The sequence below is a fragment of the Cololabis saira genome, chromosome 6 (genome assembly GCF_033807715.1).
Source record: "Cololabis saira isolate AMF1-May2022 chromosome 6, fColSai1.1, whole genome shotgun sequence".
NCBI classification, from domain to species: domain Eukaryota; kingdom Metazoa; phylum Chordata; class Actinopteri; order Beloniformes; family Belonidae; genus Cololabis; species Cololabis saira.
In genome coordinates this window covers 26,153,442-26,297,620 of record NC_084592.1, presented here as the reverse complement: position 1 = coordinate 26,297,620, position 144,179 = coordinate 26,153,442, and the positions used below count along the sequence as shown (strand labels likewise).

General features: G+C 40.7%; 4 protein-coding genes across 6 annotated transcripts in view; 2 read left to right on the top strand and 2 right to left on the bottom strand.

The window, feature by feature from the left end:
* Nucleotides 1–9,083: 9,083 nt before the first annotated feature.
* Nucleotides 9,084–13,740, bottom strand: LOC133446066 (frizzled-7-A-like). Its single transcript, XM_061723813.1, has one exon. The coding sequence runs from the start codon at nt 13,292–13,294 to the stop codon at nt 11,588–11,590; it is 1,707 nt and encodes a 568-aa protein (XP_061579797.1). The 5' UTR covers nt 13,295–13,740; the 3' UTR covers nt 9,084–11,587.
* A 49,178-nt stretch (nt 13,741–62,918) lies between these two features.
* On the top strand, nt 62,919–107,931 carry LOC133446065 (alsin-like). Of its 2 annotated transcripts, XM_061723810.1 has the most exons (41): nt 62,919–63,084; nt 66,151–66,348; nt 66,871–67,031; nt 68,239–68,463; nt 69,379–69,569; nt 69,762–69,794; nt 69,877–70,080; nt 70,259–70,383; nt 70,475–70,704; nt 70,932–71,019; nt 72,615–72,796; nt 76,061–76,229; nt 78,664–78,760; nt 79,047–79,124; nt 79,360–79,578; nt 79,674–79,845; nt 80,533–80,728; nt 80,847–80,912; nt 82,755–82,914; nt 83,128–83,259; nt 86,267–86,395; nt 86,671–86,694; nt 89,654–89,724; nt 90,426–90,492; nt 90,608–90,786; nt 91,991–92,056; nt 92,218–92,316; nt 92,669–92,833; nt 93,258–93,369; nt 94,906–94,983; nt 95,129–95,265; nt 95,459–95,611; nt 99,344–99,458; nt 99,584–99,741; nt 99,824–99,916; nt 101,488–101,667; nt 101,798–101,843; nt 101,968–102,029; nt 102,495–102,644; nt 102,734–102,830; nt 105,572–107,931. In XM_061723810.1, exons 2-41 carry the CDS (start codon nt 66,329–66,331, stop codon nt 105,608–105,610), a joined length of 4,968 nt encoding a protein of 1,655 aa, XP_061579794.1. In that variant the 5' UTR covers nt 62,919–63,084; nt 66,151–66,328; the 3' UTR covers nt 105,611–107,931. The 2 variants fall into 2 exon arrangements, with proteins under 2 accessions (XP_061579794.1, XP_061579795.1); XM_061723811.1 differs by lacking the exon at nt 86,671–86,694.
* Nucleotides 107,932–110,987: 3,056 nt separating this feature from the next.
* Nucleotides 110,988–141,177, bottom strand: LOC133445600 (uncharacterized). The gene is made up of 4 exons (XM_061722925.1): nt 140,871–141,177; nt 138,825–139,230; nt 111,246–111,391; nt 110,988–111,122 (listed from the first exon to the last, which is right to left on the bottom strand). Exons 1-4 carry the CDS (start codon nt 141,003–141,005, stop codon nt 110,988–110,990), a joined length of 822 nt encoding a protein of 273 aa, XP_061578909.1. The 5' UTR covers nt 141,006–141,177.
* Nucleotides 141,178–141,672: 495 nt separating this feature from the next.
* LOC133446490 (stress-associated endoplasmic reticulum protein 2) overlaps nt 141,673–144,179 on the top strand; it is a 5,916-nt gene continuing 3,409 nt past the window's right edge. Inside the window, exon 1 of one of the 2 annotated variants that reach the window (XM_061724527.1) lies at nt 141,673–141,856. In XM_061724527.1, the coding sequence (XP_061580511.1) occupies nt 141,773–141,856 (84 nt within the window). In that variant the 5' untranslated portion in view covers nt 141,673–141,772. The remainder of the gene's footprint in view (nt 141,857–144,179) is intronic. The other variant, XR_009782840.1, reaches the window with a different exon arrangement.

Sequence of the window (144,179 nt, the reverse complement as noted above, 5' to 3'; positions counted from 1 at the left end):
TCAAACAAATGTGCGGATCTCGATAAAGAGCAATGTGCAAACATGTTTTTGAGAGTGCATAACCGTCCTACATTTATCATCTCTTTAGAGATTATATATTGTGTGTTCAAATCATACTTGTTTTTGTGAAGTAAAATAGCTGGATGTATCTACAATGCAGAGTGTGTTCCCTCAGTTATTATTGACTCAATATATTAAAGAGCTCATAGTTCCATATTTTCCAAGCAGAGCACTGGCTCAGGTGCCCTGAAACATCCATTAGTTACGTTGCTGTAGGCCTGGACCGCTGGGGCACCTCCCATGATGCAAATCTCATCACTCTGCACTCTTCTCCTCCAATTCTATTAATTAAATCATTGTTGTTGTAATTAACCCAGTGTTGCAGATTTCCAGTGCTTGACGTGTGTCTCCGTGTGTTCCTGCTTCCTGGATTGGCAGTGGATGTCGTCAAAAATAAATAAATAAATCACTGGGTTTGTATGTGTATATTTATGTATGTGTATGCATATGTATGCGTATATATATGTATATATATTAAATATAGTAATAATGCACTTATATATACCTTTGGTTTCTACCGTCATGGTATCAATCATTAATATGTGTGCAGACAAGGTAAAACAAAAAAAGTAATTAACCTAGTCTTTTCTTCCCAGCACATGTTCTTGATCTGTTGTTGTTCTCTCCTCTTTCCTGTCCTCTCAGCTCCCAACTGGCCGAGGCAGATGGCACCCCGTCCTGAGTCTGGTTCTGCCAGAGGTTTCTTCCTGTTCTTCCTGTTTTCATTATGTAAAGCACCTTGAATTGCCTTGCTGCTGAAATGGGCTTTACAAATAAAACTTGCCTAGTTAAAGGGAAGTTAGTGGTTGACATTTCCCCCAGTTTGTGTTTCTGTTTTGCCCCGCCTGTCTTCCATCTGCCCTGATTGTTCACACCTGTGTCTCGTTACCCCTTTGTGTATATCTGGTCTTGTCTTTCCCTTGCTCCTTGTGGTTCCGTCCTGTTTCCGTCCTCCATGTGTCCTGCCAAGTTTTCAGGTTTTGCTCCAGTGTTTTTAGTTAATCCTGCTCTGCAGCGTTTTTGGTTCTTGCCTTTTTTAAAAAAAAAAATAAACCCTTTTTGCTGAACTCCTGCCTCTCGCTTTCCTGCATTTGGGTCCTCATCCAACCACTCCGTGACATTTCCTTTCTACAGTTGCCTGTGTCTTGCTCTGTTGGTCTCCTTAGTGAAGCAATAATTATTATTGTTTTGTATTAACTGGACTAATTTGGAATGAGCTGAACTGTATTGTTGTAGTGCCTTGAGAAAACATTTATGCATGTACTCATCAGGAAAGACTTAGACAATTAGAGAATCACATGTCCAAAACACTCAGAATCTCTGACTGTTAGTCTACAAATCAATATCTTAAGATGCTGAATGAATGAGAATTTATTGTCAAAACTGTGATTCATTTTGTCTGTTTTTCCACTAAATAAAACTGACGATCAGCTTCTAAGAATCCAGATTCCTTTTATTGCCATAGTTTGTAGTCTTTGAAAAGTAGTAAATGAAAGGATAAGTAATTGTGATCTGTATCCAGTAAGGCAGTAAAAGAAAAAAAGGACTATTATGTGGGACATGCTGAATGTTAAAAGAAACATAGTGTTCATGTCCATCTCATTTTATCCTCTACAATCCATATTGATCCGTGGAAAGATGAAGCACTGATGAAAGTGACGGGAGGATTTTGAGGGTGCTGCACAGAATCACTGTGCAAAAATAAGAAAAAACAATTCCTTCTATGTATTTGCTTATCAGATAGTTTTGTCTAATTTTCCATAATTATTTTGACATAACTTAAATGCAAAAGTCACATCTAGTTTAGTTGCTTGGAAGCCTAATTTTCCACTTAAGCTAGCTGTACCAATCCAGCAACTATGCTAAACTGGGCTAGCCGGATGGAATTAGCTGCACAAAGAAGAAAACGGTATATATATTCTCTTCTTAAACTTTAGTGGTTGACAGCAAATAAGCCTTAAAAGCCCTGGTTCTTAACATGCAACACCTTTTATAACCAGTGGGACAATATTTAACTAATCTTAATGATAAATCCAGAAACCTCTGGCTGTTGATTGCCTGTTATTCACTACTTCAAACTAAGTAGAGGCATTTTCTAGAGGCTGAAATCTGTGTTAAAAGTGTGAGGGTCATGCAAAGCTGAAGTTACAGGGGTTTCAAATAGTTACTGGTCTTTTGCTTTCATTTGTCATTGAATGTGATCTAATTTTTGTCTGAGTCACAGTAATAGACGAGCAGTGCTTAAGCTGGTAACACAAACATCTTATATGTCCTGTGTGTAACACACACGTTAAACATTCACAATGCTGGAGGAAAAAGTAAGTGAACCGACTAACTTTTTTTTTTTTTTTTACTAAAACATTTTTTTCCTTTTTAATTGTTGATGATGTCATTACGGTATGTGACACCATTTCCTGCAGAGAGTATCTTACAGGCTGGTGGCAAACATGATCTCTTTTTTGTGCCAAATGTTCTTTTTTTTGTTTGCATTTTCTATTTTCAATGCACATCACTTTGAGTTTTCGGTCCTTATCCTTTCAAGTCTCACCTGCACTACTTGTTGTTTTTTTGGTACTCTAACTTCTAGAAACTGCTGACTGGGAACAAACTAAAGGTAGAATTATTGGTACTTTGCTAAATACAGCTATAGCCCCACAGCAGAAGGACATAAGATGTTATTTTATTTTACTTATTGATGGATTGATGGTTACCGCAGGAAGAAGGTCCCTGGTTTGAGTCACAGCGTGGGCCTTTCTGCCTGGAGCTTGCATGTCCAACCCATGCTTGAGTAGGTTTTCTTCAGGTACTGGTTTCCTCCCACATAGCTAGAAAACATATATGTTAGGTTAATTTGTGAGTCTCTATTTCCAAAAGAAGCGAGTATTAACATTTGTGGCCCTGCAATGCACTAATAACCTGTCCAGGACGTACTCCCGCCTTTTTGGTCCAAAGAGAGATGGGGCAGGCTGCAGCAGAGCCGCATGACACTGGGGAGGAATAAGCGGGCATAGGTAATGGCTGGATGTACCATTTATGATTTTATTTACTTATAATTAAATATTTATTATTAAATGGGATTCTATATGTATGATTCAGAGCGATGTTCTTTTTCACCCGGTGTTTATCATCCCACTCGCCAGCTGTTCCACATGCTTGGAGACTTTTGGTCCCTGAGTATAACATCTAAATTAATGTCCTGGGGATACAAGCGTTTAGTCGACAAATGATCCTGAGGCTTAACCATGATGTTTACATGTACTTCTGTATCTCTGACGTTCTGGGAAAATGTCTGGGAGTTCTGTTTTTCTTCTTTCTATCTTATATGACTAAAAATGTGGCAATTTAAGTGAGTATTCTGAATGCATAAGATTAAAAGTGTTCAGGCTACTGAATAGTATGAATAAATAAAATATTTGCCCTTTTATGCTTATACTTATGTGAGCTAATAAAATTGATTAATACTGGAGATGTGGGTTCTGGATATATCAAGGCCAGAATGTTTTTTTTTTTTCTAGTTTCATGTTCAGATAAAATAAATTACATTCTTTTGGGCCCCAAAAGTGCTATAGATTCACTTTCCAACTTTATAGTTGCACTAGATGGCACAACATTAGTTTTCAACACTGCTGTGAGGAACCTTGGAGTTATTTCCACCAGAATCAGTCTTTTTAGTCACACATTGAACAGGTTTATACTTCTTTCACACCTTTCACCGATATTACCAAACACAGGAGCATCTTTTTCCAAAGTGATGCTGAAAAAATGCTCCAAGCTGGTGGGTGTATTTGAGGTTGGAGCATTGTTGTTTAGTTTTTTATTCAAATAATTTCCTGAAAATCCAACAAATGATGCAACTGACTGTTACTGCCATAAATGATCATAGCTTCCATGAATGATCATATTCCTAAATGTTTTGCTTTTCTTCATATACTCCTGGTAGGATTTAGAGGAGATTTTATTATCAGTACTTTTAGTTATTGTTTTCAAGCTCTTCTGTTGAACCAACTACTATTTTAGCTACAAAACCCCTTTAGTCTGCTTTTAAGACCAAGCGTACAAAATATCTCTTTGAAGGAAAGGCTAAACTCACTGTTGTTATGTCTTTAATGTTGCACACTGTGCGGTAATTTGTTTTGCTCCCTTGTTCATGTTCTCATTTTAACTGTTGTTGTTACTTGCAATTTATGCAATCCATGCAAATATTTTTATTGTTTTAAACAATAATATTTTGTTTAACCACTTATAGTCCTACTCTTTTTACAATGCCAAATCAGAAGAAGTTGGGACTGTATATTAAAAAAAGAATTGAAAATAATAAATAATTGTGATTGTTGGATTTAGACTGGTTGCTGATAAAAGTATGGATGGTACTTTTAATCTACCCACTGCTATATAAAATTGAATAAAATAAGAAATGGGAAAAACTGATTTCTTTGACCATAACACACATTTTCAGTGTGATTCAATTTAGTTTAGTTCAAGTCAATTATTTCACTTCAATTTAATACACTTCATCCATTCAGTCACAGGGATTACAGGATTCTGCTGGAGTTTATCCCGGCTCTCTGCGAGCAAAAGGCAGGGGTACACTCTGGAAAGGCCCCCAGTCCTTTGCAGGACCACATACAGACAAACAACAACACACATTCACACCTATACACAATGTAGAATCCCCAGTTAATCTGATATACATGTTCTTGGACTGTGCTAGGAAACTGGAGTATCCGGACAAACCCATGCAAGCATAGGGAGAATATGCAAACTCCACACAAACAGACCCCTGTTTAGTTTGAACCCTGAACCTTCTTGCCGTGAGGCAACATTGCTTACCACCAAGTATCCTTCTTCGCACAGTTTCAGAGGCTCCAGAACAGAGCTAGTCTTCTTTATCAGTTTGTTCAGTTTTGAGGTCACTGGTTCTGATGCTGCTCCCCCTGCAGATGAATGCAGAAAAGATTGTACTCTCCACAACAGACTTGTTGGAGATATGCAACATCTTTCTGCAAACACCTAAGGACTATAGGCTTCCTCAAGAAGTAAAGTCTGCTCTGTCCCTTGTAGTAGATGCCTTCAGTGTTGTGTCTCCAGTCCAGTCATTTGTTCAATTCAATTCAATTCAATTTTATGTATATAGCGTCTAATACAACAAAAGTTGTCTCTAGACGCTTTCCAGAGACCCAGAACATGACCCCCGAGCAATTATTACATAAACAATGGCAGGTAAAAACTCCCATAGTGGGAGAAAAACCTTAAGCCAAACAGTGGCAAGGAAAAAATCCCCTTTAGGAGGGAAGAAACCTTGAGCAGGACCAGGCTCATAAGGCGGGACCCTCCTGCCGAGGGCCAGACTGGGGGTCGGGGACGTCAACAGCACAGCAGGCAGGTGGAAGCAGCAACGGGATGACCGGGGGTGAGGACCGCAGGCCAGCACGCAGCTCCCGAAGCTCCGGCCCAATCATCAGGTCCCAGGTAAGGTGCAGGGTCGGGGAAAGGTTGAGAAGGGGCAGGGCCAGGGAGAGTCTTGAGGGACAAACCTTCCCCCCCGCCTGAACGGGCCGTCAACCTACACCTTTCATTCCCACGCTGCAGGTTCCGGTGTTGTGCATTCAGAGAGGCTCTTCGCCACCGGCAGAGGATGCTGCACCATGTACAAAAGAGAAAAAAGAGAAGAAAAGGGGGGGCCAGCACAAGAAACTACAGGAGCGATTCTAACACACTAGAGTTTACACTACCTAGAGATTTACCAACACCAGCTAGAGGTTTACTAAACACTAACTATAGGCTTTACTAAACAGAAAGGTTTTAAGTTTAAGTTTTAAAGGTGGAGGTGGTGTCAGCCTCCTTAACCCAGATTGGAAGTTGGTTCCATAGTAACGGTGCCTGATAGCAGAACGCCCGCCCTCCAAATCTACATTTGGATACTCTAGGAACTACGAGTAAACCTGCACTCCGGAAACGGAGAGCTCTGCCAGGAACATAAGGCACTATCAGGTCTTGCAAATAATGCAGAGCTAAGCCGTTTTGGGCTCAAGCAATAACATTTTTAATTGGATTGTGAATTTTACGGGTAACCAATGGAGCGACGCTAACACTGGAGAGACGTGGTCTCTCCTGCTGATTCCTGTCGGCACTCGTGCTGCTGCATTTTGGATCAGCTGGAGCCTATTCAGCAAATTACTTGGACATCCTGCTAATAACACATTACAGTAATCTAGTCTAGAAGATACAAACGCAGGTTCAGGTGTACATTAAGATATTTATACTCCTCCACCACCTCCACTTCTTCTCCCATGATGGCGATTCACATTTTCCTGCTCTTCCTAAAATCCACAATAATCACCTTTGTTTTGCTCATGTTCGGGGAGAGATGATTGTTCCACACCATGCCACAAAGCAGTCTTCCAGTTCTCTGAACTCAGTCTCTTGTCCATCACTGATACACCCCACAACCGCAGAGCCATCTGAGTGTTTCCTGCAGATGACAGGACTCTGGCTTGTACCAGAAGTCTGGTGTACTGCATAAAGAGGAATGGTGAGAGTACAGTTCCCTGTGGTGCTCCTGTGCTGCTGACCACCTGGTCAGACACACAACCATTCAGTATCATAAACCGTGGTCTGGTTGTCAGGTAGTCAGTAATCCAAGTGATTGTGAAGGCATCCAGCTGTGTCTTCTTGAAGCAGGTTGAATGTTGTTTAATGCACTGGTGAGAATGAAGAACATGATCTTCACAGTGTTGTTGATCCAGATGACAGTGGAGTTTTTATGAAGCAGGAGCATGATGGCATCCTCACCTCCAAACCCTTCACAATAAGCAAACTGCAGTGGCTCCTGAAAGGTCCTAGTTTGTTTCCTCACATGGGCAAATGTCAATGACTGCAAACAGATGTATGAGATTTCTTTTCCTTTTGTTTTTGGTACTGGTACAAGGCAGGACGTCTTCCCCGTTGCAGGAACCTTCTCCAGACTCAGGCTGTGGTTGGAATCCCACATAGCTGGTTTGCACAGTGCTTCAGGATGGCTGCAGAAGTCTGTGTGGTCTTGGGCCGGAGAGGAGGATGCTGAGCTTGTTTCCGTGCTGAACCCACTGAAGAACATGTTCAGTTCATTGGTTCTATCCAAACACAGATCACTCTGATCCCACTTTTCCTTGATCTTTTTCAACCCTCACTAAACATTTCATGCATTGCTCTGCTGGAACCAGAGATGTCAATACCACCTCTGGACATGACTCACATGGGATTTTTTCTTTTTTTTCCCCTTAACACTGAAAAGGTTTAAGTACTACTTGTAAAAAATAAAAAATAAAAACTCAGTCCAAATCCTTTTGAAAGTAATCTCTTGCCCACGCGGTAATAACGTCAGTTAAAAGATACAAGCTCTTGATACAGCGCTGTCTGAGAAATCAGCAATCACAGGGGTTGAGCTGAAATGAATTCAAATATTTAATATCAGATGGTATAAATTCACAATACTTTACAAATATATTTCATTTACTAAACTCAATTTGATATTATACATCATTTCCCTGGACTTCAGGTCTACAACTTAACCCACAAAGTTTAGATGAGGTCATAACAAATGAGGTCAAAAGTGTTTTTGAAGCTTTCTAAATCAACCCGAAAACCTGCGGTAATACTGCTAAAGAAAATCCCATGAGAAACACATTCATCACCAACTACTGGATATAGTACAGAAGTCAACGTTTGAAGTGGTTCAAAGACAAACTTACATATTATCACAGAATGTTGCGTTTGTGTCTCAGGACAACTTTGAATAAATACTTCAATCCGCTCCAAATGTTGACTTGAATATTTTTATTGCAGTGTTCTGAAATAGTTTAAGGGCTTCTGTAACCATTTCCACCCGTGGCCACTAGAGGCCAGCAGCAAAGTGTACATGCATAGGTTCTCACTAGATGTATAGTACTCTTCCTACACTCCTCTCTTGCACAAGAAGACTGATTGTTCAATTTAAGTTTTTGACACAAAACGTTTAATAAGGGTGTATGGCAAAATAATTTAGCTGGTGTAATCATTAAGACATTTGCATCTATTGGATGACTGGAAAATCTAGATTTTATTTTCATCTGCTGAATTACAAGACTAAACGTTTCAGTGCAGTGTAAAAACTATTTCATTTTCACAGGAAAGGCTTTTTTCATTTAGAAATTATTTTGACCACATAGTATTTTCTGCTTTTTGTATTTAAACAGTATTGATTGTGAGAAGTCCTCAGTAACTACATTAAGACATTGGGCCAATGACTGCAAGAGGGTTAGTTGACAGTCAGGCATCTATCACTTATGAACTGTAAAAATTAACTTTGGCCCCCCAAAATTGGAAGCACACAAAACAATGTAAATGCATTGGCACCATCTTTTTGTTAAGTCTATTGCGCCCCCTGTCGGACCTTTTCAGTAGGTAAACCATTGCAGTAGTTTAAAAGCATGGGGTTCTGTGGTCCTGTGCAAAACTGGATCAAGTGCACATACGAGGTCCTGAGTGTAGGGGAGTACTAACATTACTTTATCAACAAATGGCCCATCACCCATCTGTGTGACTCCTGCTTCAGCGGTGTGTCATCACCCAACACCGAGTGAAACACTCAATTCTGGGTTTTCCAGTAAGGTTTCCCACTGGATCACACTTATACAGATGTTTGACAGAACAAAAATCAACAACTTCAGAAAATTTAATAGAAAATGATGCAGCTGTTTGAGTAACATAAACAAGAAGAACACTGAGTTAAGTTAAACCACATTGGCTCTGTCCACACAGATAACTCATTCATTTCAAGCTGCCAGGCGTCCAAATCAGCGGAGGAAACATGTTTTTCATTTATTCCACCGACTTTAGTGGCTGCATATCGCATGCAGATCTTTTCAATGTTAATGCTCATGTATAAAAAGTTGTTTTTTTACTTATCTTAGTCTTAGACTATGCACTGAGATCAGAATAGTTTTGTAAACTATAGATTACAATGTGAAATAAATTGTGTCAAAAAAATGAAAAGGGTCAACACATTACAAACTTTATCACTTTTATTCAAAATGTACACTTACAATGGGCTTGTCTCATTTAATTAAAAAAAGAGAGATAAAAATGAGTACCCCATATAAATACAATATGCCTTTAAAAATCAGTCTGTGTTTACTTGCTGGTTTGCACGTGTTCTGAAAAAAAAAACACATAAAAACACTCATTTTACTTCTGAAAACAGCACAATACAAACAAGTCAGTCTGGTATCAGTGACACTGGCAGTTCTCAGCTGTCTCAAGACAGTAACAGAATTACTTTGCCTTGTTTGGTAAAAATGTAATGACAGTGAATTGTTGACTTGCTTCCTAACTCAATCCAGTCAACAGAATTTTGCCAGTTTGAGGTACGTGGTACATTCACATGGGAAAAATGGCACTGCATTATATACAAACTGCATCTATGAGTGAAGAAAATCGGTACAAAGTAAGCATATTTTAGTGTTAATATATATGGATTCAGGACACAGCTAAAATGAAATAAAATAAAAATTCAAGCAACTAGAATTCCAATTCTATAGAAGGTCATGACGTTGTGAGCTGTCCCTCACCGTTGCAGAGTGCTCCCATTCATTACCAATAAGTGACTCTTGCAGAGAAAATGTGCTGTCTGACAAGAAAGAGAGGGTTCTGGCAGTCATATGCTGCCTTACACATGACTGCTTCTCCACAAACCCTTCTACCAATTTTATTTAGTCTGAGTGGGGAACTCACGCATATCAAATGACCAGCATGCTGCAAGCAAAAAGTGGACTTCTATGACTATTTCTGCTAACGATGAAACTTTTACCCATGAGGCGTTATTAAATGAAGCTTTCTATGTTTAGTTACCTCTCTCAAAAGCTTTTCAAAACAAGCTCCAAATCTACCACATAAAGTAAGCTGATGTCCTCGTTCTCGTAATAGTGTTGGGTTATAAGAGTATTAAATTAACGCTTTTCTTCTCCTGCATGTCTTTTTTTTGTCCTCACGGTCCGGTCAACTGGTTGAGCCGATGCAATGTCACATTTCATCTATACAATGTTTAAATTCTCATGTACTGATGGGGTTTGGGCCCAGATAACAACATCTCAACACTGCTAAGCCTTTCTGTGCTGCATTCTCCAGATGAACATATTTCTGCATGGCTGTGATCTTTGACCTCTTTCGTGACATTTCACTAAAACAGAACATTGAACGTTCAAGTCCACACACAGAGAAAATACATGCAGTTTCTGTGTTTTAGACTTTTTGTAAAGTAGCACAGATGCAAAAACAACTTAAAATCTCCAAAATGTTCAGTCTGCTTGTGGGAACTATATAACACTTCATCTGAAATAAAGAATAAGGAGAACTGAGTTACACTGAGCAGAATACGGGCGTTAACATATTCGGTCATCATTAGCCAAGATAAAAAAAGACATTAGAGCTCCAGGAAAACCATTTGTATTCCCACGGATTAAATCTGGATCACTGAAACGGTGCTTTGGGTGTCTTAAAGTCTTTTTTTTTTTAAAGGAAAAAAAAAAAGCCTTTTTGATGGGGAATCCAACAGTTGAGAGACCACACACAGAGACCAACAATGAGCTGTTGTGTCTCAGTTACAGAGTGTGTGTTGTGTGCGCGCGCGTTCCTTAAAATGCTGGGTCCAGGTCAATCAGTGGCATAGCAGTCTTTTTTTTTCTTACACTTAATTAACTGTGCAAACCAGCACATAACTTCATTCATCTTCGGAGGGAACATTCAAGACAAGAGCGAATATTCATCAGTCCAGAACATTAAAAAAAGCAAACTAAAAGGGTTAAAAAAATGCAAAAGGGGGGGTGTTTTTATTTCTGGGCAGTGCTCTCGGCACATAAAGATAGACGTGTCAGTTATGAGTTATTCCTCCTATAAAAACGGTTGAGATTGTACCCTGCAAACTCTAACATGTATTAAAGCTTTCCTGTTTTCAACTAAAAGGAGAGTAACATGTATATTTCAGGGATCCCTCAGCGGTAATGACTGTTGTGGGGATCAAATCTTTGAACTTATTTGTCGCAACACAGGCACACCGCTTGAAACATCGGTCTGTTCAGTTCGTCAGCTGAAAAAACAAACAAACAACAAAAAAACAACAACAACAAGGAGTGAACAGGAAGTACATTCAAATTGTAACATAAGGATATAATTGATAATATGCAATCAGTAACTTCGGTGTTACAGTCCAGGGAGAAGAGTGGCATTTACACCAGTTTATGCTCCAAGGATGAAAACCCCATGGGTGTGGGTCGTCTGATGATTTGAAGAAAAACAAAAGAAAAAAAAGGAAAGTTTTTCCAACTTCTGTAGAATATAGATAAGTTTGGTTGTGGTTTGTTACCACAACCTGGAAAGACAAAAAAAAAAAAAAAAAAAAAAAATCACAATGAAAAAGTAGTGAAATAAAAGCTAATTGGACTTATTTTCATGGTGTTGCATCCAAAATTCATAACTCTGAGGTGTTGTACCTTTGTAATCCTCCACACCTTCTTCACACCGTCGTCTCCCCGTGGTTTCCGTTGCTGAGCCGCTTGTAGAACCGCCGCCACGACTGCAGCGTTTTCCCGGACCAGACCCAGAACCCGGAGGTGATCCCGACGATCATGGTCATCAGGTACTTGATCATGAACACGGTGAAGTCCGGCGTCATGGGGGCGAAGTTGTGCATGGGGCAGGGCACGGCCAGGCGCTTGCAGGTCTGCATGTGCCACGTGCGCTCCCAGTGCTCCCGGAACGCCTGCTCGTAGAAGTAGCAGGCGATGACGATGGTGGCCGGCACCGTGTACAGCACGCTGAACACGCCGATCCTCACCATCAGCTTCTCCAGCTTCTCCGTCTTGGTGCCGTCGTGCTTCATGATGGTGCGGATGCGGAACAGCGACACGAACCCGGCCAGGAGGAAGGACGTGCCGATGAACAGGTAGACGAACAGCGGCGCCAGCACGAACCCCCTTAGCGCATCCACGTTGAAGATCCCCACGAAGCAGACGCCGGTGAGCACGTCCCCGTCCACCTGGCCCATGGCCAGGATGGTGATGGTCTTGATGGCGGGCACGGCCCAGGCCGCCAGGTGGAAGTACTGCGAGTTGGCCTCGATGGCCTCGTGGCCCCACTTCATCCCGGCGGAGAGGAACCACGTCAGGGACAGGATCACCCACCAGATGGAGCTGGCCATGCCGAAGAAGTACAGCACCATGAAGAGGATGGTGCAGCCCTCCTTCTTGGTGCCCTGCGCCACCGTCCTGTAGCCGTCCACCTTGAACTTATCCACGCACACCACCTTGTCCTCCAGGAAAAAACCGGCCGCGTAGGCCACGGCCACCATGAAGTAGCAGCCGGACAGGAAGATGATGGGCCGCTCCGGGTAGCGGAACCGCCGCATGTCCACCAGGTAGGTGAGCACCGTGAACAGGGTGCTCACGCAGCACAGGATGGACCAGATCCCCACCCACAGCCGGCCGAACTTCACCTCGTCCTCGCGGAAGTACATGATCCCGCTGGGCTTGTTGGGCTCGCAGGGCGCCCCGCAGTCCTTGACCCCCATGAAGCGGTAGGCCAGGTAGGACGGCACCTCCAGCTGCAGCGGGCAGGAGAACTGCTGGGTCGGGGGGTGGTGGGGGGGCCGGGGGCCGGACCGGCCCGGCATCGGTAACAGAGTCACCGGCTCTGGTGCGAAGGGGGACGAGGACGAGGCCGGGCCGCCCGGCTCGGACGTGTTCTGGCCCACGCAGATCTCCCCTGCCCCGTGCACGGGGAAAGCCTCACACCGGAGTCTCTCCGGCCACTGGAAGCCGAACTTGTTCATGAGAGCCTCGCAGCCCTGCCGGGCCCGCTCGCACAGGGACCTGCAGGGGGGGATGGCCTGCTCCAGCACGGTGCACACCGGCGCATACATGGAGCACAGGAAGAACTTGAGGTCCGCAGAGCACTGCACCTTCACCAGCGGGTAGAACTGGTGCACCTCCAGCCCGGCGTCCTCCTGGTTGGTGTGGCCCAGCAGGTTGGGCATGATGGTCTGGTTGTAGGCGATGTCGGTGCACAGGGGGATGGAGATGGGCTGGCAGAAGCCGTGCTCCGGCACCGAGATGCCGCTGTCGCTGTTGTAGTGCTGGGCGGAGGCGGGCAGGGCCGGCAGCCCGGCCAGCAGCCACATGATCCGGATCAGCTCGGAGCCAACGGGCAACCTGGCCGCCGCCATAGCTGCGAGGAGAGGAGGGGGAGGGAAGAAACTTTGATCCAAGTGGGGCGACTCAAAAACGCCTAAAACCAGGGGGAAAATCTCCCAATATCCGCCCCGAGACTTCAATACTCCAATTATTCTGGCTGTAGAAGCCTCCTGCCTTCGCGTGGCTTTTTTCCTGTCGGATTTCAGAAAAATAAATCCAAGTAAAGCGTCCGCCGTGTCATGACTTCTTAATGTTCTTTGTAACTGACTCCAAGCAGTCCGCTCTCACTCCGCAGCGGCTCCAGTGCCGTTTTCACACAAAATAAAGGTAAAACTCGAGTAGTCCCGGCGTGCTGAGCTCTAATGCGCAAAAATGTGGAGTATAAGCGGGTGTATTTCCAGTGTTTTAGCTGAACTTTGGCGGAGCGGCTTCTCGTCCAGGAGCTTCGAGCTCCGTGCAGATTCCACCGGTTTCCAGGCACCCCCTCCCTCTCCCCGCGGACGGGGCGCGGGGCGCCTGGAAACCGGCGGCGCGTCTCAGCCAATCACAGCGTTTGTTTTCCTACAGGACTCGCTCTTGATTGGTCTTTATTTCCCCACTGCAGAAAAATATGTTACAGTAATTACATTACACCAGAGGTTTTCACCCAAAATAATCAAATTTCCTGGTGAGATTTGCATACGTTTTTATTGAGCTGTTAAATTACTATTTTTTTTAAATCCTTAAATAGAGATTATCTCTGTCGTAAGCTTAAAAAAAGAGACATGTAGCTAAAACCTGAATACAACAATAGCCTGATATATTTTTTCTTTGTTTCCCCCCCACCACGAATGCATCATGCCCATACCATAACGAAATAACAATTTTTTTAGATAAAAATATCTATCTAAATAGATCTGATGAGCATATATTATATAGTTTAATTAGCATTAATTAAAGTAGCCACCCATGTGCAATAAACCTGTCTCTTTAAAAGTGCAATAACCACTAATACCTCATGTATTTTTGGAAATATTTTGTAAATATTATTATATTATAGTTTATTTGGTGTTTACTACTTTTTTTCTCTCTTGTACATAGTCTTTTCCTACTTTTTATTCTACTTTTTATATTGCTCTTTTTTATTATTTAACTATTTATGGTTATTTCTATTTTAAATCTTTTGTATAAAGCGTGTGTGTGTTTTGGCTGCTGCATGACTGAATTTCTCCTCTGGGAGATCAATAAAGTCTACTATTCTATTCTATTCTATTCTATTCTATTCTATTCTATTCTATTCTATTCTATTCATTAATTAGAAGCCCATGCAGTTTATCACTGATGTAAAAACCACACTTCTGATCTCTTGCGGCACATCCTAGGTCACCTTTGAACAGACTCATTACTCTGGCACTTTAAAACCAACATGTTGTACATTTTTTCTTTTAATATTATTTGTTCTTTTGTATTGCACCAATCACCACAACAAATTCCTTGTGTGTGTTAAATTACTTGGCAATAAACTTCTTTCTGATTCTGATTATACGTTTTGAGAACAACAATTTCTACAATAAAGATATTTTGCAATAGAAGAAGATATCTTAAAACAATTCATCTTCAATCCAATCTGCAGTTTTTCTGCTTAGCTGAGTGTACCTGAGTGTGAAACTGAGTTCTCTCCATCTCCTCAGACACAGCCACTCACTGTGTGTGGGACATGTAAACACTGCAGCACAGTGAGTAAACCATGAAAAAAGAAAAAGAAATAAATAAGTACAACTTCATAAAACCCATATGGGTTCTTGGGTTTTAAACAGTAAACGGGTACTTATTTGGTCTGGTGGTAAAGTGTTTGATTGCAATCAATCAGGCGTAGCTCCAGAACTGTGTCATCGTTGTGAGGATTGAGAGGAACTACGGCCAAAGCAGCTGTAATTTAAAGTAGGAGCAAGATCAATCTGACCAAAAGCACCCCAGTGTGGGAGGGGTGGATGGTATTACTGCATGGAGGCCTCGCTGCATTTGGTGTTTCTTCCCTGACTGAGATAAAAAGAGGGTGGGGGTGGGCATTTCGTGGGGGAAGGGACAGGAAGAAGAGAAAAGGTCGAAGAGGGCAAGGGGGAGAAGGAAAAAGGAGTAGGAGGAGAAGTTCAACCAAAAGGAGATGTCAGGGGAGCTCTTTGGTGTGATACGGCCTATTGAAAAGTGAGCAAGTATAAAAGCCTAGTCAGTATAGATTTCTCACTGACCACAACACAGTTCTTATCAAAAAATTCCAGTTTGTCATTCCTGGCTAACTATGGTTTTTGTCTGTATTATTAAGAGGACTGGATTAGTTTGTTGGCTGTTCTAAGACATTTCTATAAGGCAAGGACTACTTTGTCTCATCCAGCAACTTAGCAATTCAAAATAGCTCAGGCTCTCCAAAGCTCAAAGCTGAATGCATGCTAGACAGTCGAACTCTGTGCACTAAAAATTCACCCTCAGCCTATTCAGAGTGCTTCTACTATGTTTGTAAGAAAGGAAGGACAGCAAACCTCAAATATCACGTCTTTGCACAAGCATTAATTCCTTATAGGGTTTATACACCAAGCCCCAAAAAAGCTTTTGGTCCAAAGTATTTTTCGAGCTGGCTTGGGTCATCCTATAGCAGGGTTCTTCCCATTCCCACAGACCAAACTAAACACGAAGAAGAAACTTTTAGATACTGAGCGCCACATACTTGGAACAAACATTCAGGAGATGTACCTTTTGCTCCTCTACTGAAAGCAGGTTGTAAAGTCATTGAGCTGAAACTTGCCTGCACAAAAGTTCTTAGCCATGTCGCGAGGACATAGCTCACATGTTTTAAAAAATGTCACAATTTTTAAACAACTCTACAGAGAGTAATACTGGCTGGACCGACAAAAAGTTTCTTCAGTGGCCACATATTTATGTGTATTAATGCGTTCAGTCTTACTCACCACATGTTACAGTCTGACCTTTTAGCGTTTTCCTTGGCTGAACAATAATTAAGGAAAAAAAATAAAAAAATAATTATAAATACAATTTAAAAGATGTAGATATAATGAAGGAACACATCAAAGCTATGTGGCACTGGATTTAATACATTTGAATGCAAAAGGAACTTCTGAAATAAACCTTGATTGCAATTTTTCAGACTAAATTGATGCAACTTCTTGAAAATAATTAAATATATACAAAATTCTTTTGCTGAAAGTAGTACAGAGATACAGGCCCAAAACATCCCAACCCTGTCTTTATAACTCCAATTATAGCAGTTTAAAAAACAAATTCTAGGGAGGGTTGGAGTCAGCCACTTGACCTCTCTTTTTTTGCACACTTTGCTTTTTGCTTTGTCTTAAAATTTTAAATCAGCATCTGAGGAACAGCAAAAAACTGCACAATATGACATTGGGTGGCAATAGGCATGATAAAGTTGGATAATTAAAAAAAATGAAAGCTCTCAAGCACCATTTCTTTTACTCATAATATGTTTTACATAAAAAAAAGGTTATTCCAGCAGAGAAAATCAGGGTTCCCACAGGAACCGAATGTTCAGTACCATACTCAGTAAATCGATGATGACTGATGAGAATTTGACTCTGGCATGTGATGATTTGCTGCAGTTTGGTGGGAAAAAGATCAGACCAACAAAGCCATAGAGGCTTTGAATCCCAGTTTACCAGTCCACACACACAGACATAAACATGCAAAAACACAGACATTGTGACAAATGCGCCTGCAGCCGTGGCAAGATTATGGTGTTTTCAATTGGCTTTGTCCCTCGCTTCTTTCACGCTGGCTGTCTGCGGTGTAAAACCCAACAGTTAGTAGCCACTTCAGGTCAAATGGGACATACTTCATCGTGTCTATTTGCTGCTGTTTGTTTGTGCGTGTGCATATGTTTGTGGATAGTGTCTGCGATGGTCAAGCAGCTGTGGGCAGTCTAGCGGGATCCCAGACAGGCAGTCACTGTTTGGACAGCAGTCTGCTGCAGCTGGAGAAAAAAATACAGGCTAGATAAACACGTGAATTTACAGCAGAGTAAGATGAGATGTGCACAGAAAAAAATACTTTGATGGCTTGGACTGTGCTTGCACCATTAAAGTGGGAAATATTGGAGCTACCACCTGAAACCCAACACTGAACAACTATTTAAATGTTTAGCCAAGGTGGGGAAAAAAACACTCTAGTTTAAGGAGATTATTCAGCTTCCAGGACATGTTGGCACACCAAGCTGGTCTCAGCAGCATGTCAAATGTTTCTGAGGAGCACATTTATTAAATGTATAAGTTGTGTGAGACAGTAAAACATCTGGATAAGTGTATTTTGACATATTGTGGTTGTATTTACAGTTCTTTGGACAGACTGTATGTTACAGAGACATTACTTGCACTATATGATGCCATAGAATGATTAACCCTTAGTTGGACTCTACCACTAAACATGAAGCTATGCTAGTTAACTTTGGGAGCCATCAAGGATCTTTTATTTTTATTTTGCTTTAACACTGACTAAGATCTGGGATTAAAGCAACTATGATAAAGACTCGTATACTAACAATGGAGCACAGGACACATTCTACCTAAAAAGTCGTGCTGACAAGTTTCATGATTCCATATTTACAGATTAAAAACTTCTGAATAACTTCTCAGCATTTACAGCTATTATACTCTCTGCTGCACTCAGAGGGCAAAAACATCCTCCTGATCCAGTCACAAGCTAAAAAAATCCTTATTATCAAGGTGAGGGTGCATGAATCCGGCAAGTAGTCATGGCAACAACAATGGAGCAAAGCAGAAATAGATCACAGGAGTCAAGGTGATGATCTAAAGCATAGTGAAAATATTTTGAGTTTTAAGTGACGCTTTAAGGTCTGGTGGAAAAAAAAAAGGCACGGGCGGAAAAAAAATGACGGATTCAGTTCTGTTCTCATTTGACTTTACCTACTTTGACTAGATTGTTTCTTGTCTAATTTCATTCTGTGACTATGTAATGGGTCTGTGTATGTGCATATGCTTATATATATTGTCTACTCTCATACATGTGGCATGGCAGAAGTATGTGTGGGACACTCTGTTACATGGTAGGGGGAGGGGAAATCTCTTGTAAGAAGTCAGTGGAGGGGGGAGAGAGAGAGGAATGCGGGCAGCTGGTTTGTGTCTGTCATTGCAACACAGAGAGCCTACAGTCCTGAACTACACACCAAAATCTCTCTCACACACACATACGGTGATGAAAGAACGATTTATTTGGACCAACAGAGTGTGTGTTCGGTCCAGTGGGGAGGCAGCAGGAAGCTAAGTGGCTGACATCTAAACGACTCGGACAAGAACAGATATAGCAAGTAAAATCCATACATTCCAGCACACTCAACATGTCGGATGCAATGGGATCAAATTTAATTCGGCCAAAGTATGAAAGGACTTTGGCTATAGCTTTTCATTGTGATGAAGTAGTGACCTATCCAGGATACATAGGATGTACCGTGTCTCTGGGCTGGCAATGACTGGAATCAGTGACAACAGCGTCTTTGGAAGGCAAGATTCAGATCAATGTGACGCATCAACGCTCAACTGTTAGCCGGTCTGACTCTTGGAAGTGTCACAATAATAAGTCACAAGATCGGACCACCAATTACTAAGATGATTTGATTTATTAAATTTGAAAGGTTTTTCTGTTCTTAACTGTCCACCACAAGTTGTCGGAGCAAAGTCTTACTGAAGGACAGAGTCTTCTCTGATTTGTCAAAAAAAGTGTGAAGCAGCTCTCATTCTTTGTTTTTGCATTTTGCCATTACATTATATACCACAAATCACCTTGGTACAGCTTGGCATGGATAGCAGGGATTCTGTTACTTATCATCTTAGCAGCAGGTCCTGCAACCTCCAACAAGTCATCTTGATATAACATAAACAACAGAGGAATGGAGGCTATGGAAAGAATGCTATACTTGATATTTGGCATGTGGTTGTTTGCAGCAGAGGAAGAAAGATTTCCCAAATATAAATGCAAACAGTCTCTCTGAAGGACACAGCCTTAGAACAAAGAAATGGTAATGCTGATTTTAAGAGAATACTGCATGTTTGTATAACTTACAACTCAAAATCAGAAAAGCTTGGACAATATGGAAAATGGATTTAAAAAAAATCTGATTCTTCCTTTTACTTTGACCTGCATTTCAGGGAAACTGGGACAGCTCTCATGTATTCTCATCAATGTCAATTCATTTGTTTAGTATACATCTACTTATTGCAAGGCCTGCAACTGGTTCCAAACAAGAAATAATGTTGGCAGATAAACGAAAAGCTAGTGATGCTATTTAGGGAAGGTGCTGCTGAGGGGGGCTGTAATCATGATTTGGTACAAAGGAACATAGATTTTCCATTGTATCAATAAGTGCTGAGAAATTATTTGAAATGCTTAAAACTAATATTCCTCAAAGAAAGTTTTAACGGGATTTGAATAAATCTCCCTTTAATGGTGCATAAAATGAAAGGATTTGGGGAGGAATCTGAAGGAATCTGTGTGTAAAAGGCAAGGATGCAAGCTTAAGCTGGACTCCAATCTCTGATCCCTCAAATGACACTTTACCAAGAACCAGCTTTATCAGTAGCTGATATAACCATGTGGGTAAAGGGATTACTCTGGGAAACATTTGTCAAGCTGCACTAACAAAACCCCTTAAACTTTCCAGGTTTCTCTTGAATTTTGTTTGGAGGGGGCTTTGTCAGACCCCCGGTATCCATCCAGAGCATCCAAGCTAGCCTGATAGGCCAGACACACATCTAGAAAGATGTAGGGTCTGAAAACCACCCAAAGGGTGATCCAAAGGGGGGTAACTATTGATACCCCCTTTGGATCTGGACACCAGTTACTTATCAAACTGGCTTTGCATGCACTTTGTTGGCGCTATGACCTGTCAGAGCAACGAACAAGGCGATGTATTCAGAACAACGGAAACGAGTCACAAGGAGAGTATGTTCGAGAAGAGTTTGATGGAGCGGGAGAGACGCCAGTGTAATAAAAATTGAATCCAACAATTGTTGCTGTTTTTGGGAGCAGAATTTGAGAATAACTGGTGTGCTCAAACACTCAACCAATAGCCTTCACATCAGGGATTGTGTGTTGGACGGCTGGCTACAGCTAACATTAGACACACATATTCACATTTTTCTTGATTAGCTTACTTTATTGTCGGAGTAAGTTTACCAGATTCCACTTACCATTTGTTAATAAGATGGGCCTCATGACCACAATCCTTAAAGGGGACCTATTATGAAAAACACGTTTTTTCTTGTTTTAACATATATAAAGTGGTCTCCCCTCACCCTGCCAGCACAGGGGAGACAAAATACCATGAAATTCTGCAAGGTCTCTGACCCCCGCCTTACAGAGTCCCCCAGTGTCACGTGACCTTTTTTTGAGCCATTCTGAATCTGCGCCTATGGTGACGTCACCATAGGCGCTCATTTCCATAGGTTCAGCCTCCGCTGCTGAAACCACGCCCACCACCAGCTCTCTCCGCTGCTGGAGCGGGGCTTCCTTCAGTCAGTCGGACACGGCGCCGCAGCGCCGCGGATCCGGGTTAAATCATCCAGGTTCCCGGGTGGTTTGGGAGCTGGGTCCTCGGGGGTCTGTCCCAGGTCGGACCAGCTTCACCCTCCGACATTTTCAGGCAAATCTGTCGGTTTGATTACCGGTAACTGACGATGCGCCGCGGATGCGCTCCGGAGCCGATCTGTGCGCCGGCCGTGGGGTTGCAGCGCCCGTCGCGCAGCATCCGCCGGTCAGATCCGGCTGAAATTCCGCTGGTCGGTCCCCGGGAGTCCCTGCTACCAGTCCAGGCGGGTTCCTGCGGTCCCGGCCGGTCGGAACCGGTCAGATTCCCCCGTTAAAGCCGCGGTGATGCGCGCTTCTCCAGCAGCGCTGCTCCCGGGCGCCGGGGCCAGCGTTCAGCATCCGCCGGGTAGATCCGGCTTAAATAGTGCATAAATGTTATTTATATACAACTCATATTTTATTTTTTTAACAATAAAGTTTCCATTTGTGAAAATTCAGTGTTGTGATAATTTACAGGCTCGGGCTGCTCTGGCGGAGCGAGGTATAGCTCCTCCCCTGCTACACGTCATTCAGGGAGCCAATCAGCACAGAGCCTCATTATCATACCCCCCCTTCCCTAAAAATGAGGCGCAGAAAAAGAGGTTAGAAGCGGTAAAACTAGTGACAGGGCCCACAGGCTGGATTTCTGATTTATGTAGAAAAAACAAGCTTTAGATTGTTTTTAAGACATTCAAGGCCTGTTTAAAATATACATTAAATGCCATAATAGGTCACCTTTAAGAGATTGTCACAGAAGACCTTGGTGGCCAAGATGTCTCGCCATTTTGTCTGCAAAAGCCACGATTCAGCACTGTTCCAGATCTGAAAGTGAAAATTTGTTCGGCTATTTCACTTAATCCTCCACCAGGGTGATCACCAGGGAGACATCAACCACGGATGGGTTTTCACTAAGTCCCATTTAGATACCAGTGGAGCTAACTGGTAAAATAAACCTTTGCTGCAGCCTGTCGGCAAAAGAGCCAATAAATCTAACATTCAAATGAGTGATGTGTCATCTTCTGTTAATTTTTTGAGGAAAAAGTCTGAATCTTTAACTGTTGATGCCAAAGCTGCTTTTCCTTAGCTGCAGCCATCTACTGTTTACATCCAGATTATGTTGCAACTCTGTCGTTGCTGTGTTAAGCCTGCACTGAGACTCTCTACAAGGATAGACTGATTTGATTGGCTCCCCGTGACCTCTGGGCATTGTTAATGAGCTCCAATGGAATAATAGACGTACCTGCAAAGCAAATTTAAATATATATTTATATATATATATTTCTAGGCTACATCCAGACTGTTATAAACGTCAACTCCATCATCCTGGATGGTATGGAATTGTTTTAGTGACATTGGAAAAGGTCTTTTACAGTATTAGTGTGTACAGTGTGAATTTTTCAACAAGACAATGCAAAAACCACACCCTGAACTATTGCAAAGCCATTCATAAAGAAAATGAAGGGACACAGATACTGAACTGCCCTGCCTTTAAACCTGAGCCGTCCTCAATGAAGAGTCAAAATATGCCACAACAATGACCCTGTTGCTTTGTACATCTTAGAACATGCTTACAGGAAGAATGGCACAAGATAACAGCTGAAACACTTCATAGCTTGGTTGCCTCAATAGTATAATTTAAAAAATGTCATGAACATATCACTGATCTGAAATGTTTAAAAAAAAATCTTTGCTTCATAAATAAAGAAAAAGTCAAAGTTACAGCAAGTCACAGCTTGTTTTGCATTTTCCATCCATGTAGTTCTGATTTCTTGGTGGTAGTAAATGGACCTTGAAGGTAATTTTTCATGAATTGAAATATTGTTGATAGAAGAATTATGACTCACTCCTGGGAGAGCCGTATCACAGGAATTTGAAACAAATCACCCTTGCAGCAGCATGAATAAATTGTTCAGCATCTAGCATTTGTTGCGATATTTCAATTTCCTTTTGAATAAATTTCAGTGGCCATCATTTGAAAGTGTGGAGAGGAAATGGGACTTATCTACAGCAAAGGGTCACAGGCTAGGACTCAAACCTGCGGGAAGGACCTTCAGTGTCTGTACACTCGTCTAGTTGAAATGTCCAGCACTGCTGAGACATTACAATTCAAACCAACTTCATAGTGGCACTAGAGGGTCTGGACAGCTCAGAAGTCAGCAAGTTTCCTTATCTCTCACCCGCGAATGTTTGCACAATATTCAATGGTAAGCCATACACTGGATTTTGACCAAAGTAGAGGGCTGATCTAATAACCGCCACTAAATGAATACCTACATTGAATACCTTGTGGTTTTATGATTGAAAATGTAAAGTTCTGATGATTTACTGTACACATGTGTGGAAGAAATTGCGGTCCACTAATAGTCTTGCGTGCTGACTTTATGGACAAAGAGATCAAGTGGCAGCAGCATATACTGTAAGTTTCCAATGTCAGATCATGGTTAGGTCAGACTGAGCAGGTCCTACTTTTTATGGAGCCTTCACGCCTGAGTCTAGAGAAACTGTCACCGAGTCTGCGGCTCAGAACTCTGATACTGATACTGTCTGCCAGATGGCAGCAAGATAAACAGCTTTTGCACTGGGTGGCACAGTTTATCATGTGGGACTTCCGCACCGACAATGTGTGTGGCAAGAGTCCTGAAAGGCAGGGCGCGCTCTGCCAGTGGTCTACTGCAGTGTTCATTCAAAACTCTGAAGAGTCTTGTTTCATGAGCAGAGTGCTGCCAAAAAAGAGGTGCAACCAGTCACATTATCTGCACAGGATCTTAGCGTATTAGAAGATCCCAATAGACCATAGCTGTATGAAAACTGAAGAAGTTCAAACTGCCGACCCTCTCAGCAGGAATGTGGTGCCTCCTGCAGCTTCCTGTTGTCCACTCTCATCTCTTTGGCCTTGTTGATGTTTTCCGGGGGGGGATGCTGTTCTCATTACACTCTCTAGGTCTTCGACAAGTACTGCACTCATTGTCGATGGTGAGTAGGTGGGGTTCACTTCTCACCGCTCAAGTCCTTGTTGTCAGGAAGTCAAGGGCCCACATGCAGAGAGAGGTGTCAAATCCCAAGGAGTATTGGGAGGACGTTTGCTATAATTTGAGTCCCTACAGATCTATCCGTCTGCAGTATCAGAAAAAGTCCTAGAGAGTGACAATGGCATAGTTGCATTGTGTTGAACCGGTTTATCTAGGTTAAGCAGAATAATGGAGATATGATCTGCCTTCCCAAAGGCAAGAAGGGAGAAACTTTGCATAGCAGCGGTGCGATGCGTGTTCACCTCGACTGGGTATGTTAAATGGCTGGCCCCGATGAGTCTCAAAGCTGCCTCAGCATGCACATTCTCCGAGCCACTGATACCATCTCACAGTTCATCTTTCTGCTTGTGGCGGAATGCAAACCTCAGACAGAATAGGGCTGAACTCTCGAGGGAGTTAGGGGAGTCTTAGATTTCAACTGAAAACACCCTAGCTAGCTCCATTGTGAGCTTGTGTGATGCTAATATCGCTACATGAGAACTTTGAAAAAAAAAGCCCAACAAAACAAAAAAAAACCTTGAAAAAAAGGAACGTTGTGGAAGTATAAGTAGAGGAAACACTGAGGCCAGAAAATGCAACGCTGTCCTGAGAATTAGTCACTGTTCAGTCTGTTTGACGTGTTTTACTGAAACTGGGCTAAAAATCAGGCGATTGTGAAATATCCAGAACTATGAGATTGCAGGCAGCCCTGTCAGAGAAAAGAGGCCTTTCCGGCAGGGATGGGGGGCGGGGGCAGATTGAGTTAAATAGCATGGTAAATCTGTTATTTTCCTGAGTATATGCAATTGTCCGTGTCTTTGAAATACCCTCCCCCACAGAACACACACAATCACACACAAAAGTCTTTGAGGTGCCATGCTAATTGATGCAAAGTAATGGAGGAGGTGAATTCACAATGGCTGCCCCACTAAGCTTTACACAGAGCTTATTTTCCCCTAACACTGCTTGTTTTTCACAAATTCTATATAATCTGTGTATTCTTGAAGATTCACCCCCTTCAAGAAGAGATACAGTAGTTTAAATAAACCAAACAGTGGAGACGGACAAATGTAGAAAAAGCAAAGAACCAGAAGGAGGAAGAAGGGGAACTTGGAAAAGGAATTGGTTTAAGAAGGGGGTGACCTCCTGTTGGTCTAAAGTGCCCAATACCCAGCTGTGGCCATTACCTTGCACCACAGGACACTCACACACACACACATGCATGCATGCACACACCACTGTGATCATCACTCGGTGGGAGCTTGACCTGAGCCAGATGGCCACTGCTCTTTCCTTTTACGAGTCTCTTTTTCTGTCATGTTCTCACTAAACCTGCATTTCTCTCACCTAAAAGACTCACAGCCTGTCTAATACACTTTCTGGGCTCAATGCATTTCAAAATGCTGTTATACCACATTGTGAAGCGTGAACGAGTCAAACAATACCAAAATCAATGTCTTAACAATAACAAGCTCATCCTGAATGCCTGGGCATGGTTAACAGCCACCAAATAAATCAAACAAACATGAAAACTTCAAGTGCTTAGAGCTATTATTGTTTTGTCTTCTCTGAATTAAAAAAGGAGAAAAGAAAAATTAGATGTAACATCAAAATGATGATGTTTCTCTGTGTAAACTCTCATTGACAGCACTCGCTCATGTTAACAGGAGTAGGAGAGGACTAACAGTTGAGACCAAAAACCACTAGAGTTGTACATAATTTATCTCAAAAGAAATGAGAAGTCTCCGTCTCTGTTTGTTCTTCCAATGAACTTACAGAGCATAGCGAGCATCGGTATGAGCTTGGTGAAGTCTGGGGACATTTTGATGAGACGTAGTCTCATTTTTTAGTATTCATCCACCGCTTATGTTTCTTCTTTTGCAGAAAATAGATCTTAGGCAACGAGAATGTTAGTTCATGTCTTCGCCTTGTAATGTCAAAAAGGACAGACAGTTGGCTATGCAAGATGCAGCAGTCCTGTAGACACTACGCGTCGCTATTGGGACTGACTTTCAGAAATGAACATGTCACTGGTGAGGGTTCAATCAGCAAAGATTCTCACATGGTCCCACAGATCAAAACAGATTACACAGACTGTCTCATCAGGCTCCTTTCAGGGTGAGTTTCTTCCATGGGGGCTATAAAAACAAAACAAAAAAACCTGCATGGTGTTTGCCTCTGTCTCCCCCTGCTGTCTCATTGCTCCTCCCTTTATTTCCCCCGTGGTTATGTCACTGAACATGTATGAAACACTGCTGCCAGCGCTGCCGATCATCCATCCATTCTATCATTCTTTATACCCCCTTTTATCCTGCACTAGGCTGCGGAGGGGCTGGAGCCCGTCCATTTGACATAGGTGGGTGGTAGAGTATGACCCGGACAGCTTCCCACACCAGTCATGTATGGTCACGCTCCCGCCTACTGTCAATTTACACTCACGGATCAACCAAACATGCATGTTTCTGGATAGCTCACACAGAGATGAAAATAACAAACAATATCAGCACTGAAAAGTTTCAGCTGATATTTGGACCTTGAAGCTACTTGCCAGGACTTCTAACAGCCACGCTGATGGCGTGGTGGTTAGAGCTGCTGCCCGGCACCCATGACATAAATATGATCCCACAAGAGAGAGTTCAAGAATATAAAAAATTACCTGAGAAATTAGCTTGTAGTAACTTTTTTTTTTTTTACATTATATTTTAATTTTAATTTTTATTAATGCGTATCTTGTATAGTACAATTCAAAACCCACAAATAAGTCACAAGAGAACATTAAAGCGTTCTCAGCTTGAAACCTCCTAAAAATACTTATTCCTTAGCTTCTACTCAATTCACAATGTTGAGGTGAATTCTGTTAATGTTTATCACAACAATGAACAGTAACTGTCATCTCACATCCCTTAACATAGACTTCAGATTATTATAAATGTAGTGATGTAATGTCAGTTTCCACCGGCGCAGGCTGGTGGAAGCAGCAACGGGATGACCAGAGGGGGGGGGGGGGGGGGGGGGGGGGGAGGGGGGGGACCACAGGCCAGCACGCAGCTCCCGAAGCTCCGGCCTGCAAACATGCACAAAAGAGAAAAAAGGGGGCCAGCACAAGAAACTACAGGAACGATGGACAAAAATGATAGCTATGAGATACTTATAATAAATAAAAATGGAAATGGAGAAGAGAGGAAAGGGAAGAGGAGAGGAGAAGAAGGGTGAGAGGCACCGCCCAGTGGATCATGTCGGTGCCCCCCTGCAGCATAGGCCTATAGCAGCATATCTACCACGAAGCTATGTTTGAGACTAACTATTATAGTCTTGTTCTATAGCTGCAACTATGACTACTGACTCTAACACACTAGAGTTAACACTAGCTAGAGATTTACCAACACCAGCTAGAGGTTTACTAAACACTAACTATAGGCTTTACTAAACAGAAAGGTTTTAAGTTTAGTTTTAAAGGTGGAGGTGGTGTCAGCCTCCTTAACCCAGATTGGAAGTTGGTTCCATAGTAATGGTGCCTGATAGCAGAACGCCCGCCCTCCAAATCTACATTTGGATACTCTAGGAACTACGAGTAAACCTGCACTCTGAGAGCAGAGAGCTCTGCCAGGAACATAAGGCACTATCAGGTCTTGCAAATAATGCAGAGCTAAGCCGTTTTGGGCTTTATACACAAGTAAAATTTTTAATTGGATTCTGAATTTTACGGGTAGCCAATGGAGCGACGCTAACACTGGAGAGACGTGGTCTCTCCTGCTGATTCCTGTCAGCACTCGCGTTGCTGCATTTTGGATCAACTGGAGCCTATTCAGCAAATTACTTGGACATCCTGCTAGTAACACATTACAGTATTCTAGTCTAGAAGATACAAACGCATGCATCACTCTGCGAGAGGATTTTCCTAATCTTTGCAATATTACGGAGATGGAAAAATGTTATTTTACAAACCTGATTAACATATGGTTTAAACGACAAATCCTGATCGAAAACAACACCAAGGTTTCTCACAGTTGCACTGGAAGCCATCGCAACACCATCTAATCCCTTCCTAAAATGCTCTGGACCAAGAATGATAACCTCTGTTTTTTCTGAATTTAGAAGCAAGAAATTTCCGGACATCCAGTCCTTGATGTCCCTAAGACATGCCTGAAGTTTAACTAACGGTTCTGTTTCATCCAGCTTCATAGACAAATAGAGCTGCGTATCATCAGCATAGCAATGAAAGTGTATGCCGTGATTCTGGATTATACTTCCCAATGGCTGCATGTATAAACTGAACAAGATTGGCCCTAGCACTGAACCCTGTGGAACACCATAACAGACCTTCGACTGTTCTGAAGAAACCTCACGTACATGAACAAACTGGAATCTGTCAGATAGATATGATTTAAACCAACGTAGAGCTATCCCTTTAATCCCAACAACATGCTCTAAACTGTGCAGTAAAATGCCATGATCTACGGCAGGGTTCACCAATCCTGGTCCTCGAGGGCCGGTGTCCTGCATGTTTTACACGTTTCGCTGCTTCATTGCACCGTGATAAAAGTGACTGTGTCATTAAGAGAATTGTGAAGACCTCAATGACAAGCTGATGACGATGATTAATTAGAATCAGGTGTGTTAAAGCAGAGAAAACTCTAAAACAAGACACCGGCCCTCGAGGACCAGGATTGGTGACCCCTGATCTACGGTGTCAAAAGCAGCACTGAGGTCCAGTAGAACCAGTATGAACACTAATCCCTTATCTGAGGCCATAAAAAGCTCATTTGTGACTCGAACCAGTGCTGTCTCTGTGCTATGATGCATTCTGAACCCTGACTGAAATACTTCAAACAGATCATTTCTATACAAACAGTCACATAACTGGCTTGAAACTGCCCTTTCCAGAATTGTAGATACAAATGGATACAAATTTCACAAGCTTCTATGATAGCCAAGGGCTTAGTAGGAAAACTGATGAGAGCTAGCCATTGGCTATACCAGCAGGGTATCAAAAGATCACGCCCCAAATTACAAATTTGTTGCATTGCATAATTTTACCTGATATGGTATAAAAAAAGAATCCTAAAACATCACTACAGCTATAGAGACCAAAACTGTTTTTTTGTGCCAGGCTTAAATATATTTATTTCTGCTGCCAAGTTGGATATTTTGAGGATCAGTGGAGATTGACTTGTCAACCCCCAGTGGTCAGTGGAGGAACTACACCTTTTCTTACATCCGTGTTAGCTTCAACCCAAAAGTAGGAATGTGACTCTGTTGTTCAAACAAAGTGAAACAAGTGTGATTTAAACAAGCGTACTCGTGTTCCTTTAATCAGATTCAATTGCATAACGCATTTACATGCCTGTCATAAAATGTTATGATCGACTATCAAATACAATACTGAGATAAAAAAAGAACAACTATAGACACAAGTTTACTTTCTGAGGCCAAATAAACGGTTTAACTTAAACAGTGTTGTTCCTGTGCCATGAATCGATCTCCTGTAAATCCTGACTGAAACTATTCAAACAGATAACTTGGGCACATAGTTGAAAAAAATAACCTCCATGATATATCTTCATGTCGAAGAGTCATGTTGATTTTTAAGATGATGTTATTGTCATTGCCAGTTCAGACAGTTCAACAGGACAGAGATACAGACAGAAATCAGATCCTACTTTCATTTCTAAAGGTGCTGTCCTCAGTGGAATTAGTGAGCAGGATGCCACACATTTTTTTCTCTAATAGAATTTGTGAAGAAGCTCACATCTTCATCACTGCTGAGAGCTAAAGGAAGACGCTGCTAAACAGAGCTGTGGCTCCAAGTCTGGCTATAGAGAAACCTGAAGTTTTCATTGATTAATGCTGGATAATAAGCAGTCCTACACTTGATTTAGAATGAGATTTTTGTATATGTGGTAAGAGTGTTGATGCAAGTGAGATGCGTCCACATAGATCTGCCTTTACTTAGTCCTGCAAAATGAATTCAAGCCAAGGAGCCATCCTGGTCTGACTGATTACCTACTTTTTCAAATCAGCTAGATTGTCCACTGCCCAGGTTGCTTCCTGCTGCCGCATTTACCTCCGATAAACATCTCCTGTAATGAACTTTCCTCAGATCTTTTGTAGTCAATCAGTATAAAATTAAAGGCTATTGAAAATGATCAGATAAGGCTGCGTTGTAAGGAAAAGTGTAAGTTATTTAGTTTCCATGTCACATGTTAGGATAAGATCAAGCGTATGAAGAAGCGAATGAGTAGCTCTAAGTACATTTTTAAACAGTCTAATATAGAATTAGATGTTATATAAGCTGCCATTTTCCACTTGTAAATAAATGTTAAAGTGTTGCACTGTAATGAGTGTATCTGATAAATAGTCTGATGATTCACACTATAGGGACCAGGTGTATAGCAAAGTTCTACTGTGTGTCACTGGCTAAAAATACTGAATGGATGTACATTTGTAAATGTTGCTTTTCACAAAGGCAAACCTCCACCATCAAAGGCAGCTGTTTTCTGTCCTTGTGTGTGTTGTGCGTGCGCTAAGATCACTCCAAATTATCCAGCGCCTAAAATATTCTTTATCAAGTTCCAGACATATGTTTTCAATGTTCTTTAAATATACTGCACACACACACACACACACACACACACACACACACACACACACACACACACACACACACACACACACACACACACACACACACACACACACACACACACACACACACACACACACACACACAGGAAAGAAAACCCCTCCTTGGTGTTTCTGAGAAAGAGTTCAATTTGTCCACTTTGTTTTTATTTCATTATATTTTCATGTCTTTTGCCATGCCTGATAAGACAAAAAAACAAAAATAAAATAATAATAATAATGATAATAAGTTGTACATAGTTGAGCTAAATGCATTAATCTTGTCCGTTGCTAAGTATGTCATCAGATGAGCTGCCAACAACAACAACTGGATGTTTACATCATTCTTGAAAACCAAATCCTTCTTCTATTGAAGAAATTCTTCAGCAGGATTTGAGATGTTTAAAACCTTTACATAAATAATAGATACCCAGATATATCATTTTTCTCCTTTGTTTTTTCAAAGAGATGAACTGCAAAATACATTTGTCAGCATTTTATAATTTCCACTGCCTTCTAAATGTGGAAATAACAGTATCATACAATCTCTACTTGTCCACAAACTCTCACCCATCGCTCGCTATCCGTGTCACCTGTGTTATGCTTCTGTACATGTAGGCTGTTACAAAGAAAGACAACAAGTAATACCTACGATAACCAACAGGAAACCGTCTGTTTTCCTTTTCAAGACCAACGTGAAGGTGCAGTGCCTTGCAGAACCATTGGAGCCTGTAAACATCTAAAGTAAACATATATACAGCCCCACCAAAAATGTTTTTGGTCCACATAGCTTGAACTCATATCCACGACAACTGTACAGATGTGAATATTTATGTACTTTATCCAATACATTTTTGTTAATCCCATATATTGCATAACACTGGACAAACCCTCCGTGATGTCACGCCTTTGAAGGCTCTTTTTCCTTGTACTGCGTGCGGCTCCATGTTGCAAAAAGGTGGAACGAACTGGACTGGGAAACTAGCTTGAACACGTCCACATTATGTCAGTCACAGATACACATAGCTTAGCCATTTGTCTAATCTATGATGCTAATTACTGTTATTTTACATTTATTCTCATCAAATCTACCCAAACATCCTAATTTTAAGTGTTGTGATGGAAGCAACATCCAAAACTAGTGCTGCCAGGGCTGAAATATGAACGAGCTGAGCTCTCCAAGGACTCGCGGTTACTTGGCCTGCAGCTTCCAGGCATAGATCCACTGGAGTCAGCCAAGTCTGCTGGCATCGTGGGGCTGTGGCCTGATAGACGATGGTTGCCAGCAGACTTGCACATTGAAAAATTCTATAATAATCAGTCGGAGGAACTGCAGAGCCGGAGGAGCTCCGTCTCCAGCAGTTCCTCTGGCTACTGCGGTAGCGACCAGAGGGGCAGCTACTGGTGAATATTTGAAGAGGACCTCCCGTTTCTAATGTCCTTTTGGTGGCAATGTTAGAAATGCCTGCTGCATTTAGCCAAAGCTCTTAGCGGAGCTTCATCCTCCGAGCCCTCCAGGCCAACCGACAGCCAGACAGGCAGTGGCCGGTTTGTAAAGTTAACGCAACAAAAAAACATATTCTTTATTAAATTTGAATTACTTTGCTTTGTTAGGTCTTTATTTCAATAACCATGACTACTTCATACTGCTGCACCTTTCACTTTTAAATTGTATATATGTTAATATAGAGCCATTTGTCTATTACTGTTTGTAACTATCTAAATCTGGGTTCAGTGAGCAAAAAAAAACGAAAACAAATTCCCTGTCTGGCATGTTCATACTTGGCCGATAAAGCTTATTCTATTCTATTCTATTCTATTCTATTCTATTCTATTCTATTCTATTCTATTCTATTCTATTCTATTCTATTATATCTATATCTATATATATATTTATTTATAGGGTTAGGTGCTGCACAGTGCTAACCACCAAGCAACAAATTGTGGTTTAGGTGTTAACAGCTCACTATCAACACTTTTAACACTAGTTTTACTAACTGTAGCAGTTAGCATTCTTAGTGAATTTGACTTCTGAGCTATGAGTTATGACACAATTGAGCATAGTAATCATTATCCATCTATTTTTTATACCCACTTAATCCTGTACAGGGGGACAGGGGTCTGCTGGAGCCTATCCCAGCTCATCACCGATGAAAGACAGGGCCACATATATAGACAAACAACCATGCACACCCACACACTTATGGGCCTACTCGCATGTTTTTAGACTGTGGGAGGAAGCCGGAGTATCCGGAGGGAACCCACACAAGCACAGGGAGAAGAACATACTAACTCCACACAGAAGTTGGGCCAGGGAGTTGAACCAGGAAACTTCTTGCTGTGAGGCAACAGTGCTAACCATTAAACCACCATTATTTTAAAGATAATATAGCTTGTTGTGTTGATAATTATACTAGCACGTCATCGCTGGCTCTGGATTAGCTTTGAAAGGTTCCAGCAGCCCTTTTTTTGGCTCCAGGAATCCTAGTTGGAGATGATTCAATCAAAATAAACATATATGGCACTATACTGTTAGCATGAGTTGAGCCAAGCTATAATAACTTGCTTGTAGTTACTAAGGTAAAGTAGGCATATTACAACCAAGTGCTAGACTTTTTGTTCTTCCAACCTTTTTTGTTTAATTATTTAAAAAGGAAAAAAACAACTATATACCAGAGTTGGGGGAGTTAACTCCGGCCAAGATGGTGATGATTACGGCTCCCACACTAGAAAATCACTCTTGGATGGGTGATGTCACTGTTGTTTTTGTGCAGTCTGGGCAAAGGCGTGATGAACCAAGTGTCCCAAATATGCAGTTGCAGTACTGACAGCATCAGTAGCTGCTACAGTATGAAAGATCATCTAGCTGCTAGGACACTTAGCCCCTGTTGCTGTAGTCACCATGTAAACATTTGCAGTAAACAATGAGTAATACACTTGACCATTCTTCAGATAAAAGAATGCACAGGATAATAGCACCTACCAAAATACTTGTGCAGAGTTCAACACGACAAAGGTACGTGCTGTTAGGTTTGTTGTGTTCAGTATGGCGTAAGCACATTTATTTTTCATTGAAATAGTTGTTTGTCTGCTCTCATATGAAAATTTTACATGTGAATGTAAAATAATACATATATAACGCAGTGAGTTCTTTCAGCTTTTATGTTTAAAGGGGTTACAACAGCAGATCGTCACGTTCCACATTTTGATTTGGCTCCTTTTACTTTTTTTTAAAAAACATTATTATTATAATATCTATTATTATGATTTCTCAGAGGGGCCTCCTGACACAGCTCTCCCCATTGATAAAGGCTTGAGACCAACACTACACCCACTGAAATATCACTCTATCTTGTCTCGGGGGCTGCATGAATAATAACATTCATGGATAATTCAGTATTTTCCCTCTGACTGTGATTTACAAAAACAAACAATATCTTGGCATGAACCTATTCACGACATAGCCATGAAATATGTATTGCATTAAAGTTTATGTTTTTTCCAAAAAAACATTGGCTCTCAGAGTGCATGGTGTGGACTCACGACACTGTGGTCAATCATATCACCCCCTGTGGCCTGGCTGCAACCCTGTATGGTTTTGCCCACCCACACATGCACACAGACTCACACAGCCTCACACAGCTCTGCAGTCTTGTAAATCCAGCCTGTGTTGTTTCCAGCAGCAGTGATATTTTATGAGGGTTTGGAAAGGAGAATACTGGCTGCTCGGGTCACGACATGGGGTTAGTATAGGTGTGTTTGCATAATCAGTTATAATTATGCCCTTAAATAGTAAGGTACATTTCATTTTATGTTAAAGGTAACCAACAGGGTATTTATCTTTAAGCTAATTTTCTTAATACTTGGTAGCTGCCACATTGAAGGATTCCGTTATTTCCTGCAGTGTTTGATCTTAACGGTGATCAGAACTTTGAATGTTGCTCCCACGCAGTTATATAGTTGAAAACACAGTTTGGTTGTAAAAGTCTGCTGATGTAACGGGTTGAAACTCCGGTGATAAGTCTGGCATCTGTTACAGTATGCAAGAGTTGCCATATCTGTAAACAGCAGCCATTTCACAGCAAAAGTCCAACATCCAGCACAAGTGTAAATATCTTGATTTACTCTCAAAGCTCAATCTTCCTGTTTTATTGATGATATTGATGACAGGATATGAGATTTCTTTGTGATGGAAACTTAACATTAGATTACCAAATAAAGCGCCCATTAAAGAGACGACAGCTTGCAGCTGTGGTCTTTGATTGTCTCATGTTAGGCTCTGACAAGGCAAAATATTAGATTTTCTTCTTCTGAATTGCCTGCCCTTGTTCTGTTTTTCTCTTTCTGTTTTTTTTTCCTTTTTTATGACTGCTTGTAAAAGTCGGAGCCAAAACCTGCTGGACAGTTTTATATAGAAAACACTAAAAACCAAACAAGAGCAGATCACGAACATGGGTGAGAAGAGGAGGAACTTGGGTGGAAGAGGAGAAAATGAAAGAAAGAAAAGAGGCTTTATATGTGAAGGATATTTATACCTTGCCTCCTACCCGTTGACAGCTGGCATAGGCTCCAACACACCCCCATGACCCTGGACTGGATCGAAGTGGATATAGAAAACTATTGAAAATGGGTGGGTGGGAGGATAGAAAAAACATTGTGATTCTTTTCTTTTCCTTATTTTTGTGCAAACAGTATGACCCTGAGGCGTGACCAATACGTTTTTCTTATTTGTCAATATAGATCCAATTTTGCATTTCAGACCTGCAGCACACTCCAAAAAAGTTAGTCCTTTTAGGACCTTGTAAAAAAAAGAAAGATATGATTTCAGCTGAGTCACACCAACAGGCTATTGCAAACGTGATTCAGTACAAAAGCAGTTTCCATTGAAGGGAGTTTAGGAGGAGAAAAGGTGAACAGATGATTCAGTCCACTTTATCAACATAGGAATAAGAAAATCCTGGAAATGTTTTAAATCAATGTTCTTCAAAGAAAGATGAGACAGCCTAGCTTATATTTGCCTCAACGGGGTAAAGTACATGTCAAGAAGTCAAGGAATCTGGCGGGATTTTATTTGTCGAGCAAGAGAGCAAGTTTAAAACACACGCCTGCAATATCCAATCCCTCAGACAGGACTCGTCGTGAATTGTGATTAATCAGTACCTAATATGGCCACATGGACAAGGGATTACTTTATAAAATCTTTGTCAGTCACTGTGATACTGATTTATTTCATAAAATGCCAATTAAATCCACCTACTCAGGATGAAAGATTTAAAGTACCGTCTTGACTGCTACCAGCAACAAGTCCAAAAGCCAGGTTTCCTTAATGGAGTTGGATTCTATAGATAACTTTGACCTAAGTCATTGACACTCCTTGAATGGCAGCTTTATGAGCAAAGTTTATCTCAGCTCAGATTTAATCAATCCACACTTAATAGGCATATGTATAGATATTCGGCTAGCCGAGCATAACATAAGTCCTTAACCTTTACACTTGAAGCAGGTGGAAGCAAGGAAGGAGGGACATTTAAAGAGTGACACAGAACTTGGCAGACGAGGGAGACTAGTAGATCTTGTTCATTAAAAAGACCTAAGTAATATGAGTTAACCATGCAGAGGGTGAAAGCAAGCATAAAGCGCTGCTCAAGACAAACTGGCTGAACCAGCTCCCAACAGAGTTCTTTTTCTGAAAGGTGATAGTGTGCCCTAACATTTAGAAGAATAATTACAATGACAATATGTGCTTTTTACTACTGAGGAACTTCAATATATCTATCAGAGTCCAGATTTATCTCTCTCTTCAAATGGTGGTTAACCTCATGTTTACTCAGAATGGGGTCGGTTGACCACATGAATATAATGAATGACAAAGCTTTTTCTATCAACACTTTCTTTTTTCTGGACGATGATTTGAAGATGACAGTGCCAGGGTCTGCTGGGCTCAAACTATGAAAGTACTTCAGGATGAATGTATGAAACATAAGTTTCACACATGGATGGGCCACCCCAGAATCCAGATCTTAACCCCTTTGAGGATCTTTGCCATAAGCTGGAGAAAATCTTGCACTGACTCTCCTATCTTTGCATATGCTTATTAGAAATGATTGTCACAAGGCGTGGTGTTGAGGACCCAAACGCAAGGAGAGAGAGGGAGGCTGGAGGCAGGAGTTCTCAAAAAACAGAAGGATTTATTCCACAAAAAAGCCAAACTAAAATGCTGCAGAGCAGGATCAAAAACAACTCACGTATACAGGGATCGAAAACCAGGAGTACATGGAGGGAACAAACAGTACGGACCGACAGGCAACAAAGGAATGACAAGACCAGATATACACAGGGGATAACGAGACACGAAGAGACACAGGTGCAGACACAATCAGGGCAAAGGGGAAACAGGAGGGACAGAACTGAAACTCAAACTGGGGGGGAAGTGTCAAACCCTGACAGTACCCCCCCCTCAAGGGACAGATCCCAGATGTCCCAACAGTCCACACCCAGGGCGGGCAGAGGGGGCCCAGGCCCCACACGGCCAAAGTTCTGGGGGCCGTCCTCGGGACTGAGCAGACCAGCGAGAGCGTTCCGGGGCCCGTCCTCGAGGCCGGGCAGACCGGCGAGAGAGTTCCGGAGGACGCAGACGGGGCCGGGCCAACCGGAGAGTCATTTTGGGGGCCCAACACCGGAACCAGACTCGGGGCCGGGCACACCGGCCAGAGGGCCGTTTTCGGGGCTGGGCAGATCCATCCGGGACCGCTTCAGGAACCGAGATGGGCGGCGGGACCGCCTCAGGAACCGAGATGGGCGGCGGGACCGCCTCAGGAACCGAGATGGGCGGCGGGACCGCCTCAGGAACCGAGATGGGCGGCGGGACCGCCTCAGGAACCGAGATGGGCGGCGGGACCGCCTCAGGAACAGAGGCAGACAGGATGCGGGGAGCCGGAACAGGGGCAGACAGGATGCGGGGCGCCGGAACAGGGGCAGACAGGATGCGGGGGGCCGGAACAGGGGCAGACAGGATGCGGGGAGCCGGCGTCGGGGGGCAGAGGATCCCCGGAGCTGCCCGAGTGGGGACCCGGGTCCGTGGCGCTGGCTGCGGGGGTACCTGGGTCCGAGGCGCAGGCTGCGGGGGTACCCGGGTCCGAGGCGCAGGCTGCGGGGGTACCCGGGTCCGAGGCGCAGGCTGTGGGGGGTCCAGGACCATCACCGGAGCAGGGGCCGATGCACTCTCTCCTGCTGGGTCCATGCTGGTCGGTCCGTTCTGTCACAAGGCGTGGTGTTGAGGACCCAAACGCAAGGAGAGAGAGGGAGGCTGGAGGCAGGAGTTCTCAAAAAACAGAAGGATTTATTCCACAAAAAAGCCAAACTAAAATGCTGCAGAGCAGGATCAAAAACAACTCACGTATACAGGGATCGAAAACCAGGAGTACATGGAGGGAACAAACAGTACGGACCGACAGGCAACAAAGGAATGACAAGACCAGATATACACAGGGGATAACGAGACACGAAGAGACACAGGTGCAGACACAATCAGGGCAAAGGGGAAACAGGAGGGACAGAACTGAAACTCAAACTGGGGGGAAGTGTCAAACCCTGACAATGATAGTGAATGTGTGCCATAATCAAAGCTAAAGCAGTCCAAACAAAGTATGGAGGTGTGTGACTTTTTTTGGGATATACTGTCCTGTGTTCAGTGGCGGAGCCAGAATGTAGCTAATGGGTGGGCCTGCAAAAATTTGGGTGGGCCTGATTTTTTATATGTTCAGATGTGCGTACAAATAATATTGTGTAAAAAAATCTGTCGGACTCTGCCCACTGATTATAGTAAACCTCATATTTAAGTCAGATTCCTGTCAGATAAATATCTACAGGTATGAAAGGATATACAGCAGTCCTACTGTAGACTCCATAATTTAAAGGAGCTGTATGTAAGAGCAATAATAAAACGAATCATAAAATGACCCCGATATGTCAACAGACATTTAAAAATCATGTTCATTTCAAATACTTATGTCACTGACAACAGCACTCAAGCCAGGATATTCCAGTTTAAAAAGAGGAGTTGCAGCCCTCAACTGATGTTTATGTTGTCATTTTTTGTTTTGGCCTGAAGCTCCACCCTCCACCTATCTCCCAATCACGAAGTCAGTATTGTTTCTGAAGCTCCACCCTCCACCTATCTCCCAATCACCAAGTCAGTATTGTTTCTGAAGCTCCACCCTCCACCTATCTCCCAATCACCAAGTCAGTATTGTTTCGGCATCCGGGTTGCCAGCTCGGCTCTAATTATCGCAGCCATGGCAGCCTATGTTCCTGCTGCATTCTGCAGCCTACCTGGCAACCTCTGGTCGGGGGGAGGAGGGGGAGGGTACACGCCGCTCAACAATATTTTGAAAGTGACTGCAGTACCAGTTTTGGCCATTTCTTACAGACGGCTCCTTTAAGCCTTTTTCACATAGAACGCGGCAACACCGCCGGGGTGGCGCAGACTCGGCGCAGAGTTAGCGCAGGTGGGCGCAGAGCCGGCGGCGTGCGCCCTGTTGCGCGCCGCAACATAATAAGAGATTATGTCTTTGATGATGTTTTATTGTTTTGCTGATATTAAACATGTTTTTCTCTGTTCACTTAAAAGCATGAATAGATCTTCACACCTCGCTCCGAACACAAATTCAGCACATTAGACAGCGCAGCTCACCGTGTGAGAGGAAGTTCGTTTTTATATTTTTTTATTTTAAATTTTAAATGTTAACAAGAAAATAGTTACACAGTTACACTTTTAAGGCAGACACAATGGTAACTGATCATGAATTATTATGAAAAAAAAAATACAATATTTTTTTTTTTTTTCCATGAATCTTACTGGGTGGGCAAGCTGTCAATCTGGGTGGGCCTGTGCCCATCCAGGCCCACCCATAGATCCGCCCCTGCCTGTGTTGCATGTGTGTTTTACTATCCATACAGTACTTTTATAGGTGCCGATATATCAAAACCCTTCTGTGGCAAATCTACACGGTAGATAACCCTTTATTGTTCCAGAAGGTTATATGACAGAATCACAAATGTAAAACGTGTCTTTAACCATCTCTTTGGTTCCTGGGTATCCAAACCTCCAGGCATTGTGACCACAGAGAAGGTGATATAAACCCCAATAGCTGGCCCTCGAGGAGCATCTTTGGATTAAACATGGCATTCAATGCTCTTCAAATAACAGAATGTATCACATGTTACTTGTTTAAAAACTTTTTCAAGTTGTTTTGATCCAGTTCATTGCTTAGCTATGCTTTAAGAACTAAAATAGCATTCAAGTCTGACTTTAAATGAAATATGAGCCAACACCTCACTAAAGGAAAAAAATTAAAATGTGTGTAAATACCTCTGAACTTGAAAGTTCTGTGTAAGGGTACGAATAAAAGCCTTTAAAAAGAGAGGGAAAAAAATCATTGCGCAATACTAAATTCTGGTGATTAGCTTCACCTAGTAGATAATCAAGTTAATAGCATAAGTAAAAAAAAAAAAAGGATTTAATGATTTTCTGAGATTTTATCATATTCTAATCGCGTATCATCCAAATAAATTGACCTCAATTTTCAAAAGTCACCGGATAGGTGGACAAAAGTAGGTTTGTAGGCATTTTGCGCAGACAAATGTTTTGTGCATTAAATGTGTTTCAGAAAAACAACAGTTTCAGAAAGACATTCCCCACAGCCAGGACTGAAGCTGAAACGTGATCAGAGTGGGACCTCCTGCTGATATTTTTGGCTCTCTGAAGCGTAGTGAGACCAGCACCAACAGGTGTGGCTTCGCTGCCATGTTTGACCCGGCTCGGATTCTTAAATTCTTTATTTGCAACAGCAATAACTACGAAACTGTAGTTTAATAGCATTACCCTCAGTTTAGTCACTAAAGTTCCACGTCACTATAAAACGTTAGAAAACAAAACAAAATTGGTACCCTACCAGGATTAACATTATGACTTATCTTTGACCATTAGCATGAATTGGAATACCATTATGAACTAAATCATTATAAATTATGTATAATGAATGAAGTTGGAAAATAGTTATCTTCACTAAAAGATGCAGCACCTTTAATGTTTTACTCGTGTTGAAGTCTAATCCCATCCATATTTACTTTTCAGTCTCTTTTTTAAGATACAAACAGAATATTCTTATTTTCTCTTTTTTGTCCAACCCTTTCACTGGTAATGATCAATGACATGTTATTGAGTGCAGTTTGTTCAGAGACATACATATCTATTTTATCGTCACCTTTGTGGGTCTACTGGCCTTTGCTGAGAGCGGTGAGACAGGAAATGGGTGCAGAGTGTGGAAACACATCGATGTCCTAATGAATGAGCTCCACTAAACAACGCCACACGCTCAGACATTGATTGCATTCATGCAAACTGTGTCCAGTGCGTGCAAATTCAACAGTCAAGAGCACTGGAATTCACAGGTTATGACATTGTTGGGCTTCAGGGACGACATGCAACTCAGCGGTCCAAGGACTTGAACCTGGGTGCACGAGGGCTGTAGCCTTTGCATCACGGGCACCAGACAGGTCCCTTGGTTGAGCAGGCGCCCTATGATTTTGTTTTTAAGGGCACAGATCAACACATGTCCCATCATCTCATTTTTGAAGTAACTGAATTTATTAGTAATTCTGACTTACTGGTACTTTTTTTGTACAGTTATGCAGCATTTACAGGTGACTGCCTCCAAATGCACATCCCCATCTCCGGGGTGCCTTTGACGTCAGAGGTGCTCTTTTTGGCTGCTGTAGAAATACAAAAATCTTGCATCACAAATCAAAAGGACTACCGACCTGAATTAAAAGTGTGCCTTTCTAGCGGTGTGTAGTCACACACAAAGAGGCATGGTATGCATCATGTGACCCTTCTTCTGCTAAAATGATCAATCCAAACTCAACATTCTTTCACAAAAAGAGTAGATTATTTGAATGTAAAAGTGTGAATAATTTAAAAAGGAAAGAAAAAGATAATAATATGAATGCTGCAGCGCTTCAAACAACAGAGCAAAGCAAGCAGTCATTAGTTGTGCAAAGGCATAAGTTTATAATGATCTGTTTGATGTAAGACAATGTGATGGAGTTGTGCATGATTCTCATAATGAGAGCAATGATTTTATTTTTTGATACATATCCATCACTTAAACATTTTATTTGAATTTCCTTGATAGAATAATCTCTCATACTATGATGGCCTGGCAACTTGTCCAGGGTTTACCCCACGTGTCACTGAGTAGCGGCTGAGTCCAGCAATCTCTACCTTGAATAAGTTTAAGGAGTATAAAAATAAATGAATGAATGACATGGTAACTTTGTAAATAAACTAATGGTGGTAGTACGCCATATTCTGTCTTAATGGTTTCCAAAGTGACATGAAACATTGCCTACAGCTTGCTTAGCTGTTACTGCAAACGCCTATTTTGAAGCATAACACATGGCTCAGTGGGTTTGGACTTTTGATGCATTTCCTCAGCTGCCAGTTTACATCACAAGTTTTTAATTCAACATCAATTCCTGGTTACACGGGCCGATTGTTGCTTCTGATTTACAACCCTCCAGGGCCCACAATGGCCCCTTTCAGGCCATTTAATGTGCTAAAATGTATCCTGGGAACTCTGATGACAAGTGACCAGCGCTTTGTATGTGTTTTCTGGCATTAATGTGAATCAAAATCCATCTTGAATGATCAGATCTGGCCATCTAGCTCTAAGTACAAGCAAACACGCGTGTTACCTTTGCTCATATATCGTGGCCAAAGGCAGCAGCTATAAGTATCTAGGTGTAACTTGCAGACAAAAATTTAAAAATGGACAAAGACGCTGTGTATGAAAAGATGAAGATGTGCAGTGAGCTTCTTTCTTTCAAACTTAATTCAACAAAGGAAGTGTATAAAATACAAGAAAAAGATACACCATGACATGAATGAGAGAATGAATGAAGAAAAAACCTCACTGTGCTAATTTTCACACAAAATCAAGCAGGACCTGAATATGTCCCAGGATGCATTTGTGTTCAGTCTATGAAAACCCCCTGCAAAAGCATCCTGTGTGATCGGATCTAAATTTGTCTTGGACCGTGATCAGAGATTACAATAGTGTTGGCCACTGGTGATCAGATTTCCATGGATGAATTAAAAAAAACAAAAAAAAAACAACGCTTGAATTATGTAATAGATTCAGCATTATAAATAATTAATTAGAATTGTATTATGATCAAATTTGTCAAATAAAATCAAAGATTAAAGGCACTGACTTATCTGTGAGACATCAAACTTCAGTGTTCCTCCCTGGTGATGTTTCAATGCTGTTTCAGCATGAAAAAAGTCAGTACAATATTTTATTTGCAACCCCTCTCTGGGGTCATATTACTGAGGGCATCAAAACATGACAAGGACTCCTCCTGGTTCCTGTTAGCTGATTCATCTAGAGCCAACAACCAACGAATATTAAAAAAACATTTTATTTGAGATGCTTGTAGCATGCAGAAGAATGAAGAATATTACATGATTGAAATGTTTCCACCAGAAACATGTTAATGACAAAAACAAGATTATATTTCTTTTAGCTGGCATCCCGACTACAGTTGAGTATAGACATACCACTCATACCACTATAACTTTAATGTTACACATAACGATGACAGGTAACCAAAGTGCTGTTACATTATAGTTTTATTATGTTGGAATAAGGTGTGAATATAGTTATATAGGACTGGCTGACACTTTTGAAGGACTTGAATAAAAGTATTTTGATATATAAGTGTCTTATAGTTTTGATTAAAAAAAAACATGTGTTTATTCTTTCCAGAATCTAGTATTAGAGCTTCAAAGTTGTGAATAGTTCTGTTTCATTTTGAATTACATTTTTATCCCTAGTATACGTCCCTGCATACATTTTTTCAGTTTCGGTGAAGCACTCAATTGTTTTCCTCCAGGCTGTCCAGTATTTTTATTTGTAGGGCTTTTTTGGCGAGATCTCAGTGTCTTTGTGTCTGCTTTAGTCCTGGTGTCGGAGGTCTCTCTGCTGGGGATGACAGTGGTCTGCGTGGCTTTAGAGCAGGGATATTCAATTGGCGGCCCGCGGGCCACATGCGGCCTGCCAGGAGCTTTTATGTGGCCCCTGGTCATATTTCAAAAATATTTGTGTTTGTTGAAAAAAAAAAATATATATATATTTTTTTTTTAATAATATTTTTATAACTGGCTACTATGGACTAAAATGGTTGTGCTCAATGCTTAATATAATATTCAAATAAGGAAATCTTGGTGGAAAGTGGTGCTTTGTCATTATGGCGTGTTTTATTAAAAGTAGGTCAATATCAATTTCATGAAGTTTGCACAATGCGTTTCAAAATGAACTTGCATTCAAAATAATATTTCTTTATCTGAATATTATATTTAACATTCACAATTACTAAATCTGGAGACAATTAATACATAATTCATATGTAAACTAGATATATTCAAATGTATAATACAAATGTATTATATTTACATAAGTCTTCGTCTTTGAGTGCAAAATACATTTTGAAAACCCCCACATTTTCAAATTGTGCGGCCCTCTCCATACAGTCCTTTTGCAGATGTAGCCCCCGGCCGAATCTAGTTGAATACCCCTGCTTTAGAGGTTTCCCCTGCGGGAGATGAGGAGTTGTCTGGGCTGCTGGATTCAGATGTGGTTTACTTTTCATTTGCAGAGATCTCCTGGTTAGAGCTGAGTGTCCCAGGGTCCGTTTCTGTGCCGGACTTCTCTCTGTTAGGTTGGTGGTCTTTGGCGTTCTTTGAGCTTTCCCCAGGGGGGTCAATAACGGGAGGTGACACGGTGACAGGGTTAGTGATGGGGACTTTGGCTTGGGGATGGTCGACGCAGAGAAGACCTCGTTCTGGGAAAATGTCACAGCGCATCCTCTCAGGCCACCTTAAGCCTAATTCACCCATGGCAGATTCACACCCCTGTTTTGCTAGCTCACATAGCGGCCTACAAGGGGGTATGGCCTCGCTCAGCACGGTACAGACCGGAGCATACGTGACACAGAAGAAGAACGTGAGATATGGAGAGCACTGGGTCTTAAGCAGTAGCCCCTTTCACACAGAGATTCCGCAATATTGGTGTAAAGAAGTCCTGCCAATACGCCGCCTTTGTTGGTTCACACAGAACCATACAACGCCGGCATAACGCCGCTCCCGTCTGTAAATTCACACAGCATGCCGGCGTTCCGCAATCAGAGGCGTGACGACAGCGTCAGCGTCTAGTGGCATCCCGGCATGCCGGCTGTGTCATTCACACAGACCCCGTTTCGGCTCTGTGACTACCTCCGCTGCCGGCTTATTGGTGGGGCCACTTGGCCCCCCCATTCCGCCTCCGTGACTTTCACACAGAACAGCGAGGCGGCTTAAAGGCGCAACGTTCCCGCCTCGAACTGGCTGTGTGAAAGGGGCTAGTGGCTCAAACTGTTGGAGCTCACGTCCAGCCTCCTCCTGGCTTGTGTGGCCCAGGAGGTTTGGCATGAGGGTATGGTTGTAGACGATGTCGGTGCAAAGCGAGATGGAAATCGGTTGGCAAAGAGGATCTGATCTGATGGATCTTCCACCAGCACTGTTAAAAGGGTGAGCAGAAGTGGGTTTGAAATACAGTCCCACACAGCACATCAGCCACAGCAACAGAAAGTCAGTGGATAACCTGGAAACAGCCATAGTTGGGCTTTGATCCAGGTAAAGAGACTTAAAAAGGTGGAAAATCAGGAGAAAATCTGCACAAAAAAAAATTCTAATACCTAACTTGTCGTCCAAGTGCTGACTTTAAATGGCTTTAATCGTCTTGTCTTTTGCAGTTTTGCAGAAAGATCCACCTTGACTTGTTAATATCCTTTGTGATTCCAAGCAGTCCACTCTCACTCCAGAAGAAAAGCAGAGAAAAAACCCCTTCAAGTCCAATCCTCCACGTTTCAGAGTTAATACTTTAGAGCAAAACTATGGCCACAGAGAAATAACCCAAACTTGAGCAGAGGATCGCCTCCCAGACGGTGACAGTCAGCAGCTCTGAATTATGGTTCCGCGTTAAATCGACGGCGTATGGTGCGCGTCGCCGCGTAGCCTACGGCGTAGGATCTGCGTTAGTGTAACGCGGAACCATAAATCAGCCTGACTGGCGCAGCCTCCGCCGGTTTCCAGGCGCCCCCTAGCTGTCCCAGCGGGCGGGCCGCGGGCCGCCTTGAAACCGCCGGTGCGTCTCAGCCAATCACAGCGTCTGTTTTCCTCTTTTCCTACAGGACTCGGTCTTGATTGGTGTTCATTTCCCCACTGCAGAAAAATATGTTAGTAATTACGGCAGAGATTTCCCCCAAAATAATCAAATCAGTTGTTCTGGTGAGATTTACGTACGTTTTTAGCTTTGTTCTTCTTTTAAAACAAAAAACTAAGCCATTGTAGCTTGTTTTTCCTGCATTTTAAGAGGGAAACAGATACAACCTGAATCCTAGGAGTAGCATATAAACCCATTAACAACATATGTAAAAACAAAATCTGAATACATCATGAGCATATACAAATATTTCAGTAATCTAAATAGTCAATGTTTAATAATTAATGACACATAAATTGCTAACTCAGTACAATGCATTTCTGTATTAGGTAAGAATTATCCAGTGAAATCCGTTCCAGTATCAGATCAATTTGCCAAATATATATATATATATATATATATATATATATATATATATATATATATATATATATAAAACCCAATCAAATTAAAAGCATCAAAATATAAAAAAAGCAAAACAATTTAACAGTCTCATTTAAAAATAAAACACACAGCAAAACAATGTGTTCGAGAGGGAACAGGAGGAAGCAGAATGCTTATTTAGTCCTGTCCCTTCCTCACAATATCATATCATATATAACCTATAAAAATTAAAAAAAAATATTAAAAGAAAAGAAAAGAACAGAAAAGAAAAGAAAAAAAAGGAAAGACAAAATAACAAAAAATAAATACAACACAGATAGATCGTTAGATCATTAGACTTGATTTCCCAAATTTCTCAGAATATTTTTATATTATGCACCGTATTAAATGAAATAGTCAAACATAGACCCACGAGTTGTACAACGTGTTTGCAGATTGCTGAATCAATCTATCTAACTTGGCATCTAAGAAGCTCTGCCTCTCTGAGATGCTCCTGTCTTGTTGGAAGTTGTGCTGGACATAAGCATCTGCTAAATGTAATGTGATGCTCCTTTTGTACGCAGTCATGTCACTGACCTGTTGTCAATTAACTAAATTAGTTGTAAGATATTCTAGCCTGTATTTCTTTGTAGTGCTACCTACCTTTCCAGCTTGTGTCAAATTGAGCTACTGTTTTTTTTTTTAATGAAATGGTAAAAATTTTCACTTTCTCGATAGTTTTGTGGCACTAGTGGCTTTTGTTGACATGAATTTAAGAGGGCAGAAAAAGATGGATAGAGGAGGGGAAAGACACAGGGCCACAGGCCAGGATTTGAACCCACTACCTGAGTGTGCAGCTGTGAAGCTGAGTTCTCTCCATCTCCTCACACACAGCCACTTACTGTGTGTGGGACGTGTAAACACTGCAGCACAGTGAGTAAACCATGAAAAAAGAAAAAGAAATAAGTAAGTACAACTTCATAAAACCCATATGGGTTCTTGGGTTTTAAACAGTAAACAGGTACTTATTTGGTCCGGTGGTAAAGCGTTTGATTGCAGCCAGTCAGGCGTAGCTCCAGAACTGTCTCATCATTGTGAGGATGGAGTGCAACCACAGCCAACGCAGCTGTAATTAAAAGTGGCAGGAAGATCAATCTGACCAAAGGCACCCCAGTGTGGGAGGGGTAGATGGTATTGCTGCACGGAGGCCTCGCTGCATTTGGTTATTCTCCCCTAACTGGGATTAAAAGAAGGTGGGGGTGGGCATCGGTGGGGGAAGGGACAGGAAAAAGAGAAAGGGTCAAAGAGGGCAAGGGGGAGAAGGAAAAAGGAGTAGGAGGAGAAGTTCAACCCAAAGGAGATGACAGAAGAGCTCTTTGGTGTGATACGGCCTATTGAAAAGTATTTTCCTTTGGATTTCTGACGGGGACAAGAAAAAACAAACTGTAATTTCGAGCCAACAAGGATCGTTGTATTTTTATTGACACAACTCAGCACAATATGACTAAAATGAAAAACTGGATGAGCTTGTTTACTATTCCACGATATGTCACCACAGCAAGGACTACTTTGTTTCATTCAGCAGCAACTTAGCAATTCAAAACAGCTCAGTCCCTCCAAAGCTCAGAGCTGAATGAATGCTAGACAGACGCACTCTATCCACTAGAAATTCAACCTCAGCCTATTCAAGGTGCTATTACTATGGTTGTAACAAAAGTGAGTAAATCCCAAATATCAGAAAAGGCTTTAGGGCTAAAGTTATTTGCAGCCTTTAAGCTTGATGGAGTCATCTTACAGCACACTAACTACATTCAAAGAGAACAAACTAAACATGAAGAGAAGCAGCATTTGCTTTAGCATTGCAAGAGGCTGACATGTCACTACTTGAATTGAAAATGTATTTGCCGGCGCATAATTTGTTAGCCAGGACTTATCTCACCTCTTTGTAAAAAAAATGTCCCTTCTCAACAACCATGCAAAGAATATACTTGTCTGGACTGACCGTAGCTCATATGGGAATCAGACGAAGTGTCTTTCATGACAACATTTGTGTGCAGTTTGACTCGTTCACACTCTCAGCCTTGGGCATGCGTCCTGTCCACTTACAATATAAAATTAGGACATAAGAAGGCTTTAAAAAGTCTCAATGTGAAGAAAAACACGTTAATGTTACCTGAACAAGGATTCAATAATTTTGAATGCAAAGGAGAGTTGTTTTAAACAAAGCTGTTTTGTTTTGTAGGTGTCTAATGGAAGTCAATGGAGATTGACTCGTTTTTTGGACCCAGTCCCCAGTGGTCAGTCATGGAACTGCAGTTTTTCATAATCCAGGTTGAAAACGACCCAGACGTTGGAAGGATTGCACTAGGATTGATTCTAATTCAAAATTCAAATTAAAAAAGTCTTTATTGATCTCTGAAGGGAAATTAAGTGTTGCAGTCGTAATGATTTCAGTCTCTTTAAAGAGCCATTTTAGAGGGTCATTGCTGGCAGTACTCGAGTTGTAAAAAGAATTCAGGGGGGATGGTGGATTTTATCATATGGGGACAGATCATTTTTGCTGATTACAAATAATATAATATATTACAAATAAGAGCACTGACCAAAACACCTGCAGAAATACTGCAGGAATGACATAGCAGCAGTTAAATGCAGCCTTCTGTAAGCTTTAAATATCCTACATCAAATACATCAAAACACAACAATAAAAAACAGTTTTCTGAACTTATCAATATGACTCTGTCCTTCACAGGATAAGTGAAATGGATCTCTGCAAAAACTCAAAATCTTAACAAGAATATTTGTCTTATTTCTAGTTAAAATGTCTCATTTTAGTAAAAACAATCTCATTACACAAGACTCATCACTGGAAAAAACAACAATTTTCATCTGTTTCAAGTAGATTTTCACTTGAAATAAGTAGAAAAATCTGCCAGTGGAACAATATTCCTTTGCTTGTAATGAGAAGATAAATCTTGTCCCACTGGCAGATTTTCCTACTTATTTAAAGTGAAAATTTACTTGAAACAGGTGAAAATTGTCAAATAAGTTATTTTTCTGCTGTTATTTTTCTGGTGATGACTCTAAATGTTGAAATAGCAGTAAAACCACATTCAGTGATGAAATGACATATGGGATGGAAAGGGGGGATGGCAGTTTTACAGGGGGGATGATTTTGACCGTTTTTATTTTAGGGGGGAGGTCATCCCCCCTCATCCCCCCTCAACTCGAGTACTGATTGCTGGTGCAGGAAGGATGTGCTGTAGTGATCTGTGCTGCAGCGGATCTGAAGAACCTCTGACGGAAGACACTCCGTTGCTGAATCACTATGTTGTGAAGAGGATGCTCAGGGTTGTCAATGATCTTCTTCATTTTATGAAGTATCCCCCTTCACACATTCAGCTCCAGATGCTCCAGAACAGAGCTGGCCTTCTTTATCAGTTTGTTCAGTTTCTTTAAGTCACTGGCTCTGATGCTGCTCCCCCAACAGATGACTGCAGAAGAGATTGTACTCTCCACAACAGACCTATAGAAGATGTTTAACATCTTGCTGCAAACACTGAAGGACCTAAGCTTCCTCAAGAGGTAAAGTCTGCTCTGTCCTTTCTTATAAGCAGCATTAGTTATGTATTTCCAGTCCAGTCTGTTGTCCAGGTGAACACCGAGGTATTTATACTCCTCCATTACACCCACTTCTCCCATGATGGAAAAACTATTTCACTTAATCCTGGCTCTCCCAAAATCCACAATCATCTCGTTTGTCTTGTTCATCATCCAAGATGAGATGATTGTTCCCACACCATGCCACAAAAGTTCTCTGCCAGTTCTCTGTACTCAGTCTTTCGTCCATCCTTGCTACAGCCTACAATGCCCATTAGCAGAGGTGATGGACAGCTATCTAATCCTTTAAAATGGAAGCTATTAAAGTTAATCATATGGAATGTTCCTGGTTTTGTGATTTTAAAGGAAACTACTTCTCAAAACATAATCTGATCTGTTTCACAGGTATTGAACAAGCTATTTGACAAAAAACATACTTTGAGGGATCAGAGGTTAGGAATAAAACTACATCTCTTCATGTGTCCTCTTCGGGAATGATCGGATTATTCCTTAAACAGCCAGATGATGGTTTCCCCTTTAACTTCCATGTGCAGGACGTAAAATAAATGGCGCAAAGGTTTTTACAGTTAATTATTTACAGTTTTCAACAAATCTGAGACGTACACTGGCTCAATTGTGGGCAGCTGCAGCTCAGAAGGTCGAGTAGTTGCCCACCGACTAGGAAGTTGGTGGTCGATTCCTGGCCTCACAGTCCACTGTGTGTGGTGTGAAACCCAGCAGTTAGTAGCCACACCAGGTCAAATGGGGCGAACTTCATCATGTCTGTCACCATATGTTTGTGTGCATGTTTGTGGACAGAGTCTGCAGTAGTCAAGCAGCTGTGGCGAGTCCAGCGGGGTGTCCAAACAGTCGGACACTGTTTGGACAGCAAACAGCAGTCTGCTGCAGCTGGAGAAAAACCATAGGTCAGACAGACAAGTGAATTCACAGCAGAGTAAGATGAGATATGCACAACGAAAAATAAATACAAATTGATGGCTTGGACTGTGCTTGCTCAATTAAAGTGGGGAATATTTGAGCTACCGCCCTAAAGCCAACCCTGAACAACTATTTAAACAGTCAGCCAAGGTGGAAAGAAAACATTTTAGCTTAAGAAGAATTATTCAGCTCCCAGGACATGTTGGCACACCAAGTTGGTCCGACAAGCATAAGCAATTTATCTGAGGAACACATTTGTTAATTATATGTTATGTGAAACTTACATATACGTACGTATAAGTATTACATGTTGAATAAGACTCACAACTGTCTGTGGAATCGTACGAACTTATATACAAATGACATGAAATTGGTACATAAGTGGATGTCTTGTATCATACAACATCTAGTCATAATAGTCCATAATAGTTTATATGTAGTTTACTCTGAGTTAAACTATATGATGAGTGTGAAGTAATGTGGAAAGTATGTCAAGGTGCTGAAAACACACTTCTAAAGGAAATATTTTTGTATCCACACCATGAAGCACCACAGAGTTACTACAGGCCTTAATCTTAGTTGGACTCTCCCACCAAATTTAAAGCTGTGCTGATACATTTTGAAACATTTGGCATGAACCTCCTAGGACCTGGTGTCATTTTCTTTCTTGTTGCTTTGGGCCCCGTTAAGAAATGAATTATTCATGTCACAGACAACAAAACGTGTGATGTCCACACATGTGTTGTACGCTAGGTCTGAGGAGGCTAAAGCAGGTTCTGTGGGGTTGCCAGAAAAGCATGTGCCACAGTTTGATGTTCATCCAGTGTCCTGGACCAATACTCCTGGCCAATGCCAGCTCTCTCCTGACACTCACAAAACGCTATTGGAGGATTCTCATCTCTCCAAAGTCCAAGGAAAAACACAGCCTTCTCTGCTTTGTACAGGTTGTACGAATTTGTGACACTTCCATTTGTTTGCTGTGCATGTACACGTTCCAACACCTCGTGTTGCAACACTACATGCAGCTATCTATTAAAAGATGAGGTCAATATCTGCGGCGGCAACCGGGGTGAGAAAGTGCGGCTGGTGGTCACGGTAGTCGGGTCACTGAGATTACAACATTCAACACTTTGTCAAACAAACAGTACTTTTTGAATAACGTATTCCTCTCCTCGCCTGTGGTGTTGCTGAGGAGGAAGTAATGCCACCCACTGAGGCAGACCTGCCCATTGCCTTATCTGATCCCTTAACTCACCAGACTTAAAAGGAGGTCTTAGGTCACATCTACTCTGATACATGTTCATAGAAAAAAAAAATCACATCCAACATTTGCATTCATATCTGAAACAGGGCATGTACTCAATATTTTAAATTTTCAAGGGTAAAATTTGGCGGACGGGTGTTGCCATGGAACGTTGTTTTGCAAATGACCTTAGTTCAAATGAAATATCAGACTTCTTTAATGAGTACAACTCTCCAAGAATCTCGTCCTGCATGAATTCTCTTCATAACAAAGAAGAAGAAGAAGAAGATGAAAGAAACATCTTTAGTTTGGGACCAATTGATACAATGTGGCTACTGCTATCAGTGTTACGAAGATAATCATCAGACAACAAAGGCAGTGGATGATCATTCAAATAGCCATATGACACACAACGCCACATCCAGTGATGCTGGAGACGTGCAAATGCTAAAAAAAGGTTTTTCCAACACACTCTTGCGCTAAACTGGACTATCGACACGTCTGAAAAATCAACTCATTAAAGCCTAAAATGATTTTTGCTACATTTTGCAATGCAGTTTTGTTGAATTCTGGGTGTTTCCATGACAGGTTTTTCTTTGTGATATTTAGATTTTGAGCAATTGTAGTGTTACTGGAAACTCACTATATGGCAAAGCAAAAGTGCATCATTAGGGGTTGTAATGGAGTTAAATAGCATGGTAAATATATTATTTTATTGAGTATGCACAGTTGTCTGGGCCTCATCATTCCCCTCCTCTATAAAACACACACAATCAGCACAAAGGTCTTTGAGGTGAAGTGCTAATTGATGCAAAGCGATGGAGGTGGTGAATCGTCTGCACCACTAAGCTTTACAGGGTGAGCTTTGCTCTCTTGTATGTAATCTGTTTCTTGAAGACACTTTTTTTAAGAAGTGATACAAAAGTTTAAGTAGACCAAGCAAGCAGAGGTCCAGAGAGAGATGAAAACTTGTAAAAACAGAAGAATTAGTAAAAGGGTGACCTTCTCTTTGTGTGAAATTTTCAACGCCCAGCTGTGGTCATTAATTTGGAGCGCAGGAGTGAATAAGACACTCACACACACACATGTGGACACGCTCACGACTGTGATCATCACTCTGTGGGAGTTTGACCTCAACCAGATGGCCACTGCGCTCTCCTTTTATGAGTTTTTCCTTTCTGCCACGTTTTCAGTAAAACTAAAACAGAAAATTATTCATTTAGTTCAGTTCACCAGTGAAAAGTCCTGGTTTGTGTGGCGTCTTTCTACGTCACAGGGACCAAACTGTAATAGAAAAGTTGTGGTCACAGCCTGAAACGCTTCGTTTTTTTGGTTTGGTCTGTTTGAGAGACCAAGGGTTGAGTAGTAGGGTTCATGTATGTTCAAGTGACCTACACAACAGTGAAACTGCTGTAGTTGAACCAAACGTGCCAAATATGAATACACCCTAAACCACTTCTCTGACATACAAACTTGATGTTTTTCAAATAACACACACACAAAAAAAAAGCCATATCAGTGATATATTACTAACCTGCTTATTCTGAATGGCTGGATATGGTCACTCAAGCGTTATTATTTAACAGAGTTGCGGTCTGCTCACTCCACAAGTAAAGGAGGAGACCTGAGCTCAGTGTACGGCCCTCCAGGGGTTGGTAGAGAGCAGTGGTGGACAGTAACGGAGTAAATTTACTTGAGTACTGTACTAAAAGTACATATCCAGAGGATTTGTACTTTACTTGAGTATTAGATTTCTTTGGTACTTATTACTCTTACTTGAATACATTTCCAAGACAAATATTTTTACTTTTACTCGAGTAAATTTCTAGGAAGGCTGAAAAGTACTCGTTACTTTCAGGTCTGCTCTTTTTTCTTCTTCCCTAAAATCCTATTGGACACAAGCTGTTTTTGGGAGGAGAAGACCTATCACAGTGCACGCTCTCCACTGGGATGTACGTAAAGCGGAAATACGTCAAGCCTCCTCAAAACGATACTGCCAAAGTAGCCTGTGTTTGGCAAGACAGAGCCGCATTTGAGTTATTGAAAGCAGAGATGTAGTTTTTTGTAAAGCAGTGGTCTTTGAGGGGGATCCAGACTTAGTTGGATGGTGCAGGTTCATTTGGTTTCAGTTCATGATTGTTAATAAACTCTGCATCATCTGCTGTCCTCTTATGATCCCATTCATTTGATTTGTTTTTGGTGTTTCTGCAGGTTTTATATAACATTGTGGTTCTAAAAGCAGCACATCAGTGCAGCTGGTTTCAAAGAGTTGATTCTCAGAAACAAGAGTTAAAAGATCCTTAAATTAATTTAGAAAAAATATAGTAATTTACTGATGTGGAAAATAAGAAATTTACTCTTACTCTTACTCTTAGTTTTACTTAAAGTCAATTTAAAAGCATTTACTTTTGGATACTTAAGTACCTTTAAAAGCAAGTACTTTTCTACTCTTACTCGAGTAATATTTTGACTGAGCTACTTTTACTTGTAACGGAGTAAATTTTGACCAGTAGTATTTGTACTCTTACTCAAGTACTGGGGTCGAGTACTCTGTCCACCTCTGGTAGAGAGTGAGCAATGCCCGGGACTGACCTAGGTAGGAGCACTGGGTGGTAAAATGGGCAAAAATCGGGATACGAATATTCTAAAAAAGCAAAAAAAAAAAACAGAGTTGCAAAGCAATGATGAATTATTGGTTTTTGGAGCCTTTTCTATTTCACTAGAGTCAAAAAATACACTGAGACCAAAATAGATTTCTGCCATAATCAATACAAAAGGAAAATGTAAAAGAATAGTCTTGACTTGGATTAAAAAAAAAGAAGAAAAAAGCCACACAGAGACAAACGCGCTCACATCTACAGTCAATTCAGAATTACCACAACCAAACTTGTTTTTGTACTGTGGGAAGAGTTAAGCTTGAGCATCCTGAGAAAACCCACACAGACACCAGGAGAACATGAAAACTGAGCGCAGAAAGGTCCCAGCAGAGCTCTGATCCTGGAACCTCCTTACTGTGAGGCAACAGCGCTAACCACCAAGCCACAGCGCTGCCCAGCACCCCCCCTTAAGAAAGAGATCCAGTGTATTCATTCCTGAACACCAACTTTGACTTCAGATATTTGCTAACTACTACTAAAGTACATACAACACATCACAAAATATTACTTTTGTGTGCTTCTTTGTAAATGTAAACACTTGAAAAGTCCTCTTTACTAATGATTATCTGGTATAGTTTGTATTATTAATCATCGAAACCCACAGGTTGGTCAGTGGAGAACTTATTGACCTTGTTTTTTTTATTCAACTACATTCAGTTTATTAATATTGTTTAATTTGCAACAAAAATTATTTCAGGGTACTTTACTAAGCATCATGCTAAATCACCCAGTGAATATGAAAAATTCCAGCAGAGTCAACCTCAGGAAGGGCCGTCATCTGCCTCATCCGCCTGAGCTCATAGGGAGGGACAGAGATGCCAACAAACATAAAGATCAGGATACATGCAATGAGAAAGAGAACAAAGACATACATGGAGAGTATAGAGGGCAGAGTGTGGAAAACTGGGGTCTGCAGAATAAAATAATAAAGACACACAAAGGAATGACTGGGCTGCTGTGAGCTGAAAACTGCATCTAAGCTGCAGCAAAATCACAAACTTGGCTGACACTGCATCACCAGACTACATCACTTTTATAGAGGAAAAACTCATTTATTTTCATATTTTAGCAGCCCTCGTTGTAAAACAACATACGATGGGAAACATGATAACAATGAGAGTTTTACACACCCATCAGATAGTTCAAGTGTCACACAACTCAGTGGTAAAAAAAACAAAAAACATTAACCATCAGACAGAGCATCTACAAAACTGTCTCTCCAGACCAAACAAGATTCTTCCAAAAAAGTAGAAAGAAAATTATTTTACAGCTTTCTTGAAGTCTGATTAAAAATATGCAGTACACAGTAAATAAACCAACACACCTCTGATTTATTACCCTCTTTGCCAGAGGGGCGCTGATGACATTTTGAGGAAAACCAGCAGATGATATAAGATACCATTTTTAACATACAGTATACGTAAATGGGAGGTAAAGCCTTCCATTTCAACAACTTGATCTTGCCTTGAGTGAGATAAATAGCCTGAGAAATCCCACAGAAACTCAGAGTCAAGGCCAGATGAGTATATCTAAGTTCTTCTACTCTGATGTACACGTTAAGTGTGTGTACTTCTTCGCAGAGAAGTCAAACCTCCACCATCAAAGGCAGCTGTCTTGTGTGCTTGTGTGTGTGCTAAGATCACTCCAAATTACACAGCGGCGAAAATATTCTTTATCATGCTCCAAACATATGTTTTCAATGTTCCTTTAACATATTGCTTACATACACACACTACACTATTTCCAGTGGGAGATAGTTGAAAGAATACTCCTTGTTGTCCCTGTCTAACCACTTTATTTGCCTTTAGGTGGTTGTCCTTTGCCAGAAGACATTTTTCCACTAAAGTCTTTCACAACATACACATCCTTTATTGATCTTACGAGGGAAATTACTTCGCCACAGCATCAAATAACAGTATAGTGGTGTAGCCCGGTCGATGGCACTTGCTACCACAGATTTGAAGATGATCTCCAGCGTCTTACTGCACACATTAAAGGATCTGTGCTTTCCCTGAGAGTAGACTCTTTTCCCGTCTTTAACACAGCATGTAACTGCTCAGCTACATTCCCCAAATGGCTACATCATCAAGATGACACAGCGGCGGTGCGCTGTACCTCCCAGAGCAATGAGTCATCACTTAAGCTCGAGATGGATCAGCTGGTGGGCTGGTGTGGAAATAAAAACCTCAGCGTTAACGTTAGAAAAAACAAAGAAATGGTGGTGAACTTCAGGAAAGTCCGTGCAGCCAGAGAAACTCCTGAAAATGCAGAATTGGGGCTGCCTGTATTACGAAGGACTTGCTCAGGGAGTTTTCATCCCCCTTCTCTCAGGCAGGAGGCTGCGTACCATTAGAGCCAAAAGGCAAAGTTGAAGTACAGTTTATTTCCAGAAGTTCACAGTCTTAAAAAACATTCTTACACGAGTATGCAAGCAATAATCACATTACAATGTATATCACATATTTCTGTCATTTCCGCTGTATGTATGGGTATGTTGTTTTTTTTTTAATAGTATTTAATGAGACCCCAGTTCTTAGTTTTGTACCATAAATGCTTCACATGTGTGGAATGACAATAGCAGCTGTTGAATCTTGGATTTTAGACATCCACTGAAGTTTGTTATATAGGCGTACAACTAAATACGTGCATTCCCCTGCACCCCCAACCTCTTCATCCATGACATTGATGGGCCTGGTCGGTAAGCTTCTCCTCCTGGGGTCTATTACCATCTCTTTGATCTTGGTGACATTTATGATGCAGTTAGGATACTGAGTTGGTTGTGCGTTGGGAAGAGAAGGGAGTGAGCCATAAAGTGACGGAGAACATCAGAGAGTGGGTGGGTGGAGGAGACTACAGCGATTACGAAAGAGGTGAAGAGGTGATATAGGCAAGTGTGGTGTTAAGGATGGGAACATGGAAAAACAGATGGTTGGTGGACTTCACAATAATGATGCAAATGGCTGTGGTGAATATTTATTCCATGAAAAGAGAGGCTCACAGAGTGAGGGATAAGAGCAATGGAGCATCCAGATCGACAACAACCATTACAGACGATGCAATATGAAAGAGAGACTGTAGTGCTTAGACAGGGTAAAGCGTCGCTGTACAGCAGAGATATGGTAGCATGCAGGATGATTCTGGTGGTACAAAAGAAAAGAGCAACAGGAGATCAAGTGGTGGAAGCTGAAGAGCTAAAGTTCCTGTGTGAATATCAGGGAGGAGTTTAGGCAGACTCCAGGTGGTAGTGGAGAACTGCCAGAAGAATGAACAACCACAGCAAATGCTTTAAGGGAGACAGATGGAAAGATGTTCAGGGTCATCTGGAAAAAGGAATGAAAGTTAGGAGACTTGGTGGTGGAATGAGAAGGTTCAAGAGAAAGGAAAAAGGAAAAAAAGAAGTGGGACAGCAAGAGAGCAGTTTGCTGGTGTGTAAGATGCAGAAGAGAGAAAGATGATCCACTGTGGCAACCCCTAAAGAGAAAAGCCAAAAGGACAAGGAGAACTGGAAGGATGCTGGTGTCCAGCTGTGGCCAGAAGTTTTGAGAATGACAAGTATTGTTTCCACAAAGTTTTCCAGTCGAGAGTTTTCAGATGTTTTTGGCAGATGTTACTATGGTATACTAAAGTATAAGTACAAGCATTTCATAAGAGTCAAAGGCTTGTATTGAGAATTACTTTATGCAAAGAGTCAGTATTTGCAACTTCTGTGCAACATCCTGAATGATGGCAGCCCATTTCGGCATAATCAATGCTTGGAGTTTGTCAGAATGTATAGATTTGTTTGTCCACCCGCCTCTTGAGGATCGGAATTAGGATCCGGGGAATTTCTCCCCGAGGATGGTAGCCTTCACAGGCTTTTTTGCGGATGCCCCAAGCAATCGCAAAGGGGATTCATCAGAAAAAAGGACTTTACCCCACCCCTCAGCCGTCCACTCCCTGTTGATTTTTTGCAGAATATCAGTCTGTCTGTGATGTTTTTCCTGGAGAGAAGTGGCTTCTTTGCTCCCATGGACACCAGGCCATCTTCCCAAAATGCTCCACCTCACTGCACATGCAAATGCACTCACACCTGCCTGCAGCCAAAGCTCTGGACTGATCCGATCCGGCCGTTGAATCAACAACAGGAGACGGTCCTGGTGCTTGCTGGGTTGTCTTTGGCACCCTGAAGCCTTCTTCACAACAACTGAACATTGAACATTGAACACTGAACATCTCCTCGACATTGTTCACAATCGAATAAATGCTTGATATAGGCGCGATCTTACTATCAGCAATATTCTTCCCTGTGAGGCCCCTTTTGGGCAAAGCAGTGATGACTGCACATGTTTGTTTGCAGATCACCATGGTTAACTGAGGAAGAACAATAATTTCAAGCACCAAGCTCCTTTTAAAGCCTCCAGTCTGTTACTCTAACTCAATCAGCATGACAGAGTGACCTCCGGTCTTGTCCTCGTCAACACTCTGACCCATATTAACCAGAAAATCATTGACCTGAGGTCAGCTGGTGCTTTTGCAGCAGGGCTTAAATACAGTAGAAATAGTGTTTTTTGGGGGGTGGTTATGTTCCTTTTTATGGCAAAGAGAGACTTTGCAATTAATGACTTTAATAATAAAAAAAAAAAAATTAATTTATAACGTAATTTTCATTTAGAACAAATCTCCAATTCATCTGATCACCTCATAACATTTTAGTATATGAAAACTGCCATCATAGAAACGGAGGCAGCAAAGTTTGTGACACTTAATATTTGTGTCATTCTCCAAACTTCAGGCCATGGCTGTAAACTCTCAGTTATGTAGGTCATAGGAACTCTCAAAGGCCTGAAAATCCAATTTCTTTATTATCACAATTATTTACCCATAAACTGACCGACTCTCTGATAGTGCTTCACGTGAACTCGGGACGCTGTGGTCAATCAAACCACCCTCGGTGGCCCAGCTGCAACCCTGCACGGTTTTACACACCCACGCGTGCATGCACTTGCACACACATGCATACAGACTCACACAGCCTCTGCAGTCTTGTAAACCCAGGCCGTGTTGTTTCCAGCAGCAGTAATATTTTATGAGGGTTGGGAAAGGGGAATACTGGCTGCTCGGGTCACGACATGGGGTTAGTAAGTGTGTCTGTAGGTCAGCGATGTTTAGAAATAGTTATAATTATTCTCTGAAATAGCAAGTTACATCTCACCTTACATAAACGGTCACCAGTAGGATTTTTTTAGGTCCTTTTTAAATACTGAGTTGCCACGTTTGAGGTCCATATATTCCTTCTTTTTCTTCAGTGTCTGAGCTTTATAGTGATCAGAACTTTGAATTTTGTTCTCGCACATTTAACAAGTTGAAAACACTTTTCAGTTGTAAAAGACTGATGTTGCAATCAATAGGTTGATATTCTGGTGATAAGTCTGACATTATTTACAATATGTGTGTAAACAGCAGTCTTTTCAGGTTCTGGCTAACATTGAAAGTTCAACATCCAATATAAGTGGAAAAGCCTTGTTCGCTCTTAAAGCGCCATTTCACTATTGTAAATGGTAAGAATGTGAGAGAGATATTTTTTAGTCATTGACTTGATATGATAAATGTTGATATTGTTAATACTGATCATAAAATATGGGCAAAACTGAGATTTCTGTGTGAAGAAAACTGAATATTAAATTATTGAAGAAAAAGAGAAAGTCTCTATAAGGTGACTGCCAGCAGCTGTGGTACTCCGATGTCACATGCTAAACTCCAACGATATTAGATTTTCTGAATTGTCTGCCTTTTTTCTGTCTCTTTTTGCTCCTTTCCCCCCGGTTTTTTTCTTCTTTTATGACTTCTTGTAAAAGTCTGAGCCAAAACCTGCTGGATAGCTTTATAGAAAACACTAAAATGGCAAACTAGAGCAGATCACGAACATGGGCAAAATGAAGGGGAAAGGAAGAAGAAAGAAAGAAAGAAAGAAAGAAAGAAAGAAAGAAAGAAAGAAAGAAAGAAAGAAAGAAAGAAAGAAAGAAAGAAAGAAAGAAAGGACAGAAGCTGTGTTGGATACATATATATATATATATATATATATATATATATATATATATATATATATATATATATATATATAGCCAAACCTCTTGCGTTTTGTGATAAACATCTAAAAACTGCATCTGAGGTGGTGCTTTTGCTGCAGGGATAAGTGAGACCTCTGCTGTTTGAATCCACAAATGAGGAACCAGGTCCACATCCATGCACAATAGTTGCTTTCATGAGAGTTATCAATGAATGGATGAATGGCTGTAGCTAAGTATCTAACAGTTCTGGCGTTGCTTATCGAAGCGGAAATATAGGAGCAAAGGGTGAAATTTTCAAATTCTGAAATATAAAGACAGTTACTTTGTATTGCAGGAGTTCTAATCTTTATTTTTATTCATGCAAATTAAGTTATACTATTTAGTTGAATTGCACACATTTTCAGGTTAAAAATCCACGTTTAAGCTTACTTACATGTTAGAGTCAAAGTTTTAATAGATATGGCTTTACTTTTCTTTAAATCACTTAATCCATCCATCCATCCATCCATCCATCCATCCATCCATCCGTCCATTCATCCATTATCTATACCTGCTTTCTCCTTTGCAGAGTCACGGGGGGAAATATTATTAATCAGTAAAAGATATATCAGTAAAGATTTCTTACATATATTATTAAAATGAGATAAAATAAAATATTATAAAATAAAATGTGCACGTTCCACAAAATTTTTTATTTCTAATTTGGAAAAAAATGAGACATGATCGGTGACTTTCAAACAAAAGAAACAAAACCTAAATAAATAAATAAGTAAATAAATAAATAAATGAAGACAATAACAGCAACAAAAACAACAACAATAATAATAATATATTTTTTTATTTAACATTTATTTACCCAGGCAAGCAATTTAAGAACAAATTCTTATTTGCAAATGCAGCCTGAACAAAGAGCATAAGCACTTTGAGGGGAGAGGGGAAGTGCTAGAAATAAAAAACAACGTTATATAAAATTGCATAATAATACAATAAATATGTACAATAAAAATACAAAAACATTGAAAAACATTAAGACATTGGGATGTGGCAAGTCGGCAAGTCGGTGGCAAGTTATGGATTAAATTTAAGAAGGCCAGCATCCATAAATTACAGGTTGCGTACAACGATTGTCTGCGTATTTTGCTTGGGAAACCAAGATGGTCTAGTGCAAGTGAACTCTTTTGTAAAGTACAAGTTATCACTTTTCATGCTCTTTTGAGGCGATTGATGTTCAAATTCATATGTCGACTTAATAGCTCTTGTAATGCCATTATTATGATGTTAACCAACCCAGTCCTCAGTGCTGTAAGATACCAGTCTGCTATGTGGAAACACTGGTGTGACTGTCTTTTTTAAATATTGTTGTATGTTTGTTTGTCTTTTTTAATGGACCTGAGTCTAAATAATAATAATAATGATAATAATAATAATAATAATAATAATAATAATAATAATAATAATAATAATAATAATAATAATAATAATAATAATAATAATAGATAGATAGATAGATAGATATACTTTATTAATAGACTCAGGGTCCATTTACAAAAAAAAGACAAACACACATACAAATTTAAAAAAGACAGTCATGCCAGTGTTTCCACATTGCTGATTGATATATCACAGCACTCAGTCCAGGATTGGTCAACAGCTTTAAAACAGAGTTTTGTGTGTCATTCAGTCGACAAATGAATCTATACATCAATTTTCTCAACAGAGCATGAAAAGTGTTTATACGCATTTGACAGAATAACTCACTCGCACTACACCACCTGGGTTTTCCCATCAAAATACGTAGGCAATCAACATAGGCAACCTGCAGTTTGCGGATGCTTGACTTTTTGAACCCCACGTAACCCTCCATAATAATAATGATAATGATGATGATGATGATGATGATGATGATGATGATGATGATGATGATGATGATGATGATGATGATAATAATAATGATAATAATAATGATAATGATTATGATAATAATAATAATAATAATAATAATAATAACAATAATAATAATAATAATAATAATAATAATAATAACAATAACAATAACAATAATAATAATAATAATAATAATAATAATAATAATAATAATAATAATAATAATAATAATAATAATCCAGAAAGGTCTCGGGTAAAAACATGACTCCATTTCCAGCTGAAACATGATCAGAGTGGGACCTCTGTCAGTGTTTCCAGCAGCAGCGCATGCCGCGGCCCCGCCGCGTGTCCCTGCTCGGCTTCCGTTCCGAGAGTCTCCAACAACAAGAACACACAACTGCACACTTACTTCTGCTTCCCCTGAGCTGCTTTGATTTCACTCCATTAAACTCCATTTAGACGCGAGTATCTGCCCTGACAGTCCCACACAGGCTTCCGGGCGTATCACATCAAGAGGCTCAGCTACTTTTCTGCGACTTCGATGTCGTATTTGGTGAGTTTATTGGCTTATTCTCGCTGCGGAAACACCGAGCTAGCCAGCTTCACTGTAGCAGCTTTCCCCTCAAATGAAATCGATCAAATACGACTGTTATTGATTGTTTTAGTGAGGAGCTGTGTGTAATTACCTTGTAATGGAATACCAAGCAATGACACCACACTTGTTTCTGTTTTCACTCGGTAGATAATACGCATGTAAGTAGATAAGCTGTGCAGTATCTATCTATCTATCTATCTATCTATCTATCTATCTATCTATCTATCTATCTATCTATCTATCTATCTATCTATCTATCTATCTATCTATCTATCTATCTATCTGTGTATATATATATATATATATATATATATATATATATATATATATATATGTATATGTATGTATATAAATGTAAATTTACTTTATTTATATAGCCCTTTACTAGGAATGGGTGATATTTTACCGTTCATATGGAAGGAAGGAAGGAAGGAAGGAAGGAAGGAAGGAAGGAAGGAAGGAAGGAAGGAAGGAAGGAAAGAAAGAAATGAGCCTGAAAGAAAGAAAGAAAGAGAAAGAAATGAGCCTGAAAGAAAGCAAGAAAGAAGGAAATAAAGAAAGAAAGAAATGAGCCTGAAAGAAAGAAAGAAAGAAAGAAAGAAAGAAAGAAAGAAAGAAAGAAAGAAAGAAATGAGCCAGAAAGAAAGAAAGAAAGAAAGAAAGAAAGAAAGAAAGAAAGAAATGAGCCAGAAAGAAAGAAAGAAAGAAAGAAAGAAATGAGCCTGAAAGAAAGAAAGAAAGAAAGAAAGAAGTTTTGCAGTACAGGTGTACTAATTTAATTGGTTTTTAGCCCAGGATTTTTATATTTAATTGGTGTAGTTTAGTTAGTTTAGGTTTTTTTATCGTCATTTTTATCGTTATCGGGATAAATGCCAGAAATGATCGTGGTACATTTTTTAGTCCATACCGCCCATCCCTACCCTTTACAGCCACCTCTAGGTGAGCCAAAGTGCTTTACAAAATAAAACATACAGAAATACAACATACAACCATAAGACAGAGCAAAAAATATATAGAATAAAAGAAAAAGAGTAAAAAGTGTCACCACACTACTGAGTATTAAAAGCCATTCCAAATAAATAGGTTTTAAGCCTTGATTTAAAAAGGCCCAGGTCCCAGCGCTTGAACTTGCACCTGAGCACTTCCAACAACAGTTGGTTTGAGGATGTCATCGCCCTGCTCTGCTCTGCTCACGCACCGTTAAAAGCTCAGATAAATAGGGTGGGGCAAGGCCGTTGAGGGCTTTAAAAACAAACATTAAAAGTTTAAAATCAATTCTAAAATGGACAGGAAGCCAATGGAGTGAATAGAGGACCGGAGTAATGTGCTCGCGGCTGTTAGTGTTAGTTAAAAGACGGGCAGCTGAATTCTGCACTAGTTGAAGGCGGCTAATAGAGGACTTGGAGATGCCAACATATAGTGCATTACAATAGTTTAATCTCGACCTGATTAGAGCGTGAACAGCTTTCTCCAGGTCGTGATGATTTAAAAAAGATTTCACTTTGGCTAGGAGGCGTAACTGATAAAAACTTGTCCTAACGACAATATCAACTTATCTGTCAAATTTGAAAAAACTATCAAAAATCACACCCAGATTTCTGACATGAGGAATATATATATATATATATATATATATATATATATATATATATAGCATCTTATCAAATTATGGTGGAAAATAAGTATTTGGTCAATAACGAAACTTCAACTCAATATTTTGTAACGTGATTTTTGTTGGCAATGACAGAGGTCAAATGTTTCATGTTAGTCTGCACACACTGTAGCTGTTTTTTTGGCCCATTCCTCCATGCAGAGGAATGACGTTTCGGGTCTGTCGCTGATCAACACAGACTTTCAACTCCTTCCACAAATTGTCTATGGGGTTGAGATCTGGAGGACCTTGAAATGTTTCTCACAAAGCCACTCCTTCGTTGCCCGGGCGATGTGTTTGGATCATTGTCATGCTGAAAGACCCAGCCACGTTTCATCTTCAATGCCCTTGCTGATGGAAAGGAGGTTTTGGCTTAAAATCTCACGATACATGGCCCCATTCATTCATTCCCTTACACAGATCAGTCGTCCTGTCCCCTTTACAGAAAAAGCATGATGTTTCCACCCCCATGCTTCACAGTAGGTATGGTGTTCTTGGGATGCAAATCAGCTTTCTTTCTCCTCCAAACACGACAAGTTGAGTTTTTACGAACTTGGTTTCATCAGACCACATGATATTCTCCCAATTCTCTTCCGCATCATCCAAATGCTCTCTAGCAAACTTCAGACCGGCCTGGACATGTACTGGCTTAAGCAGGGACACACATTGTTACTGATGGTACCTCTGTTACTTTGGTCCCAGCTCTCTGCAGGTCATTCACCAGGTCCCTCCTGATGGAGGACCTGCCTCTTTTCAAACGATTAACGAGTAATTCAGGACAAAAATTAAAATGATTAGACAGTCCTCTCTCTGTAACTGAACTAATAGAGGTCATCTAGTGATCAAGGCAAGTGATAAACTGTATCTACTAGGAATTACCGTTCACAATAAACCGCCAAAAAAATTCCCCACGGTAAGAATTTGTCATCTCAAGGTAAAAACGATAAATTCCTGTTGATGACGTTTTTGTGTAAAGCTGATTTTTGGAAGGAAGGAAGGAAGGAGAAAAAGGAAGGAAGGAAAGAAAGGGGAGAAGGAAGGGAGAAAACAAGGAAAGGAGGAAGGATGGGAGAAAAGAGGAAGGGAAGAAGGAAGGAGAGAGCAGGAGGAAAGAAGGAAGGAAAAAAGGAAGGAAGAAAGAAAGAGAGAAAGAAAGAAAGAAAGAAAGATAAATTCCCGTTGATACGTTTTTGTGTAACAAACATGGCGGATCTGAGAGCGAGATAGATTTATAGTTAAAAAGGTGGAGTTGAATTGGTATTTTTTTTATCGTCATTTTATCGTTATCGGGATAAATGCCAGAAATTATCGTGATACATTTTTTAGTCCACACCGCCCATTCCTAGTATCTACACTGTTGTTCTGGCAAACAGGTGTTAAACCAACAAGAAGCATCTGCAGACAGATGAACCAAGGAGACATCAAACCATGATGGAGGAGTCGGCTTGCTTCTTCATAGGCTGATAAACTCAGAGGACCCAGCAGAAAGTGTTTGAGAAAAATGTCCATAAAGGTGGCTTCAGCGTGCTGGAAAATGAAGAATACAAAGTGATGGAGCTCCAAGAGGAAAGGTAACCATGTGCGAACATGCAGATAATCTCACCAGCAGTCTGTTTCTACTATAAACATGTTGAGTAAATATATTGCTGTCATGCAGACCACATTCGAGTTTACACATACCACTGTAGTAGTCTGTTGGGGCTTTCGGTTTCTCCCATACTGTATAGATATGTTCTTACCACAGTAGCGCAAAGTGACAAATGATTTTTTTTAAATCATAGTCATATATATTGTATTAGTACTCTGTTGTGTTCACTCTTGCTATTCAGACATTTGCAGAATGTCTCCTCTGTGTAGTTGTGGATGTGCGTGTCAAGGCCTGCAGATGATGAACTGAACTGTGTTAACAACAGATGAATAACTTGGACGCAGTCCAACTTAATACCAACATAAAATGTTTTGTTCTTTTTACCCCCTGCAGCATCTTGTTGGCAGGTTCAAAAACTGATCCTGTCATTCAATATTGAAGGCAGATACGGTGATATCAGTGTTTTATGAAGGCTGCAATAGTTGAATGTTTTTCTTGTGGGCAGCTCTACGGATGAGCGGAACCCGGCAGATCTCGACCGAGGACTTCTTCACGTCTGGCGTCCAGCAGGATGCAGCGAGCAGCTCTCCCCAGAGAGAGTGCTGCTGTCCAGGCCAGTTGTGCAGGTTTCCCTGGGAGAACATCACGGCCTCATTTTGCTACAAGGTGTGTGTGTGTGTGTTAGGGATGGGCGGTATGGACTAAAAGATTTATCACGATAATTTCTGGCATTTATCCCGATAACAATAAAAATGACGATAAAAAAAATACCAATTCAATTCCACCTTTTTAACTATAAATCTATCTCCACATTCAGTCTTCGGAACCCCCAAATCACTGCTCTAAAAGAATACTAAATACTACTAAACTACACCAATTAAATTGAATTGATAAAAACCAATTAAATGAGTCCACCTGTACTGCAAAACTGTAATGACTCAAGCTCCTCACTCTCAGATTCTTTCTTTCTTTCTTTCTTTCTTTCTTTCTTTCTTTCTTTCTTTCTTTCTTTCTTTCTTTCTTTCTTTCTGGCTCATTTCTTTCTTTCTTTCTTTCTTTCTTTCTTTCTTTCTTTCTTTCTTTCTTTCTTTCTTTCTTTCTTTCTTTCTTTCTTTCTTTCTTTCTTTCTTTCTTTCTTTCTTTCTTTCTTTCTTTCTTTCTTTCTTTCTGGCTCATTTCTTTCTTTCTTTCTTTCTTTCTTTCTTTCTTTCTTTCTGGCTCATTTCTTTCTTTCTTTCTTTCTGGCTCATTTCTTTCTTTCTTTCTTTCTGGCTCATTTCTTGCTTTCTTTCTGGCTCATTTCTTTCTTTCTTTCTGGCTCATTTCTTTCTTTCTTTCTTTCTGGCTCATTTCTTTCATTCTTTCTTTCTTTCTTTCTGGCTCATTTCTTTCTTTCTTTCTTTCTTTCTTTCTTTCTGGCTCATATCCTTCCTTCCTTCCTTCCATCCTTCCTTCCTTCCTTCCTTCCTTCACATACGTTGTGCATCGATTTAACGCAGAACCATTAATCCGGCTTTACACAAAAACGTCATCAACAGGAATTTATCGTTTTTACCGCGAGATGACAAATTCTTACCGTGGGGATTTTTTTTGACGGTTTATCGTGAACGGTAAAATATCGCCCATTCCTAGTGTGTGTGTGCGTGTGTGTGCGTGTGTGTGCGTGTGTGTGCGTGTGTGTGTGTGTGTGTGTGTGTGTGTGTGTGTGTGTGTGTGTGTAGAAAAGTAGGTTTAGAGGGTAGTTGTCATGAAAGGACTTACACAAAGATGGTGTGACGTAGTTGGAACTCCAGTAACTGTGTGGGTTTAAAGACATGAAACCTGCCTGCAGTTTATTCTTCACATCTGCAACAGTGAAGTTGGTGTCTTGCAGGTGGTTCTGTGTTCTCATTTGGAGACCTGTTATGGCGAGACCTGAAGGTCCCGGTGTCTGCTCCCGTGCTGGAAGTCTCTCTGCAGGGCAAGGCAGTGGTCCGTGTGGCTTCTGGAGGCTTCCACTGCGGAGCAGTGAGCGAGCAGGGCCACGTCTACATGTGGGGGGAGAATACAGCAGGACAGTGCGGCCTGGCGGAGAAAGGAACGGTCACCAATATCTCAGGTTTGCTTTTCCTTGATACCTCCACCTTTTTTTTTTTTTTTTTTCATTGTCTCCATCCGTTTTAGTGTCCCCATTTTTCCTCCCATGAGTAGTATTTCATTCTGCTCTTTGTTTCCTGCTGACTTCTATTTGTCCTTTTCACTCACTTCTGCATTTGTTCATCTATCATTCTTCACTTCCCTCTAAAAGTAATGAATGCTTTTATCCATCATTAAGAAATAAACATTTGGACTGAACAAACCCCACTTCTGCTTCCCCAGAATGTCATTAAGCAACACTGAGGAGTTTTTTTATGTTAAAATATGAGTTTTACTTTCATTTAAAGGGGACCTATTATGAAAAAAAAAAAGTTTTTTCTTGCTTTAACATATATAAAGTGGTCTCCCCTCAGCCTGCCAACTCAGAGAAGGAGGAAAGCAACCAAATTCTGCAGTGTCTGTACAGCTGCCCGGATGATCCATCCAGTGTGATGTGGCTTCTACGAGCCATTTAGATTCTGCTCCTGTCGTTACGTAACGATGGGCACGATTTACATAGGTTGGCCTCCGATGCGTGAAACCACGCCCACAACTAACTCCACCGGCCGGAGCTTCCGCCATTTTTTCGTAGCGGTGTATCGCGTCATTCAGGCAGCCAATCAGCACAGTGCCTCATTATCATAGCCCCGCCCACTCAGAATCCCTCATAGATAATGAGGTTAGAGAATGGGAAGATAAAGACATGGCTCAGAGGCTGAATTTCTAATTTATTTAGCAAAAACGATCAAAAGCTTGTTTTTAAGACATTCAAGGCCTGTTTAAAATAGGTATTAGATGCCATAATAGGTCCCCTTTAAAGAGATGAAGATTGCAAAATGCTTGAAAGTTGACGGCGGTAGTGGAAGTAAATAATGTAAAGGTTGTTTTTGTCTGACAGTCCCAGAGCCCAGCCCAGTGAGCGTGCTGGACAGTGATGCGGTTCCCCCAGCGGCGGTGCGGGTCGTGGATCTGGCCTGTGGACGGGAGCACAGCCTGGCTCTGTCGGTCCAGAACGAGCTGTGGGCCTGGGGCAGCGGCTGCCAGCTCGGCCTGGTCACCAACACCTTCCCTGTTTGGAAACCACAGAAGGTAAATGCATGAGGCTGCATGTTCGTAACATGGATATGAACCAAATAAAACTAAAAGAGGCCGATCCAGAAGTCCAGAAAACGGCACAGCTGTTTATTCACTCGCATTAATTGTTGCGTTCACTTGCAGCTTCATTATTTCACCCTTTAAAAAAATCAAAGTGATTCTAGCCTGGTATTCTTTGTGTTGCAGGTTGAGCATTTGGCAGGCAGACATGTGATTCAGGTAGCTTTTCAGACATATTCATACCAGGAAAAAAAACAATCTTTTACCTCCAGTTTTATCGTGTCTCTTTTATTCCCTGCAGGTGGCTTGTGGTGCGTACCACAGCCTGGCTCTTGTTCGCACTCTGCCACCCCAGGACTACAATACCCAGAATCCCCCTAAAATGAGTGAGCGGGGTCCGTCGCCTCACTGCCCTGTGATAGACAGGGATGAGCTGTCGACGGGCGACGACGCTCACTACTGTCCGCTCGGCGTGGAGCTGACTGAAGCCGTCATGAGAGGCGAGGTAAATACTCTGGCGATGGATAGTACGAGTTCACCACATGTAGCTATGCCTCAAGCGCATTGATTAATCCTCACCGACATGTATCAGTGACTTATTGCAAACTAGTCACTTTAGCGTCATGAATTTAACTGGTCGCTCCCAGGATTTGCTTAATACCTGTTTTTGATTTGCTTTCCAGGTTTGTCCCAGAAGACGACGCCCGAGACAAAGGCTCCATCCGGGAGCAATGTCATCTGGCAGCAGCAGCGACTCTAGAGCCAGTTCATGCTCTTTTTTTGAGGACAGCCTATCTAAATCTAAACAGTAAACTATCTCATTCATAACCCCCCATAATTTAGACTGGCGCCCATCTCGTTCCTTATATCTCTCCCTGTCATTAATTGCAAAACCTCAGGAGCTTCCATGTTCCAGTCGTTGGGAGACTCGAGCGGAACCCTGGCTCTGTATCCCGGACCGACGGCAGCCCTAAAGCCCCGGCATCGGACTGGAGAGACGGCAAGAACTCATCCTTCCCTGACGGGCTGGAGCTGCAGAACCTGCTGGAGAATCTGTCCGGTCAGTCGCTGGAGACGCAGCACACCGCAGCCACCAGAGACACAGACTCACTGAGCAGCCAGGCTTCAGGTTGGTGCTGCTCTTCTTTTTTTACTTTGTTTTAAAGTTTATTTGTCCTTTTTATCTCTCATTTTGTTCATATTCACAGATGTGCCATGCAAATTCTCTTGTGGGTTTTACAATTTCCACTGTTGTTTGATTCATAATTTATTTAGGTTTGTAATATGTTAGAAATGTGCTTTCTTTCTGACATGGATCGCAATGTTCCCATCCTCTTCCCACTGGGCTTTATAAAGACGACAGCTGTCTTTCCTCAACTCCCTCGATGGATCTACTGACTTCCAGTTACAAAGACGACTCAGCATGTAAGAGACCAACCAACAGGTAAGCTTAACCCTTTGAGAAATGTGTCTGGTTCTGAATTGAAGTAATTTTTTTTGCTTTTAGTGCCGCCCTATAGGTAAAGATGAAGCCGATGTTATGACACTGCAAGATGTACCTGTTTTGTCTCTTTTCTATTCCGTTCTTACTTTCTCGGGCCTCAGTCGCCTCTGCCATGGTGTCCCCTCCAGCTCAGAGCAAGCTTATTGTTGTTGATGCGTGACACAGGGCTGTGGATCAATACGCATTTGTTGCAATAAAGGACCGGGGGGGGGGGTCCAAAGGTACTTGACGATTGCAGGGACAGGAGATTATGGGAACTAGAGAAGGCTTTGTTAAAAGTGATCAAAAAGTGCTTCAAACACTTTATTTTAACATTAATTAAACTCCTTGTTATTTTTTTAAGTGAAATGATTTAAAGAAATTGCTCAAAACTAAAAAAAAAAAAACAGGAGTTTTGAAGTCCTATTTTGCACCAATCAGTCAATTGAACCACAGAAAACACATCATCCCCACTCCAAAGGATTTGTTGTCTCTAACGTCCCGCTACCAGATACGATTGCTCGTGAAGTCCATTGTCTGTTCCTCAATGGGTCGGAACCGCTTTGGTCCACAAGCGTGATTTCTCGGATGATTTCTTCGATTGTATGGTTTCTTGTTCTACAAAATCTGTGGTTAAGAGTCATCTCCATGAATGTAAATACCGAGCGTTTACAAGAAGGTGCAAAACCACTGGTAACATTCAAGAACAGAAAATCCAGATTATTCTTTGATAGAAAACATTTAAGAGCCTCCCGTCTTCGGCAATCAGATTATTTGGACTGAAAAATAAAAATCAAGATAAACTTGTGCCAGAATGATGGAAGGAGAAAAGTATGAAAAAGGAAAGTAAAAGTTTGTGATCCAAACATGGTGGAGGTAGTGTTATGGTATGGGCATCTGCTTTCCTGCATGTTTTAGATGCTTCCCAGCTCTAACACACCTGATTTAAATTATTGATAACCATCAGCTTGTCACCAGGATCTGCCCCAGTGTGGTAATGACCCATTCATTTGAATCCGGTGTGTTAGAGCTGGGAAGCATCTAAAACCTCGAGGACTGGACTGGAAGACCGCTGGTATAGAGCTTTTTACTCTGCTCACATTCAGCCAGATGGTACGAGGCTGATTGGACAGTTCTTCACGGTGCAGAAGGATAATTGCTCTTACATCACAAACGTAACTTAAAATTGGTCTGTCTCTCGACTGCACCTATCACCTTCTGGCTTTTCCTTTCTTTAAATTTGCCCTTACAGTTTTGTGCTACCTGTTTCTAAGGCACAGCAAGTGCAGCATAATATGAAGATAAGTGAAGATAAAAACGGAGAATCTGGATAATTCTGCTCTGATCTGGTCTGTGAAGTCATGGGGATCCATAAATCTGAACAACTCATTGATTTCCAGACCTTTGCAGCTCCCAAAAAATTGTTACACAGTTGCGTCGTGTCAGAGTTTTTGATTTGTCACTTGAGACGCTCAGATTTCGGCTCTCATGAGCTGGGTTTCTTTTTCTTTCTTTTTATGAAATGTCTCCTTTAACAAGCAGATTCTGTGCTGCAGGAATAGTGGACTGGCCGGCCCGTACTCCTCTTCCCCCGTGTGTTTGGAAGAAGTTCGTCTTTGTCTGGAGAAGGAGAAGCAGACCCTGCAGGGCCAGAAGAGCTCGAGTCTCACGAATATACACCAGAAGGGGAACTCAGCGGCGAGCAGGAGATGCTCACTTCCTGGAACCCCCACCCACGGTAGGAATGGAGGGTGTGAACAGCCATCAGTCGGGGAAGGCGTCTTTCTTTTTCTTTCTTTTTTCTTTCTTTCTTTTTTTCCTTCCTTCCTTCCCCCCTGAACATTGAAGTGGAGTCAAGACATTATTCATTGTGAAACCCGACCATGTAAAGTTTACATTTACTTTTACATGCTTTCATTTCATCCCGGATTGACTACTGAGACGCACTTTTCACTGCACTCAGTTCTTCTGCTCTGGATCACCTACAGTTAGTCCCAAATGCTGCCGCAAAACGACTCACCAGGTCAAATAGACGGTCACACATCACTCCCATACTCAAATCTCTCATCTGGATCCTGGTTTCATTTAGAATACAGTTTAAAATCCTCACCTTCACCACACAGAACACTGCATGGTCCCCCCCCTTATATAACTGACCTGCTGGAACTGTATTCACCAGCTCGCCCGCTCAGATCAAATATGCAGAACTTACTGGCTATCCCTCGCACCCGCCTTAAGACTCGTGGTGACCGAGCTTTCAAGGTTATGGCCGCTAAATTTTGGAATACTCTGCCTGCAACTTTTAGATCTATTGAGTCTGTGAGCTCTTTTAAAAGCCAACTAAAAACCTACCTTTTTAAACAGGGTTTTATGTAAACTGCATTGTTTTAAGTTATTTTATGTTTTTTCCATCATGTACTCTATGTAATTTATTAGTCTAAACCAGGGGTCGGCAACCCAAAATGTTGAAAGAGCCATATTGGACCAAAAACACAAAAAACAAATATGTCTGGAGCCGCAAAAAATGAAAAAGTCTTGTATCAGCCTTAGAATGAAGTCAACACATGCTGCATGTTTCTATATTAGTTAGAACTGGGGGAAGAGTTTTTTTTTCATTATGCACTTCGAGAAAAAAGTCGTAATGTCGAGGAAAAAAGTCGAAATGTCGAGAAAAAAGTCGAAATGTCGAGATTAATGTTGAAGTACAACCTCGAGAAAAAAGTCGAATTGTTGAGAAAAAAGTTGAAATTTCGTGAAAAAAGTCGAAATGTTGAGAAAGAAGTCGAAATGTCGAGAAAAAAGTCGAAATGTCGAGATTAATGTTGAAGTACAATCTCGAGAAAGAAGTCGAAAAAAAAGTCGAAATGTTGAGAAAAAAGTCGAAATATCGAGAAAAAAAGTCAAAATTTCAAGAAAAAAGTCAAAATTTCGAGAAAAAAGTCGAAATGTCCAGATTAAAAAGGAAAGGCGAAAGGAAGAAAAAAGGAGGAAAATAAGAAAAAGGAAAAAAAGAAGGAAAAAAAGATCAAAAAGGAAAAAAAAGGTCAACATTTTTTGAAAAAGCTCTAGGAGCCACTAGGGCGGCACTAAAGAGCCACATGCGGCTTTAGAGCCGCGGGTTGCTGACCCCTGGTCTAAACAGTTTTTTATTCTGTAAAGCCTTTTGTGACAAATGTCTGTGAAAAGCGCTATATAAATAAACTTTACTTACTTACTTGTATAGGAAACAAGTTACCAATGTAAAACATGGACACATTCACTTTAAAAGCAGAAGAAATCCTTTCGCTGGTAACACGTTTCCCATGACACCTCTGAGGTTGTACAGGGAATACTGGGCCAGCCCCCCCCCCATTGATCTGTATCCTGCAGACTGCAGTGGACCACAGTTTCTGAGATGATTGGGGTCGTTCCTTATTTTCCACTGGGCTGCCGACGTCAGCCACTTGTGTGATTGCTGGCAGCTGTTTAGCAGACATATGAAAGTGATCAGTCTCATTCTGTTTTTGTCTGTGAGGTACATTCCCATCTGAAACATTGCAACCAAACAAGGTGTTTTTTTAACAAGTATAAAGCGAGCCGTGCCCACTCTCGTAGAATCAAGCTTTGTACTCATTAAAAATTGGGCTATGCACCCAGGTGTTGCTCTCATCAGTGCTGACGGGAGCCAGATGCTTGAATGCATCTGAATGCAGATAAAAGAGAGTTTCTTATAACGCTAAAGCTGCAACTTAGAGGTACTAGGGAGCACCAGACTTTATCAGTTAAAGTAAACGTAGGAATACAGAACAAAGCATGCACTCACTCATGTCTTGTAATTATTGTTTTTATCTTTACGTAATGGTATTGTCTCTCTTGATAATAAGTAATAATTAGCTTGTTATGCTGAGAGGTTGGCGCTGACTACACGTAGGAAAAAAGTAGTTTAACTTTCAGGAGAAACAGCGATTGCCAGTCACATCAACTTCTCATTTTCTGGGTTTTCAGAAATGACCAGAGAGTAATAATGAAAGTGTTTCTTTACTCAACACAGATATAAATGTTGACTATGTGGCTTTCTGATTTCTGCCTGCTCGTCTCACCTCAACTTCTCTTAACTCATTGCAGAAGTACACAAGTTTGCTCCAGGAGAGTTCACAGAGCTCTTTAAGTCATCTGGGTGTGTTCATACCAAACTTGTTGGGTGCGGTTTACTTGTGTTTGTCTATGTAATTAGTTTAATCTGGTGAGAAAACTCACAGTTAACTCTGATGCACAGAGTGAGCACAATGCTCACCAGATTTATGTTATGCATGTTTTGGATGTTTGTCTGATGTAGCTTATAGAAAATGTCCATTTGTATTCTAAATGTGTAAATGTAGCCATTATGTGAGGGTGCTGTTATTGTGAAAGGGTCTTTACTTAATCTGTGGAACAGCTTAGATACAGAAATAAAAATGTGTAGCACGTTATTACAATTCAAAAGCACCTATAAATACAAAATGATTAATACATATAAAACAAAGGTATAATAAACATAGGCATGTACCTGTATGTACTGTATATGCGTATATATGTGTGTGTGTATGTATGTGCTTATATATATATATATATATATATATATATATATATACACACTGTATGGAATGATATTTAGTAATGACATGTGGAATATGCTGTGTTTGTGTACAGTTGTTTTGTTTATACTCGGGCAACTTCGATTTATTTATGTATTTCGTTTCATTCTCTAAATCCTAAATGCACTAGTTTATAAAAGCTTACTTTTTTTTTCCTTTCTTTTCTTTCTTGTGAAAAGGGTAGGCGCCATAAGCTTAGGCTTCAGTCTACACCTTTTGGTCCTTGTTTTTAGTTAAAATTATATATATATATATATACACCAAAAAATTATATATTTTTTTGTATTTCACTGATGATTTACACCTGTACTTTGGGTTATTTGTGTTGTTGAAATTGAAATGACCAATAAACTAAACTAAACTTGTGTGTCATTTGTTTTTTCTTCCAGGTTCTCCTCAGAGGCGTCGCCTGTGCGCCTGCAGGCGGCTCTCTGCAGGTCGAGCTCAAGCTGGAGTCCCAGAGGAGGCAGGAGACGGGCTGCCGTCCCTGGAGACGGAGGTCTGGAGCTGGGGTCGAGGATCTGAGGGCCAGCTTGGTCATGGAGACCAGCTCGCCAGGTCTGAACACGCACTTCAATACACTTAGAACATGCGAGTGGAAAACATTTTTTTGTTGTCCTGCAACTGACCTTTTGATTAAAACTCAGTCCAGTTCTGGTCATATTATATGTCGGTATCCTTCAGCCCAGTTCCTGAGGACCCACTATCCTGCATTTTTAGATGAAATGTAAACACTTATATTATAGTATATAGCTGTTTTAACAATGTTAAAATAATTCAATGACTTAAAAGTAGTAAATAAGCCATCTCCCTCCAACTGTACTTTAACCAAATTGTCTTCACTGTAACATGATCACAGTTCCAGCACATGTTTTAATAATAATAATAATAATAATAATAATAATAATAATAATAATAATAATAATAATTCATTTTATTTAGAGGCGCCTTTCAGGTCACCCAAGGTCCCCTTACGGGAGATACAATACAATTAATACAAAAAAGCAGCAACAGACAGCATAATACAGACCAGCATACATAGAACAATAAATCAAACAAACTTGCTTATTTTGCTTGTTTTGCTTATTCTAATTTTATTTCTTGCTGAGTTTAGTGACTTGTATCGCTTGTTCAGCCGTCCAGTTAAGTTTCCTTTTTTTTGAATGTGGTTTAAAATAAAGGGTGACTTGACTATCTAAATAGCAGTTTAAACCATTTACACTTGTACAGTAGTTAGAGTGGAGGAGGAAACGTTTGTGAACATCTTGGAATTAACTGGATTTCTGCAATAATTTGCCTCATAATGATCTTCATCTGATTCACAATAATATACAGATGCAATGTGCAGAAGCTGATTACAGGCAATCATGATTTCATGTGTTTTTATTGAACACAGCCACTAATCATTCAGAAAACTGATGGATGAAGTAAGTGAACTCCTGCACCGACGGCTTAAAGAAAAAGCAAATTGGGGTCAATAGTTTGCACAGTTTGAGTCCAATTAATGAGATGAGGTGTGGTTTAGAGTCTCTTTGATTAAAATAAGCTCAAACATTTTAACTTTGCCATTCATAAAAAGCACTTAATAAAGAGATCTCTGAACACAAATGATCAAGATCCGTTGATCTGCTTAAGGCTGAAAGAGGATGAACAGTAATCTCCAAGTGTTTAGGTATCCATCAGCCCACAGCTAAGTCAACTGTATATAAAAGCGGTTTAGTAACGGAGCTGCTCTTCCTAAAAGTGAACTGCCAACAAATATTTTATAGGCCCAGAGCAGAATTCCTTAAAAACATCACAGCCTGTCACAAAGGGCATTTGTGAAGTACGGTGGAGGGAGCATCATGATTTGGGCTTACGTCACTTCTTCAGGGTTTGAAAAATTTCTATCAAAGATGGGAAAGGGAATTCCCAAGTTCACCAAATGTCCTACAGGATAAAGTAAAGGTGGCCGTCTGACAGCTGAAGCTTAGCAGAAAGTGGGCGATGCAGCAGAAAGATCCACCTTTTGGAGTGGCCTAGTCAGAGCCCGGGCCGCAACCTCACAGAGACGATTGAGGTCATAATGACCTCAATATACCTGCTCAAACCCTTCATCCTCCTTTTAATCAAGTCCTGCTCAACAACCACTTATATCCCACTGGTGTAGGTGAAAGTTGATATTGATATGTTATAATGGCTTTGGTAGTAGCTATAATTAATCAGGGAACAGCTTCATAGAGAGAGTGAAGGTGATTTCCCACCACAATGACCTTTTAGGTAATTGAGTTTGTTTATAAGCCATACTGTAAGGATCCTGCAATCACTGGGGCTATTTTTAGTATATAGGAACCCTGCATATTTACATAACTATTTTTGTTTCTATTCACATACTCTTGGACTAGCTTCTAAAATCATTATATTTTTAAACCCACTTAAAGGGAATTCACTCCATCCAAGAAAACAGAATTAGCAATGTGCTAAAACCCGAGCGGAGGCAGAACATCAGCTCTTCACACCAACACCTGGAGCCATGTTGTTTAACTTGCATTTTGGCCTTGTTATTTAAGTGTTAGTTTTAATTTTGCTTCTCTCGTTTCAAGCTTTGCATTTTTCTTTTCCTTCATTAATTTGTACATTTATGACCAGATCTTTAACCAAACAAACACTGCGCACAACAGTGGTGGCAGGCGCAGATAACAGGATGACTTTTCAGTGTGAAGTAGCTTCAAATCTTTAATTAAGAAAAACCCTAAATATTATCAGTTTAAGGTTAAGCAAATCAGTGCTCTCTAATTTTTATAAAGTTCTGTGTAAAGTATGTTTTTGAAGAAGTATCCACCTAGTCTCCCTATAGTTGGATATGCTTATTGGTCAGACATGTACCCACAAAGAAGTGTTATTTTGTGATGCAAGGCTCAAATAAATGCCATGAAGTACACTTTCTCATGGAAAATTACAAATACAGAAGTCCTGCCCGCACGAGGAGTTAACCTTGCGTTTGTGTGCTCAGACTCCAGCCTCTGTGCGTCAAGTCTCTGACGGGGCACGAAGTGATCAAAGTGGCCGCAGGCTCGCACCACTCGCTGGCTCTCACTGCTCAGTGTCAGGTAACAAACATGCACATATACTCACAAAAAGAAGTACCGATTGGTACAGCATGAAATAACTCCCTTTGACAAACGAAGAAATCCCTGACTGTTCTAATTCATCACATCTACATGCAGCGATGTTCATCTAAACATAAGCCTCACTTTGAAATTCAAAGTGAAATTTCTGCCTGGTTTGAGGAGCACTCAGAGATCTCCTTGTCAAACAGGAAAAGTGGTGCACAGCAATGTAGAAATGAAGGAGCAGACCACATTCTTACGCAGCAACTGTGCTTGCGTGTTGCAGGTGTACTCGTGGGGAAGTAACATGTGTGGACAGCTTGGCCATGTCAACAGTCCTGTCACCGTGCCGCAACAGGCCAAGGTATTTCCATCTTTTCACACTTTGAGGCAAAACAGGTTTTAATTGGTTAACATTTCATACATTTTCTTCTTTTCTTTTAGATATTTGCATCTCAGGTTATCAGTTGTACTCTTCTTAATTCAATAATTTTCATCAGTAAATGGTTAAAACAACATGACACATCCTTTTCAACCAATTTAACCAAAATCTGAGTGTTGTAACAGGGCAGCGGGTTTGTTCTGTGTCTTGGCTGCAGCTGTCCGAGGGTCTCGGTGTCTGGGACCTGTCGGCCGGTCAGAGCCACTCCCTTCTCCTGGCCGATGGTGACTGTGTGCAGCCCGTTCTGCTGTACTGCGGTCAGCAGTTAGAGCCGCTGTCGTCGCAGAGCGAGCACAGCCGAAGCTCCTGCCAGAGGTCTCCCATCAGTGCAGGGAGTTACACCGTCAGACCCGCGCTGCTGCCCTTCTGCGTCGAGGTTCGTGGGCCAAAAGCACATGCCTGGACTGAATTGTGAGGAAGATTACGGGTGTAGAAGTGTATTTAAGCTCACCGACACCAACTTGTGTGCAGATGGGTTACATCAGCAGTGTGTGCAGCGGTGGTCAGATATGTGCAGTACTGGCAGATCACAACGTGATGGGGTTTATCTCGGCCATCCATGAGCTGGGCTCCAGAGAGAGACAGTTCTACTGCTGGTTGAGCGACGTCAGGAAGCTCCTCCTCACGCCGCTGCGCAACAGAGGTGGGAGGAATTCTGCTGCCTAAATCATTCTTTGTTGATGTGCATTAGGGCTGGGCGATATATCGAGATTTTAATATATATCGATATATTTTCAAATGCGATATGGTACGAGACAATATCGTTTATATCGATTAAAAAAAATATATATATGATTTTGATATAGCTTATTTTGTGACAAATTGACTTGAATGTTTTATTTGAGATTTGCACAAATGTTTTGTTATTTGCACAACTGTCAACCTCAGTGGAAAAGTCTGCCTGTTACTGTCTACATTGTATTAATTGTACAGTGTATTTTAATTTAATTGTTATGCAGGAAAGGGATATTTGTTTTATTTTATTCAAGAAGCATTTTTATTCTATATATGCAGGCAGTTTATTTTTATTTCATTTGTTTTATACATTTTGATATTGTGCAGACTTCTGTTTATAAAGGAACCTGTGTGACATTTGGCACGAGGCTTTGTATTAAAACTGACTGTTTTTTTAAGGGTTTGCCTCAGAAAAAAATGAAGCTAACAGAGATGCTATGCTATAATGCTTTGGGGGAAACCCCAATTATGGCACAGAAAAAATATCGATATATATCGAGTATCGCCATTTAGCTAGAAAATATAGAGATTTGACTTTTGGTCCATATCGCCCAGCCCTATGTGCATGTGCTTATGTGTGCCGTCTCCTCCACAGAGAGCATGTGTCCGGCGTTGCGTGAACCGTGCAGCCATCTCTTCTTCTCACTTTGCGAGAGTTTTGCTCACCTGACCACTCTGGTTGGTCGCCATGCCGCATCACTTAACTACTTCCTGCAAGACGCTCGTGCCCGGGATGTCACATCCCTGCCCTTGCTGACACACACAGAACATTTCCTGGACACGTATAAAAAGTAAGGTGTCTTCTTTTTGGTTCCGGGATGATAATACAGCATCACTTTTTGAGTGACTTGTTTTCTCTTTTCATCACGCTGAAAATCCACCAACGTGTCTCTTTGTCTCTGACTCCAGGTATTGTTCTGCAGTCGGCGACTTCCAAGTGATGGGTGGATTCCAGTCGCTTCATAAACTCTCACTGTGAGCTCTGAGTTCTGCTCATCTTTGTTGTCTTTACCTCACATAAAGGGCAAAGTCCTCATTTTCAATGATGCAACACTGAGCTGCAGCAAAGGGATCCAGCAGTGTTTACTTTGCATCTGGTGTGAGACCAGCGTGGCGTGTGTGTGTGTGTGTGTGTGTGTGTGTGTGTGTGTGTGTGTGTGTGTGTGTGTGTGTGTGTGTGTGTGTGTGTGTGTGTGTGTGTGTGTGTGTGTGTGTGTGTGTGTGTGTGTGTGTGTGTGTGTGTGTGTGTGTGTGTGTGTGTGTGTGTGTGTGTGTGTGTGTGTGTGTGTGTGTGTGTGTGTGTGTGTGTGTGTGTGTGTGTGTGTGTGTGTTGCATATACAATGGTGAACTGTTGCATCACAACGTGAATCAACACCATCAACTTATCCAAGGCTTGAATCAAAGCAGCCGGGGTTCCTTTTGTTTTTTTGGGTCATATAAAATCCACTGACCCCTCGTTTCACGTAAACTATTCACACTTTGACTCGTGACCAAAACAGGGTAAGAACAACATGAACACAGTGGTGCCAGGAAGGTCAGAGATTTGCACATAACTTCATCAGCTTGAAGCCCCCCCCCGTGAGTTTGGACTGATGTTCTAGTTCAAAGTTCAAACCTTCAAGAACCGAGGAAAGGAAGTCCAATCTCCTTGGTTGAACCTTTGATAATTATTTTGACCTGGATGACTGAGGGTTTACTAAAGCGAAACACAACTAACGTTTGAGTGGCAGTGCAGCACAAACATGTCAGTAAATCCACAGTTCAGCTTGAGTCTGTTCTGGAAAGTAAAGACAATCTTTGTCATAGCAGCCAATAATGCCCTGCTAATACTTCTGTGGACCAGCAGATGTTTTTATCTTTGCGTTCTGCTGAGAGCTGCTTTCCCGGTCGCTTATCTCTGACTTAAAGCATAGATGGATAGTAAGCAGCCAGATTGGTTGATATAATGTGTTCACATAGGAACCACAATTAAAAATGATCACGTCCCACCAGAGCCGCCGCAAGGGGTGTGCGAACCGTGCGACCGCACGGGGCCTCGCGCTATGGGCCGTTTTTTTTTTTTTTTTTTTTTTTTTCAAATTTTTTTTTTTTTCGTTTTTTCCCTTATAAATATCAACAGACACGTTCCATTACAGACTTAAATGTGTACTAGTCTGTGCATATCAATAAATATATGTGCAATGATGCGCGTGTCTGTTGTTCAATACAACTGATCAGACCAAGCGCAGACACAAGCTGCTCTGATCCAGACGGTGGAGTTGGAACAAACTGTCACACAATGTCCAGAGAACGAGACAGATTCAGAAAATTTCCATCAGGGGATGAAAAAAGAAAAAAACTAAAGAAAATGAAAGAGTTTAATGCCTCTCTGAAAGGCTTGTTTGATAAATTTGTTACGAAAATCACCGATCCGACCGGGTCTCAAGCAGCCGTGGGGCCCCGCGTCGAGGCAAGAGATGATGATGAGGCAGGGGAAGGTATCCAGTATTTTGCTAATTGGAGAGTAAAAATTGCACATAAAGACACTCAATCCGACCCGAAAAACACAAAAATTTTGCGGGCCCCCCCCCCACCATTTCGCACAGGGCCTCGCAAATCTCCCAGGCGGCTCTGCGTCCCACACACTACTGGTATGAAGACAGCTTTAACTTATATGTAAAAATGTGCCAAAATGAGCAGGAAAAGTTTAACCGCTGTTGTAGGTAATATAAAAATGCCGATCCTCATAATTTTGTCTACTGAAATAAAACACAAACTACTTCCCGACACATATTTACATTATATTTAGGGTTTAAGACATCTTTCTTTCTCTCCAGTGAGTTCTTGTCCGGCCAGCAGGCCGCGCTCTCCCAGCTGCGTGCGTCACACCAGTCCGTGAGCGGGGACATTGATCTGGTGTCGCTGTTGTACTGGCCCCTGCAGCAGCTCCACCACTACAACCGACTGCTGCTCAAACTGGAGGCCTGCTACGACGTGGTGGGAACAAAACACTGTGCTCTTTTCATCCCCCCACCACAAGTTTTGTCTTTTTACTCGTATTTCCTCACATACCACATTCTCTGTGTTCTTTTTTTCTTCTTTTTTATAAATGCTTGAATTCCTATAAGATGCCACCCAGCTTCACTCATTTTTTTTTCTGGTTTAGATGCATTGTAAGAGCTCTTTGTCTTTGACTTTTCCTCTCTCCAGTTAACTATCGAGTATCAGTTGCTCCATCAGGGTTGTAGTCAGTATGAGGCTCTGTCTCTCTCTCTGCTGAAAAAGAAGAAGGAGGCAGAAGCCACCTTCCTCTTCTGGAAAACCCACTCTGGCAAAGCTACCGTGAGTACAGCTCTGTCACATCAACCTCTCACCTCTCTTGTGCAATTATTGTGAAATACATTTCAGGTTTCTTATAATCCCAAAATATGATTTAAATCAGACAGAATGGTTTTCTTTGGAGTCTCAACTTCAAAACCAGCTGTTTGTAAGCATTTGTTTCACTGCTCAGGGCTACGAGTGTTCCTCACAGGGCTTCCTGTGCACTCATCTTTTTCTTTTTTTTGAGGTTTTTATATGAGCCAGGGCTTGAAAAGCGCGTCTGCTTTCAACAACCTTTAAAAGTCAAGTTCTCAAGGTTCCCTGACAGCACGGATGATGTGGAGGGGAAACACTGGGACTAAAATCTGCTAGTTGTATAAACCAGTGAGCACATGGAGGACATGCTCGGCCTAAAAGGATTTGCTCCTATTGAACATTTATTCCCCCAATTCCAGTCTCAGGAGGCCAATGTCCTGCTTTTCTTTTCTCTTTTTTTTGTTTTGTTTTGTTTTTCAAGATGTTCAAGATCTTTGCTGCTTCAGAAACTGCTCAAAGTCGGAGGACGTCTGCTGCAAGCGGTGACATGATTGGAAACCATATGTGGTTCTTAGAAAAGGGAGGAATGGTCTGAGGTGCTGGCTCAAGTGGAGGAGTTTGAGTACCTCAAAGTAGGGCTGGGCGATATATCAAGATTTTAATATATATCGATATATTTTCAAACGCAATATGGTACGAGACAATATCGTTTATATCGATTATTTAAATTTTTTTTTTTTTTTTTTCTTTTTATGATTTTGATATAGCTTATTTTTTGACAAATTGACTTGAATGTTTTATTTGAGATTTGCGTAAACGTTTTGTTATTTGCACAACTGTCAACCTCAGTGGAAAAGTCTGCCTGTTACTGTCTACATTGTATTAATTGCATAGTGTATTTTAATTTAATTGTTATGCAGGAAAGGGATATTTGTTTTATTTTATTCAAGAAGCATTTTTATTCTATATATGCAGGCAGTTTATTTTTATTTCATTTGTTTTATACATTTTGATATTGTGCAGACCTCTGTTAAAGGAGCTGTATGTAAGAGCAATAATAAAACGACTCATAAAATGACCCCGATATGTCAACAGACATTTAAAAATCATGTTCATTTCAAATACTTATGTCACTGACAACAGCACTCAAGCCAGGATATTCCAGTTTAAAAAGAGGAGTTGCAGCCCTCAACTGATGTTTATGTTGTCATTTTTTGTTTTGGCCTGAAGCTCCACCCTCCACCTATCCCCCAATCACCAAGTCAGTATTGTTTCTGAAGCTCCACCCTCCACCTATCTCCCAATCACCAAGTCAGTATTGTTTCGGCATCCGGGTTGCCAGCTCGGCTCTAATTATCGCAGCCATGGCAGCCTACGTTCCTGCTGCATTCTGCAGCCTACCTGGCAACCTCTGGTCGGGGGGAGGAGGGGGAGGGTACACGCCGCTCAACAATATTTTGAAAGTGACTGCAGTACCAGTTTTGGCCATTTCTTACAGACGGTTCCTTTAATAAAGGAGCCTGTGTGACATTTGGCACGAGGCTTTGTATTAAAACTGACTGTTTTTTTTAAGGGTTTGCCTCAGAAAAAAGAAGCTAACAGAGATGCTATGCTATAATGCTTTGGGGGAAACCCCAATTATGGCAAGAAAAAATATCGATATATATTGAGTATCGCCATTCAGCTAGAAAATATTGAGATATGACTTTTGGTCCATATCGCCCAGCCCTACCTCAAAGTCAGATGAGCGTGTCATCTGGAGTAACGTACTCAGGACCAGTGGGTTGTGTTGGAGAGAGAGCTGAGCTGATCTGCGGTCGCCTACGGTCAGACAGAAAGAACAAGACTGCAGATGTACCAGTTCAGTGATCCAGGAAAGACTGAGAGTAGAATCACCGCTCCTTCACATGGAGAGAAAGCAGTTGAGGTGGTGGTGAGGATGCTCCCTGAATGCCTCCCATAGGAGGCGTTTGGGTTATGTCCATTATGGGAGGAGCCCCGAGCAGACCCAGGACATGCTGGAGAGATTATGTCTCTTGTCTGGCCTGGACACACCTCTGTATTCTCTTGACAGAGCTGGAAGAGGTGGCTGGGGAGAACCAGGTCTGGGCCTCACTGCTTAGACTGCTGCCCCCATGACCTGAAGTCGGATAAGTGGAAGATGGATGGATGTGAAAATAGAAGGAATTTACAGTACAAATTGCTTTTCAGGCCTCTGGGTGCTCAAAGCCACGTAGACCTACTACTCCACACTAGGCCTGTGTTGAAAAAATCGATTTTCTGATTCTAAATCGATTCCTAAAAATCGATTTGTATGTCTAAAGATCGATTTTTTTTTTATTTATTTATTTTTTAATCATTACATTTTTGCTTGGTGAACTTTCATCCCAGTAGTCCCAGTAGTTTTGAAAACTCCTGAACTAAATGAACTTTAGAGAAAATGCTGGACATTTCAGCTTAAATTTCTAAATGTTATATTAGTTCAATGAAGTTCATATAATCTATATTTACTATAGCTTGTTTGGTTTCTCTGTTATCGGCCCCGGTTTGTCATGAAATACCTGAAAAATGCCGGGTGCTTCATGGCAAGCTGTGTGTCTGGTGACAGAATAAATCAGACAAGCTAAAATAATTTGTTTACTACTTGAGCTGTTGCAATTTCTTTCTTTTTTTGCACTTTAAATGGATATTGAAATGCCTATTTGAGTTATTTATGTCTTAGTTATTTCACAATAATTATTTGTTTCAATAGTTATTTTACAGTCATATAATCCAGGCAACACTAACCCAAATTAATATCGAATCGAATCGGATCGAATCAAATGGTGATAATCGATTCTGAATCTTAAGAATCGGAATCGAATCGATTCTTGACATTTGGATCGATACCCAGCTCTACTCCACACTATTTCAGTCTATACAGTTTATGTTGTTTTAGCCGTAGTCCTCATTACATCACACTGATCAGAAAATGTGCATGTGTGTTCTCCAGGAGGTCCTGCGCCTCTCGCAGCGGCGCGTGGTGTGTGAAAGCAGCAACAGATCTCTGACTCCACAGAACGCTGGCCGGTTCTCCAATCACTGGTTCATACTGTTCAACGATGTGCTGGTTCACACACAGGTAAACACGTGCACACACACCTTCTTAATTACCCATTTACCCAATTATGTGTTGGAACTATCTAACAGCCTTTTAAAAGATCTTTACATTTTCTTACAGTGAACTGGAAGTTGCACTGTTAATACGCCATAAAAACCATCTGCAGAATCTCTTAGTTTGGCTCAGATCAGAGGAAGTTGCTGCATCTGTGTGTGTGTGTGTGTGTCTTCTAACGGAACTCCTGCTGTTGTCTGTAGAGGACGTTTAAATGTGGCCATTTTGTTTCATTCATTCAGGGTACCATTCCCTCTCAAAGCTTCGTAAGTATACGTAGCATTATTTCACCTTGTTTCCCTTTCAGCGAAGCAGTTTCACGTGAGCTTAAGCTGCAGATACTCTAGCTGGTTTGGCCTCTTCAGTGCTTCCACTCTGATAACTTCAGCTCGGATCTGATGGCAAACCATCAAATGTGAACACAGGACTATATCGGTGATCAAAGATGCTCAGAACTCAGAACACATTTATTTTTTTTCCCATATGAGGTGTTTCTGATCCCACCACTCCATGCAAATGGCTGATGAGTCTAATAAAAATGGACTTGAAGTGGACTTAGTTTGAATAAAGTAAGCAAAACTGACAACAGTGTCTTTATCACAAATTCATCTTATTTCCTTTTTTTGTTAAAGCAACACAAAGGAACATTTTTCCTTTATGTTAACATATAATTTTAAATTTCATATGAAGTTAATGTTTCAACTACCGTATTGACCCGAATATAAGACGACCCTGATTATAAGACGACCCCCTCTTTTTCAAGACTCAAATTTGAAAAAATACTTTTTTTTTAACACCAAATTAAATTTTTATACAGAAAATAATTACAGTACATCTGAAACAAATGATTATAACAATATATTTGAGAGAAAAAGCATGTTATTTTGCCTCATTCAAATCATGATCTTGAAGTTTGCATCATAACTTCTTCGACCCACTTTTCTCCAGATTGTCGCTACGTTTCTCCATTTTCTGTTATCTCTTCTCTTATTTTCTTCTCTTTTCTTTCTTACCGCTATTTTTTATTTTTCTTATTCATGCTACTGCTATTTTTATTTTTATTTTTCGTGACAGGGGTTGGCTTTGGCCTGGGGAGTTAAGTTCAGCATTCGCTTTAAAGATATCTGGCGCCATCTAGCGTTGTGAATGGGTATAACGTCTAGACCCCGAATGTAAGACGACCCCCACTTTTTCAGTCTTATTCCAATGCAAAAAACACCGTCTTATATTCGGGCCAATACGGTACTTTATGGCACAGCAGACATTGTAGCAGAAGCAAAACCCTAAACGAGTAAATCTCTCATAAAACCGACCTCAACTCCACGTCTGTGAGGCTTCTTTGTGTAGTTTACTGGTGGGACTGGTACCGTGGACCGGGGTAATTGTTCTCCCAGCTCCTCCAGCCTGCTGTCCTGTGTTGACATTCATTTCATGCATGTTTTCCTGGTGGCTGTTTCTGCCTAACATTAACTTCACCACACTGCCAAACAGGCGGCCGCGTGCAGATATGAGTGACGTTTGAGTGATTGGAGTCACTGGATGAGGTCTAGTTGCTTTAGCAGAAGGATGCGCCTCACTGCGGAGCACAAAGATAAAACTCTTCACTGTCCCTCACTGGCCCTCACTGGCCCTCACTGTCCCTCACTGTCCCTCACTGGCCCTCACTGTCCCTCACTGTCCCTCACTGTCCCTCACTGGCCCTCACTGGCCCTCACTGTCCCTCACTGGCCCTCACTGTCCCTCACTGTCCCTCACTGTCCCTCACTGTCCCTCACTGTCCCTCACTGGCCCTCACTGTCCCTCACTGTCCCTCACTGTCCCTCACTGTCCCTCACTGTCCCTCACTGGCCCAGGTGGCAGTTGTTACCTCGTCCTGGCCTGTCTCTCCTCTTCTGCTTTGTTTGTGTTTTAGTTTAGAGCAGTTGAATTTAGAGAATCCTCCTGTGTTTGGTGTGGTGTGATGGCAAAGAGGGAGTCGTGGCGAGACTCTGTCTCTCACTTTGGTTTTGGGTTCACGTGCTTTGCTGTGAGTTTTCATGCTGTGTCTGATTGCTGGAGTATTCACAACAGTTTGTAAAATCGGTTCTCTTTAAGATGCTTTAAGACACTGGTGCACCGCCTGCTTTGGCGGTTGAGCAACCTTGTAAATGCATGAGTAGAGAGAGACATACAACATTAATCTCTGAGGTGTCAGCTGCACGGCCACTAGCTGAGCAGAAGTTTAACCCTCGTGTTAAACTCCTGCATGACTTAAGACATCTTGAACCCCATCACTCGTTTCATTTGTGTAAAGGTTGTTGTCCTGCTAGTTTGCTTAAACCTGATCCAGGTAAGTTTTAATACGAGCATAAGTCATTTGTGTAACACAAAGAGACATGAATCTCATCCTACACACTCGTTTTGTTTACCTTTGTATTGTAATCCATTACTTGTAGTGCATTAGGGACGTGTGGTTTTTAGCCGGCTGTGACTCATGTGACAGGTTGTAGATGATAATAGAATGTCTTTTCATGTCTTGAGTTTGTTTAACTTAAAGTCTAAGCTAATGTTAATAATTATAATCCCAGAACAATCCAGACCGGCTTGATTAGAGGGTTGAGATGTAATAATCACTTAAAACTATCATAAATATTCAAGTAGGCTGCACTGATTACTGGGTTAATGTTTATGTTGCAGCACACTTGCGGTTTCCAGAGAATTCAACTGCGAATCAGCTAAAGCAGCCCCTGTGCCGGTGTTGCTGTCTGGTTCAACTTCCAGTTTAGATCCAGGGTTAAACGGGAAGCGTTATGGTCCAGGTAGCCCCGTGTTAAAGCAGAGCTAAGCTATCCACATGCTAGGTGCCAGTCCAGTTTGCCCAGATTGTTTCACAGTGGTTACACTCTGGGTCAGAACAAATGTGGAACAGCAACAGACTTTTAGTTGGTACAGTTGAAGCATGCTTCTGCTTTATGACCAAAACAGCAGCCTGGAAACTCCGACAGAGGAGCTGCACATCAAGAAACTTCATTTCTGTAATCTGTTTCTGAACCGTGAAGCTCTGGGGTTTTAAAGCTCCTGGTGCCGTTGGTTAAAACGCAGCCATAGTTAGACAGTAGCAGTCAGGATTTGTTAATCTCAGGATCATTGATGCTTGTTTCTAATGTGGGAATAACAGAGAGTTTGTGACAAAGTATATTTCTGTTGCCTTTTTTGTCTTTTTCTTTTTTTAAATGATATCTGCAGTTCTCCACACATCACGTCTATCCTCTGACCTGTTTGTGGGTGAGACCGGTTTCCGAAGACGGCAGCGGCCTGTGAGTTGGTCCTCGTAGAAATACACTTCATGAAAATGAAAGCTGGCAAGACTAATGCAATCAAAACTCACGGATGTGGCGGTAAAATCTTTGAACCACTGGTGACAAAACACTCGTCGTTCTCACGTGCATCCCACGTGTGCAATGATGCTGTCACCTCGACATGAGCGCGTCAGCTAAGGATGACGCATGAAGGAATCGTTTTGTAAATGAATTTATCTTCTGAAAAATGCAGATTGGCTCACTGATTTGGCCGCGAAAGAAGGTGAGACAGACAAGCAGCAAATGAGCTCTCCTTCAACATAAAAGTGCAGAGAAACGAGGCATTCTTTAAATCCATCTTTGAAAGAAAAAATAAAATCTTCAGTGGAAGGATATGCTGGAGGAAGTTGCGTTATTTCTTCAAAGTCAAATCTCTTGGTTCTTTTTGAACCAATATTCCTTAAATGAAGTGTTTGTCAGGAACTTTAGTTCTGCTTAGGTTTGAACCTTGCTGTTTGTAAACCCATGCATCTCTGGGGCTACGATGTTAAAAGTATGTGAAGCATGAAGGCAGCGAAAGTGCTCGACTCCCCTTTGATTATGGGACCTACAGCAGTCTGCTTCAGTGCAAACAGCCTGGTTCCTTTTCTTCACGTTTGTTGTGCACATCTATCCAGCGGGTAATAAAGGAATTATCCTCTTCTTTTGTACATATTCAGCTACGCCATCAAAATAACTTGTCCAGAGGAGAGTTTCACCCTGGTGGCCTCAACGCCACAAGAAAAGGTACTTTTATGGTTTATCCGCTCATTAGGTTTCTTTATTTGCATTAGTAATTTAAAAATGCGTACAACATTGCTTGATGCGGACGTCTTCTCCGTCTCTGTCTCTGTCTCTGCAGAACAAGTGGCTCCGATCTCTTAACCAGGCGGTGGATCAGGTGCTGGGTGGTGGAGGTCAGGGGTCGTCACCGGGGCTGACGGCAATGTCGCGCACGGCCTCCTACGCCTTCACCGCAGATGAGCGATACAAAGACGCTCTGTATACTGGAAGCTGGCTGGCAGGACGGGTTCATGGCAGGTTAGAGGATCTGATTGTTTCTGCAACACCAAGAATAATATTTTTTACTGGCTTGCACGTGTCCATAGAGCAGGAAATCTAGATCTACTCGCAGATAACATTAGGTTTCAGGATGTTGGCAGTGCTTGTAGCTGAGCTCTCAGATGTCTAATCACTGATAACAATTACTGCTGTAAAGGTACAACTAGGCAATTAGTCCGATCAATACAAATTGCTAGAAACAATGTCGTCTCTTAACTTTTTTCTCATCTGAACAATTAAACTCAGTTGACTTTGTAGTAGCTCTTAAAGAGGCAGATCTACTAAAGCGAGCAAATTAGTGTGCAGTCATAAATTGTAAATATCGCCAATAGGAATATCCAGTCCAGCACTCCAAACTGCTGATCTGCAAATGCCAAAGAGCTTGTTCTAAAAGAGTCTAAAAGAACAGGATTTCCGCAGGGTTTTAAAAAGTATTAAAAGGTGATAAATGAAAATTGCCAAATTTAAGGCCATTAAAAGTGTTAAATTCACTTTCAGAGGTATTATTTTTTTTTAAATTGGTATTATTTTTTACCTTTTACATTTTAAGCAGTCTATTTTATTGTCATTCACAAAGTGAAATAAATGTGAAACATCTGGTCAACATCAATGAGTCTATAAATCTGTTCTGTATAGTGTTCTATAGTTCAAAATCTGTATTAATGTTAAAAGGTCCGTGATTAACACTTAATGTTGTGACAGTTTTTTAAAAAAAATCTGAAGGTAATGAAAAAGGTATTAAATTGGTATTAAATTTAACATAAGGATTGCTGTATAAACCCTGAAGAAGCAGCCCTGCCGATGATCTAGAGCCTGCGTTTTACAGACAACACGTTGTTTTTGAGCAGGAAAACAGGAGACTGGTGGAGGAGTTTGTCAGACCCCAACCTAATGTGACCTCAGACTTAATCCTTTTGTGTAAATACTTGTTTTTTTATGATAATTCTTTTTTAAATTCAGGATCAGACAGCACCCATCAGTCCGAGTCACTAAAAGAGAACATGTTGACAGAAAGCTACATCGAAAACCTTTGAGGCAGTAACTTACCCTCCCCCTTTTTGATAGCAACACTGTTTGCACCAAGTGCACAGTGATATTAAATCCACCTCAAGTGTCTCTCAGGGTAATTATTAGACTTTAATTGCTTAAAAAAAAATTAATATACATCTTTTTTCCTTTTCAGAGGAACCATGAAGTGGCCAGATGGACGGATGTACAAGGGAAACTTTAAGAATGGGTTGGAGGATGGGTCTGTATATAATATATATATATAATATTATTATGATCATTTGTTTTTTTTCTTTCTTTTAAACAAAACAGAAAATAGTGGTGCATCATATGAAATGATTTTCATAGCCAACCACAATGGTGTGAAGTTGCCTCAACCTTTCCCTCTATTGTTTCTTCCAGTTATGGAGAATATTTGATGCCCAACAAAGAGTTGAACAAGACGGACAGCTACCAGGGACAGTGGAGAGACGGGAAGATCCATGGATTTGGCAAGTACAAGTCAGTACACGATTTTTTTCCTACTTTACCGTAAAGTGGAGAACAAAGGACAAATGACCTCCATGTTTACTGTCCATACCAGTAGACAGGTTATGTTTACATCAATAAAGGCATTTTGGAGTCACAGAAAAGTCTGATATCTGCTATCAGAGCTGTGTGTGTAAAGCAGCAGCACCAGATACCGGGACGCAAATATGAAAGCAGCTCTGGTTGGGCAAAGTCTGGACTCTGGAGTCAGCAACATTAGAAGTGTTGTTTTGAGTGGACAGCGTTAAGAGCATCGTTGCTGTGATCAGTCTGCTAACCTAGAGGCCACATTCTGTATGTTTGTGTCTGTGTGGGTCGGACCCAGGTACGCCAGCGGTGAGGTGTACGAGGGCTGTTTCTGCGACGGGCAGCGCCATGGTTACGGCATGCTGAGCTCTGGTAAACTGGGCAGGGCTTCCTCCAGCATCTTCATCGGCCACTGGGTTCATGACAAGAAGACAGGATACGGAGTCTACGACGACATCACCAGGTCTGACCGAAGGCTCCGCCTCACATCCTTGTTTAGAGACGGCACTGGAAAGTGTTGCATTCAAGAAATGCTCGATATGCAGCCCATAGATAAGACATGAAGGTATCTTGTTTTAAGCAGCCTTTGAGAGACACCTGCAGATGTAACCTGCAGAAACACTAGTGTAGAAAATAATCTAGAATGGATTTTTCTCCTGTTAAGATTGAAATAAGATCAATAATCTTTAAAATGTCAGCTCTTTAAATAAAAAAATGGTGGCACAATTTTTTATATATATATATATATATATATATATATATATATATAAAACAACAACAGATCTTTCATTTTAATGTGTTGACGTGTTTTTCGTGATTTACAAAGTTGAACTTTAATGCTAGATGCTTTCAAGAAACTATTTTCAGTGTGTGACCTGTATTTCCAGAGGAGAGAAGTACATGGGGCAGTGGCTGGACGACCAGCGGCACGGCAGCGGCGCCGTCGTCACTCAGTACGGTGTGTACTATGAGGGGATATTCAAAGAAAACAAGATGAATGTAAGTGCAGCCTGAAGTATGTACTCGCCTGTGTGGATGTCCAGAGATTCATCTCAAGACATATCTGTAAGAATATTACCTTGAGTCATTTTTAATATGAAATAAAAGATATATGTAAAAACATCCTTACAGTGTGCAGTGTGTAACTGGGTCACAATTAACTTCAACTGGGGAGGGTTAAGATTATTTTGAAATCGATTTTCACGCGTCAATGTCAAATTAATTTTTATATATTATTGTTGAGCAACGTGCTTTACAACCAAATAAAAATGTAAAATGCAAGAAAGTATATATGTATGGTTTAAAAACAAACACATTTTCAGTGGTACACAACGTACCGAACCAATCGCTGCAGGACAGGGATGGGTTTCATATAATGGCTCAAGCAGGAGCATCCAAAAGTCACTATTAAAAACAACCTAGATGGTTAATAGTATCTCAGATCAACAAAGTTTAACTGCAAAACCCACAACAGACATTCACTGGTGTTCCTGCCCCGCTGTGACCGTGTTCCGTCTTTTATTGATACTAGTCTGTCTGTTGCTCTGCCTACGTCCTTCATTTCCCTGATCGGTTGTACTTCTATCCAACGCCATGCAGAGACGGTTTCTTCTGCATCCGTTGGGACAGCAACCTCTTTATTTCAGTTCTGGGACAGATTTGGGGACAGTTTAATACATTTTGCACATACATTATACTAATAAAACTCTGTGTTATTCGATTTTCTTCTTCATGTTAATAGTGGCTCTTTCCTTGTATAGTACCGGTATACATCGCTTCATTGCTGAATGAATGTTTGTGGGGAATCTTCTTCATCTTGTTATTCCTGGCTTCTTCCACTTTTTTTTATTTGCAAGTTACACTTAGTTATTTCCAGCTGCTGCCTTCGGCACATTTGGTGTTTTACAAGCAAGAATGACGTGTTTATTTTAAAATAGACCGGGGAGGTGAGGTTGAATCACTCAAAACACATTTGGGTCTTGGTTCCACACACGAACATGTAGGCGCTGCCACATGTGATCTCATTTCTCAGGATGCATGTTGAAGAAGGGGCCTTGGAGAAGGCGGTGCTCCGGTATATGAGTCATATATGCTCCAAACCGTGTCTAATATGGTCATTTCAGTATATTTACTTTGAATAACATATACATCAGTTAGACACACTGGTTTGTAACTGACGAAAGCACATGATACGTGAATTCAGGATTTCTTCTGTGCGTAGTCAGAATGTAATGTTCTATTAACTGTAAAAATGTTCTGGCATAGAATAGAGCCAATAATAATAATCTAGCTGGGGCTGATATGACAGCTGAGGGCATGGGAGACACTGTTTTTCTAATAACCGTCGGCTCCTGAGTCCCAAATGACACCTCCTGTGGAAATCCCAACCTGAGAACTGCAGCAGCTCGTCGTGAACACATCACTTTTTCCAAAGACACTAAAAGAGAAAAAGTTAGCAAACTAAAATCTGTTGCTGAAATCTTTATTATCTCACCTGTATGTGTGATGTGTTTGATGCTGTGTGTGATCTGTCAGGGTCCGGGCTTGTTGGTGTCGGAGGATGACACAGTTTTTCATGGCGAGTTTTCTGACGACTGGACTGTCAACGGAAAGGTAGAAGACATCCGTCCTCTGGCTCCACGTCTGTAAAAATGTCACTGCGTCAATGTCTCGTGAACTAAATACAAAGAAAAAAATGATCAGCCAATACTTAAACGGCTACATGTATACTCATAACTCACTGAGGACTCTGCTCCAGGGGGTTCTGACGCTGGTGAACGGGGACAGCCTGGACGGCGTGTTCAGCGGAGAGTGGAGCTCGGGCCTGAAGGTGGTGGGAACGTACACCAAACCAGCGTTTGATGGATGTGAAAGCAAAGAGAGAAACATACTGCAGTGAGCCTCATTTCAAACTCTTTTAAACCAAACATCACATCTTGATCTGATTTCATGATGTACAAGGCAAAGTTTTTTAAAGTGTGATGTGCAAAAGCGTTCATGTGATCTGTTATTGTACTAATAACGCATATGTGTTTGTCTTAATTAGTTTGGTGTTTTAAAAACCTTTGACTGTGCGCATGTACATCAGGTTGGGTCAGTACGTGGTTCCTGCGGCTCAGAGGTGGATCTGCGTGTTCGATGAGTGCTGGAGTCGACTGGGCTGCGATGCCGCCGGGAGAGGGGAGAGGACCACAGCCTGGGAGAACATCGCTGTTACCATAACAACAGCGCGACGACAGAGGTAGACACACATGCCGCTCAAGGCTGCAAGCATTAGGTCGGCTTTTACTGCAGGCTATATGTTTCTGTGAATTCTCAACAGTCTCAGCTTTCATTTCTGTATGTTTGATCCGGCACCAAAACAAGCATCTGGGATGTGCATTTTTAGAAGTGCTCAGGCTGCATGGGAACGGAGTCGATGTCCTGAGGGCTGTTTCACAAAACTAGGATTCAGAAATCCAGAATAAGAGATGAATCAGGCTTGACAAAGCGGCACAAGTTCATCCTGGCTTGATCCGTTTCACAAAGGCCAAACCAGGCTCAGGAAGTGCGGCTTTGTCAAGCCAGGTGTATGTGATCCAGGTAAATGCGCGTCCACATAGAAACTGCCCCCTTCATACATGGTACATCATTCCACTACTGAATACAACATAATCACATTTAGGGCTGGGGATCGATTCAAATGTCAAGAATCGATTCGATTCCGATTCTTAAGATTCAGAATCGATTATCAAGATTTGATTCGATTCGATTCTGATATCGATTTGGGTTAGTGTTATTAAAACTGTTTTTTGAGCTGTTGCATGAATTATATGACTGTAGTTATTAGTGATGCACCGATTGTTCGGTAACCGAAATTGTTCGGCCGAAAATGGCAAAAAAACACTTTCGGTGTTCGGTGGAATAAGTGGGAAAAAAAACCGAACAATTAATAACGCCGTTGAAATCTAAATAGACTGGCCGCTCCGTAACTGTTGCGCACCACATAAATCGTTGGCCAACCAAAAACTAACCACATAAGAATTTTACCTAACATTCACCAGCAGGTGGAACCAAAACAACATAAATCAATCTATTACAGGTGCGTTTAGATGAGGAAATCAAACGTGGAAGAGCGTGGAGTGAAGTGGTGCAAACATGTCAGCAGTGTGGAAGTATTTTAGAGTGGCAAATAATAATACAAGAATGGCTGTTTGCAATTAATGTTCTGCTCAAATATCTAGAGGGGGCACATCTGCAAAGTCTTTCAGCACTACAAGTTTGATTTATCATTTGAAATGATAAAAAACCCTGAGCGCTTTAATGCATTTTTATTGTTTTAAGGCCTATGTTACAATGTTCAGTCAGTTAAGCCTAACGTAAGCTCAAACATGGCCAAAAATATTATTTTGCTTATTTGTTTATTTTAAGTTATTGTTCTTTGCTGGTATAATGTCTGCTGGAATATTTAAGAAATGCTGGGAAATGAAAAAAATTTCAGTTTTTTATGTTCAACAAATGTTTTCTACCTTGTAATTTTGTAAAAGATATTTTTCTTTTAAAAGCATGCCTAAATCAAATTTATTTGATTTATGCAATGGTGAAAAAATAAAATAAATGAAAAACTGCGAAGAACCATGTTCGGTATTGTTCGGTATTCGGCCAAGTGTTTATTATTATTTTCGGTTTCGGTTTCGGCCACAAATTTTCATTTCGGTGCATCACTAGTAGTTATGCAAAATATTACTATTAGTATTATATTGGGATTAAACAGAAAGTATTGGCAGCTAATGATGCTGTAAGGACCAATCAGCTCCCAGAATGCTGATAGAACTGCTTTCAGAAACATCATGTGGGTCAGAATTACCAAACAGATCCAGGGCAGCAAACAGAGACGGATGAAATCGGTTTTATTTTTTCCCACATTCCGTTTTTATTTGTTCCATTTTCGGTCTATTTTGGTTAATTTTTGAGCATTTGGCTTTTAGCATTTTTTGCAAATGTAACCCCAAGACAGTATATAAAGTAATGAAATATAAACAATTTATACAATTATAACCTAACACTTTAATGTTTTCATACCTTTTAAACATATTTAAAGGCAAAAACATGGCACCAGTTATTCTCGTGTCCAACAAAACATTCCTTTTTTGGGGATAAACAAAAAAATAACCAAAAGTTGTAATGTAATGATGAAAAAAAAAATACATAAATAAATAAAAGAAAAAAAAAATGTTTTTTTAAATCGATCTTTAGACATATGAATCGATTTTTAGGAATTAATATGAGAATCGATTTAGAATTGGGAAATCGATTTTTTCAACACAGGCCTAATCACATTTCTGTAGTATGATATGGACTGATTGACTTACATTAATGCAGTGAGTATTATTCATAGGCATATTCATTGGCAGCACCTGCCAAATACACTCTTCTGATTGTGCTGCAAATAGTGGCTTTTCTAAGATTTTTTTGGCAGCCCCGACTGCATGTAGGACCGTTGGGGGAATATCTGAGCCCAACTCAGATCACCTGTGTAGCGGGAGGGCGTGGCTCTGCGCGGCATCCCCACAAAGGTGCTAGCACTCATGAAGGTAATTGTCAGGAAAAGCCAACAGGTCGAACCTGTCCCAAAAAAAACTCTCGTCTGAAAGCCCTTCTCAATATAAGTGCTTCATCGTCAACGTCATTCAAAAATGAGCGAAAAATGGAAAATGTCGAAACAGACAGATAAGAAAACAAAATCACGGAAAAAACACATGGGTTTCTCAAACTGATTGAACAGATGAGGCACCAGGCCTAACTAAGCCTAGCTCTCAGCCCGGTCTGGAGCAGACTAACAGCACAGGATATATCGCCATGGTAACTGCTTTTGTGAAACCAAATCCAGGCTTAATTCAGCCAGGATATCCGGGGAAATCCCGGCTTAATCTGCTATCCTGGTTTTGTGAAACAGCCCTCTGGTCTGTGAGGGGGTTTTTTGGTTTCTTTGTTGTTGATTATGAATGAAGTTTATTCAGTCATTGCAACACAAAACAACACCAAAAAAAACAAAAAAACATTGTACACAGCATTAACTATTAAACCAAAAAAATGTGTTGAACAATAACTGAAAAGGCATAGGCAGAAGCAAACTGCTTATAAAAGCCTATCCTATATTAACAACTTTCTATTTTTGGCTACCAACCTCCAGAAAACCAAAAAGAGAATAGAAAAGCAAAGAAACAACAAAAGGCAAAGAAACAATAGAAAAGCAAAGAAACATTGACAGATGGTCAATTGCACTTATAAGCTTCAAAAATAGCTTTACAAAGCATTTTCTATAATACAACAAAAGAATGACATGTTTTTAAATGTATGTTAGCATCATTCCAGAATTTAACTCCAACGATGGAGACACATCTCCTTTTCATACCTTTTTTAGCCATTTGTACTGTGAAATTACAGACACCTCTAAGATTGTAACGAGTCTCCTGAATTGAAAAGAACCTCTGTATTGGGTCAGGGAGCATTTTTGATTTTGCTTTAAACATAATTTGCATGATTTTAAAATAAAACAAATCATGAAATTTAATAACATGAGAATTTAGAAAAAGTGGATCTGTGTGAGCATAGTAATCGGCCTTATTGATGATACGTATGGCTCGTTTTTGAGCCATACGTACCATCAATAAGGCTGATTACTACGCTATTTTTAACCCCTCCTGCTTTTTTGATTATATGTAAAAGGGAAATATAAACTGACTTATATTTGGGTCAATACAGTAACTGGGAAGGAGAAGACTTGAAGCCAAACCAAAACCATACGACTGCATCTGTCGAACACTTCAATGACTTTTTAAGGCTTGCAAGTGGGAAGTGTCAGTAAAGACTCCACCTACTTAAATTAAAGCAGAAATGTAAAGAGATGAATAATGTCTGGATGGTGCCTGGGCACTAATAAGACCTGCCATCTTAATGAGGTGAATGTGTGTGTGTTTGTGCATCTTTGTAGTCCAGACCTCAGCAAGTCTCACAGCAAAGTTCTGGAGAGTTTGGAGTTTATTCCTCAGTATCACGAACCCGTCACCACTGCAAACTACGACAACGTCAGAAGATACCTCACTAAGGTATACGTGACGTAATGTTCCTAAAACATTACTGTGAGAGAATTGTTCATTTGTCTTTTTATGGTTAGTTTTACAGGTGTTTTAACAGTTTTAAGTGAGAATATCTGCACGTGGTTTCTTGTCAGGCGTGCGAGACTCCTCACCACCCTCTCGGCTGGCTGGTGGAAACGCTGGTGACGGCCTACAGGATGACTTACGTTGGTGTGGGATCAAACCGCCGGCTCCTCCGGCAGGCTGTCCAGGAGCTGCTGGCCTACCTCACACACTTCTACAGCATCGTCAGGTAGATTCACCTCCACTCTCAACACATGAACCTTCTTAATAACAGAGAAAAAAACCCTGCTACTTTATTATGTTCCCTGCAGGTTTCTGTTTCCAGGGTTACCAGAGGATGGAAACGTCATCCCAGCACCAGCTGCCTCTAATAGTAGACGCAACTCTGACAGAACAGAGCAATGGTCAGTGTCCACACACACACACACACACACACACACACACACACACACACACACACACACACACACACACACACACACACACACACACACACACACACACACACATACACACACACACACACACACACGTTCATCAGAGCCTACACAATGGTCAGCATTAGGGCTGAAACGATTGCTCGAATAATTCAAGTAATTCGATTACAAAAAATGATCGAGGAATTTTCTCTGCCTCGAGGAATCGTTTAATTTCACCAGCTCAAAGCAGGTATTTCGCCCGGACTACATTTAATGCGGCACAGCGCGCTGACGCCGCGCACATAAAGGAAGAAGAAAGAGGCGGCGGATTTGTTTGATTTTTGTAACATGCCGTGCTCAGGCATAGATATATATATATATTATATCTATGTGCTCAGGCAATGAGTCTGCAATGGCCCAGATGGGAGACACATGTAGCTCAGTGTTTAACTTTTATTTTCAATCCACGCTATATTCCTCTGGTCCGTTCTCCTATATGTTCCCCCTCTAACCCGGTACATACATAGGTTCCTCTAAACATCTGTTCCCTCTACAGTTTTAACTAAAAGAAAAGGCAGAAAATGTCAGAAAAATAAAAACATAATAAAGCTAACTGGGTAGTTTATCTCTGTAGTCATTTATGGATAAAACAAGCAGCACTGGTGGCTAGTGTGCTCCAATACAGCAGGTCTCATAATTATATTTTGAACACTGCCAACACTCAAAATCTTTTACTTTAATTTAAAACTTAACTAGAACTTAAAATTTGCTTGACACAAATGAAAGTTCAATTGAAACACGTGGGGAAAACACCCAACCTTTTAAGTTATGTGTGATATCAGGTGTAATGGCATTTTTAGGTTAGAAATAAGAACATTTCTTGGTAAGATCCTTACTTTTTGAGTGAAAGCAGTGAATTTGGTCAACTGGTGTAAGTTCAGGGTTTTTAAATGCACAGCCATGAACCTACTGTATTATATAATTTAGTCTTAGTGATGTCAATTAACATCTAACATCTTATGTATATTTATAATTGCTCTTTAAAGGAGCATGAGGCCGGATTGTGGCAGGATTTATGAAAAAAATCTGTATACATTTTATGTTTTGTAATAATGTCAGATGAAGCGTTCCAAACCCAAAAGAATGAGCCCTCTAGTGTATCTCTCTGTTGCCTTGAACAGGCTGTGTGCTGCAAAATGTGCTGCAATTCGGTCCCGAATTTCCCGCGCTGTCCTGCGGATGTGACGTCACATGACGCTGCATGTGCGTTCTCCCCGTTCTCCTGTGCCGGCTTCACTGTTGGCTGCAGTACCCCCAACGGCCGTCGTGGTGAAGGGTGGCGCTAGAGAGTCTCATTTCTTAAAAGGAGCCTCAAGCTCCTTTAACTAAACAAAAATATGTTTTATCCGATTAATCGATGGAATTTTCAGTAGAATACTCGATTACTAAAATATTGGATAGCTGCAGCCCTAGTCAGCATGCTGGATGACTCTCAGAACAACAGGATGCATTAAAGTAGTTCCTTGGTCCGTGTCTCACTCCTCTTGTTGTCTCAGTGTTGTGGTGGTGAGCTGCTCCTCCCTGCTGCTCCCTCTGCTGCTCCCGCGGCTCTACCCCCCGCTCTTCACCCTGTACTGTCTGGAGGAGGAGCAGGAGGAGGCCGACTACTGGGATCGCATCCTCCGACTCAACAAGCAGCCCGACCAGTCTCTGCTCAGCTTCCTGGGAGTGCAGGAGTGAGTGAGGAAGCACAACAAACCCGCCTCACAGGCTACACATGCTGTTAGGTTTATGCCTCATTGCCAATGAAAGTCGAATGATTAAGACTCTTGTATTGCAATTTCCTTTTCTTTTGTTTCTTCGTAGGAAGTTCTGGCCTCACTGGATGTCAATTCTGGGCGAGAAAAAGCAGGTTAGATACCGCCAACTCTCTCCTCATGTACTTGTTTTTTCATCATATTCTACAGTTATTTACTGAAGAAGCGTTTTTATCTTGCATTGCCACCTGTGACTGGTTGTATTTATGTTGATTGCAGATCGTGTCCAGCAGCAAGGACGCCTGCTTCATTTCTGCCGTGGAGACTCTCCAACAGATCAGGTAGCTGCTCCGTGACCCGCTGTGATACACGACCAGCTTAACAGACATGATTAGTGATTAGTGAAGCAGTGAGATCCACCGATGAAACATCTTCATCTAACACACCAGACAGCTCACAGAGATGCTTATATTTAGCCCTGATTTACGTCTGTCAGGCATGTTTAGCCCTGTTGAGGTGGGATATCAGAGATGATCGTCTGGTTTTTGATGCAAGGTGACATTTTGTGAGGACAATGAAAACTTGCAAAAGAGGCTGTGGATGCAATAACATAGAAATGCTGAAACAAAAACCTAAGTGCAGTGTTTGAACATGAGTATTGTCTATTTACTCTACAGTGAGCGAAATAACAAAGTCAAATTCCCTGTCTGGCATGTTCAAACTTGACCAATAAACCTGATTCTGATTGTAATTCTGATGCGGGTGTGAATTGATGACTTTAATAGAGACTTTTTCCCTCCAACTAGCACCACATTCACTCCATCAGACAAACTTGTGGTCATTCAGAAGACATTCGAGGAGCTGACGCTGGAGGTGAAGCCCCTGCTGAACGGTGACTTCCTGTGGTGCATGGATGACCTGTTCCCTCTCTTCCTGTACGTGGTGCTCAGAGCCAGGTGCGTCACCACACCAACACAGTCCGTAAAGTGAAGCTGCGAGTGAATTCTGTTGTTTTGTTCATGTCACGTGCTGCTCTGATCTGCAGGATCAGGAATCTGGGAGCTGAGGTCTGTCTGATAGAAGACTTGATGGATCCCAACATTCAGCACGGAGAGATGGGAATGATGTTCACAACACTGAAGGTGGGAGCACCGAACCCTCTCACAGTGACAAGTTCAAACAGTGACTGCGTTCACATGCACTCAATAACCCTTTTAAAACCCGAATATTGGCAATAACCCGAATTTGCACGGCCATGTAAACACCAATAACCCCTTTGAATAACCCGAATTTGCTCATATTCCGGTTTTTAAAAACCCGAATATGACCCCTGGGTTACTCCTTCTAAAGTAATCGGCAGACTTGGCTTGCTCACTCAAAAAGACCAAAAGTGGGTCACCGGGTGCCAGTCCAAAAAACATGTCAAAAAATCCAAATCCGACAGCACTCACTGTAAGTACAAAACTTTTAATGCATAGTTAAATCACTGCACAGCAGCAGAGAATCGGACACGTTTTAGCTTAGGACAGCTGTAAGCTGAAACGGATTTGGATTTTTTTACTCCTTTTTAAAACCCGAATATTCAGTCATGTAAACGCCAAACGGAATATCCCCATCAAAAGGAACAGGAATTTGTTTTCTGCGCATGCTCTGTTCACAAGGAATCTTGGTCTTTTGAGTCCAGGACATACTTCGAAACACAGCGAAACGCAAGACCACGCCACACTATTGGAGTGAGGAGGAGACTAATCACTTTATAAAGATAATGAAGGATATGAACATTTTGGCATTTGTAGACGGTAGAAAGTACCGGGATAGCGAGATTTACAAGAAGGTGAGCGAAAAGTTGCGCGAAGCAGCATTTGTTTTGAATTTGGATACAGGAAGAAGAAGCAGAAATGACGGGAATTGCGTCATCACGTTCTCCGCGCGTCGCTGGTTTGATCCAGATATCCCGAATGATTAATTACCATGTATACAGGGATAACCCTGTTTGCTCACACATGTAAACGGAATATTCCCAATGTTTCAGTAACCGGAATATTAGCAATAACCCGAATTTTGACTGCATGTAAACGTAGTAAGTTTTACATCGCGCAGGTTGACAGTTTATTCACGCATGTCATTTTCATTCAACTTTGAGCCCTCGTACTTCGGGGGGTTCTGATAACTTTTCTTTCCACATTTTAATGGTTTCACCCTTGTAATTTGAAACTGTGTGAAAATACATGGTAATAGCTAAACCCGTGGTCATCAACCCTGGTCCTCAAGATCTACACACCAGATTCTAATTAATGATCGTTATCAGCATGTCCTCACAGCCTGCAAACGTCTGTTAGTGACACAGTGGTGTGATGAAGCCGGAAACACCAGAACATGCAGGACAGTAGGTCTTGAGGACCAGGGTCAGGGAGCACTGAGCTGATCTAACACGGTGAGGTTAAGATAACGTTACACCTCCATCTTGCATTCTCCTTGTTTCAATTGAGAATTTCAAACGTAATTACTATAATTATGTGTGGTCTAAATCCAGAAGTCAAGTACACTCAAGTCAAGTGCTAAGCTGCTAAAGTGATAACTTCCAGTTGTTAGACACTATAGCCTAAAGAAAGAAAAATAAATGACCTTAATTATATATTTATTTATTTATTTATTTATTTATTTCGTGCATGGTAGTGCATAGTTTGACAATATTACAGTAGTACATTTGTACACTTCAATCTACACACCCATGACCGAAAAGGAGCAGGATGAAGACAAGTCTTATTTTACCTGCCCCTTACTCAATACCAAAACAAAAACAGTCAATGTAACCAATATTTACAATAAAATATACACCTAAATAGAAACCAACCACATATATCAATAGTACTGTTTAAGTCCCAGCCTATTCATGATCATATAACTTAAATATTTTATCTTTATACATTTTTTTTGAAACTAAGTAAATTTGTACATTCCTTTAAATCATTCTGTAGAGAGTTCCACAGTTTTACTCCCACAACCGATGTACACATCTGCTTGAGATTGGTCCTTGCATACTGATGTTTGAAATTATATTTCCTTCTATAATCTATAACTTCTGGATTCGAAAAAACAAACAACTGCTGTAGATTACTTGGTAATACTTTTCTTTTTGCCCTATGCATAACTAATAATCTCTGTAACTCAACTATTTCTTTAAATTTAATAAGTCCTGAATTAATAAATAATCTGTTGGTGTGTTCTCTGTAATTTGCTTTATGAATGATCCTCACCGCTCTTTTCTGCTGGATAAACAATGGATGTACATTGCTAGTATATGTGTTGCCCCAGACTTCCACACAGTAATTGAAATAAGGTAAAATCAGTGAACAATATAAGATTCGCAATGCCTTATAATCTAGTACATATTTTGCTTTGTTCAGAACAAAAATACTCTTGGAAATCTTTTTTTTAACATGTGATATATGAGCTTTCCATGTCAATTTCCATGTCAATATATAAATCTGTGGTTTTGTATAATTTTAGCTGGTCAGCTGCAGACTAATCAATCTCCCGTACAGTTGGCCTGGAAGTGAAGTCAAGCTTTATAGGCTAGTGTTGTACCAGGCTCTAGTATATTTTGTCTTCCGCTGTAAACTTTCGTCATTTTAATACTCAGATCAATAGAGATTTTTGTTAAACTGTGCTGCGATCACTGTGTTTGCTCGTTGTGCAGGTTTTGACTCCAGGTTCATCACTGTGTTTTTTTTTCACACCAGTTAATGTTGTTATTCATGTCTCTTTATCTCCATCGATGATTCATTAACTGTAAACTCTTATGGCTTTCTAAAACGACTGAACCATCAGCGGGTCACTTCTCCGGAGGTTTTCTAAAAGTGTCCACGTGTCTCTGCTGCAGGCCTGCTACATCCAGATCCAGCAGGAGTCCACCACGTAGGAGCAGACAGGTCCCGGGAAGTAGCTGTGGAAACAGAAACCTGTCGTTTCCTGGTGTTGAACTGGTGGAAGCTGCAGCGAGGCTGCACTGACACCGAGCAGGAGGAGGGAGTGCACTTCCTTCATCTTCTGTTGCAGACGGGATCAGGAGGTTTGACACGTCTCTCCTGGTTTGTTGTTACACCCGTCTCTGCTCCCGTCAGGTCAACTTATCGCCCTCTTGTGGACAAGTTGGTGGAGCTAATTTATCATGTTTGTACATGTGTTATATGTGAGTTGGGATTGTTAATATGCATCAAAAGTATTTAATTCATATTTTCTCAGAGGTGTAACAGTCATTTTCATGACTTTAAAGTGTTTTTTATGTCCTAGTGTTTTTCTGTAGAGTAATTCGTCAGGCTCTACCGAGTGGTGTAACGTAGATGTAATTAATACATGTTCCTCGTTCATCTGCTTTCAATGAAAACTTGTGAACATTTCAGGCAAAGAGAAACCACTGCATCACTGACAAAGTCTGACACTTGACCGCATTTAAAGGGAAATCAAGGCACTAATCACTAAAATATTAAATATGATTATTTTATTTAACTTCCAAGCACTCCTCAAAGGGAACTTTTTAAGGCCTACAAGCTGCACATATTGTTAAAAACAGCAAAACTAACCAGGTCATATAACCACAAACCTTTTCTTGAGAGTTGATTATAATATATAACTGTAAGCTGAACAAACTAAGTGTGTGCTACTGTTGATACTTCTATACAGAGACAGCTGTGGATAATGAAAAGGGATCAATCCTTTATACTTCTTACAGTTTGTTATTCAGAGTACATTTGTGCAGATATTATGTCTTATGTTTAGAAATCAGAAATGTCCTCACACCCTGCAGTTTTTGAGCGCAACCATTGGATGGACGTAGTTTGTCCAAAAGAGACACTAAAATATTGTAATCCAACAGTGGAGCTGATCTCAGGTTTGGACCTCTGATATTCAGAACCAGTAACGCGAGAGAAACAACTCTGTTTGAATAAAAAAAAAGAGTGAATAGTGATCAGGTCATCTCTAGAAGGAAAAATGAATTTATCTGATTGTATTTCATAGTTATGTGTGAGAAAAAGCATGTTGAACATGTGAAAACAGGAGCACATAAGTGTTTAAGCATTTTAGCATCTTAAAGAGACTCGAACAAAAAATATATATATTTTCAGAATAAAAATATCCAAGAACATGTAAAAGAAATGTTACCCTAAAAATGTTGTGGACTGTTGTACATACCCAAAAACATGTTCACGTTTCATGACTGCCAGTGACTAGAGACCAGCGGCTAAACGCTTCAAATCCGTTGCTGGTTGAAAAGCTGAGACTCTTCAGATGCTGCAGATTTAAGGATGACGTCTGTGACAGTCAGTAAATATTATAAATGATACATTTTCACATCCAGCTATTAAGTGATCTTAGGTGTCCGACTACAACTGCCACTATTTCATTTAAAAAAAAAAAAAAAAAAAAAAAAATAGCTTTTAAAGTATTTTTCTAACTGATTTTATTCATGATTAGAATATAATTTGATACAGACTGATATTTTAAATTATTCCCATCATGTCCCTCAAACTCCCAGACTTTTATTGAATCTGCAGTAGCGGAGCTTGAGTGGACCAGAGACAACTGAGAATCACTGGAACTTGTTTGTTGGTTTCATCAGAACCAAAGCAGTGTGATATCATCAGATGAACATGTGAGGGTTGACGAGCTGGTCAGCAACTTCTCTAAAACCATCAGCGTTTCTCAACGGGACTTGTCGTTTTTCCCTTCTCAGCTGTGTTTCATGCCTCACCATGCCGGCCGATTCTCAACCTTTCAGGCATCAAACGATATATATGAAATTAAACTCAAAATAACTACCAATAATACTTAAAATTCATCCATCACAAGGAATATCTATCCTCATAATTTTGTACCAACATTCCTATATTCTTTATGGTATATAAATTACAAGCTTTTGATATTTAAAGTCTGTGTGGAAGAAGGTTTGCGTGGCTGTAGTCAGCATGCTGACACATGTTACACGGCTGCCGTTGTTTGGTAAATCCACATTTCTTGAAGGTTTCACATGTTAAGGATACTGAAGGTGATTATTTTTCTAACCAAGTGTATTTTTGTAACTTCATAACTTTATAGAAAGATGATCATTGCACTGACTGTTTACTTAAATGGACAAATGCTTGCATAAATGAGAATAATTCTATTAAAAAGACAATAAAATTTTTTTGATTCTGGAAATGTCTCCTGATGAATATTCTGTTTCTATTATTCTTGGATTCATGACTGCTGCAACGGTGAACAAACAAAATAAACAAACTGCTAACAAGGCTTTTTTTCTTAGCAGCTACTTTGGTTTATTGTAAAAGGAAACTGTCCCTCAGTTTTTGAAGTGTTTTCCAACAACAATGCACCTGTAGGGGTTTGTTTTAGCACCGTGTTGCTGAAAGATGCAAAGTCTTCCCTGAGAACCAGATTCTCTGCATATCAGCTTATATTACTGTTATACTGTATAAATGGGGCCGAATGGGGATCTCAAATTTCTGTTCGTCTGACCGCAGGATAGTTTTTCCCTTTGCCATAGTCCATTTTAAATTATCTTTGGCCCATAGACGACATCGGTGTTTCTGGGTCATGTAGGTGGATTCTAACTTGTGTTTGTGGATGTAACAGTGAAATTCTTCGGGAATGAATTCCACCACGTCTGTTTTTACTGCAGATCAGCAGACTCCATTATTGATTTTTTTTTTTTTTTTTTTTTTTTTTTTTCAGCCTGAGATTTCTTCAATTTCTTGAAATATTTCGGGGGTGAATGATGAGATCTCTAAAATCTTCACTGTTTCATACTGAAGAAATTTCCAGACTTTTGTTGCCCGTTTTGTGTCCACCAAATTTAAAATCAGCAAATATTTTTCATGAAATGACAAAATATCTCAGTCATAACATTGTGTATGTGTTTTTAATGTTTTACTATACTATAATATAATATAATATAATTGCAAAATGTTGCATTTACCCCAGCGTCCAAAATCTTTTGGAATTGGGGGATTTACGTATATTATCATAGGTACACTGACATCTGTGCGCCACTGGGTGTTATTGTGTAATGGCATAAAATGGACAACAGGAGGAACCAGAGTGTGAGGATGTGGAGAGGGATGGAGCGTTTCTCAGGAGTTTACCTGCAGGAAACAGCAGCCCATTCCTGCTGAAGAAAAGAGCGACAAAACTCCTGAGATCAAACACAAGCATCAACCACAAGCCATGAAAAGGAACCAAGAGGCTGCAAAGCTGCAGAGAAGACTGATAATTGTGCAGTACGGTACAGTTCCAGTGATGTCTGTGTGTCTACCATGACGTCCTGCTGTTTCACTCAGGCTGTGATGCTGTTTAGTTCTCCCTGTGAGACAAACGTACCAGTCCTACACCTGCACAAGGAGTGTGATCAGAGATTAACACCAGCAGATCACGTTACCATCAGTTATAAATGTGTACTTTGTCTTATTGCAGCATCTCTGGTGATATTCTGATGCAGCCTGAACATTTACACAATTTATCATCTATAGATGGACTTTTAGATGACATAAATGCAACCACAGATTCACTTTCTGAGTTTGTGTGGCTTTTCGTGGCACTTTTAACTATAAAATCTCAGCTCAGTGTTTCTGCAAAGAAAAACAAAACTTCTAAAATCTATTATACAACATGAGGCACTCCAGGTGACGTATTGTCTATAAATCAAAACCTTTCCCTTGTGAAGTTTACAAGTCAGGTTTTTGGCTCTCATTTGTGCCATCTTTCTTCATTTGGACAGGAGCGGAGGAGCGGGCTGTGAACATACCAGATACTCCCATACAGTCGGAAACTTGACTACCGCTGATGAATGTTGACATAATAAACATTGTTTATTGGTCCATTAACTCTTTCCAGTCTTGGTAATCGGGTGCCAACACAGAGAAGGTTGAAGGAAACACAGGAAGTGAAGGCTTCACTGAACCTGACTGCTTTTGATAGAACAACGTGAATTGTAAAGTACACTGGAAACCACAGTATAGACTTGTAGCTCATTTTGAAACTACAAATCTGCATGAAAGTTGTGCTGGCTGTCGGTTAAGTGTCTGGTGAGAGTTTGTCATCGATATAAAACCAGCTGAGACTTTAAGATCGCTGATAGACTGAGGGACTTTACAGATTTTTCTTGATTCAGGGAGGGTTTCTGAGTACACTCGAAGTACCTTGCTGGGGTTTGATCACAGGGAACTCACTTTCATTTGTTATATATATATATATATATATATATATATATATATATATATATATATATATATATATATATATATTATATATATATACATACATACATATATATATAAATCCTTAAACTTGCTCACTGGAAAGATTTATGTCTTGTGCATGTTTAACTCGTCTTCATCATCGTGTCTTCTTTTTTCTTATCCTCCACGTTTTCCTGAATATAGTCTTTCCTCATATCCTCCTTTTCAGTCTTGATCAATTAAGCCATCATGCTCGGCATTATGAGGCCTTCCTCCTAATCTCTGGTTCTTTGAGTCCTTTGTCAGAGGGTTTTCTTTCATTCTGCATCTGGAAATATTCTTTAACAGCCTTTTATTGATTGAACCCTTCCCTAAACTTTTCAATTTCTAATTTTTTCTCAAGGACCATTTTTTTCCTCATAATGACATCGTCTTCCTCATTCAAGGCTCTCCTCCTCTTATATTAGGTCTGAGTTTCTCTCTTCAAGGTTTGTCTTTTTGCAGTATTTTACTCTTTTAGGTGGAAAGCCTCCCTCTGTCCATGTTGGTAGGATATTTCATCCAGCTAGGGCTTTTCCTGACAATTTCTGTCTTTAAACATATATTTTCATATATTTTTCATCATTCAGTCATTTTCAGCAGGATATTTCTCCTCTGGGGTGCCATGAGTTCTTTCTTGAAGGCCTCATTTAAGAAAGCCGCCATCATCTTGGTGATTTGAACATCCTCTTTTTTTCTGGACATTTCATGTCGTCTTGGTTTCTGTTCCTGCTTGTTGGTGCTCTTCTTTTGCTTTCAGAGCATCTGCCAGCCAGTCTCCTTCAAGGATTTTCTCTCGATGACAGATAGGATGGGCCCCGGTCCACCCGTGTAATCCCAAAGGGACATTTCCATTGTGAACACCAATGGGGAAATTGTACATCCTGCCATAATACCTATTTCTTACATCTGCGAGCCTGTTGTGAAACCTACCATATTCATACACAACCTAATGTCCTGAAAATATACTTTGACAAAGTTAACAACTATTCCAAACTCACTAATAATAACTCAAAGTAATAATCAAACTCACTCCAAATAGTTGGTTGCATCAAAAAAGGCGATGAGAATGAATCTAGGACTGTTGTGGACAACTTTGTCACTTGGATTGAGCTGGCTCATCTGCAGGTCAATGTGACGAAGACAAAGGAGCTCATGGTGGATCTGAGGAGGACGAAGACACCAGTGACCGCTGTTTCATCTGTGAACACTGTTGAGGAATACAGGTAGCGGGGGGTGTACTTTAATAACAAGTTGGACTGGACCAGAAACGGTCAGGCTGTCTACAAGGAGGAGGCTGAGGTCCTTTAACATCTGCCGGTTGATGCTGAGGATGATTTGTGAGTCTGTTGCAGCCACTGCGATCTTCCCTGCTGTCACATACTGAGGAAGTGGCATCGGCAGGAGGGTCCAGGTCCTGTTATTCTTCCCTCCTGAAGGGGAGTTTTCCTTGCCACTGTTGGGTTTAAGCTTTTTGTCTCACTAGGGGAGTTTTTACCTGGCATTGTTTATGTAATAAATGCTCGGGGGTCATGTTCTGGGTCTCTGGAAATCGCCTAGAGACATGGTTACAGACATACATACATACATACATGTATATATATATATGTGTATATATGCATATATATGTATATATATGTATATATATATATATATATATATATATATATATATATATATATATATATATATATATATATATATATATATATTTATATTGTGGCATGCCAGTGACAGACTTTATTATGTGGAACTGGAGCAGAAACAGCATATTTCCTCCTTTTTTTTTTTTTTTTTTTGCAGCCCTGCAGCTAGTCTGAGACATAAACTGTCCGTGTGTGTGCAGCCAAGTATCAAATGAAAAACTGGGTAAAACTTTAATCTGTTAAATGATTTTTCACCGACAATCATTAATCCACATATTTGCAAACTTGCAACTGGAGCGATCATGGCACAACATTTCTCAAGTCAAGAAAAAAAATGTGAGAATAAAGTAGCTAATAAATGAAATGAGAAAGTGAGAATGAAGCTTCTGTAATCAACAACAAACCACCTGATCAATGACTTAAAAGGTCTTGTCTTTGTTCTGGTTCTGTTTGTCTGTGCTCGTCCCTCCGTCCAGCAGATCCAGAATCAGAGAGCGGGTTAAAAGGATGAGACGGGATTATGAGCTCTTGACCCAGATACCTGCTGTGACTAAATGCTCGCACACTGGCCCCGAGCATTCCCAGTCTGCAGCACATACCTCTGTCAGCAGCATTTATTCACACATAAACACTTTATATCTTTCCTACTTAACTCACATGCAACAGTATGATGGAATTCAGTGGTGGATTCGTTGGAATTGAATCCACTTATCAGATTAGCCTGCATTCATAATAACTGGTTTAAGTGATTGATTGATTTTTGTTTTTTCTATTGACTTGACTCATCTCTGATGTTTTTTTTGTTGTTTTTTTTACAGCGATCCTGCTGTCCATTAAGATGTTCTGATTGAAGGTATGTTAGTTCAAGCTGTGGTCCTAGATCAGATGCACCTGTTCAAAAGTTCTACCCCCTATTTTATTTATTTTCTGCAAAGCACAATAAAAAAATATCTAACCATAGTGGGTATTAATATTATGTAAATTCAACCTAAGAAAAACAACAATATATAACTGTTTAAGCCAAAAAAGAACAAAAAACATGTGGGCAATACTAAGTACCCCTCAGTGCTTCAGGTTGTAGCTCGGTGATGCAACCTTTGCCCTCAGTTGAATTGAACATCAGCAGATGTTTCTATAAAAACAGACGCTTTGGCCGGTTGTTGGTCTAGAGCAGGGGTGTCAAACTCATTTTGCTCGGCGGGCCGGATTTGACCAATTTTTTTCTCGCGGGCCGCACGCTCAAAATAACAAAAACGGTCTGGAAAATGTTTTCTCTAATTCTTTTTTTTTCACTATTGTTGTCTAATCCAATATCAGTTTAGTTAATTTTAAAGGAAATATGCACTTTGTTTACACTCTAATTATGTAAAATATATTTCTTCAGGATCTTTTTTTGAAATTTCTCGTTTTTTTTCAAATGATGTAAGATACTTTTAATATCATTTTACAAAGATAAACAGAAACAAGTATGTTTTTTTTTATATTTCGCTTTTTTATAGGAAATTTAATTAAAAGCTAAATCTTTCTTATTACATCCGAGAGTGTTTCTTTGTGATTTAGAGATTTTTCCAGTACAATTAAGTGTATTTATTTTTAAAAATTGGCGCGGATATTTACGCCAGTGTGCCGAAAAAGTCAGCACTTCTCTTTTAACTGTTTTACTTTGTCACTATCCTCGTATTCAAAACTGAAATTCTCAGAATAAATATCTTCTATCATCTTTTTTAGCAGTGATATTTTTCCTGCGAAAATATATAATAGTAGTCAGTTAATAAAAATAAACGACCGTCTACAAAGGAATAAAATCGGCAAATGCATTCTAGAAAACTAAAAAAATGTCGAAAACTGCTCTCTTTGTGGAATAACGATGGATTTGTAGAAGAAATGTATTATCGGATATGCTGCGATTCATGACAATTATTTATGCCTTCCTTTTTAGTAAATTAACATTTCGTTTTTTTGCGTTGGAAACTTCTCGCGGGCCGCACATTTGACACCCCTGGTCTAGAGCATTCAGGTGTGTCTAAACACAGTGCCAAGAGGAAAAGACATAACCTGTTGTCTTGTAGAAGCAATTATTACAGCACATCAGTCTGGGATGGATTGTAAGACCATTTCTAAATCATGTGGATCATTATACATTTCACCAAACAGGTTTAATTATGTTAACACGTTAACATAATGACGGTTTGTCTGGAAGGATCACAATGCGTCTTCTATCCAAAAAGAAAATGTGGCAGTACAACTGAAGTCCACAAAACTGTATGTGAACAAACTGCAACACATCTGGAACAATGTCCTGTAGACAGATGAGACCACAGTGCAGTTGTTCAGACTTGATGCCCAGCACCATGATGGCAGAAAACTAAACATGGCATTTCAGCATAAACATCTCCAACCCGCTCCATATAGAGTGTGTATATAATAGAAGCACTGTAGTGTGGGCGTGTGCGTGTGCTCTGAGAAATGAGAAACACATTGTAAAGCATTTTGAGGCTGTGTTGGGACGTTGGAAGAAAATATCAATGAACTGAAACAATGTTGAAACGAAGAATGAGCCAAAACCCTTCCTTCATTAAGCCTAACAGCTAATGACTAGTTACACACGTTTATTTCATTTGGACCGCTGGAGCAACTTTGTCGATGTTTGGTCGGAGTCAGATTTGGGAAAGCTGTTTGAGAGGTTTGTTTTGGCGACACAGGTTGGAGGGTTTTAGCTTTAAACAACACCTCTAGAAGCATTTTCCATCTGGGCAGAAGCGGGCTATTGACTGCTCTTCCAAGAACAGTTTGAAGTGCAAACTAATAAACTTGAAGCATCACTTCCTTACAAAAAGACGTCAGCCGTGTGACATTGGTGGGCCTCTTCAAATAAACAGCCCACTACAGGTCTCTTCTAGAGGGTTTAATGTCAGTTTAGTGGGAACGCCGGGCTTCCTGCTGAGCCTCCCAGGATATCAGCTGGTCAGTGGGAGTTAATGAGACGTTCCCAGGCCATGCTCCTTCCTATTACATCCAGCGATCACTTAACGTGTCATATTTCACTCCCAAATGACACGAACCATACAAAAGGACACACAAACTCACGCATACCCCGAAGTCATACAAGCCGACGGTGAGCAGGCTCATCTAGCAGACACTCTTTGTCATCTCATCACACGGCAGATGAGCTCAGGCTGCAGCGGGAGAAAAGGTTTCTGCCGTTTCTACTTTCTGCACTTCTCCCAAAGTTCAGTGTGTCTGAATATTTTCATACTGTCCAGTTAGCTACTACTTTCAGATTATCCGTGTGCCGTGAGAGGACTCCATGTGTGTGCAGAAGCTGGAGGCAGCATTGTTGTACATCTACTGCGGTTACCTGAACTCGTTCACCCTCATGCATCTATTAATGGGTGCCGTGTGGCTGTCAGAGTATGTGACCTCTATTGAAATGGTGTGTTTTAGTGCAAAATGTCCTCTTCATATAACACATCTTTAAAAAAAAATATGGGAACCCTTTGAAATTAACTGGTGTTTTGCCCACAAAATGTTATCCAACTCTAATCTGAGACACAACAACAAATAAACGGGATGTCTTTAAGCTGATAACACACAATCAATCAATCGTGTCCTCCGATTGTCTCCGTTGTATGTGATTGGTAGTAACGTGACGGAAATGAAGGGATGGAGACAAAAAGGATGCTCACAGAGTACAAAGAGGTAGAGAAGATGTAGGCTGCATGATTTCATAAACATCTGAGGGTTTTTGTGTTGCAGTAAAAGTAAAAGTTGATTCATTAGTAGATGGATCTCCCTTCGGGGGAATTTGAAAACAACTCTATTATGAGTTTGATCAAAAATGCTCAGAGGTGTCAAAAGTATTCACATTCATTACTCAGGTAGAAGTATAGATACTAGAGTTTAAAAATACTCCTGTAGAAGTTGAAGTATCAACTCAAGTTTTTTACTCAAGTAAAAGTATAAAAGTACTGGTTTCAAAACTACTTAAAGTATAAAAGTAAAAGTAATGTAAGGGGGGAAAAGCCATTAAGGACAAAAGCCATTGAAAATGAATGCATCTTAGTATAATGTAAATATATTAAAGAACCATATATGTGTACTATTGAGCATTAACATGTGTTTCAGAGAGCAGGAGATATGATGACTAGTTGCCTATAAGTATTGTAATGGTGCAAAAAGTCAAACTTCAGAGGCATGTTATCATTTATCCTAACCTTTATTGGAATGTACATGCAAGTTTAGTTGCAGGAATCTGAGGGAACGGATGTAAGAACAAAACTGGACAAGAACATCTGAAACAACCACAACCAAATTCACTCTATCCAGATGGAGCAATTTAACTGGATAGTTTTTTTTAAAGGCTGAAATGAAATAGAGTAACGAGGCTGTTTTTAAAATGTAAGGAGTAAAAAGTAAAGATAATTGCGTGAAAATGTAAATAGTAGAGTAGTAAAAGTAAAAGTAGAGTAAAAGTAAAAAGTCGTCTGAAAAATAATTACTCCAGTGAAGTATAGATAACCAAAATTTCTACTAGTAAGTAAGGTAACAAAGTATTTGTACTTTGTTACTTGACACCTCTGAAAATGCTCAATATGGGACTTTTAAAGGAAGTAAACCTTTAAAAGTCAAAATCATGATGCTGCCTCCACCATGCTTCCCTGCTGAAGTGAATTCTGATGATGTTGAGCTGTGTCCTTAGCTTAGTATTCTTCCTGAGCAATTCAACGTTATTTTGTTCAGTCCACAAAACATTTTCCTTTCAGCACTTTAGCAACGATATATTTAACGTAAGTATGTTGTAGTTCAACAACTTTGATAGAAAGTCTTCAGAGATTTCCTTTTTTGCGAAGATGGTTCACAACAGCAGATGCTTTTTTTTAACTGTTTGAGTGTCTTTTATCAAAGAAGCTCCTGAGCTGTGATCATGTTTAGCAGGGAGTTTCTCTGCAGGGAGCTACGGGGTCATTTATTATGAAAGAGACCACATTATGTCACTTACAGAACCAGCATTTTTGTGTTGTCACAACAAACGGTGTGTTTGTGCAAATTCTTGCAACATCCGATTTCTCTGTTCCTTGTGAAAATATAATTTTTTCCACCCGGCACTGCCCATTAACCTTCTGTGCATGTCACCTGTGACATCCTCTATCCTGTATGGAAGCAGAGGCCTTTGTATAATCATTTATATGTATTAAATACACAACAACAAAAGATATATTCTAATGGATTGACATCTCTGCAAACAGCAAAACTTAACCACGTTGTAATTCTGTCATGCCATGCTTATATACAGTATATACGCATGTATGTATGAGGTGTGCAAATTCCCAATAAATTTTCTTCATTTATAAAAATCTTGTAGTAAACACGTGTAATTTGTGCATCCGGATCATTCATGCATCTGGCTGCTGTGGTGTTCCTCCAGGAGCACACTGACCCACTTCTGGGAGGTCTCTAGGTGCGTCTGATTTAATCAAAAGCTTCATTCTGAATGTTGTCCAGCAGCTTTGCGTGGAGACATCACTACCAGACTAACACAGAGTCTCTAGTGAGCATCTGTTGGTATAATTAACAGTACAATAAGCCAAATTATCTTTAAAATAAGAGTGTTTAAGCTCCCTTAGTGCTTAATTCATACCTGAGAGGTTAAAGGGGACATATTATGGCATTTAATGTATATTTTAAACAGGCCTTGAATGTCTTAAAAACAATCTAAAGCTTGTTTTTCTACATAAATCAGAAATTCAGCCTGTGGGCCGTGTCTAAAGATTTACCGCTTCTAACCCCTTTTTCTGTGCTCCATTCTAAGGGAAGGGGGGGGGGGGGTTATGATAATGAGGCTCTGCGCTGATTGGCTGCTTGAATGACGTGTAGGAGGGGAGGGAACAAAGCCTCCCTCCGGGGAGAATAGCAGCAGCTGCGTAGCAAAGCGTGTCCACGGTTCTGCGTTAAATCGACGCGTACCTACCAGCCCCCGGGTCTGGCGCCCAGAAGCCACGCCGATTTTTCCCAGTGGCCAGCCGCGGTACTGCAACAAAAAATCCCATTGGGCCCAGAAAGCTTTTTTCCCATAGACCGCAATAGTAAAAGAGAAGCCTCTAAAACTGTTCACAGGACACCTCCAGCTGTAATCACCGACAATTACTAATCTTTGTATTCTATATTTTTAAGTCATGGACTTTATATCCGTCAAAAATGTTTTCTAACGGCCAGAAAAGTCAAAGAAAAGTCTCTTTCTGGGCGTGACGTCACGGCTGACGTCACAGCCGTGTCCGTGCACTCCACGGATGTTTTATATTAATATATATTATGTAATTATATTATATTAATACATTAATAATATATGTAATACTATACATGTAATAATATACATTAATTAAGATATTATATTAATACATATTATATTAATACTCGCGTCATTGCCCCAGAGCATCTTGGGAGGTGACTCAACTGCGCATGCTCTATGGGCCCGTGTATGCGGAAGTAAACCCGGAAGTCAGAGATTTTTTCAGCGTATGCGCTGGCTGAGCAGAATGCATTGAAATGAATGGGCGGCCATTTTTGACGTCCCATCCAGTTTTATAATACATCCATGGTACCTACACCGTAGGCTCTGCGTTGGTGTAATGCGGAACCATAAATCAGCCTTTAGTCACCTCGTCTTCAAACAGGAAGATTGAATTTAATTCTAAACAGGTACACCACGGTTATTTACTCCGATTCCTCATCATTTCACTTCTTATGTTACAAGACAAATGAATCCTGTAACTGAAAGAAATCACAACACTGAATTTTCACAAATGGCAACTTTATTGTTAAAATATATAAATAAAATGTATGCACTATTGCTGGCTCAAGGAAGGACCGCGCGTCTTCTGAATGTGAACAGCTCCAGGTGCTTGAAAGATCTGAAACCACAGAAGAAAAATGTATTACGGTACTGAGCCGCCGGCTCCCCCGAGCCCGGAGCCCCCGGGTTCGGATCTCCGGGCTCGGAGCTCCGGGTTTGGAGCTCCGGGTTTGGAGCTCCGAGCCCGGGGCTCCTTAGCCCATGCAAAGATCATACAAATAACATAAAAAAAAGGAACTTACCGCTGACTCGTGTGCAGTTACCGGGTCCGTGCTGTGGGATCTGATCCTTTTATGAGGGTAAATGTCGATGCAAAATCTCATTTCTACTCTCCCTCGCTGTTCAAACAGCCACCGCTTCTAAACAATGGCGGAGCCCCGGCCGGCAGAGCTGGTGGTGGGCGTGGTTTCAGCAGCGGAGGAGACCGAGGGCGTGGTTTGCATTTTGGTGACGTAAAGAAAATGCACAAATCTAAACGGCCCATAGAAACCACATGACACTGGGGGATTCAGTCGGGCAGGGGGGGGCAGACCTTGCAGATTTTCATGGGATATCATCTTTTCTGTGTTGGCAGGGTGAGGGGAGACCACTTTATATATGTTAAAACATGAAAAAACTTGTTTTTCATAATTGGTCCCCTTTAAGTTTACTAAAAAATCTTGAGCACTACGTAGTTTAAATGACTACATTCAGCTATTAACACTGTTCACTGTAATGCAGCTGTCACTCAAAAGCAACAAGATGCCCTTGATTATGGTTTTATATAGTTTTAACTACACACTTAAGTGTCTTTATTTCTGCTATAATACTGGAACTTTTAACATGGGGGTCTGACAGAGGTTGACTCCCTTTTGGAGCCATGCAGCTCCTGGTCGTCATTCAGTGAACCGCTCTTCTCCTAAACTCTGCAATGGCTTCATCTGTGAAAAGATCAGAACTCCAGCAACCAGCTCTGATTAAAGAGGTTATGAAAAACATGAAAAACATGAATGAATCAACACACTGATCTTCAAATAGTTTTGCAAAAACATTAAAGCACATTGATTTGCTGTTGATGGCTTGAAACAAGGAGATCTGAGCGTTTGATTTCCCTGCGTGAGATCTGAGACCCGGATCACAGTGCTCTTCGTGGTTCACCCAGCAAAGAGTTTTAATGAGACATGTCCTCTACAACGCAGTCCCACGTAACATGAGGATTTCTGTGTACGATTCTCTGCCCACGATTCCAGTCAGTGAATCACCAGTCATTTCTTTGAAAACTGTAAGCTGAGACGTTTGTGGGAGTTGGCCCGGCGCTCGTTAATTCTTGACTGCTCCTGTCACACCAGCATCTGCTGAGAAACGGCTTCTTGTCTGCAGACGCCAGTAAGAAATAACAGAATAGACACTTTACATTCCTGAAGAGCGTCACTATCTCAACAAACAGACTCAAGCACACATTACATCAGTGGTGGAGGTGTTCCTTCACATCCCAATGAGGAATGTTTGATTTAACCCTCGTCCACACGCTGACAGACTCAAATAACAAAGCTAAATATTACCTCTGAAATGCTGCTGTTTCAGATGTAGATGGTGATGTAGAAGTGTCTCCTGTTGCCTCATCACTTCCAGGACTTCATTGTGCACCTAAACACCATTCAAATCTTTACTAAACTGCTTAAACTAAAACTTTTTCTGGTACTGACACTAACTACAGGAATTGCTTCTTTGGTTACTAATTAAAAATGTCTAAACAGTTTTTTTGACTGGTTGGACTTCACGGCCCCACTGTTCGACTGCAGAAAGTCCTCCAGATGTTAACAAAGGCACCTTATGTTGACAGGCTGCCGAAGTTTGCTTGAGAAACCCTAATCCTAATCCAGAAGATCACAAATTGTGTCTGCTTGATCCGAGAACCATTTTCTAGATTCAGTTTCATTTGTTTCGGTTGTTTTCCTCTTGGCTGTATAATGTCTCTGTGCTTTCTCTACAACCAGAATGACCCATACTGAACGAGGCCCATTTGATTTCACTCACTCAACACAACATGCCGTATGATGGCCATTTCCGGAGTTCTGCTGACACATGCACATTAATGTGTTTAGGTGTTTTGAGAAGTGTATGTGGAGGATCAATAAGTGTGACTGCCAACATCTGTGTACACAACAGGAAGAGAGTTTGTAAATGTCCACATCCTGTTGCAAATGTCCACAGCTCCTCATGTGCCGTGACATGGATAAACACTACGGTTTTCCACAGCTTATTCAACATCAGCAAACCACGCGAGCTAACCGCACGCACCCGTAGATGGGCTTTGTTTAACGTCACCAGCTGGGGAAATGAAATCAAATCAAAAATGTTCTTGTTTTTGTTTTTACTGCAGAGAAGCTGCTCTGTGTTAAGTGAAATGTGTGAAAATGAATGTCAGGTGGTCATTTCCAGTCAGTTTTGTCTTATCTAAGGTACCCACCCGTATTACCCACCCGTATTACCTCCACACAGTTGGTAGTTGCTTTAGAGCAATAAAGAAAAACATAAAAAACTTCCTTGAAAGCAGGACCATACCATTATATTCAATTGCAACTTGATAAAAAATGAATAAATAAAGGGTTATGATGCTTTAAGGGCCAATCCCAATACACCCCCTACTTTCTACCATTAGCCCTCTGTCACTACCACTACCCCTAAAAAAGAAACCACAGATTTTAGGGCACTTGAAATCTTCCCAGTGCCCTGTCCCAATACATCCACTTCCCCTACTTTTCAGCACCACCCTTACATTTTGCTACTACGTCACTGCGTGGTTTACGTTCGGGTACGTAAGCGACTGCGTGGTTACGCTTGCACATCCGTCACACCATATCAGGAAGCCGAGAGCCAAAAGCTGTTTTAATTTCAGCTGTAGCGCTGTTAATATGCCACTTTATTAAGTTTTAATATTTTTTAGGCGTAAAAGTAACCGTTAAGATCCCCAACCCGGGCTCAGTTTATCCAAATAACTCCTGTTAAGAAATTTGATCCGATGTTTTGGGAGAAGAGCCGCCGGCTCGGAGCAGCAGCAGCTCACGGCCGGGTCAACTTGCGCCGTCGTCCCGGGGAGAAACCTGCAGCTCTGTGGAGAATTACCGCTGGCTGAAATAAGTCATTTAGGAAGATAAATGTTGGTTTAATAGATGAAATCTAACAGTTGTAGCTACGCCTGTTAAGAAATTTGCTCAGAAAATTTCAGGATGATGATGCCTGCCGGCTCGGGAGATGATTTATGGGTCCGCGTTAAATCGACGCAGAGCCTACGGCGTAGGGTACGGCGTACGACGCGCGTTTCGACGAAAAGCATTCTGGGAAATTTTTCTGGCCCTAGTTCATCTAGGGTGCATCCCATAGACATATATACGTATGTATATGTATACGTATGTCTATGGTGCATCCGAAATCCCTCGCTGTGAAGGGCTAGATTCATAGCCACTACCCTCGTTTTCTCCACTACCCCTAGGTGAAAAGAGGAATTGGGACACCACTACCCTCACGGGAACGCGCAAAATATAGGGGTAGGGCTGAAAAGTAGGGGTAGGGGGAGTATTGGGACAGGACCTAAGTCTTTGTTTTATAAAATTTCTCAATCTTTATGTACTTATACACTAATTGTAATTTGCACTTCCCTGCTTTTTGCACCTGCAGACGGATGTTAACCAAGATGGATTGAATCCGATTAAGGGTGTTTAAAAAAAAAAACAAAAAGAAGCATATAATCATATAAAACAGCACTTCACCACAAACAATCTCAAAAGTAAATGTGACATTTTTTATCCTGCACCAGAAAGATCCTACACACGCAGTCGTCCCCTTTTAGGCTGAAAGACTTGTTTTGTTTTGGGTTTTTTAGGTATGTGCATCTGGTGCTGCTCCAGTAACTTCCTGGCTTAAACATATAAAATTATAGAACTCTAAATGAGGTCCTTCCAGCACAATCATGTCCTTTAACAGCTTATTACTGTGCTCTTGCATTCTCCAGTTACACTTTGAATAACTTTTTTCAAAACCTGAGCCATTTCAGTCAGTTTGAGATTTGAGTGAGTATTCGGTTTAAGTCGGGCTAAATGAGCAATGAAACTGAATAAAAAGATCTCTGATCTGTGTGTATGTTTACATGCATGCGCATGAGTGTGTGTATTGCTGGCATAGCGGGAGCTGACCCAGTTTCCTTGGTTTGGGTTGGCATCACCTGCCAGCAGCAGACAGCTGCACAGAGACTCATTCACACAACTGCAAACACACACTGACCGAGTAACTGAAACGTGACTGTGTTTAAAGCCGTACACCAAAGAGTGTGGTACCACAGAAACATGCTGCCAGCTGTTTTCTGTTTTTGTGCCACAGCGTCTGTGTGCATATGTGCTTACCTTGGAATCTGGGATCTTCAAGCTGCATTAAACCTTCAGTTGCAGGCTATGGCAGCAAGGAAGGAGACATTTTCCAGACTGTTTATCCAAATCACATACTGTGACACCAACACACACACACACATATTAATTTATTCTTTCTTTAAATATATGTTTGTTTTAAATCGTGTGTAGGAATGTCACTACACTTACACAATATGATGAATGACTGTGCAGAACAACATTGGTACTTGTGATTTTCTTACTTTCTTTCTTGTTTGCTTCTGCATGAGTGCCATTGTGAGTCTGTGCGAGCATATGTTTGCTAGTGACTTTTATTCTGTGTAGAAGTCACTTTTAACCAGTTTTACGGGGATAGACGTTTTTACACTTTGCTTGAGTACTTTCACTCCAACATCAACTAGCAACTAGCCGTTTAGATCTGCAGGAGTCACATCGAGCTAGAACTATGAAACAGTAATAATCCTTAATCAAACTCCATCCTGAAAGAAGAAAGACCCAGGTGGACAGAATAAAGAACGTTAACCATATTCTAATGTTCATTTTTACCACCTACGACACAGCAGACTTCACCTGTCTGTACCCAAATATAGACAAAAGAAATGTAAATGTGATGTGATTCTTTGGCTGTTAGCAACCTTTAGCATGTTAGCATGCTAGTCATATCAGCAAAGGTTAGAAATAAACTAATAAATACCTTTTCTTTTTTTCAAATCTTTGTGTCCCAACCAGGGCAGTTGCTAGGAATTCTGGGCCCACTTAAAGAATATTGCCGTGGGCCCTTTTTTTTCTCAAACAAATCTAACAAAACTTTTTTTATTGTTTTTGTCTACTCAAATGTCGCACTAACACATCTTTACAAGACCACATTGAACACATCATGATAACGTAACGGACGTTCATTTGATGCTCATAATTACTGATTAGGCTAAAAAAATAATTACTGATTAGGCTTAAATGTGTCATAATACAATGCACTGCAGACAGAGACAGTCACTGTAGTAGCAACGTTATTAGAAACGTTCAGTTAGCGACCTTTTTTTATTCATGTCTGGTCCAGTCCTGAGTGTAGCCCAGCCGGATGAGCTAGTAAGCTACAGCTGCGGCTCATCAAGGTAAGCTAATAGTTTCAACTGCATTGCACACTCTAGCTCACTTTTACTCTCACGTCATTCTTAGAGAAGAACAGTTTTATGTCCTGGGCCCCTGCTCTGCTGCTCTTATTTCGGGCCTCCTTTCTATAATGCCCGGATTTGTGCTTTTTGGGGGGCATGATAGCTTTCCACCATCTAGCTACTGGACATCTAGTCAAGTCTCACGTTCGCGCTGCTCACTCGCACAGAGCTGGGTGGATCAAACCATTTTTAAGAAGGGAAGGGGCAAAGGGAATTATCGAAGTGATTTAAAGTAGAGAATATTGTGTGACTGGTGGCTCTGTTTGAATTTGGATTCATTAGTATGAGTATATATTGTGTATTATGTATGCATAATCATTTTTTCATAGGTTACTGGGGGGGGGCATGTGTGGGCCCTTGTGGGCTGTGGGCCCTTATAATTGTCACCACCTTTCCCCCCTAAACGACGGTGCTGGTCCCAACCATTTTTCATCACACTATCCTATTCAGAACAAGAGATTGACCAACCTTCTGCCTGAATTTGGACGAGAGAAAAGTCATTTTATGAGAAATGTTCTTTGGTTGTTAGCAGAGTTAGCGAGCTAGTTAAAACGAACAACAGAAAGTGTTTAAAACCAGTTTTATCTGAATTAGGTTAGGACTAGTTGAGAAGGGTTCTGAATCAGTATCCGCGTATGATATCTTTACCAAAGGAACTTACAAACATATTAAAGGAGAAAAAAAAGTGTTACATGATGTCAAGCAGTTACACACTTTGCCATCACATCCTCAGTGTTGCAACTCATGCACTGTGTGTTGAAATTGATTTGAAATTTATGAGGTTTTAATTTTTTAAAGGAGCATGAGGCTCCTTTTAAGAAATTAGACTCTCTAGCGCCACCATTCGCCACGACGGCCGTCGGTGGTACTGCAGCCAACAGCGAAGCCGGTGTTGTGCCAAAAAGTGATTGCTTGCCAGAATCTGATTTCTCCCCTGAAAATGGGTCTTTTTACCTGCCAAAAATTGATTGAAGGCCAAATACAATTAATGAAAGGTTGTTTCTACCTAAATATGATTTGATCTCATTCTTGAGCTTCATAATATAAATACTAGAGCTCACAGGATTGCTTTTAACTCTTTTAAAGGACCATTACAACACAAAATAGGCATTTTCACCTGCCAAAAATTGATTGAAGGCCAAATACAGTTAATGAAAAGTTGTTTCTGCCTAAATATGACTTGATCTCATTCTTGAGCTTCATAATCTGAAAATCTGACGTTTTAGCGCTATCACTCAACGGGCTGCTGTGTGCGCTCCCGCGGCCAGAAATCAGAAGAAATCAGATTCTGGCAGGCAATCACTTTTTGGCACAACACCGGCACGGGAGAACGCGCATGCAGCGTCATGTGACGTTACATCCGCAGGGCAGCGCGGGAAAAGCGGCCCCAGCCTTGCAGCACATTTTGCAGCACACAGCCTGTTCAAGGCAACGGACAGATATACTAGAGGGCTCACTCTTTTTGGTTTGGAACGCTTCTTCTGACATTATTACTAGAAAAATTAAAACGTATACAATTTTCTTTCATAAATCCAGCCTCAAACTCCTTTAAGATGGTGAAATTTTGCTCTTGCCAACCTTCGTTCTGAGTATTTATCGACCAAGCTTCTTCTGTACTGCTGTCTACTGCTGGTAGACTCCACTCACTCATAATGTACATTATCCATAGTCTTGACCTGTACTTTAATTTTTAAAATAAAATCACTTCTAATTGAGGATGGACGTGTGGAGGGTTTGTGAGGGCAGCGAACACAAGAGGAGGTTTCCACAGAAGTGAAGGAGTTTATTTGTTGTAGGGAAAGAAAATACTGGATCTCTGTTTGGGTTGAACCAAACACATTAATTTTGTTCCCACTGACTGCAGTCAGTCACTCAACAAAGTGGCGTAGACACACCGCAGACACACCGACAGCCATGCAGTTGTTTTTCCGGCGTTTATCTACTTCTGTACTAGCATGGATGTGTGAGCACATTTTTGTCTACACACAGTTTGTATCTGTGTAAACATGTGTGCATTTTTTCTGTCCACTATCTTTTTCCTATGTTTTGTCTTTCCGTTTTGAGAGACTTTTGCTTCTTTTCTTTGAATTTGCTTTATTTTCCTGGTGGATCAAACTCGAGCACTTTCGATATGGACTTGGACTCGTGTACTAACTTCCATCTTTACTAAGAATTCTGAGACGAGACTTCACTATTTTATTTTATTGTAGTCTAGTTTAGTTTTTATTGTAGTCTAGTTTAGTTTGAAGACTCACCTGCAGCACCGCCATAAATGGACCAATCTTCCCACCAACAAAAACTCAGAACATAGGACCAAAGAAGGGTTTTCTAAAAAACATTTTCTGTAATATAACATAATAACAAGTCTCTATTGGGTGTTGTGATGGACAGAACAGCAGAAACGACATAAATGATGATGTTAACCGATGTTTTTCCCTTTCATTAGCTTGAAGACTGCAGATTTAAGACATCTGAGCTCTTGCTTATACTTTTCAAGTCTTTTGCCAAACCCCCTGTAGATTTGTTAGATTTAGGCCTACAGTGCAATACAGCTGTTGGCTACATTGCATGGTAGGTCTTGGCAGGATTTCTCCAAAGTAATGCCTTGCCCATGATGTGACATCAGATATATCAAATATGATGCATGACCATTCTTGAAGCAGTGCTGTCTGACGGATCTAAGATCATGGGTTTCCAGCTGATGCTGGCTATCTTGTTGTTTTCACACTGAAATTCCTCCACATTCCTTAAATTTTAGGAACATTGTAAAAAGCAAGATTTGAGAATAATGTTATTAGATTGAAGAAAAGATTCCTGTTTATAGTCATAGATCAAAGACAGTACTTTATTTTTAAAGCATTGAGAAGAGATGCTAGAATGTTATTATAAACAAAATTAAAGAATATAGATTTGTGAGATAGATACAAATGGGAGTTATATTGTGTGAACATGGAAGCAGCATTCACACCATTGCGTTTCTGTTTCTCTTCATTAAACAACTTAATATTTATTATTCTTCCACAGGGGTTTGAATGCTATTCGGCTTGATGGCATTCAGTTTATAACTTTGGCACTTTCAATATATCTGTTGTGATGAATAGCCGTGATAATGGGAGCTCGTTTACATGTGGGAGCCTCGGAGTCGGCGTTCCAAAAAAAGCCTAATGACCAGAATACGACTGCGAATGTCAACATGCTGAAGACGAGAAGTCCTAGATGTAGGGTAGGAGAGAAACAGAGAGCAAGAAGGAAGATGTTTTACCCATTTCTTCCCCTCAGTCATCGTGGTGAGAGTGATATCTCTGGGAAGTAAAATGGATAAACTTGTATTTCCCAGATATTGAACTGTTTCCATCCATTACCTGCGGCTGCTGCTTGTGATGTCATAAACACCGTTGTTTCCAAGCAACAAAAACAACACCTCACCATTTTCCATTTATGTTTATTTTATTTCAAAAATACATATATTTTTTCCCCCACCTAATTCACACTACAACAATATATTGTTTCTTTGGGGACTAATAAATGAGTATTCGGTTCAACATCAAAGAGGAACCAGTAACATCAAAGTGCTTTTGGTGCTCTTCTAACGTCTTCAGCAAAGTTAAATCAGTTCTCGCCATTCACACTTTTCACAGGAAACGATTTATTTGCTTATTATTTTACATCAAAAGTTCAACATTTGGGGAATTGTCTGTTGTTTTGTTACAGTTAAACAAGAAAATAAATATGTTCAAATAGTCTGTGCTCTAAATAAAACAACCTGTACGGTAAATGTATTTAGGCGTTAAGAGTAGACCATCTTCTGATGGAGCACCGGCTTCCCTTTTAAAAGAAGAACATAAAGTCAGAATTCTTTCTCTTGTGTTTGATGAAAGTTTGTTTACTCGTTTGCGTTTGAACCTGTATTGAGAAGCTATTCAGATGCAGTGTAATAACTCGGGAAGTCACGAAGTGCAAAGTAAAAGCTCCTCTGTTTGCCACTGGAAGGCTCAGATTGTTATTACAACTTCACGCAGGGGATCTACGCTGAAGTCTTGCTCTGAAATCCTGTGGGAAGGGAGCTGTTGCAGGAGGATGGCACAGGGAGTTTAGAAATAATGGGAGTTACACACTTGAAATAGTAAATATAGCCAACTAAAAATGCAAAGTGTATGACTTTTGTTGAAATGATGGCAAAAAGCATTTTTGAGAGACATTTGTGGAACTGAAAACTGAAGTTCTGGCTACTTTTGCACATTTGTCCACTCTCTCTGCTGCACCCGGCAGATCATTGTAAACACACAGGACAGTTTGAACTGCTGTATCTGCGACCAGCTGAATAAGAGAAGAAGAAATGCAATCAGGATGGATTTTCCCGGAGGAAATGAAGGTTCATCTGCCTCATGCTCAGCTGAATCAGGATGGCCCTCAGAGTCAAAAAACCCAACAAATAGTTGAAAAACAGCCACCTTTTTGCCCCAGGAAATGGAAGTGAAGGGCTTTCCAAGCTACTTTAGTAATTCCATTAAAAAAATGTATCCAATTAATTTTATGACTTTATGACAAGTTCCAAATGTATTTCTTCCTTCAATCATATGACCACACTTCCAAAAACGTTGGGATTCTGTGTTAAATGTAAATAAAAACATGATGAATTAATTTACAAATCTAACCAACCCACTTTTTGTTCACATCACTGCGTGTCAAGGGTGTAACCTGCCTTTTACCCGAGGATAACTGGGATGGACTCCAGCAGATTCCACTTCCCCACCCTGCTCTGTCTGAACACGATGAAGTGGGGTTCGATCATTAATGATCAATAATGGTTCACAACAAAACACATTAAACATATCAAATATTAAAACTAAGGAAGGAACTGTACAATCTTAAGAAAAAGATTTGTTAATTTCAAATATGATAGAAACAACTTGTTCTAGAAAAATGGAGCAGGGTGATGCTGACAATTGTGGTGCATCCTCTCTTCTGTCATCAACTGTCCCGATATGCCTATATATATATATCCCTATATGCAAACTGGCAAGACCACTTCTTAGGGTTTGAGGCAGGAATGTTGTCCCATTCTCGCCTGGCTCAACAGTGCTGGGTCATCGTTGTTGTAGTTTCCATGTCTTGGTCCAGCAAATGTTTTCAGTTGGTGAGCGGACCAGCGCTGCACCCAGGAATTAATAATTAATTTCCCTTCTGGGATCAATAAAGTATTTTGAATCAAATTGAAAACAAGTGTACTATGGAACCACATTTTCATAAATGCTTTAGCATTGTCTTGCTGAAAGTTGCAAGGTCTTCCCTGAAAAACAGGATAAACAAAATGCAGCGATTTCCATCTCCGGCTTTAAATGTAGTTCTGCCTGAGGTCCAAAGATCATGGCCGTCCAACACTGAGGTTACCAGCCTTTTCACCAACACACACAGATTTCTTCAGAGTCTTGGAATAATTTGTTGATAGTGTGCACTGCAGGTGATGAAATATTCAACCGTTAACGTTCTACTGTGAATATATTATGGGGTTATGAGAGCTGCAAATAACTGCATTCAGTTTTTAATTACCTTTTATCCACCATCTCATCTTTTTGAGGGGGAGACTGGGGTTGTATATATTCTTCTTTTGACGGATGAATAATTTGAAGACAGTTAAACATTGCTTAACATGTCCTTTAATGCATGCATTTTCTATGTTACACATGCTGCAGGGGTATAGCATAGATTTACATTTTTAACTAAAAGAAAGAAGATAAAATTACATTAATATATTGAAATCATATTTTTGTTCAATGCAATAGATTGAATAGATGCCTCCCTGATGTACACTGAAGTGGTTAAAGTGAAACTCAACCATGCAGATCTGTGCATATACTAGAAAACAGCTTTGAAGTAAGTGTCCACTGTATGCCACTATGCATGAAAGGCTTCGTGGGAGGTGACACTCTAATGTAGAGTGAGCTGTCATAATGAAGAAGCGTTTTCTAATTAATACATAAAGCTTTGTAAATCTAAACAGTTTATTAACCATTACGGAGTCACTCTGCCTAACCATATAAACCGTTTTTGAGTGTAGTTTTTAACAGAAAGCGGCACAGTGAATTCATATTCTGACTAAATGAGGACATGAGGATTTTGGTGCTCAGATATTGAGCCAGTAGTAAATATTTGTGTGTTAATCCTTTAAACTGCCTGGAATCATGTTTTTAAAGAGAGTAAAAAAAGAATGTTTGAGTGGTTTTGAGAAAAAACAGAGCAGGAGGCCAGTTTGGCTTTTCCAGGGGGTTGTTAAAGACCTGCACTTGTGTGATGGGAAGTGTGGCTCTCATTCATCCCAGCAGCAGCAAGAGTTCAGAGAGTGTGAGCAGCTCCGCTGCAGCCCACAGCAGCGACACTCAACGCCACTGCTCAATGACTTGAAATAGGCTGAACATGAATGAGCTGCAGCTTTCTGAGTGTGACTATGTATGAAATTACACATGCAGCTTTGTTTGGCCCGGCAGTGTCGGCAAGGAATGAGGCCAACTAATGTGGAGTTAGAAAAAAAAGGGGATCAAATCAAGGTAGGTTGTTTTGGCGTGAAATGAGTTTTAAGCTTATTTGTTTTCATACAGAGCTTATTTTGTTCATTTGACACACCCTCACATGCATACATTAAATATTTCCTTCCTCCCCCCCGCCTCAACCCTCTCTCTTTACGTGGATTCATTTCTAACGTTTCAGCTTTATTTTGCCAGGGTTAACTACTATTTACCCTCCTCTCGTGCAGAGCTTGAAGTACATGTTTGTTCTCCAAAAGTTGAGTTTAGACCATAATTAGCACATCAGGTTTGAGGTAAAAACACCAGAAATGAAGTAAAATATATTTCTCTCAGATTGCAGTGGATTTCTCGCAGCGATGCCGGAAGATTGCATTTTGCTTAACAGTGTCTTCAAAGGAGACGTCTCATATTTTCCACAGTTAAGTCAGTTTATACTTCAGCTGCAGCCTCACACGCAAACAAGCTCTTTTAAATCCTCCACGTGCAACCCTGCAGAGTTTATGCATAATCATTGTTTAAAGGAGCTGTAAACAGGTTTCTCTTCTTCTTTATCTTATGGGTGTATTCTAAATTTCAGTGTTAGAAGAGGCTGGAAAACATGTGGTTTCCTCGTCTGCGCACATGACCTCAGAGACTTCAAATGGTACTCAAATGAACACTTTCCCTATTTGCTATAGTTGATTTCTTTATTATCTTTTATCTGATCATAATTTATCTTAGAACTAAGGATATCACACTCAGATGAACAAAATAAAAACTTTTTTCATTACTCTGATGCACAATATTAAGCACCCCCATGAGTTAATAGATTCATCTTTTGCAGCAATTATTGAGGTAATTTCTTGTATGACTTTATCAGATGTGCACAGGAGGAATTCTGATCCATATTTCCTTTTTGCTTCAGTTCTCCGAGGATTTTTGGGCGTTCACTTGTATTCACCCATCTTAAGATCCTAGCAGAGTATTTAAAATCATTTCATGCCTGGACTTAGATAGAATCTTGATTATTTAATTTTTAGGTCACGGTTGACTCCCTAACAACAAGGTGCCCAAACTGTGTGTGCAAAAAAAACTAATGCTCCAAACATCACACCTCCACTGCCATTCTTTACAGTAGGTATAGGGTGTTTCTGTTGAAATGGTATACATAGTTTTCTGGAAACATGGCAATGGACATGGAGGCCGAACCACCCCTGTTTCAGCTCATCCTTTTGCAAAGCTTAGGCATGCTTCTATTTTTTAATTTTACCCAGAGGATGTTTTCCCCTGGCTCCAAACAGCAGTCTACTTTTTCAGTCTTTCCCTATTGTGCTGTCATGAGCATGCTCAAAAAAGAAAGAAAGAAATGCTTTTCTAAAGTGGAGGGTTACGGGACATTTTGATGTTTCTCATAAAAGGATCCAGTCCACGTTCCTTTAGTTTGGTTTTGTATTTGTATCAATCTCTACTCTCGCCGTCATTTGTGCACCTTTTGTTTTTGGTTTACTGTTTCTCTGATCCCCTGCAGTACAACTCAGGTCCTCTCTGTCTCTCTCTCTCGCACGCACATAGACAATAAAGATCCCCTGGGACGGGAAACTGAGAGGCTCCAAAACCAGGTCATGCACTCATGCTGGCTTTGTGCTCATGGGGACATTTGATCTGCAGCCAAAACCTCTCTTGACTTCTGCTGCCTCTCTCACACAAGAAGAAATGTTCCTCTTTTTTCTGTTTTTTTAGTTTTCAGTTTAGTTTTTTGTGTTTTCAGACAGAGCTGTTTACTGAAACAAGATCTTTTCACAAAGCAGGGCGCAGCATCTCAAGATGCTGAGGCTGACAAACACAGACAGCCAGCAGTTGTTGCAATGATTGGTGTCTTGCAGACCTTGGATTGAAAGCAACGCTGGCACATTTATGTCCAAAGGGAATCTTCCTGTTAGCAGTGTGATATTCGCTATAAGAGGAAAACATGAAATCACATTAAGCTGCATAGACATTCCTGGCGGAACAAGTCTTTCAGGAAGCAAACATTGGGGATACACTCATTTGCCAGTGGCTCTATTTTACATATCAGTTATCCTGTCCAGGGCTGGGAGACTAAAAGTACCAACAACAGCAAGGTTTCTCCTGGCCAGGTTATATTGTTCTTTACAAACCGTTTTAATTAAGTCAAGCAGCAGATTATGTTCAGCACTCGAGGCAACACAGTGAATCCCTCCCTTTGTCCTAACAATATAGGAATGCAACACACTTGTCAGTCCACGCTTTCTTATGAGTCAGCTGCTGGGATGAGTGCATCCATCTCATCTTCTCCCCACTGGTAGAGTTTGTGTGCCTCTCTTCCATTCAGTTGCTAGGCAACCCCCTGTACTGTCGCTGCCCTGCTTTCTTCCTCAGCAGCCAGCTTGCTCCTCTTGTAAAAGGATGTGAGTGATACAGATGAGCTGTGACTGATACACAGTAAAATGCTTATTGTTCTGCATATGGCCTTAAGTTGATTATTTATATTCTTTCTTTTTTTTCCTCGCATAGCCAAACTAAAGGCCACTCTTTGCAAGTCACATGTCACGTTTTACTTGTTGCATGCGGATACAGCTCCCTGGAGGTTGTAATTTAAGGTAGCATAATGAGTCAGCTGCTGAGTCCACTACCATGAAAATGAATACTGAGCCTGCATGGACCAGTGGAAGAGCGGGTTTCAATGATTCACCCCCCCGGAACACGTTCTAACGTATATCTAACGTATATATATATATATATATATATATATATATATATATATATATGTATTTGTATGTACCCAAATTGGCAGAAAATCTGACCTTCATAAAGGCTATGATACTCAGTTTTTATTTAAATAATATTATACTGATGATTTGAACTATAGCAGCGCATTATTTGGACCGTAGTATTGAGCTGTATTAGTTCTGACAAATGGCAGCTGGCAAGAAAAAACTAAACAAAAAGCAGAAGTAAAAACAACAAAAAATAGGGATGTCATTATTTTATTATCCCATTCATCATCCAACTATTTAGGGTCAAGAGGATCTGCTGGAGCCTGTTATTATCTAAATATCAATATCAATAAATAATGTGAAACATTAAAGAACATTAGACTTATACACACACTCATGGAGTAAATGTGAATCATATACTGAAACAAGTGGTGTTTTCTGTGCTTGAGAACCTTTAAATGGGTTTTAGATTTCACTCCCAACTGAATACTTCCAGTATTACACTACTGCATCACTTCCTTTGGGGAGGCCTATCCTCAAGATGTTTCACTCAGCCAGCTGCTCACATTTGCAGGGTACTGTGACATCACAGAACCAGAGTAGACAAAGCGCACCTTCCCATCTTCATGTCTACCCAAATTCACATCTATCGTTCACTTGACTCTCACAGCTTTGTGATAGTCAGAGTCATGTTTATTGGCTGACTCCCCCCTTCAAACCAGTTAATAAACCAGTCTGTTTCACAAAGGAGGTTCGACAAACTCAGAGTCCAGAAACTAACTCAGAGTCAACAAAGTCTGAGTTAAGAAATTCTGAGTTGCCAGTCACAGGAAAGGTGTTGAGAGCTGGTACAGTCAACTCTGAATGCTGCCCATCATCAATGGAGCTCAGACTACGTGAGTCACCATGACAACGCATAATAAATAGTGATCTTCCTATTCTAGTCTGCTACAACTGAATATATTAGTGCAATCATGTGATGAATATAAGCACATGTTCAGATAAAAGTGTAACACGGCTGTTGCAGCGAAGGAAAGAGAGTTGACGTTGGAGAAAATTGTAAAGCGAGTGAATTAAAATATTAAACGACTGCTCAGTATGAATGATAAATTAATTATATTGTTCTCAATGTCATGTCAGCGCAATCCTGGTGGCCATAATAATAATAATAATAATAATAATAATAATAATAATAATAATAATATAATAATAATAATAATAATAATAATAATAATAATAATAATAATAATAATAATAATAATAATAATAATAATAATAATAATAATAATAATAATAATAATAATAATAATAACGTTCACATTTAAAATTCAGGATAAATGGAAAAATCAAAAGATAAATCATTTAAGCTGGGAAATATAAGCGTATTTCAGTTACACTGAAATCCTAAAAGGTACTCACAAGTCAGGAAACTAATTATTTTGAGCAACTGATGTTATTATATGTATATGTTAATTAGGCTACTTGATGACTTTGTGGAAACTGGAAAAATAATAAAACTGGAACATTTACATATGTGTGATTTGACATGGGGGGGGGGGTTATGAGTCGGTCACATCTCTCAGTTCTGCATCATTCACTTTCCAAGGTAATAGAGTACATTTGCAAGTAAATAACAGCTCATATAATTAACCACCCAGGGTATTTTGAGTGATGCACGAAAGGATAGGATCATTAAGACTGACTGTGACAAACAAAAAGATGTCACAAGTCTGATTTGGTCACATTTAATCTTCTGTTCACATATCTCTAAAGTGCGCGCTATAGGCCTATGATCGATTATTTGATGAAACTGAACTCTCTTTGAGCTTTGCCAAAGGGAGGAGACCGAAAGTAAACCTGCATCACAGCATCAGTTACCGTGGTAACAGACCCAGAGTGATAACCGGCTCAGCTGAGCCCTCTTGCTCGGGGTTAAGTAACCTTGCTTTGTGAAACACAAAACTCTTCCTGTTTCCCTGAGTTTATTACATTTGACTTGTTTGTTTTGCCCATCTGCAACATTGTGCTGTGAAGGAGGAAGGAAAAAAAAACAAGCTTCAAAGTCACTCCTGAGAAAACTTATGGATGGCGTGATGGCTCATAAATCCAGTAATATTTACTGTCTGTGATCAAACCATCTCGGTCATTTATAGTAAATATTTTAAGTCCACATGCTGCACATTATATATAGGCTACTTGTGCCCAAAACACACACTAATAGAATAGTGTGCAGTTAGAAAAATGGCCCGAATTTCCGAGATACTGTTTCAACTTCAGTCAGCAGAACTGGAGCAGTTCTGGCTGAAACTTGGTATTTCGACAAGACTCAATATGTTTACTTTAATAAAACCAAATCCATCTTTTATTGCTCCATCTCCCCCCCTGGCCACCTCTCATCTCCGCCAGGTGCAGAGCAGGATGGTGTCAAGGTAAGGCTGATTTATGGTTCTGCGTTACACCAACGCAGAGCATACGCCGTACCCTACGGCGTATGCTCTGCGTCGATTTAACGCGGAACCATAAATCAGCCTTTACACAACACTTAGCACGGCCGCTTCCTAAACAGCTTTCCCAATAATAGCTTCACACATTGTTTAAGGTAAAGTTGTTTCAAGAATATATAAAATAGGTATATAAAAATAGTATAAATGATCCGAAGCTTCGTGTTAAATTTAACATATAGTTTCGTGTGTGTTTTTAAAATGCAATTCTGCGCGATTTTGATATTCATGCTCTCAGGGGTGAAAATCCCGGGGGGGACAGGGGGGACAAGTCCCCCCCATTAGTAAAGCTGCCCCCACCCTAGAATAATTTGAGACAGAATTAATAATTTTGGAACAATGCAGTAGTATTTAGTAGTGATGCACCAAAATGAAAATTGTGGCCGAAACCTAAATCGAAAATAATAATAAACAGTAAAATCTCATTACACTTAAAACAAGAGTCATCACCAGAAAAATAACTTGTTATTTGACAATTTTCACCTGTTTCAAGTAAATTTTCACTTGAAATAAGTAGAAAAATCTGCCAGTGCGACAAGATTTATCTTATAAGCAAAACAATCTTGTTCCACTAGCAGATTTTTAAGTGAAAATCTACTTAAAACAATTGTTGTTTTTTTCCAGTGATGAGTCTTGTTTTAAGTGTAATGAGATTTTTTTTAACTAAAAATGAGACATTTTAACTTGAAATAAGACAAATATTCTTGTTAAGATTTTGGGTTTTTGCAGTGTATTATGTCAGATGTGCTGTATTATTGCCACCTTCCACCTAATACCATTGTTTTGTATTACTCTAAGAAAGGTCTTCTGCCTGTTTGCGAGATAGAGATGAAAATGTCAAAATGCTGTATTAAAGGAAGGCTAAAACTTTTATTCCTTGTCCCCCCCTGGATTTATTCTCTAAAATTTTACTGTTTATTGTCAGTGTTGGGCAAGTTACATCCAAAATATAATACATTATATATTACTAGTTACTGTCATTTGAAAGTAATTAGTTACATTACAATATTACTATATCTGAATTGTAATGCGTTACACTACTTGTGTATTACTTTTGAGTTACTTTCAACAAAATAGCCACAGAAATATATGACTAAGCATTTAAAAATGCTAAACTGCAGATTGTTATAGCTGATTATGTACATTCAGTGGAGGATGATGTAACATAATGACTGTGTAGGCCCCTAAAGCTACTAATAACTTAATATAATTAGGCACAGTAAAGGCTCATGGCACAATACAATAAGTAACAATGACAGTTAGAATCATATAAGCAGACAAATGATCAAAGTCTGTAAGTTATGATGGAGATGCTGCAAATATTTAAAGTCCTGGCCTATTCATATGAAAAAAATAGAGTTAGAGCCCACTATAACCTATAGCCTTATAATATGACAAACACACAATCTCTTTTTCTTTTAGTTTCTATTGTTTTATTCTCTTTTAATTCAAGCTTACAGCACAAAGATGCCATGCACTGAATGGACACAACTTCTGTTTTATGAGTCCAACAAACATTAACATGTAATCTAAACATAGGCTACAACGGCTAATCAATAAAACACAGGCCAGAGAAGCCAGGAAATTTGCCAAAAAAATGGCTACAACGTAGGCTACCACAGAAAGGCTGGTAAAATTTCAATCACTTATAGCTAGAACTCTAGCTAAAGCACATACGGTACTTTAAGAAAACTGAAAATAAAATAAAGTGCATGGGCCTATTTGGCAAATATGAAATACAAATCAGTCATTTCACTTCCAACTTCACAAAAAATGTAAGACTGGATAAATAAATAAACATAAAATTGAAAATAAAAAATTATTTCTTCACAGAAACCTGTTCCTGTCAAATGGCCTATATAACAGAGGTAGCATGCAGCCTACAAGGCTGGTAAAGTAAACAGAACTATAAAGGCAGTCATGGCCTGGACATAGCCTACTTCTGGTTCTAGGGTGTAGTGGGGGGGACTAGCCTATTCCACCACCCTCTTGACTGAAATATCTGTTGAAGCGCATCAGGAGAAGGCGCTGAAAGCGTCCATCACCAAGACGGTTGCGTTTTGGGGTGAGCACAAGATTCCCAAGACTGAAAAGTCTTTCTACTGGTGCACTGGATGGTGTTGGGGTGTTATAGCGGAGTGCAATTTTTTTAATCCTTGGAAACATGTGCAGGCTTTCCATCACAGGGGCAGAACTGAGATAAGACATTACCTCTGTTTCCACTGACATGGGCGCATCAGCTGTGGCACTGGGCTGTACTTCAAAAGAAAAAAAGTCATCCTCGCTGGAGGCAGCAGCAGCAGGTTGAGGGGGATCAGGCATCAGGGCTGTAGGCTCTTCTGTTGTAAGGGAGCGGCACTCCGTTGTGAGGAGGAGCTTGATGTGGTCTCTTCTGGATTCTTCTTTTACCCAGCGCAGCTTGAACTTTGGCAGCGAAACAGCAGCCAGAAGTGCATCCTTGGAATCAATCATCGCAGCAAATCGAGTTTTGATTGCTCCCACGATAACCTCAGGCAGCCCAGTGGTCATTTGCGATAGGCCCTGTGTCATTACTAAGGTTTTGGCCATCAAAACTTCGAGTGTTGGTTGAAGTGTCCCAAAAAAGCAAGTGTCCTCACCCTGTAGGATGTCCAATGCAACTGTGAAAGGCTTCATAATGTAACAATATTCCTTGAGAAATTGGTATTCCCTGTCATTCATACATTTAATCTGAAGCTGTGTGCATAGGCTATTTATGTCAGTGAGGGGCATTTCTATGACACGAGCATAGGCGTTATAGAATGAGTTCCACCTTGTTGTTGTGGGGACAATCAACTTTCTTTCACTGACCTCTTCCACGCACTCTGATGCGATGGTGGAGCGGCTGGCCCTTGTCCACAGTGCTGAACATTTAGCTGTAGCACTACGATACACAGCCCTTGATTCTGGATTAGACACCAGCCACTTAACAACCTCGTTGTTTGCAATTAGATTAAGTGTATGGGCTGCACATCTATGGTGGGGAGGCAGTACACATTGTCCATGCTGCGCATCATCGGCAGTAAGCACACTATGAAGGTCTGTGAACTCCACCTCACCATCACCCTCCTCCTCCTCCCCCTCCTCCTCCAACTCCACTTGAAGTTGCTGATGCTCCTTGAAGGCTTTAACAAAGTTGCTCCCATTGTCCGTCACACATGCAGTCACTTTATTGTATGTCAGTCCATACTGAGAAAAAATGTCTTCTAGCTCTGTTGCAATTGCATCATATGTGTGTCTACCCCTAAATCTTTTACAAGCTATTGCAGCCTTCTTTCGTGCCAAGGTATCTGCATCAATCCAGTGCACGGTGACCCCCATAAAACTTTTGTTGTTGGCACTCCATATGTCTGCTGTTGTTGACACATACTGCTGGGCTTCGAGTATTTTCTTCAGCTCCTTCTCCATGACAGCATATGCCTTGTCCAAATCTTTGGCAAATGTTTTTCTGTCAGGCAGTACATGCTGAAAAATTAAGAAGATAGCTAGATGTTAAACTCATGCTGTTTTTAAATTGGTCAGACTATATTCGCATATCCGTAAAAAAAAAAATAATAATAATAATAATAATAATAATAATAATAATAACAGGGGTGATAGTAAAAAAAAATCCTGAGCCTGAACTTTTTTTCCCTGGGAGGTAAGCGAGCCCCTAAGTCAAGATATATGCCCCGATCAACACAATTGTCATTTTTTGTCCTCTTAAAGTGTAAGTCTGGTGTAAATTGACCCATGGTCCTGTTCAAGCTCACCACATGCAGCCCATAGAAAACAGAATGAGACAATTGAACAACATAGGCCAGGGGTGTGATTCCCTGGGACAACATTTTGATAAATAGTTAATTAAATTGAATATTCTGATGACTTTTGTAGATTTTCCATATTTTTGTAGATATGCCTCCACGCTGCCAAACACACACAAACACAACTGCATGTGAAACAGTAAATTGGCTTAGAATGGCCTATTTTACTGTCATCAGGAGGAAATATTGTAGAAAAACATTAATGTCCACACTAGTATAAATACAGGTTTGCATGGCCTCACAAAATGATGCCGTTTACAATGAGGTGGCGGCACTTATGATTCTAATGTAGGGCTGAGCGATTTTTGAAAATAATCTAATTGCAATTTTTTTCCTCAATATTACGATTGCGATTTAATGTGATTATTTTTTTTCAAGGTCCTGTTCTCATGTATTTTTCAACTACACAAAAAATAAATCAGTCTGTTTCAAGTAGATTTTCACTTGAAATAAGTAGAAAAATCTGCCAGTGGAACAATATTTTTTTGCTTGTAATAAGAAGATAAATCTTGTCCCACTGGCAGATTTTTCTACAGTGAAAATTTACTTGAAACAGGTGTTTTACAGGGGGGATGATTTGGACCGTTTTTATTTCAGGGTGGGATGATTTGGACCGTTTTTACTTCAGGGGGGGATGATTTGGACGAAAACACCAGCAAGCTAAAAAACAAACCAATAAAGCTCTCAGAGTTCACAAAACGAGCCCCGCTGTTTTAACCTCTCATCCTCATGAGCTGATGGGCTTCAGGTGTGGTTTAAGGCTGACTTATGGTTCCGCGTTACACCAACGCAGGCCATACGCCGTGGGTTACGCGAACTACGGCGTACCCTACGGCGAAAGCTCTGCGTCGATTTAACGCGGAACTATAAATCAGGCTTCACAGCGCCAGCTCCTCGCCGACTCTGCGCTCATATATTTCATACATTTATAAAGCCCATATATTTATAAAGCCTCACTTGGCCGAGCTCTAACGCTGAGGCCATGGTAGATTTAGATTACACGCGGACACGCAGCACGGTTGACTTTTCCCTGCCGGTTCTGCTCACTGCTCACTCGCTAACGAGTCCCCTCACAAACAGGGTCCGGCGGCGCTACGTTCCGCCGCGCCGCGTTCCCAATGTTGTGTGCGCTACTCACCGGTATTACGGTATATGAAAAATTCATATCATAATAAAAATAAAAAACATGAGAGATTCACTTCTCCTCAACAGCACGGACTCGCTATTTAGGTTGTTATTTAAAATGATAACAAGGTCTATACATGGCCGCATGGCCCACTCTCTATGACAACGTTAGCTTACCTTGTCGTTGCTGCTCACGGGGATTTTGCTGACAAGCTTTCTGAACGCTGGCGATTCTACCGTTGATAGGGAGTGCATGTCTTCCACAATAAATTCTGCCACCAGTCTCCTCACTTCTCTGGCTTCAAGAACCATGGCAGACCGAGAGAAACTTAACTTTTGTTGCTTTGTCTGTCCCGTATGCTCGTCCTCTTTTTTCTTTCTCTTCTCCGCAGGTGCATCCCTCTCTTTCAGCTTAGTGTTAGCGTGGCACCGGTCCAGGTGTTTCTTTAAGTTACTCGTGCTATTTTTTGACGTCGAGAGTTCCCTCGGTGTCGCACACAGGTTGCATTTTACAATGACGTTCTTCTCCTTCTCTTTGAGGAACTGAAAATAATGGGAGAATGTCCATCGCGCAAACGTAGAGTCCGGCTGCGTCGTGTCTGTTGTCATCATCAGCCTCAACAGGAGAGAAAAAAAAACAACAGGAAACCGCGCTTGCTCCCGAGTCCTTTTTTCTGTTGTCGGGATGTCTCGCGTCGCGGTGTTGGTGAATTCTTTAAAAAACAACAGCTAAACGGGTTAAAATGCGTTGTAACGCGCGTTACTTAGATTGTAACGAGTAAAATATTACCGAAAATTTATTAGTAATGCGTTATATTACTGCGTTACAGCAAATAGTAATACATTACTGTAATTGCGTTACTTTTGTAACGCGTTACCCCCAACACTGTTTATTGTCCCCCCCAACTATGAAACGGGATTTTCGCCCCTGCATGCTCTTATTTTGAAATGCATACAGCGCGTTTTCCGTTCCGTGCTTTCTCTGCAGCTTGACGCAGGGCTGCTGTTGTCATCCCGCAGCATCAGAGAATAACGGGATAAACAGTTCATTGGCCCCAGTGCCGTCCTCGCCCTGGAAGATGGTGGCCAAACAGAGGATCCGCATGGCCAACGAGAAACACAGCAAGAACATCACGCAGAGAGGAAACGTCGCCAAGACGCTGGTGAGCCAGATGTGATGTTCTCCCAGACAGCCTGCGCTCCAGCCCGGTGTGGTGATGCTGCTGCTGGCCGCGCTGCCAGCTGTTGGCAGCTGCATGTCTCCCACAGATGCGTCTCCGAGCGTGACTTCACATATTTAGCATGAAATCATCCAAGCTGGTGTCACATGTCGGTTTAATTGACTCTTTCTGCTCGTTACCGCAGTGCAACTTGTGGAAACACACGCACAAACTGTTATAATGGATGGTAAATTACTCAAATGAGTGCTGATACATGTATCAAATGAACAGACAAAATTAGTGAATATGTTTGTTGTCTTTAAAAAAAAAAGAGAGGAAAAAAAAACGTTTTTTTTTTTCATACAGCTTCTTTGGTTTTTGTAGACACAAAATATTTCATGTTTTGTCTTGCCAAACCAATTATGCTTCTCAAGGCAAGGAAAGGCAAGGCAAGTTTATTTGTATAGCACAATTCAACACAAGGTAATTCAAAGTGCTTTACATCAACATTAAAAGCGGCAAGACATAATTAAACAGTAAATAACAAATAAAATGAAATAAAATTATGAGAAAAGAAAGTAAAATAATAAAATGCACAAGTTGCTGAAAACTAAGGGCAGTAGAGTACCGCAGGTACACATCTCATTTGCGGTTTTCAGAAAGTATTTAATTTAAGAGTATGCTTAAATACCAAATAAATGAAATAAAATGATAAGAAAAGTTAGGGGGTAAAATAATAAAAACCACAAGTTGTTAAAAGTAAGGGCAGTAGAGTACAGCAGGTAAGTATTTAGTTTAAGAGTACGCTTCAGTAAACAGTAATGTTTTTAACCCTGATTTAAAGGATCTACAGTTGGAGCAGACCTCAGGTCTACAGGAAGTTTGTTCCACCGGTGAGGAGCAGAATAACTGAACGCTGCCTCACCTTGCTTGGTTCTGGTTCTTGGGAACCAGAACAAACCAGATCCAGAAGACCTAAGGGGTCTGGGAGCTTCATAGGAACTAACAGATCAAGCATGTATTTTGGTCCAAGACCATTCAGGTCTTTGTAGACCAGCAGTAAGATTTTAACCTCTATCCTTTGACTCACTGGAAGCCAGTGTAGTGATTTCATGACCGGTGTAATGTGGTCCAGTTTCCTGGTGTTTGTAAGGACTCTGGCAGCAGCGTTCTGGATCAGCTGCAGCTGCCTGATAGATTTCTTGTTAAGGCCTGTAAAGATGCCATTGCAATAATCCAACCTACTGAAAATGAATGCATGAATAAGTTTTTCCATGTCTTGTTTAGACAGAATCCCCTTAATTCTAGCTGTGTTTTTAATGTTTTTTAGGTGGTAATAGGCAGATTTAGTGATAAACTTTAGATTGCTGTTGAAGTTCAGGTCTGAGTCAATAATTACATTCATACTTTTATACTTGAATTCAGGTCTGCAACACATTCCAATAAAAGCTGGGACTGTAAAGCTTTTACCACTTTGTAATCTTACCCTTCTTCATCACAGCACCTAAGACAATCTGGCTTGTACACATCTTAATGCTGGGGTTGTTCTCACTTGTCAGGTCTGCAAGCAAACTAATCCAGTATCCATACCCTCCTCTTCCTTAGACATGTCCTTGTAATGTGAATACAATGTGCTTTTACTTTACTTTTTTCCAACATGGTGGCCTCAATTCTTAATGTACCATCTTCATCAATGCCACAGTTACAGTAGTGTGATTGACCTTTGTGAGTGTTGATACAACCCATGCCATCACAGAGCCATCTAAACTGTTGCTAATAACAGATACAGTAATCCTTTTTGGCTTTGATCTGGAGCTCATGGTCCCCATTTCTTCCAAAACTGATCAGGAATCCTGCATCTGGATTTGTCTGACCACAACACATCCCCTCACTGTTTGTTTGCCCATCCCAGATGCCGCCAAACTCAAAGACTTTGAGGCCACCTCCAGAAAAGGCTAACTCAAGGCTTCTTTCATGCACAACAAAGCTTCATAGCATTTTTGAAATTAGATCTGTATTCTAGTGCTTAATAAAGGGTTTTTCCCAATATTTCCCTTGATGAATGAAGGTTCTTGATGCAATTGTATCTTTGGGGTGGCAGATGATGGGTGTTGAGTTTAGACATGTGCTCTTGGACTTTACCCGTTTGCATACTGAGATTCCTCCAGATACATACTTTCCTCTGACTGGCACCATTTCAACTCCGGCACTTCCTTTCAAATGTTTTTGTAGCAACATCAGTTGGAGTTGTGTATGACGTCTGTGGGGGGCCGCCGGTGGCCTCCTGGAGGAGGAGGCCGCTGCAGGGGATGTGATTGGTCTGCAG

What these genes read in the sequence shown, in the direction of transcription:
- LOC133445600 (XM_061722925.1), bottom strand. Translation starts at nt 141,005, where the DNA reads ATGGTTCTTGAAGCCAGAGAAGTGAGGAGACTGGTGGCAGAATTTATT. An exon ending in CCGTGAGCAGCAACGACAAG is followed by an intron (nt 139,231 to 140,870) that starts GTAAGCTAACGT and finishes TTAATTTTTCAG; the next exon opens with CATGTACTGCCTGACAGAAA. An exon ending in AGGACCTCAGCCTCCTCCTT is followed by an intron (nt 111,123 to 111,245) that starts GTAGACAGCCTG and finishes CGTCCTCCTCAG; the next exon opens with ATCCACCATGAGCTCCTTTG.
- LOC133446066 (XM_061723813.1), bottom strand. Translation starts at nt 13,294, where the DNA reads ATGGCGGCGGCCAGGTTGCCCGTTGGCTCCGAGCTGATCCGGATCATG.
- LOC133446065 (XM_061723810.1), top strand. Translation starts at nt 66,329, where the DNA reads ATGGAGCTCCAAGAGGAAAG. An exon ending in CTCTCACTGCTCAGTGTCAG is followed by an intron (nt 78,761 to 79,046) that starts GTAACAAACATG and finishes TGCGTGTTGCAG; the next exon opens with GTGTACTCGTGGGGAAGTAA. An exon ending in CACGCCGCTGCGCAACAGAG is followed by an intron (nt 79,846 to 80,532) that starts GTGGGAGGAATT and finishes TCTCCTCCACAG; the next exon opens with AGAGCATGTGTCCGGCGTTG.